The following is a 123,901-nucleotide window of genomic DNA, read 5'->3' as shown; positions in this document are numbered from 1 at the left end:
CAACGAAAAACAGATTTGCTTTGACCATTTCCTATTAAAGACTATTTGTGCATGTGAAACCTGCCCAATCCTTGAGATGGTTAGTGACACATTTTTCCTGTGGGGTGACAACACCAGAAGAGATTAACACCTTATATGGACTTTACTTTATGATTGCATAACCTCCACAGTTCTCCAACAGTGTAAATTATGCATGTACTGAACATATCTAAGCATGGCTTGGTAAGTGTGCTAATAGGCTACACTTGCAACAAAAAAACCCACGACTTGTTGTTCCAGTTGACTTCTGATATCAGTCATGGGATTTGATTATCTTCAACCAATCAGTGATAAGTGGAGCAGAAATGGTGATGTTCTTTCTCAACTCTAAGAGAAAAGGCTGAGGAAAGCCTGGTGTTTGAGGAGCACGTTTTTTCCATACAGGCCTTGACGATGTGGAGGTAGGTAATCACGACAAAATGAGTGACGACATCTTAGAGCTTTAAAAAAAGACAGAGAGACGACGCCACAGAAAAGCTACAGGAACACAACATCCAACAAATCACACCCGTGACTTAAATACATGCAAAAGAGCAGCTGCCTAGTAGAGGAAACTCACAGCAGAGATCAAACAGCAGCATGTGACATAATGGAGACAAATGTTTGGGAACAGCAGAGTGAACACATGACTCCTGCCAGGTCAGCGTCACCACTGATAAAAGTCAAATACACCCAAAGCGACACAGTAGAGACAGCACAGCTGAGAGACGAAAGCCGCTCGCTCCATAAATCTCCACTGAACACAATCCAGTCAACTCCTTAAAATTCTCCTTACACCATCGGACAAACAGCAGCTGAAGTAAACATAAGATCAAAGCATTTTTCTCTGAAAATGCAGTGTGACATGAACACTGCCAAGGATATTGAAGCGCCTTTGAAGGTTTTGCCACAATTTTCTCCATTTAGTGTCTGCAGAGACCTGCGTAAGCGTCTCAGTCACATGTACATGCCTGCAGTTCCAGTCACAGTCGAAGATTCCATGCATGTGTCCCTGAACTTTTTATTCTGTTATTTATTTGGACACGACCCCCACCTTCAGTGATCCTTTGCCTCACCAGTGTCTCTTTACCTGTTCTTTTAACCCATTGACTTATTGATGTGTGAGCAACTGGATACTGGGATTTCCTAATTACTTAACCTACCTACCAAGCTTGCTAGCTATGCCTACTGACATACTTCCCTAGCTATACCTATACCCAGTGTTGTTATGTAACAAAGTACAAATACTTTGTAACTGTACTTAAGTACACAATTCTGTATCTGTAGTTTGTTTTTACTTTATTTACATTTCTAGCAACTTTTACCTAACTTTTTAACTTTGTTACTCGTTACTACCAAATAAAATCAGAAGAAGAGTTGGTAATGGTCTGTATTTATAAAGCTCTTCTCGTCTTGATGAGCTGCTTTACACTATAGTTTTGCCATTCCGCCATTCACACACTGCAACATGGGGTTTAGTGTCTTGCTCAAGGACACATGTCACACTAGCAGAGCCAGATACTTAAGTTAATGTCATATACTTTAAGACTTTTACTGAAGTAATATTATAAAAAGTGACAACTTCTACCAAAGTCATTTTCTGCTAAGACACTTGTACTTTTACTCAAGTATCCCTTTAAGGTACTTTATACAAGACTGTATATTAATATCAGCTGTGGGTTTAACAGAAGAAGTAACAACGGTCGTGTGGATGTTCACACCAGTTGGTCGGTGACTGTTTGATCACATTGTGCAACAAGTTAAGAAGCAGTTTAAAGTCTAAGTGATCACTTTGCACATTTATCATTCAATGTGTCTGAATATAAATCAACCAATTTTAACTAAAAGTTAATAATGAGTATTTTCTATTATTTATCATTTATTTGTACCAGGGGCCGTGTACAAAGTACATTAATCTCAGTAAGAGAAAAGATGTTTTGTATTAGACTTAGCTACTGGATAATCTGGAACACTTTACTCAAACCAAGTGAGTGTGAGAAATATAAAATGCTTGTGATGTTTACCTAGGATGAAAATCAGCTCAGCGCATAAACTTTCTTCTGTACCTTCTCAATACATAAATGAGCAGTAAAAGGAAACAGACACATGTACACTCGGAGAGCATTTGAGACATGAATAGCAAGTGAAATATCAAGTGAAACGGTGCAGTATATCTCAACATTTTATCTTTTTAATTAAACTGCCCAGATCGTGGCACCAGGCCGTTAAGCCCATGCAGCAAATGCTTCAAGAAAGTATTCAATCTCAGTTGCCTCACATGTTTCTCATAAGAGATGAACGCAGCAGTGGAATCACAACTTCTATGTCCCCTAAGGTAAAATGACAGTAAACTTTCTTGTTGAAATAGGCTGAGGGATTATCTCATCTGGCACACATTTCCCTACTGTACTAGATTAGATTAGATTGTACTTTATTAATCCCACAACGGGGAAATTCACTTGTGCAGTAGCATACATGTTACAAAGGACAGAACAGAACAGACATATGTATCTCGTCATCTGTCACATATGTAGTGTTTGCACCTGTCCATGCTTGTTTGGTGGGAGGAGCTTAGGGCAGGGAGCCTTCAAACTATGGAAAAAAGAAGACAAGGACAGTGCTCACTTTGGACGGGGAAATACTGTTGATTCTTTTCCATTTTCAAATGGTAGCAACAACTATTCACATCTAACTGCCTGCTTGGGGCATCTTAGGCATTTCACCTCTCATTGGATTGTTAAACACCTTAAGACTCATTGTAGTCACTTGTCAGTTACCGAGCCTGCACCTGGCTGCCACATGAGCTCCGCAGACATGAGGCTTAATGAGTTTGAAGGAAAGTGTAGGAAATGGAAAATGATCCCAATTATAATGTTAGTAAACTTTTTCCTGAGAAATTGTTTCAATACTAAATTCGGGGTCTAACATGCGGCCATTATGTTCACATGATTATGTTCAACCATGGCACAAATGAGCAGACGCAGGTGTGATTCAGAGCAGGTGAGGCTTGTAAAGTTCAGGTTACAATGTTATGGTGCTGGTCAATGTGCAAATCTCAAGGCTTAAATCCACTTTAATGTACAGTTTTATGGTTGTGTTTCATTAGGTTGAGGTGCTGGTTTTATTAAAGCCAGACTGAGAAGAACACCTGAGTCTGCATTGTATCTGCTGTAAACACTGAAGGGAGCTGTTGCACATATTGCATACATACAGAGGCATAGTTCAAAATGTGCATGCAAAAGCCAGATTTCGTTTTATGACAAATCTTGAATGCCCAGGGTGACTTTGGATCCTCTGATCCAGTTTTTATCTTTTCATCCTGTCAGTTGCTTTTGAATTGTTAAATAAAAAATATGGGCATTATTTCTCCAGCATGTTTTCTGCAACGTAAACACTTCATCCAGCCAAAAATATTTGCACTATTTTATTCCCACTTTAAAGACATCTTTAAGATAACGACTGGGTTGCCCTGCAGCACTGAAGTCATGAAGATGAATGGCTCCGAATTGTGTTGTCAAAGCTACGGCTCTGAAGACTTAGCATTTCAGACCAAAACAAGTCAAAGCAGCTTTGTAAAATAATAAAGATCTGATAAAAAAAAAAATAAGATGACAATGTAGAGCAAACATTACTCTTACTTTGTTGCTTGACACTCCGAGGCTTCTCTGACAGGCTAATTTAAATTCTTTTGAGTAATGCCCTCTTGCGAAAACCAAAAGGCGACTTCAGTGTTTTATTTTAGGCACTAATGAAAGGTGAATCTGGAGTCTGACAACACAATGACATGGTAGCTCCAGTTAAAAGACTTAAGAGAACAAAGGCAGGTTGAAACAGATGGAGGCAGCAGCTTATCCACTGTAAAGACTTGGTGCAGGTTTAATGCATATGTGTGCACTGGTCAGTCAAAGTCGCACTATAAGTCCTTTCATCAGCTACTGTATATTAAAATTCAGAACAAACCATATAGATTAAATCAAGAAATAATTCAGACCTCAAATTTGAAATTAGTGTGTTCATACAAGTGAATCTTCAAAGTCATATACACATCTTGTTTAAGCTTCTTAAATGTGAGTATATTCATCATGTATCTGCTTGCGATAACAAAGAAATCATTAAAAGTCAATCATTTTGGTTTGTGGACAAAACAAGACATTTGAGAACCTCATCATTTCCAGGTTTGACGAACACCGACCAACATTTAAGGTTTTCTGATATTATATGGACCAAACGATTAATCTGTCGATTATTTTCTCGATTAATCGATTATGCCAATAATCGATAGTTGCAGCTCTATACACATCAGACTCACAAAAGACCATACATTTAGAAAAGTGGTAAATATTATGGGGGTAAGTAATTAATGACTTTCCACTGAAATCAACAGTACATCAGTCTTAACTGATCTTCTCTGCTTGCATTTCACTCACAGGCTCGTGGTCACATGCATCTTAACCAATTATATGCTGAAGTATAACACACCCTCTGGTTCCAACTCCGTGTTCTTAAAGTGGACATATTATACCCTATTTCCCCCATTAAAATAGTTCCCTGGTGTCCTAATGAACATGTCAGTGACATGCCTTGGTCAAAATACCATAAGGATGAAGCATCATAGCAGTTCAATAACCCTGCTAAGCCCGCCCCTTTCAGAACGCTCGGTTTTCGTGCATGGTCCCTTTACATGCAAATGAGACACAGGCAAACACACACCCACTTCTTCCAGGGGGTTTCTGATTTGTCCTCGTTACAGCGCTTTACAGCTCTATTCGTCTCCCCCTCCCTCCACTAGTTCTCCGACAATATCAACATGGCAGCGTGCGCAGAAAACAGCCAGAGTGCCGTCACAGGAAGAGACGTCCTACATAAGGATCGAGCCGAACAGTGCCGAACTGTTAATCAGTTAAAAACACTTAGGAACAGCACCACTGATCGCCAGCGGCGCGCGGCGAGCTGCATAAGCTGGCGCTGTATGTTACTGTATCAGACCGGTGACTATGCTCCAGAGACCTCGTCACCGCGGCACCGCTGATCGCCACCGCTGATCGCAGCGGTGCCGCGGTGGCGATCAGCGGTGCCGCGGTGGCGATCAGCGGTGCCGCGGTGGCGAGGTCTCCGGAGCATAGTCACCGGTCTGCACCGGAGCTGGCGATCAGTCGCATACAGCGGCCGTTTAGGCGGCTCGCCGCTGGCGATCAGCGGTGGCGATCAGCTGATTTTCACAGAGAGTGCAGCACCTCTGCACAGAGAGTGCAGCACCGCTGATCGCCAGTGGCGAGCGGCCGCTGTATATGTGATTGTATCAGACTGAGTCTGTGCTCCGGTCATGGAGGACGTACTGAACAAATATTTTTAATTAGGACGTGTCAGAATGGTCAGTTATGAGATCTATGTGACCTTTTCTTAACAACGTGTGTGTGTTTGTACGTCGGTGAAATACGTCCCCTGACTAAATACGGCGACCGCTGGCCGCAGTCTAGTGCGAACACACGAACACACGTTTGCTGACTTTATCCGGCACATTAGCTTCATATATAAAATCCTCTGTGGAAGTTTGTGTAAAACACTGTGCTCCACTGTGCAGCCACCAACAGCACACTTGTCCCTCCGCGTTGACATAATACCGCTCTTCCTCCCTCGCCTGCACTCTCGCAGGGACAAGGTGGAGCTAAGGTGGAGCTCTCGAAGTAAACTTACTGGTGGGGCGGTAACATTCGCGGTGACATGCGCATTATGACGTCATAAGCGCAGGGAATTCAACATCGAGTGTTTTATCGCCTATACTTACACTAAGGGGAACCACGAAAACATGACGGAGTATTCTTTTTCCACACTTTGGTGACTGGTAGGGCCTCCAGAGTCCCAAATATAAGTATTAAAATGGTTAAAAAGTTGATTTTGCGTAATATGTCCCCTTTAAAGTCCACATTTCACTTGCTCATATCTTTTACAGGTAAGGTAACTTGATGTGTGGTATTTATACATGTGTCAATGGAGGAGCAGGAAAGACATCGAGGGCGAAATACAGTTCTATGGCAGACCGGATGCGGCCCCTGGGCCTGGAGTTTGACATGTGTGAGCTACTGTATGCTGGTTATCCTTCAAGGATGTGGGTGGAGCTAAAGTTCATCCCATCTGACATTGGGTAAGAGGCGGTGTTCACCCTGGACAGGGGACCTAATGTTAACATCTATGGTTAAGATACAGTGAAAGTGAAAAGCTCATTCACACCTGGCATTAAAAGACATCCTGGATACACCTCCTGTGACCTTTACAAGACCGCAGTCACCGAGTGACACTTACTGCTGAAAAACATTGACAGACTAAATCCGTTTAGACACTGCCACCTGCTGGTGAGATTTGTGTAGTTAAACCAATCCTGTGGACTACATTTACTCACAGATGGAGCCAGTGATCCCTGTGTTTTTTATTTTGCCAAGGATGTTGTGTTTGTCTGTGAGGAGAATCATCCTAAAATCACTTACAGCTCTAACATCTGTATCAGATCTGCTGCTCCCACGTCTGGTTTGTGTTTAGCCACTTAACTCAATTATATTAATAAAATAGAAACCCTGTTTGGCCTGTTGTGAAGGACAGAAGGTGATCTTATCTTAGGGGTTCTTGTTGCAGTGGACTAATGTAAACAGTCATTCTGAGCGCACAACAGAATATGCAATCACACAGCATCGTCAGTCAGTCTGTCATAGTAATTATCATGGAATATGAGGATTTACAGGTTTCCATTTAACACTATATAAATGGCATAAGTCAAATCCAGTGCACTTACTTCTCACTCAGCAACATTTCTATCGTCCAGCATTAACTGATTTGTTCTTTTCATGTCGTTGCCTCATCGCTCCGGGTCAGGCATGATCTTGGTAAATAAAATGTCATTAAAGTGACTGAAGACTTTTGGTTTTAATTTTTTTTTTTTCCCCATTTATCACCGACAGCAGATGAACTCTTAGCTTCAGGCTAGAAATCACCAAGAACTTCAGCCGCTTAAACCTCCAGCCTGATCCGTTTACACCCATCATAAGAACCATGGTCTTCCTTGTCAAATTAAATAAACCATAAGAAAAGAACAAGGCAGCAAAAATAAAATACTTTTTTTTCTTTAATCAGACAAAGGCATGATGATGAGCTTTGGTGGCTCCTTTGGCAAGTATCGCTGCACTTTTTTCACAGCTCAAGTACAGTTTGTCTATTAAGTGCTAACACAGGGCAGTGTTAATGTGAACCCACAATGGAACAAGGCCACTTAACCATTTGCCTCGACTAAGATATGAAATAAAATACCTTTTCTCTTCAAGCCACTACGCGAGAGGAAAGGGTTTGGGTAGAAAAAGAGATGAGGGGTTCACTTGAGGGAATGACAACATGAGGAATTCTCTTTGAGAACAATCATAGTAGCACAAGATGGTGTTTCTTAAGAGTTGGAATGGGAAAAAGAGAGAAGAGACAGCAGGTGTGAAGGTAGACGAGCTGGAGAATCCTAAAGATATGATTTTCAGATGAAGCACAGAAGTAGCTGCTGCTCTAAAAAGTGAACAAAAAGTTCACCATCTTAGCACACACATCAGCCTCATTGGTTCTAAACTTAAATGCAAAGCAGAACAAGGCTTTGATTAACTTTGGCCATGCCAGATCACTGCAAGCAACAGAAGATGCAACTTGTTAAACATTTCTTTAGCATTTGGTATAGAAGTCTGTTGGAGAAGAGCAAGCAAAAACTGTCCATTTCCTTGAAAAGTTCTTATTTGTCCAAAACCAAAGTGGCCATTAAAAAGTGCCTCCTGACTTAATGTTTCATGTGCCCTCACCCACCAAACCACCACCAGCTGTCCAGCCACACCTCTGCCTTACTTCTTCTCTTATTTCCCAGTAAGGTGAACAGTCTCAGTAGCGATAGTGGTCCGGTTTGAAGGGCCCCTCTGTGGGCAGACCCAGGTAAGAGGCCTGCTTCTCTGTCAGCTTGGTCAACTTCACCCCAAGTTTATCAAGGTGGGCAGCGGCCACCTGCTCATCCAACTGAGGAGACAAAAGCAAGACAAGAGATGGTGAAGGTTCTGTTAAACTGACCGAAGTCTTTTCCAAAACGATCTTTAATATCCATCTATCTATCTATCTATCTATCACATTTTTTAATCAATAAGTTTTTTTTTTGTCTGACTGCTAATTCCAGTTTAAAAAAAAAAAATTAACACATTCCTTACATCTGTTGAGTCTTATTTTGTGTACATGTCCAAAACTGTCTGACAAACACTAAATATCTATGGGACACACAGAATAAAGTAGTCATTCTGACCTTCTTAGGCAAGAAGTAGACTCCCACAGGGTATTTATCAGTATGCATCCACAACTCGATCTGAGCCAGCACCTACAGGAGAGACATTCAGTGATTATTCCACAGCAACAACAACATGCTCTAAGACGCTGTAAAGTGAAACTGGGAAAGCATCAAATCTCCTGGATCTCAAAAAGATTAGACGTTAAAATTCCAGTACCTGGTTTGTGAAGGAGTTGCTCATGACGAAGGATGGGTGTCCCATGGCACAGCCCAGGTTCACAAGTCTACCCTCAGCCAGGACAATGACGTGACGGCCATTCTTCAAACGAAAGCGATCCACCTGTAAAGGAGTATTAGCGCTGCTGTGACAATTCAACGGGACAAATTCAAACTAAAGTCATAGTTTAAGAGGAATTTTCACTTCACATTTATTGTTGAAGTTAAGAGCATTTGAGTTTTCCACAAATAGTTGCCTGTTGTCTTCTAGAAAAGAAGCCATTTCCTTGAACCAATTCTGTCCCAAAATCAATGCGTGACTTTTGCACAGTACATTTGTTTTGTCTCATCTGGTGCATAATATATTTTTGTATTGTAATCTCATTGTGCAAAAAAAAAAAGGCTTGGTACAAATGCATCATTATTGGGCAGTTTAACATGGGGGGAAAAAAACATTTTTTTTTTTTTTTACCTGAGCCTTGATGTTGATCTTCTTAGCAGCATTTTTGTTGAGCCAGCCCATGTCAATCTCACAGTCAAAGTGTCCAATGTTACAGACGATGGCGTCATCCTTCATGTTCTCAAAGTGGCTGAGAGCAACACAGGATATTTAGCATGCAATTTAGTACTATAGATATTTTGTACATAACATTTTTACAGTTACATTTTTGAATTTCATTTTTGCTAGATGGAGCAAAGAAACCAGAAAAATCTGAGAGCTTTTTTTTGTTATTAGAGGGGGAAAAAAAAAAACTCAAACAGATTATCAAAATTTTGGGGGATTAATTTAGTGATCATACAGACATATGCATGACAGATATAGCGGGGACTCCCACCAACTTTACAATTACACTTGTTAGTGATGGTGCAGAACAGAGAATCAATAAAAATGTGGATGGTGTTTTTTCATCACCACTTGTCTTAAAAAAGGTCAGAGTCTAACTTACTGTCCAACAATGATGTCCTCACAGCCAGTGGTGGTGACAAAGATGTTTCCCTCCTTGCAGGCTTCATCCATGGTGGTAACCTCATAACCTACAACAATGTCAGGGGTCAATATTATGGACCAACAGATTGATCAGTTGGACCAATTACAAAAATAACTATAAACATCAAATAATTTAACCACTTCTACAGATTACATTGTTGAAAACAAAAAACTCAAATGAAACGGTTCACATTTAAATGTGTACTTAAACAAACATGTTCGGTACAGACTCATCACTTACCCTCCATAGCGGCCTGCAGGGCATTGATGGGGTCGACCTCTGTGACAATGACACGAGCACCGAAGCTACGGAGAGCCTGAACGCAGCCTTTACCCACGTCACCGTAACCTGCCACCACCGCAACTTTACCTGCGATCATGACATCTGTGGCACGCTTGATGCCGTCAATCAGACTCTCTCTGCAGCCATACAGGTTGTCAAACTTGCTCTACAAGACAAATGGAAAAATGTACTTATTCTTCCATTATGTCAAGCTTTTCCAGACAGAATGTCCTACTTTGGCCACTGATGAGGTTTAATATTTCATCATATTCTCACAACAGGTCAAAAGCATTCGTGGAAAATGGCTTGTTACCTTTGTGACAGAGTCGTTGACGTTGATGGCAGGAACCTTCAGGTCACCCTTCTTCATCATCTTGTACAGGTTGTGGACACCTGTGGTCGTCTCCTCTGACAGTCCACGGATACCTGCAGACACAATGTGAATATATAATTATAAAAAAAAAAACTTCCAAGGCCTATGGACTTGATAGCGTTGCCTCCACCCCCGGGTACAAACCCCCACCAGACTTGTCTGCTTCCACACTAAAAATCTCTAGCCTCAGTGTGTTGTGGTGACCGTGTCACAGCCGCCCTCCCCGTGGCAACCGGGTACCCAACTCTCAATTAAATCAGAGAGATTGCATTGTGTACACAAGCGCAATCTCAGAGAGAGAAAAAAAAAAAACATGCATCCTGTCGACTCCTTACACGACTTGTCGACTTATGCCACTGCCGTCGAGACATCGGCTTTTCTGTTGATGCCCTACTGCAGGTATCAAGTTGCATACAATCTTGGTGGTTGGTCTGAACATAATGCATGTTGTACTGGATAATTCAAGAACATGTTAAAAAAAAACATGCATGTTTGGTGACAAATCCCTCCAAGTTCTCAGTGTTGTTGTAGAGCCTTGGTAGAGACCACCACCAGTCTCTCTCTGCCACCTTATGACACAGCTACAACACAGACAGTTGAGCTGCAACGCCTCAAGGGGCAGAAAATCATGCATCATAGTAATATGCATATGCAATAACAAAAAAAAAAAAAAAAACTAAAACCAAAACATGTCAATCCAGAAATAACAGAATTACATAATATGATCAATATCCAGTCACTTTTTTCCTTTTGTGGACACTTGAATATAGAACTTTACTTTAATCTGTGGCTGCTCCTGAATTTATGGTCATGTTGCCGTCACTAAAGTAGTGAACCCGGACGAGTAAAACCAGCAGGAAATTTGTTTAGCGCGCCAAATTCTTATACCCCCTCCCTTTTTAATGTTGGTTTTCAGTGCCAGTTTATCAATAAATGTATTTCACAAGAAACAAGCAGCATCTTCAAGCAAGACATGACTAATCCATGTCAAAGATACTGTTAAACCAAATTAAACTTGAAAAAGAAGAGATTAAAAAATAAATCCTATTAAAATCATGTGTTTCTGTGTGAACTGACCTGCCAATAGCTTGGGATATTTCTGGTGGACCAGGTTGGTCAGGTCTCCTCCGTCATCCAGGATCATGTTGAGGGGCTGGCCATCTTTGAAGTACAGGGTCTGTTCGATGCACCAGACATACTCCTCATCAGTCTCACCTTTCCAGGCGTACACTACAGAGAGGGAGAGGAACGATCATTTTATTTAACTTTGAGAGTCAAGTGAGAGAATATTCCCATACACTGGCCATGTATCTTAATTGTAATTAAATAAGGATACATTTAATTTGACAACAATCTTTATGTAAACAGCCTTTTCGCACATTATCAGATAGAAATAACTAAAAGATACCGTGTGGTCCTTCATGTCAAGTGTTACAGACACACTAACAAAGAGGTGGTGTGTGTTACCTGGAATACCAGCCTTGGCAATGGCAGCAGCAGCGTGATCCTGAGTGGAGAAGATGTTGCAGCTGGACCACTGAACCTGATAGAAAAAGGAAGAGTTAAATTTATTTACTTCTCGGGTGAGTTACACATACCCAAAAAACTCCTCCTGAATTTGCGTAATCTGGTTACTACAGAGTTCTGTAGGAACTAGTCAGTCAGTCAGTCATCATCTACCGCTTTATCCTCTACCAGAGGGTCGCGGGGGGTGCTGTGCCAATCTCAGCTACATCGGGCGATAGGCGGGGTACACCCTGGACAGTTCGCCAGTCCATCGCAGGGCCACACACAGATAGAGACAAAAAACCATTCACTCTCACACTCACTCCTATGGTCAATTTGGAGTGTCCAATTTACCTATCCCCACATTGCATGTTTTTGGACTGTGGGAGGAAGCCGGAGTACCCGGAGAGAACCCACGCACACACGGGGAGAACATGCAAACTCCATGCAGAAAGGCCCTTGTTCCAACCGGGGCTCGAACCCGGGTCTTCTCGCTGCAAGGCGAGAGTGCTAACCACTACACCACCGTCTGGCCCTAGGAACTAGTTAACTAGTTAAAATCACACTTGCCAAGAAACAGAAAAATAATCATGGTAAGTTTGCTTGAATTTTCCTCCATTGAATTGACAGGTACGAGTGTTATGTTTTAATGGGTAACTGTTGGTGGTGACAAATCACTCAAGTCCTCTGTGTTGTTGTAGAGCCTTGGTGCAGACCACCAGCAGTCTCTCTCTGCCACCTTATGACACAGCTAAAACACAGACAGTTGGGCTGAAACATCACACAGTATAACAAATATCATGGTTCTATAAAATCAGGTTCAGGCAACAAACCATGCGAGCATTAGTTATAGTGGGCCAGTGCATCAGTACATCAGCAATAAATGAAATCGAGAGGAAGAAAAGAAGAAGAAAAAGCAGGCTGTGGACAGGTTGTTATTCTCCGTCGGTTCACAGGCTGCAGGCTCCTGCAGGACCAGACCAGTCAGAGTCAGTTTGAATTTTCTGCCATTAAATTGACAGGTATGAGTGTTATGTGAGCTATAATGGGTAACTGAACTTTCCAGCTATAGCTACACTTAATGTGTAACTGTTGGTGGTGACAAATCACTCAAGTCCTCGGTGTTGTTGTAGAGCCTTGGTGCAGACCACCACCAGTCTCTCTGCCACCTTATGACACAGCTACAACACAGACAGTTGGGCTGCAACGCCTCAAGGGGCAGAAACATCACAGTAACATATATCATAGTTCTATAAAATCAAAACCATCAAACCATCTGAGCATTAGTTATTTATAGTGGGCCAGTGCATCAGTACATCAGCAATAAATGAAATCAAGAGGAAGAAAAGAAAAATAATAAAAAGCAGGCTGTGGACAGGTTGTTATTCTCTGTTGGTTCTCAGGCTGCAGGCTCTTGCAGGACCAGACCAGTCAAAGTCGGACAAAAAAAAAAAACATGATTACAGAACATGCCGGTTAGCCTTGAGACAGTGACGGGAGAGAAAAAATCCCAGACTCCCACAGACCGTTTATTCTAATGAATTAATAAACTTGTCTGTTATTCAACCACTGCTACAAAGACACTTGTCCATCACAGAAGATAATGAAGTTAAACTGGAGCAATCCTAGTAAAAAGCAGTGTTCATAAGAGCCTTAACACACTGCATTGTCAGAATTAATCCACAACCAAATATATATTTATTCCTTTTTGGAGAGAGAGAGATTTTCATTGACAATTTCATTGTGCACTACGATAATGACAATAAAGATTTTGTATCACTCAAACCAAAGTTTGTTCAAGTGTATGTTAATATTAGAGAATATAAAAACACCTACATGTCACAAGCCAAGTAAATGTGGACAAATGCTAACTAAGAAATTAGGTTATTTTTTGTCTTAGTATTTGCCCAGACCAGACAATGTTCAACCAAAATACATTACTAGTCTCAATGGAACTAAAGGTCTCGCACAATGTTGTGCAAGAGTGCATAACAGACTTTAAAAAAACAAAGTTAGGATTTGTCCTGTCCTAGTCCAATTGTTTACACAGAATGCTCATTCTCCTAGGGCTTGAACGTTAATCAAACATTTTAACCCAACGTCTCTTGTCCTGGAACAAACTTAAAGAAACCCAATGTAGGATTTCAAGCTTCAAATAATGTCTCCCAAGATTATTTCAGTTCATCAACTCATAACAGGGTGAATGGCACTCCCTGCATTGTTAAGTTAGTCAAGTATGACTTCTGTACGCAAAATCCTCCTGCACTTTCAGCCGCATCATCACCACATCATGAATCAGTAATAGATGCCAAACTTGAAGCAGATTGAAAATGTTACCTCAGCACCAAGGTCAATGAGGGTCTCAATGAGCACAGCTGTCTGGAGGGTCATGTGGAGGCATCCGGCAATGCGAGCGCCCTTCAGGGGCTTAGACTGACCGTACATCTCCCTCATCTTCATCAGACCAGGCATCTCATTCTCTGCAATATCAATAGCCTTACGTCCCCATTCAGCCAGGGTCATGTCAGCTAAGAGAAAGAGACAGGAATATGTTCAAAGAGCTGTTCATTCCTACATCCACTGAAATATTATTTTTTACTTTAGATAAAACAATATATCTCACAACACATTGAGGAAAGACTTTAGCAGTTCAATTATAAATGTACTCTTAAAACCACAAACAAAAGCTAACCCATTGAAATGTCAATATATGCTGGCTCCTCCCATTTACTGTAAGAACAAAGTAAATAAATATCTTTAGTTTGTGGTCAAATCAGAACATTTGAGGATGTCGTAGTTTTAGTGTCTAGGAGACAATGATTACATTTTTAATGTTTAAGCATTTTATGGACCAAACATCCAATCAGTTAGATCATTAGCTGCTGCCCTACAGGGTAATGACAGGTCCTGTGAAAAAGGTCTGTAAAATAAGCATACAAAAAACTGTTACTAAACAGAAGTCACATTTTTCCTGCTAATGTAAGAAAATAAAACAGTTTGTAAAAAAAGATTTAAAAAAAAAAAAAAACAGAAGGAAGGAAGACAAAAGCTTGTCATCTACAATAAGGTGGGTTTATGTGGAAAAACATTACCACAGAGGCAGCACAGCAGGGAAAATGCCAGACTGATATTTACCAGCTGACTAATTTACCCACTAATCGTATTATCTGCTCTTAAAACTATAGATGATCAAGATACTAGAAAGTAGTAAGTGCAGTACAGGTTTAAAGCTACAGGCCTCATAGTGGTGCAGGTATCTCTCTGGATGGAGCCAGGATAACCCACCCCCCCTTCACCTTGACCCCTCCTCCACCACTAAAGGCTCTGTTCAAACACAGCTCTGCTGCTGTGACCGCCCTAAACCTGCACAGGTCGGCACAGTCCAGAGTGAGGATTATGAACACTAGTTCACACCGAGGTCAAAGCAGTGCCTGAACTGATACTCCCGTTAGCCAGGTTAACTGCAAACTAAAGTATCTGCTTTCCCCACTCAATGTATTTGTGATTCACAAGGGACAATTTACAGAAAGAAGAGTGCTTCTGTGAATTGTACAGAGAACCATGTGATCTGGGCAATTATTTAAATGTTTTAAAGAGAATAGACCCTAAGGCAGTTACTTTGAAATGCAACATAACCAACATGTGACAAGTGTATTTTTAAGAGCAGAGGGTATGGAGCAGAGACTGCTCACATTCCCAAAAAAAGAGACTCAACAGTCATTACTATATACACAAATGGTTGTATACACAAATTGAATCCTGCACCTAAGGAAAAACTAAAACAAAACATGCTCATGTTTAACTGTCAGTGGTGGTTAATCCCTCTAAATCCTCCATTCGTTATTGAATCTCAGTGTAGACCACCACCAGTATCTCTCTGCCACCTTATGACACAGCTGCAACACTGACAGATGAGCTGCATGTTTACCACATGTGCTTTAATGCTTTGAAGGCAATGACACTTCAATGTTGGTCCTTCCACAAACTCATTTTATTTACCACTTTAACCCAAAGTATCAGAACTTGGGGAGAAATTTGTCTGTGCATGACATACCTGGTACTGATTTGCACTCTTATAACACATCCATTAAACACGCCCAGTGAATGATGAGTTGACTTTGCCCCAGAGCTATCTGTTAACATATTGTGCAACTGTTCTGCTTCCAACCAGATGCCTAATGCATATAGCCTTGCTACCAGTTACATTATTACATTATGGTTTTATTACAATTTAATTGAATAATACAAAAAAGTAAACGCTACGTATTTATCAATGCACAATTGTCAATTTGCATTTCTTTTTTCCCCACTAATATTATTTCTAAAGACGAAACAGATCGAGATAACTTAAAATTGACTTGACCAATAAAGTAAAAGTTAGATTTGTTTCTAAAACATTTACTCTGCGCAACCTTTATTCACATGCATTACGCTGTACTAATGTCTGCACACGAACACCACGTGTAGTGCCAGTAGCACTACTATGAACATATGGTCTTTGACGGCTCCATTCAAATCACTTCTGGCGGCGGGGCGCTAAGCATCATGGGGATTTGTAGTTTGCAATGACAGACCAAAGCGACAGTGCGTAAAGCGTTGGGCTAGGCTAGTAAACTACAACATCCAGAGGCAGTGGATGTCATTTACGCTAACGGGCTCGGGGCTCGAACAGCATTAAATCGCAACAATTTCATTCATACATTTGAAAACAAGTCTGTAAATTACTATTATCGAAACATTTAGTTTTACGAGTTATTAGCCACGATGACTGTAACGCACAAAAGACGTGCACATTTAATCTCAAAACAACAGCTTGCAGCTGACATTATGCTAACGAGTTAGCATTCTGTCAACTACGCCAATAAGACAAGCGAGAGTTGACATCATTAACGCCAATGTAATTACCAAACACTTCAGAGAATACATACGTTCCGTTTCTGTGTTTGAGGTTTTACGCAAAGCCCGGGTCTTCCGGCGCGCTCGTTAGCATGCATTTAAACAGGATGTTAGCTTGTCAACTGCCGCCCAACTTCAAACGTAGAAGCTGAACAAGGTAACGAGTGACACTCACCAACTTTGAATGGTAGTTTGTCAGACATGATTGTTTTCTGGTGTTTAATTCACGGCAGGGTGAGTAGTGCTGCTGCAACCTGGCCGACGGACAGAGGCAAAGAGGGAGGAGCAGAAACGTGACCGCTCGGTTTTTATCGTCGGAGCCGAGTTTACACGACGATCCCGCACTGACTCTAGATTCCGATTGGCCACAGATAGTCCCGCCCCACACGAGAGGGATTTGGTTGGATAAGGCTTAAAGTGGGCCAGCCAAACAGTGGACCAAAGTTTTGGATAAAATTGGTCTGGACTGGTTTGGTCTTACATTGTGTGTCCGAAGTCAAGCTAAGTAAACTTAAGAGACTTTGGTGAGTAACTGCATTATGCATGTCCTATTTTATAATCATGAAACCTAAAATAAATAAAGCATAAAACAGTAGTATCAGATAAGACACTAAACACTGCAAATATTCTATGTGACTCGTATACATGCATCATTGTTGCTCTTATGGAAAGAGGTTTTAGCATTTAATCGGTAGACAGGATATTGACTACTGATATCTGCAACGTCATTCTTACTCAAAAACTGCAGTTAAGTTTTTACCAGTCAGAATGACGTGACATATATCTGCAATTCAGCTTTTGCTAATTCCAGGTTGTCTAGAGATGTAGATGTCTACAATGTCATTATGACTTGTCACAATTCAAATTCAAGTTATATTTAATTATCTACATTTAGATAATTATATCTACATTGTCCTTTTTTAGATATCTTGATTTAAAGTTTCAGATCTTGAACTTGAATTGTGACTAGTCATAATGACATTGTAGATATGTGAAGATGGAATTAAACTGGAATATCCGCAACTGAATTGTAGATATCTATAATGACAAACCAAAACAAAAAAAACAAACCATCATTCTGACTAGTAGAAACTGAATTACAGGTATCTGAAACCGACTAGTACGTTTCAGATTATAAGAATGACGTTACAGATGTCCGCAACTGCAATTCATACTAGTCACAATAAAAAATGACTAGCGTTGACAGAAATTAAATGTTAAAAAGGTTGGCCATATGTTCTACAAGTTTATCCTCTATGTAATCAATGTTTGCATTTCAGTTGAAGTCAGTCCTTATCCTTTTCTCATCCTGCAGGTCACTTCAAGTTCGGATTAATTTTCACTTTGGATCCCTGACTTTCAACCTCAGATTTCCTCCCCCAGTCCATAACATGCAGATTTGGAGATTAGGCAAATTGGACTCTCTAAAAACCGGTAGAAGAGTGAGTGAGTGAGTGAGTGAGTGAGTCACTGACTTTTTTTGAGAAATCTCCTTCCACTTGATGAAGAACCCCAAACTCCAGGGTCATCTGTTTTGTTTCTGAACCTGAAAATAACATTACATCCATGTGCATGATTACTACAGACATTGACAATGGTATGAAAGCATTTACCAAAACATTAACATTCAATACAATTATGTTCCGGTTGGAACAAGGGCCTTTCTGCATGGAGTTTGCATGTTCTCCGGGTTCTCCGGCTTCCTCCCACAGTCCAAAAACATGCAATATGGGGATTAGGTAAATTGGACACTCCATAGACCATAGGTGTGAGTGTGAGAGTGAATGGTTGTTTGTCTCTATGTGTGTGGCCCTGTGATGGACTGGTGAACTGTCCAGGGTGTACCCCGCCTATCAACCCTATGTCAGCTGAGATTAGCACAGCACCCCTGCGACCCTCTGGTGGAGGATAAAGCGGTAGATGATGGATGGATGTACAAATGAAGCATTTCCCATGTTTCCCAGAAAAGTACAACAAACAAATTGAAATCCTTATGAACTGGAATGGCAGCTACATAACTGGTTATGGTTTGGCTCAGATCTAGGTTGTCCAGGCTTAAGGGGACAGTTCTTAGCTGTTGAATAAACAGATTAATACTGAAATAAATAAACGCACAGTCATTGTGTGGTCAAAGTCAAATTATGATTTTTCAGCAAACCACTTTGCATTCTCATCTGCATCAATGTGTTTGATATATGGGAAATCAGTCAAACCTCCACTATGATGTTTTCCACACTGTCAATGGATCTGTATTTGCATCACCACAAATATCTAATAATCTCTACCTTGACCCATAACCAACAAACAAAAATTTGATCCAAATTGGTTGTTTAGTTTTTGAGTTATGATGCTTACAGACGAACAGATAAGATCAAACAAATAACATCACTGATGGGGGTATCAATGAAGTAAAGCAGATAATACTGTATATACAATAATAATTAAGTACATTAAGCCATCCCAGCCACTTTGAATTGAATTATCCTTTATGAAGGTGTTATATAAGCACTTGATTGATTTGATTGGTCAATTAATAATTTATATGAATTTTGTAGGGGGATGTTTTGTTAGGTCGAACTTCTTCATCCATAAAAGCAGCGATAAGTAGCTGACATATACATTTGTGTGTTTGTTTGTACTAAGAATAGCCATTACGCCTCCTTAACTTCTCACAAACCTCATCCTTGGCATTGCCAGCCCACTGGACCTGGTCTCAGACTAACTGAGGGCAAAGGTCCTCCACCTCATTCTTTCACTGCTAATTTGGACATAGTGATGCATAAATGCAATAAATCAGTGGCAGGAGTAATGGACAGGTGCTTCCTGAGATGAGCAGGAATAAACCAGTGTGGAATTTGGGAAGCAGTGACTAAAAATCAGAATGAAGAAAAAGAAAAGTCAGGACACACACAGGAAACTACTCTCTGAAAGAAGTGAAGGCAGTGTATTGAAGCCTAAGCACAGATGTGGATATGTAAGTTATCCATTTCGTGACACTAATTTTAGAAGTTATCAGTTTACACTCACTGCAATATACGAGTATTTGTACTATAGAGACTATCCCAGCAAATGTAGTTTATCTCTGATTGTTTGTACAATTCACATTCGGTTACTTCTAAACACTATTTTATAGACTCCGTTTAAGTACTTAATTCAAATTATCAATTTTCACATGTACTTTTTTTACTATCACAGTGTTACGTACCACCACCGGCTATGTGAACACATACACAGACATATATGCACAAACAAAACTGGAAAGTGACAGAAAAATGACAATAACAGTTAACATTGTCCAGTTGGGAAAGGTAGCTACCGGTCTTTCCTCCAAAAATTTCAGGGAGTGAAATACATTTTCCTGCTGAGTAAGGAGGCTTAACTTAGCTCACTGGTGGAAACACTACACTACAGCTAATTTAAGACGATTCAGAGGACGACAGCAGGCTGATTCCTCAACAGTCTTAAGTATGGTAGGGTTATGAGCCTGGTGCTGGAAGGAGGTGCACTCGGGTGAATTGTAGCGACCACCTGTACAAAACGTCCCACTGTCAACTAACACACTTTCATTTGAGGTTTCTAAAACATTTGAATTCATTTTAATGAACTTGTGATCTTCCTCATACGTTGTATCCCGTCAGTCAGATGCAAACCACTTTGTTTTCAAGACTTTGTGGACCAGTTGAAATAAAGCACTTTAATGTAAAAATAGTTGTGATTTGACAATAAATGAGCATTACATCGATATCCCTCATGTAAAAATTACACACACACAACACATCTCAGTGGAAGCATCACCTTGTCAGATTGCTTTAAAGGTTCTTCAAATCCAGTCTCGACCTCCAGTACCCTTTAAATAGCATTTCTACAAACACTGGGCTTAATCTTGTATTGTTGCTTTCAAGGATTAGTGGCTGTTGGTTGTTGTTGTTGTGTCTTGGCTTGAGTCGGGGACAAGGAACCTGAATAGCAGAACATGCAACCAAGTTCAGGATGTTCTCAGACTGACAAATACAAGGGAAAAAAAAATATTCCTCTTGTATGTAAAGATGCAACAATGCCGACACCTGCATTGGATCCCAACTTTATTAAGATAAAGTGTGTACAACCTGACAATGACAACAGTCACAGAGCAACATGGTTGCCACAAGGAAGATTTCCCATGTCCAACTGTATGTATCACTCTGAGCAGAACCGTGTACTGGTCACACCTTTTCTGTAGAGCCAGACAGCATGAGTAATATTGGATGTGAAACACACAAGAAAAAAAGAAAAAATCAGTTGGCATTCTACACCTCTATTTGATAGTCTGTCTAAATATATGCATTGGGGTCAAATAATGACCCTTTTGAATTGTACATTTATATCCTGATGCATGTCATGTTTACATTAAACTCTCAACCAGTTTTTTTTTTTTATTCTACACTGACCCCAATGCATCCATGCATAAATGTGTGTGCAGATGGGAGGAGGAAGGTGTGGCTACAGCGTAAGCAGCAGCAGCAGGAGCTGAAGACTCACATCATTCGTTCAACATGAACAAGAACAACATGTGTCATGTTTGTTGTTCAATGTTTGAACCAATTCTGCACAACAGGTGAGTCAGGAGCAGAAGAGCAAAACAAAAAATCCAGCTTGCCATCTTTAGTATTAACAAGAGGTCACTGTGTCGAGAGACTGAGAAAGTATCGCACGCATTCACAACTGTTATATTTAAATTCGCCCGTGTAGGGATTTCTCAAGAGTACATCACTGTCAGACAAGGCGCTTGAGGTGTCAGGCACCTTGTAATATCAAATGCAGCAACAGAAGCATTCAAGTGTGCCCTCTGGCGGCCATATTTTAGTAAGCATTGACTTGTTAGCTAGACCAATTAAGTTTGCACATTTTGTTGTCAGGTAATAAAAAAATAATTTTTCCATCTAAAGGTTTATTTGAAAAAATCAAATTTGCTTTGTATTGAACAGATGGAGGAAAAGATGAAAACCAGCCGAAAGTATCTGGCAAATAATTGGCATTTGCCATAGAAAAAACATACAAAATCCATTGCTTGGGTGAATGAGATCAAAAGGTTGTTAAAAATAACACGAATGGACCATAATATAAAAAGGTCATTAGTGGAAACCAAGAAAATCAAATCAATACCAATTATACAAGGATATGCATGGAGGCAATACGGCTGACAGAGGGCTCAGACATTGGATGCTATCATTTAAAGTTATTTGGTTAGGACGGATCTACTTTTAAAATTTGACAGTGATATTTCAAAGTGAAAAGTCCTACATTTTCATATTTATTTATTTTGATGTTTTTTGTGTTGCTGCAGTTGAGATTCAGCAGAGATGTGTACATATAGGTTTGCATGACGACACAGGAAGCAGAGAAATGGTCACGTCGTCTTAATTTTTTTTTGATTTTCTTCCCACACATCTTTTGATTCCTTGAAGAAATAACCATTGTCATGTTCCTCCACACACCCTACCCTCGAAGTATGCACTTGCACGTGACAATCTTGAGCACTCTTTTACTTAAAGAGCATTTTGATAACAAAAATAAAATAAAAATAACCACAGGATGTTAAGTGCATTATATTTACTATACACTTTACACTGTATGCCCTTTAGAAACAGAGGAGTGTGTGGCTAGAGTAAAGTGATGCTTAGTGTAACATCAATTAGAAGAGAGTAGCTGGAGGTCACATCATCTTGAGTTGCAAACATCTGCACAAGTGCATACTTAAGGGTCGGGGTATGGTTAGATATTGGGATGCCGACTGTAAGAAAGAGCAGCATGCCTGCAGCCAGCTCAGTGGCCCAGAGTCTCCGTCTGTCCTCCAGATGAATGAGACCTGTCTGGCAGTAGAGAGACAGATGGGAGAGGAGCGCTAGCTGGCTAGCATGGCACGCTAGCCTAATTAGCTGCCCAGGCCTCAAGTTCTGCCATGTCATCCTCATCCTCCTCCTTCTTGGCTAAAAAAACAAACAGAAGTAGATCATAAAATTAAAGCACACATGGAAGAAACCATTTAACAATTTCACTTCTTTAAAATCACAGTAAAATCACTTACATTTCAGTAGGACACAAATATCACAGATAGGATACCTACTTTTAGCAAGCATTTAATAAATAAATAGCATAATTAAAAAAAAAAAAAATGAGGTCCTGGAATGACTGTGCCACATGGTCTACCTGGTCTAGCTGGAAGTGATGTAGATGGTACGCTGGGCAGGGGGACATCTTCAGTTCCTTGGATTTCCAAAAGATTTTTGTCGAGCTCTTCCTGTTCCAGATCCTCTAGCTCAGCCATGAGCACATCCTAAAACACATGTGCATAGCAGGAACAGTAAATAATCAATGCATCAGATTCCTGTGCACCTTTTCTTTATACATCCACTCAAACATGAAACTGAGCGGAGGTGAATGAGTAACACCCCACACCTCTTCCACCCACAAATTGATATATAAATGACTCTAAAACGCCCTTCTTCAACAATGACAAATGCAGCGGGAAATTAAAAGAAAAATTAATCATCATCATTAATCTATGACATAGAAATCTGAAAAAATATATTTTTTTGGAATTAGTGATAAATGCAAAGGAACCAAATGTCAGGGTCACAGCGGCTGGTCTCTTCTTAATATTGATGAAATGACTTATCCATGCGAGTTGAATTTACAGATCATTTCAACAATCTACAATGTCAGTGAGCAAAGTGAGTCTCACAAACACACACTTGTAGTATGTAGTGTGTGAGTGTGTGCGCGCACACAGGATCAGTTTCTTCTTCAATGCCCTCTCTGATCTAATCCACATAAGATCAAATTTACGTGGTGTATCAGTATTGTTTGTCACTGTTGACACACTAATATTATTATTTTGAAACACTGTGATAAGTTTCAGAGCTTAATATTGCAGTGTCTCCACCTGACAGAGCTGGACAAGAGTTTGAGGAATGCTCTGCAAATTCTCACAGCAGCTCGAGGATTTGAGCTGCGAGTACATCGTTACATATGCATGGGTGAAAGCAAGCGCATGCCGTCTTTTTGTGCATATGCACTGTTTACACATGAGGCCCCAGGTCCGCATTGATGACATTATAAAATGCATCACAGTTCACACAGAACTGGTACTACCCGGTGAACAATGCTATAATTCTCACCTCATCATAGTCTTCACCAAAGCCGACTGGTCTGGAAATGGCATCTGATATTTCCTGTGCTAATTCTTGCTGCTCTGTAATATCGTCCATCAAATCGTGGACATTGTCTACGTCGCTGAGAAAAGGAAAAACACAGAGAGACAACATGTAAAATGCAAACAGATAGAAACATTTTTTAATTAGAAAATAAGGAAATTGGATGAGACAAGTTTTAGATATATCTCACTATTAACATAGTTTTAAATTTTTAACTTAATTTTATTATACTGCGTACAACAACTCACAATATTTATATTGAATACCTCAGCACAGACTAAAGAAAATGTCTCTTACATGGTTTGGTGTGCAGCCTGCAAAGCCTTAGCAGCAAAGCCCATGTTCCTGAGCACTTCTGTGTTGGTGTTGGCATTCTCCAATGCATCTCTCTGGAACTCGATGGTGGACAATGTCCCATCAATCTGATGCAGCTGCTTCTCATATCGCTTTTTTCTTTTCAAAGCCTGTAGAGCCACTAGACACAAAAAGACAGGACGAGACAAAGTTAGTTTAAAGTCAGTTTACTAATCTGTTTCTGTAAATCTCAGATTTTTGTTAACTTTTAGACTCTTTTTAGACCCAAATATTTTGTTTTTGCTGCTTTACAGTGTTGGCAGTTGTTGCCAACCAGCAATCTTTCCAAGGGATGTGTACATAAAGCTGAGTAGAAAGCAAATATGATGAGGTGACTTGGTTTACATGACTTGAAAGGTTTTAATGGAAGTATAGGTCAATAACAAAAAATATACATTTTGTGTCTTTGAGATGCGCTTCTGAAAAACTTCAAGTGGACATTGATCGGAAATTGAGAAGATGTCAGCCATAGAAATTGAATTGTTGATTGTCTATCTTCAGCGGACTTTGGCCTTTAGTGATAGCAGCAGTATGATAAGACTTCTCCTTAATCAAATCATTTCCTATTTACACCATATATCTACATTGAAAGGAAGATTTACAGCAACAGTAAACATTTTTTAATGGTCTCAACCACTAGTTTTGGGTTTTCTTCAATAGCAAATGTCAATTTTGTAAAATTATGTTCAATTTAGAGGAAAATAGACGACAAAGCACAGCTCTTATAAGTGGACACCAGTGTGCTTGATAGCTGGTGTCGACCTATACTATGTCTATGAAAGATTTGAAAAACCTCAACATGGCATTGAAATCTCAAACAGTTTTTTTTTTCCCCACGTAGGTCTGAGTCAAATTTAAAAACAGGGAATTCCCCTATGATGCTGACAAGGAAAATTCACTTCAAGACCTCAACCTGCTGAGTCATACAGCATGTTTGGTGGAGAAGTAGTCAGAGTGAACTTCATCATAGTGCCAAGATCAAACCCTATGATTAGGACATGAATGTTCTCACAAGGTCAAAATGTCCTCACAAAACCAATTTGATTCAAAATTGGTCACATATGTGGTCGTTGGTCTGGTCCACCAGGGGCCACACAGCAGCTGACAGTGCCAGTTTAATAAGATTATATCATTGACTGGCTCTATTCCTGGACTGATAACATTGTTACACAACACAAATGATGATCAGATTACTTAGACTGAAAAACTACATTTGAAATGCCTCCCCTAAACTAATTTCACAAAATGCCTATGACTCTGTGACCCCTTTGTCCTACTGTTTTCCAGTGCCCATTCAGCAACCTCAGCAGCAATACAAAGCAATTCAGCTTGAGAGATTCTGACCAGTGCAATATGTGTGTCATTTTAGAGAAATATGAGGGTCATGGCTGTATTTTAATATACACCCTTAACTAGTCTGACAGATGTGTTTGTTGTTAATGTGTGTATGTTGTGGCGTGTGTCTGTTTATCAAAGCAAATGACAGATACGCAGAGAAAGAGAGAGGGGCTAAATGAATTAATCAACTATGCATACACTGCTATTACAGGACAGATGATTTTACCAGTTAAAAAAATTAATGTGATCAGCAAATACTCAATAACAACAAATTGGATAACAGTGAAACTACAGTGGATCAGAAGACATCAGCTGCAGGGGTGGTCTACCACTTGGGTTTGTGTAGGACATGTACCTAAGACTGTGACGAAACGGTTTTACAAGTTAGATGAACAGATGGTTTGATAAACCCTTGACATTTCCATTCGGCACAAACACAAGCAAGCACAGTTGTTTTAAAATCAAGTTACCACATTGTTCAACCACCATGTTCTTCCCAGTGATTCCTACATGCCTGTGTTTAATTCATTCAAGGAATATTATCGATTTTGAGCATATCATCCATTTCCCAACTAAGGATGGCCAACTGATTGGAAGAACAATGTTGAAAAGCTGGGTGCACAAGGGTTGCACTCTGATTATTTGTGTTTTTTTCTCTTGGGATGGAACCACAGCTGGTTTACTCAGGCTATGAAGTGCAGTCATGTAATATTTATGTTACATTAACAGTTACCAAAAAAATATGGTCAACTGTACTGGTGGCTTATTATATCGAACCCTCCTATACTGCTATTAAAGCAAATGATAGAAAAAATACTTCTTTGTCTTGGATTTTATAGAATCATTCAACTATCAATTTGCATGAATTATTAAACTGCATACCGAGTGTCTTAACTGCCTCCCACCTACTGTCATGAGGTGATTTCTAAAATTGTGTTTATAACAAATATGTGCATTTATCTTGTATTTATTATCAATGTATTACTGTCCTACCTAGTTTTTTAGTTAACATAACTAATACCCCCTTTGGTGATTAATAAAGTTAGCACTAACATACAGTAAAATATCCTTGAAGTTATTACAGTTCAGGTTAACAAAGATTTGATACAACTCACTGGGGAGTTCATCATAGTTTTTTTTTCTGAGTAACTAAATGGACACAGAACATCAACAGTGATGGACCTTGGCATAGTTATATAGTGAGCTCTTAAAAACCATAAATACACACCCTGTCCAGACCAAATTGACGCAGAGTGGTGGGTCCTGGAAAAGCTGACCAAAAACCCTTGCCACAGTCACGGCTGAAGCTAAGAGAAAATGATGCTGAGATGTAGAGTAAGTGTCATGAAAAATACCAGCTGGTTGTACTTCAGAGGGTTGCTTAGCTTATGTTAGAATGCCAAGCCCTGCCCAAAGTAGAGAAAAACAAAACAGACATAGACGTTTGGTTCAACAGGGACTTTAACACAGCATGCTCTGGCTGAGAGGCAGTGTGTAACAAATTTAAGTCTTACAATTGGATGTCTGCTCCACTGGTTACACATGCTTCAACCCTCAAGGAAAGAGAAGGGTTACAGCTCATCTAACATGACAAAGCAATAACTGCAGCATTTATGTCTCCAGTCACAGTCTCATAACTACTTAAATATATTACATAGGTTATATATGTACATATATTTATTTATTTATTTTTATTATTTTCTATATAAATATTTATATATTGGGGTGGGAATCACCAGAGACACCACAATGTGATATTATCACGATATTGCGATACACTCACACAACAGCTCTAGTGAGAGTGAGCACTTGGCACCATCTATTGGACTGAAACGTCAATAGATTATTTTATGCTAATCCAAAAAAAGTTTAATGGTTATTTGTAACATCAGTTAAGCAATTATATGCTGGGAAAAACGATACTTGGTGTCTCAAATAATAATAATACTGCCACACAAAATATAACTTAATATTTTGTTGTTTAGATTGTCCCCCATATATATTTATGCAACACATATTTATTTCAACAAGTGATTAAAAAACCTTCTCGTCATTACACTGGGTTTCTTTTCAATATGCAGATGGCAGAAACAACATAACATGCCTCAGTACAAGGAAAATGAAGACCGCAATGCTTACGTGTTCCAGAATTAGGGATAGGAATTGATATCAGACAGATAAAAATGAAGCTGACACGATTCAAAAATCCTATATATTGCATGCTTCATTATTCACACACAAACATTTTTGATAAAATCAGCAAAACCATTTAAGCTGACTTGTTTGGGCTGTTATTTCTTCAACATTTATTGCAGTTGGAGAATTATGTCTTTGAAATGACTCAACACAAATGTGCTGTTAAGAGCTTTATAGTTCATAAATGGTCTAAAATGAGGCATAAAGGCATAAACTGAGGAATAAACTTAATCAAATGTGTGGTTCTCAACAAGGGGACATGTTGACATGACACATCCAGTTGACATTTTTGTTTGGACTGGTAGACCAAAAGGTGTCAACCCGTTAAACAAAGTACATGTTTATGTGGTTGTGTGACGGAAATAATCATTTACAACGCATTTTAAATCCCTTCAGAGATGTATCTGTCATGAAACAAGCTTTTACGTGGTCGTATGTCAACAGGGACTTACCCTTTAGAAAAACTAAAGCTAACTGTTCAGCTAACTGTCAAGCTAACCGAAAGACTCAACGTAAAGCTACTTAATTAACAAGAACTTAGAATATGTTGACATAAAATGACAACAAAAAGGGCATATACATATACATGTGTTAATAGTTGGTGTAATAACATGATACGTTACGCTACACCGTTCGCATACAGGACGGTCGGTTGAAAGACATCCAACACTTTTATAAAGTTCCCGACTTTATTTGACTTCCCCAGGCCCACTGCCGTCGTGTAGTAATAATAACCGCGTGTTAATAGTCATTTCAACAGCTTAATTGTTGACTATATTCATGTAGTTGCTGCCTTTGAAGGAGACATTTAATGACGAAATCAGACCCGTGTTGAGATTAACACCCTGTCACGAACAACTTCCTTGTTCCCTTGTTAGCCTACGGGCTAACCAACAAACTCATTGGACTGTCCTAATACAGTTAAACCGGGGTGTTTATGGAGGGTTTCCTCACCTCGTTTGTTTTTCGTGCCGTTCTTCTTTGCGGTCATGAGCTCCTGGTCGATTTTCTTCTCCAGGAAATCCTGTTTTTTGGCCAACATCTCCTCGGTCTCTCGGAGTTTCTGGATAGCGTCCTGGGTAGTGGGCGCTTTCGCATTCTTTCCTCCCGTCCCGAAAATCTTAGCAATTAGCGACATTGTGTGAGTAAATGTGAATAATACCAACAGAAGAACCGCAAACTTAACACCTGTGCGAAAAGATACCGGCCGGGTACTCGACAATCGGCTCTGCCTTATCTCTTTTTTTCTGTTCGTCAACTATCGGGAGTTGACGACGCCGTTGCTGTTGTTTTCGTCCCGTCTTCCGCCTTTTCCAGACAGGCCTCGTGATGTCACTACGTCAGATTGATTACGTAACATGCGTGACTCACCCATGAGTCGTTCGGTGGCCCAGAGCAGTGCAATTGTTAAAACTATTTCATTTCAAAGGACCAAAGATTTCCCCCAACTTCTCCTTTAGTACTAACCAGGCAGAGGAATAAAATAACCGTCATGAGAAATGTACCTTTACATTATTTGTATTCACCAATGAGCAATAAATATTTGCTTTAGGGGTTATATCTATGATCGATATGTATGTGTTACTTCTCAGTAAAATGATAGTCATATCACAGTTGACTTCCAGCAGTTGACTTTTAATCCACCTTTTTTTTATCCACATTCAATTCTGCAATGTGATTGATAATTGACTGGTCGAAAAAATAGGACGGTGGTGGACGCCGGGGACTTTATCACTCTATCAGCCACAAGCGTCAAAGGGCCAGCCCAGCTCCTTCAGAAAACTACGCCTCCCATGATGCACCACGCCATACTTATCCAGCTGTAAATGTGAGTGACCCGAGCGCCAACCAATCAGGGCCTGAGTTGTCCGAGGAATTGGGGGGGAGGGGCCAACCTAGAGGATGAAACAAAATGGATGGATGGATGGATAGATAGATAGATAGATAGATAGATAGATAGATGTCCTACGTGGATGTATTTGTCTGGAGGGGTCACAGGTTGTGGCTCCGCTCTCTCTGCTTCCTTCAGCCTCATATTCTCCGTCTTGTACTGAAACACAAGCAACAGATGAGGTTTGGTAAAACACTTAAGTTTAATTCCAGCCACGAAAAAATACAAAGGCACAAGCGAGAGACTGGAGCTGTCAGAGTAGTTATGAACTGTCTTTTTTTACATCCGCTCCACTACAACCCAAATGGAAACTTAAATCAACATGTGGTTATTTTCCAGCTGTATCGACTTAATTGACTAAAATTGGGTATAAAGGAATAGTACATTAAGTTATTGATGCACAGCAGCCATTCAGCAGTAGTTTACATTAAACAGGTGGGTGATATTACAAGTGTTTATATGATGTTGGGGAAGGGGCGCGCAATTGTGTGTCTTGCAAATATAGTAAGGAAGGACAGAGGTGTTTTTACAAAATATGTCTGTTCGCGTTTTCACTGCAGCCTGACCTGGTCTGCATGTGAAGTTTGACATAACAGCAGTAAAGTATACTGTAGCACTGTATAATTAGCACACACACACATATTACCTTTCAATGCATATTATTTTGAATTGTTGTGTTGTGTGACTGAAACATTTAAGGACTTCTTAAATCTCCTTCTGCTACAGTATGTGTGTGTGCTTTTACCTCCTTGTAGACCTCAGTCAGGAAGCCCCACTTGTTGGGCCAGATCTCAGCTGAATCCTTCTCCAGCTTTACATGCGCTTTCCTACACACAGATGGAAATCATGCATGAAACAGGCTGCTACCCCCTCAGGCAATAACCACTGCCATGAGAACATTTGCTCTTTTTCTTTCTCTGTCTTAAAAGTCCTTCTGAAGATGTACCAACATTTTGCACAGCTTTATTTACTTATTATATAAAGCTATATAGCTGCATTACCTGGAAAATAATGAGAAAAAAACAAGAGGAAACATAATTGAATCAAGAAAAACCTAATGATGATATAAAATATTCTTCAGCTGTTACATGACATCACAAAGACTCACTTGTAGATTCCAACAATACTATTAATTATTGTTTAAACATAAGAAACCTATCAGAATAAACACAAGGTTAAGTTAAGATTTACCAGATTTCATCCTGATGCACAAAGTTGATGGGTTCAGATGTTCGCTCAGACTCTGCCATCTGTCCTGACCAGTGTGTTTGTGTGTGTGTGTGTTTGGTCTCGCTCTCTCAGTGCAGCTAATGTTTCACCTGTGTGTAAGACACACTGACAGACCTGTTTGTTGTCGTCATGGAGATGGAATTCCCTGACACACATCTCTTCTCTGGTGGTAATGGCGGGGGGTGGTTACCATGATGATGGTGAGATGAAACCACCAGAGGGGTCGTTTGTTCTTTTTCCCCCCAGCCATACTCGTTGCATAAAGCTCTTTAGGCCACTGATTAGAAATGATTGCTAGATTATCTAGCAATCATTTGCTAGATAATGAAACATGAAATTGATGTGGTGGGCCACATCAATTTCATGTGGCCCACCACTTAATATCAAGTTATAATGAGCTATTTCTACATGTTTGTATGTATTACTATATTCATTTTGCATCATAATACATTCCATGTCAAAACAAACACTTTTATTTTCAAATTATATGAAATAACACGTATTGTTATTCCACTTGATTGGTGCTCGTACTGACCAAACTAGACACATATTACAGTAAACAATGACTACAAGCTTTTTTATAATTGAATTTTCCATCATTTTTGTGCATCAGGCGTCGCGTATAGCATGAAATAAATGGCTAAACACTACAAACATATTTAAAGAGTAGAATTTTTCTGTTTATAAACCGTTTATAAAATGACATTTTGGATAATTTTCACAAAAAACAGGCATATATACACACACATATATGGATGTATATATATATATATCAACAGATTCTCCTCAAGTTCTTCTCAAGTAAAGTCAAACTAACCAAACTTAAGCCTGCTTTGAATAATTTTTTATCAAAAGGTCTGGAAAAAACTCTTACCTATGCTTCACGGATATTGTATTTATTTGCGAAAACACATATCACTTTAAGATAATAACAATAGTTAATAGAAAGTCTTAGTTTACTCTTGGCAAACAGGGAAACATGCCTCTATTTTCAGAGACAATAATGCATCCAAGTACATTTTATTTTCATGAAGTGACTGGCGTGCAATATAGTGTAGAAACAGAGGGTGGCGCTCTATTCAAGGGAAACTCTATTCAAAGTTATTTCTTCCGTACACTGAGAGGTGCAATGATCCTCTTCACAGTTTGAACTTGTCCCCAATCAACTTTTGAAGTCTGAAGTCAAAGTTCTTTAACACAGACAGATGAAAGAAGGTGAAAGTAGTTGTCTTTGTGTTGCATGCCATATAAAAAAAAGACACATATTGACAAAATTATCAGTAAAACTATAGTATTTTATAGTATGAGCGGATGTCATAAGGGATTTATTAACATCTTTTTCTTAAAAATATTAACACAACCCGTTTGCACATAACCGGATAACATCTTACCACGTCACTACTGACAACCACAACAAATTCACTCCAAATTTGCTATTGATTAAAAGTATAATATTCTTTACTTAAGTTAATATTGCTGTTAATAAGTGTCACTTTTGTTCCTTTTCCATTCTTTACATAAAAACAAAGAAAATGTAGTTTCCAAATCTGGGAGATGACTATTCAGATTTCATGCTTTTCCCAGGATCTGTCTTCGGACAGTGGGATGTTTTTTCATGAACGTCATGAATGATGCCATTTCTCTGTATGTCATTGGGCTTTGCCTCAGCACATTTGGTACTTTTACCTCCACTGTTGTTTACTGTAACTTCTAATCCATGCATGCCACAGATCAAATCAATGAGTGGCACACCTTCACTAAAGTCTGATACAAAGCAAAGTCCACAACTATCCACATCATGTAAGTCACCTTGTTTACACTACTGTGGTGTCAGGAAAAGCGTCTGCAAAAATCAACAGTAGGCTACCAGTGTTCACTGAGGTGCACTTTTAATCCATGAAGACTGAGCAACTTCACTTACCTGAATTCTACTGCTCAAAAATACCCCTGGCTGTTTGGTAATTTGATGGGATAAATGCTTTTTTCTCACTGCGCGACCACTGTATACACACAAGCACTCCCTCTGTCATGTCTGAGTAAGAGCCGCCTGAAAACAGAGCCTCTTCTCAGATAAAGGACGCAGCATACAAATAGTGTTACGAATTTGACATTAGGGTCTTGGGGCTGCTGGTGCCAATCCTGGCTGACATTGGGGCGACAGGGCCAACGTATAGAGACAAACAACCATTCACTCACACAATACGAGCAATTTCCCAAGCCTCATGTTTTAGATGTTGCCCTGCTACAACACACCTGATTCAAATTAATGGCTCGTTATCAGGCTTCTGCAAAGCTTGATGACGAGCTGACCATTTGAATCAGGTGTGTTGGAGCAGGGCGACATCTAAAACATGCAGCGCAGTGTTCCCTGAGGACCTGGGTTGGGAAACACTGATTTAGAGTGTCCAGTTAACCGCATTTGCATGTTTTTGGACATGTGGGAGGAAACCGGAGAACTCAGAGAAAAGTCACACACATACAGGCAGAAACATGCAAACTCACTAATAGTTACGCACTGCAGCTTTAAGAGAGTTGAATAGGCATGTTTATTTTTTTGCTTATATCATCTCTGGATGATCAAGAAAAAAGAAAAGTCTCATTTCGACTATTGACGAGTGTCTTTTCCACCATCTCGTCTTACTCTTCTTTATCTTCTTCTCAAGATAATGTTCACTGACAGGTGTGTAAGGCTGCCCTCCACAGTTCAAAGTTCCTAATCACAGCTCAAAGTTCTTTATGACAGTTCAAAGTTCCTCTTGTTTCCGCGCTGTCCTGCACTTTACATATAATGACGTCAAAGTGCTTCACCCGCTGAAAACCTGCAAAACAACAGTCAACAGTAAAGATAACATATCTTCCTGTGCCGGTTTATATTCTACTCTGAAGATTCCAATATATATAAACTCAGGTTAAACATATACATCAATGCAACACATTTTGTTCTCACGTAACACGATGTACATGGTGATAACACGAGAAGAGAACACATAGTTCAGCACATTTTCCACTTTTTGGGTTGAGAATTTTAACTTTCAGAAACAGGAAGTAGTGATAGATGTATCTGTTATGTCAGGAGAAGGAAAATAATGTCACACTTTTCACTGAAACAACGTTACGGCACCAGGTGAGACGCTCGACACACAGACACACTCAATAACATTATCAGTTGTTGTTGAGCAAGTTGTGTTGATGTCGTTCAGTCAGCTCTGCTGTATCAGTGTTTTTGTGCGAGGAAGTGTGTTCATGGAAGTTATTTACAGGTAACTGCACGACACATAGGATGTTTTAACTGGAACAAAAACGCAATCAATTAATCAAAATTTTTAGAAAAAAAAACTATATCAAAATAAAGTCAGAAAGAGTAGAAAAAAATTAATTAAATGAATGATAAACTGAATAAAAGCAATAATAAGTGAAAGAAAATTGCCCCAACATTTTAAAAACACAATATATGAAACAAATGATGATTTGATGATGATGATAAGTTAAGTTGTCATAAAACCATTAAATTGTGACATAAAAGCGAGGCTATAACATAAGTGACATTTAAACAATTTCCCCCAAGGGATTAATAAAGTATTCTGATTCTGATTAAGTTCAGCGGCTTTGACAATTGCTGACAGAGCACTGAACAAGTCAGAATATTGTTCATAAAACACCAGAGTTATATAGAGGTTGTGATGTAACTTTTAATGTGCAGTTAACTCTGAGTTGCAAAAGATGACAAATTAAAAGCAGCCAGACGAATAGGAAGCAATAATGCTGTAACAAAAACACATTAAACTAGATTTGTGAATATAATGTGATAATTGTGATAAAATATTCATATATTTTAACATTGTGTCACAATAAATAAAATAAATTGCATAAATCTAGCTTGGTGAGCAAATCTTGTGGTTTTTTATCGTTTTGTTTTTTTTAAAAAAGACACTGAAAGACACTAGGTTACCCAGAAAAACTTGTTTTTACTTTTCCCGCAAATGATGGGAAGCATACCATTTATACTTTAATACATGAAAGCTGTAATATGATGTTTTGTGTCATCATATCAACATTTCAACTCATTTCATGTAATTCACAAAATATCTGGGGCAGAATTCTTACTCTGGAGACCAGACATCAGAAGATTTGTTGCAAATTGTTAAGGAGTTATGAGGACGTGGCAATTGATGCTGTAGAAAAAAACATGATTTCAGGAAATATTACCATAAATGAAAAGTCTCTATTACATCATAAATAATTCTTCTGCAACTTTGCAGAAAAAACATCTGTCTTCCCACACACACACACACACACACACACTGACCTTTGATCCCATGGCGAGCCTCTGTGGACTAGCCAATGAGAAGTGCGTCAGCCATGGACCTGTCCATGTCACACACACGCCTGAAAGTGTCAAACTTTCATCATTTGGTGACGTGGGTCAAAGTTCAACACCGGCTGCTGCAAGAGGACACAGAGATGGACAAAGCTGGACATGATAATTATTTTTTTTGAAGAGGGAGGGAATTTTTTATTGAAACAGTACACTGAAAAAAGCAAACACATGGAAACAGATGGAAACTAGCCTCGTGCTATTCAAATATCTGTCATATTTGCACATTTATAAACACACACATATGTATATATGCTGTATATATACACATGTATATAGAATAATATGGAGTGTCCCTATTTCTAAATACATAAATAAAATAAAAATTGTTCTTTTACATTGCAAGAAAATTATGTTGTTTCATTTTTCTTTTCAATTTAAAATTGGAAATTTGATGTTTTTTAAAGTTCCACTGACACTGGTATAACAACTGTACAATTACCGCGAGAGCTGGAGTACACAGCTGTCATTATCAGCTGACAGGCAGAGGAAACCAGTTACGTGAAGATGACATTACTTGCTTATTAATCATTCACTGTCGTGTTTTTCAAATGCGTAAAAGAACAAATGGTTCATGTAAATAACCTCCAGCTGCACATACTCCCGACTCACAGATACACACCCCTCACGCACCCTCCTCCCCCTTCACCCCCCACTCCTCTCTTACCTCTGACATCCTAGAGTATAAAAGGAGCATGCACTGCTCCAGCAGATACAACCTCAACCACCGAGAAGGAACCTCAGCTCTTCCTTGGGAACAGCCAACAGAGACCCCCCTCAGCTGATGAGGACAAGCTAAAGCACTCGCTGCTCTACTGAACTACTGAAGGTAACTGTTGTGCCAGTTTGACCTGCAGGCTGCAGCAATTCCTTCAAAATTGTAATACAAAAACCAGATTAAATCTAAGAAACATCTAAAATCATATACAGTATGTATTTTTTTTTGTTTCTCATCTAACTTCTCGATTTCCCATCTCTCCACCCCTTCTCCCCTCTCCTCTTCACCTGCATGTCTCTCTCTCTCTCTCTCCTTCCCCACCCTCTACCTCTCTAGCCTCTCTTTTCCATCCTTCCCTCGCTCTCTCCATACACTGCCTCTTCACCTTTCCAGACCAGCAGCACCATGCCTCCTCAGCTCCAGTCCAGGAAACAGGGTGGACCCAGAGTCCTGCAGGGCGACCTCAGCACCCTCAGCCCAGCTATTAGAGAGTTTGTGGAGGCCAACGTGACTCTGTGCCAACCAGAATCCGTCCACATCTGCGACGGCTCGGATGAGGAGAACCATGCTATCCTGACCCAGCTGGAGGAGCAGGGGTTGATCAAGAAGCTCAGCAAATATGAAAACTGGTGGGTTGGCATTAAAGAGTCTTTACGGATGACAGCCTGATTCTCTGTCTACTCAGCACCAGCACCTTAGTTGGATTTTAAAGCATTATGACTTAAAGTGACTGATCTATTATGTAAAACACTCTGACTGCACACCATGCATCAGCATTCAATCATCAATGACTATGTAGTAAACAACATACCAGTGAAAAGGTCTCCATTCTCTCAAACCAGTTAGTCCTGCTTGTACAGTCACGACACAGATACAGAAACCTGCTCGCCATCAGCTGTTACACATTCATAACAAGGCTCACTTATAGGCTTTAAATTGGTTCGACAGAGTAAAAGTGAACAACAATTAAAGTGTTATTTTGGTTATTGTTTACTGGAGGATTGGTGAAGTGAATTGTGTAGTCTTTTGAGTTTTTTGTATTTATCACCAAAATAACATCATCTATTTTACATCTTTCTCCCTCTTGCCCCCTTGTCCTCCTGCTGCAGCTGGTTGGCTAGGACCGATCCAAGGGACGTGGCCCGCGTGGAAAGCAAGACGGTGATTGTGACCAAGGACCCGAGGGACACGGTGCCCATGCCTCAGGGAGGTGGAGTCAGCCAGCTGGGCCGCTGGATGTCCCAGCAGGACTTCAACAAAGCCATGGATCAGCGGTTCCCTGGTTGCATGAAAGGTACCACAGAGGAAGACGTTTGATTTGATTAAACCCATAATTCATAGAATTAAGGAATGAATGAAGAAACAAAAGCAAAAGCCAGAAAATCTATTTAAGAAAAAACATCAATACTAGACTCAGTTTTAGAAATTGCAGTTCACTAACTATTACTCATTGTTGATATCTCCAACGCTCTGTCCTCAGGTCGGACCATGTATGTCATTCCCTTCAGTATGGGTCCAGTGGGTTCCCCCCTCTCAAAGATTGGAGTGGAGCTGACTGATTCTCCCTACGTGGTGGCCAGTATGAGGGTGATGACCCGCATGGGGAAAGCTGTGCTGTCGGCTCTGGGAAACGGAGAGTTTGTGCGCTGTTTGCATTCTGTCGGATGTCCTCTGCCACTCAAGAGTATGTCAAAAATGTCTCCTAATATTATCACTGCTTCACATTATGGTGCTTTTAAAACCGCCCCCTTTGATTCATATTAACCAACTCCTGACTCCTCTTTCAGAGCCACTGGTAAACAACTGGCCCTGTAACCCTGAGCAGATATTGATTGCCCACATTCCAGACAGCAGGCAGATCGTCTCCTTTGGTAGTGGTTACGGAGGAAACTCCCTCCTGGGGAAGAAATGCTTTGCTTTGCGAATCGCCTCACGTATCGCCAAGGAGGAGGGTTGGCTAGCTGAGCACATGCTGGTAAGGAAAGGAAGAAAGTGATTTTTATCCATAAACTCGTCATACTGTAAGTCCCTCTGATAATGACCTATGCATTGTAATCAAACCAAATATTCCTTGTGTTTAGATCCTGGGTGTCACTAACCCAGCTGGAGAGAAGAAGTACATGGTGGCAGCCTTTCCCAGCGCCTGCGGGAAAACGAACCTTGCCATGCTCAATCCCACGCTGCCCGGCTGGAAGGTTGAGTGTGTGGGGGACGACATTGCCTGGATGAAGTTTGATGACGAAGGTGAGATAAGGAAAAAACAAATGTTTATATAATTAAACTAAAAGAATATGAGCCTCAATACAAAGTCACAGGGCATTTCTAAGCTCTTTTCCACTCTCTACTTTCTTCTCATTCAACAGGAAACCTGCGCGCCATCAACCCAGAGAATGGCTTTTTTGGCGTCGCACCTGGAACCTCAGCTAAAACGAACCCAAATGCCATGGCAACCATTGTCAAGAACACCATCTTCACCAATGTTGCAGAGACCAGCGATGGTGGTGTGTACTGGGAGGGAATGGACGAGTCGCTGCCTGAGGGAGTCACCGTCACATCTTGGAAGAACCAGCCCTGGAACTCAGACGATGGTAAGAGTTGTTCCTGTTCTTTAGTTCTGTTTTTATTACTCAATGGAAATAATAGATTTAAAGGGTCAGGACAAGAATGAGGTTCAAGGTTCAAAGTTCAAGGTTTTTATTTGCCATTTGTGCTTAAACAGACAGTCCAGGCACATTGGAAATCTTGTGCGGGTTCTACGAGTCAGTTGTATGAGTAAGTAGAGCTTACCCTCCTCTCTTCCTCTTTCTCAGATGAACCCTGTGCTCATCCCAACTCTCGTTTCTGCACTCCGGCCGGACAATGTCCCATCATTGACCCACAGTGGGAATCTCCAGAAGGCGTTCCCATCGAAGCCATCATCTTTGGAGGACGCAGACCAGAAGGTGAGAACCCTGGGCATTGGTAGAAGACAAGTTGCCGAAAAGAGTGATAGAAGATACATGCGAGTCAATCAGACTGACTAATCTAACATTTTACTCACTTGCTTCACTTCAGGTGTCCCACTGGTGTATGAGGCTTTCAGCTGGCAGCATGGCGTGTTTGTTGGAGCAGCCATGAGATCAGAGGCCACTGCCGCAGCTGAATACAGAGGTCAGAATCCTTCAACTGACAAGATATTTCTAGATTTAATTATCATATTATCTTAGGAATCAAAGCCTTGCTTGGCTAAATATTAGCTCTGCATCTGTATCACAGAAGTGAACTAAAAAATACTCCTGTCTTATCTTTGCCTTGTCTTTTGCTCCAGGAAAGGCCATCATGAATGATCCATTCGCCATGCGGCCCTTCTTTGGCTACAACTTTGGACAGTACCTCTCTCATTGGCTGAGCATGGCTGACCACCCCGGCGCCAAGCTTCCCAAAATTTTCCATGTCAACTGGTTCCGCAAAAGCCCCACCGCCGGCTTCCTCTGGCCCGGTTTTGGTGACAATATCCGCATTCTGGACTGGATGTTCAGGCGGGTGAACGGCGAGGCCTGTGCCGCGCCCTCAGCCGTGGGCTACCTGCCTTCCCAGGACTCCCTGAACCTCCAGGGTCTGCAGGGCAATGTCAACCTGGACGAGCTGTTCTCTCTGGATCAAGGGTTTTGGCAGAAGGAGGTGGAAGAGGTGAGACAGTACTTCACCTCACAGGTGAACGACGACCTGCCCAGCGAGGTTGCCCTGCAACTGGACCTCCTGCACCAGAGAGTGACACAGATGTAAGGGGGGGAGACCTGAGCATGTTGGGAATTGTTAACATGCTTATATTTGTCCTGGACATTTTAGAGCATAATATTAATATTATAGAACAAAGTATCCAAAAATCTACAAAATCATTTTCCTCTTTTCCTCTATCATTCTAGAACATTATCAGTTAATGTTGGACAATGTGTCGGAGATTGCAGAACATAAATGTAGTCATTCTTAGAGCAGAATGGGACAAAATTATTTGAAGAAAAATGTGTTGTAAATGCACATCACACAGTCTTTGCCATGTGGATGTGTGTGGCACAGAAGGATGAACTAAGCAGGGCCTTGTTTGATCTCTTAAACACATGCAGGGGAAGTTGATGTTTTCTTTTCCTGTCATAGCTTTTTCTTTCGTTTTAACTTATTTTTATACTGTATTGTAACTCTGGGTTCCCAATCTTACGTCTCCATTTATGGTGAGACAATAAAAATAAAGGTATTTAAGCATATTTGTGACTCAGGTTCATTTTTCATGTATCACGTTGCTGTTATTTAGTCGTTCCGCCGTGTGAATGAAACGAGAACGTCTTTAGTGATGTCGGCAAAAAACACAACAACAACCGCAAATAGCAAAGATCATTTGAGTGAACAATGACAAGTATGAGAGAACAAAAGTTCAGCTGTACACATAAAAGGGTGAGCATCAAATTGTTGGCATAAACAAACCCCCTTTAACAAATCGCTAAATATTTATCAGACCAATTTCAGTCCCAGTTATTATAAAATCCCCGGGTTCAATGACAATATTGGTCAACAGAAGTAGCAGAACTCACACAAGAACCACAATGCCCAGAAACAACAGGAACACACTGAACCAACCCCCTTTACACTTCACATTAAAATGTGTTTCCTGTGATTGGATTGCAATCGGATAAAGGTGCACAGAGAATAAATAGACAGGGAGGCAGTGATAATCAAACACCGGTGAAACTTTTAAGACGCAGGTGAATCGCATTAGGACAGGGGAGACAATCAGGAAGTAGGACAGGACAAGAAATAAAACCAAGCAAGGTACACGCACGAGGAAGGAGTACACAAAAAACAGGAATCAAATAACTAAAAACCCAAGGTTAAAGAAAACAGAAAGAGCTATTGTGTAAAATCTTTTTTTTTTACTTTCCCCTGACCTTTTTGTCCTAACCCACATCCAGCCTATATTCATTTCTTATTTCGTCAAGTACAGTTCCTGCAAAACGTCCACACATCTGTTCTCCCTCTCTTCATTCCCAGTTCTCCCAAAGTCTGCATAATATTCATAAGGGTATACATGTTTGGAACGAGGATAAAGCCTCACACAGAAGAATCACAGACAATGTAACAATCCCCATATACACCATGAGAACCCACCAGTTAAAAAAATAAGACATGGACTGTGGCTGAATGAGTCACTGTCCTATGGTTCACTGCAGCTGTTGTGTAAGACATGCAGATAATGGCGGTATAGCGTCGGTTAATCATCACTCACTTGTTTTTGACGCTCTCTGTAATCTGTGTGCTGTGACTTTGTTGTAATGTGTTCTTCTTCTGTGAGGAAAAGAAAAACAAACAACAAGGTGAAGAGTTGCTTGGATTTTGGCCTTTGAACTTTTTAGCATCAGATTCAATTCAGATTGTGTAAGAATACATAATTATGTGCCTGGAGGTCTGATTTGTGTCCATAAATGGATGCTTTATAAAAATGAAAATATTTCCCATAGGATTTTGCAGAAATACGCCACACATTCTCTGTCAGTATAGAGACAAATGCACTTGAAATGATATATTAGACAAAGCGACTGCAGACATTTAAAGATAAAAGAAAAACCTTCTACCAAAGTGCTTTGGTTTGAAAGATGCACATTTTTTTGTCTTGTACTCGTCAACTAGACTTCAGTGTAGAACTTAAAGCTATAGTAAGTTTTTTTTTCCAGGCTGACCGAGGGAAAGGGGTGAAGCATAACAGCTAAACTTGTAATGGCAGCACATTGGACTAAGAATATGGAAGAGTCGTCATTTCAGAAACCTCTGCAGGCTCAAATGAGAAGTGAAAAAAGTCTGATGTCACACTGTCTGCCTCCTTGACTGAAAACACCACAAAGTTTGTGCGTGTGTGTGTGTGAGCGAGAGAGAGCAGCAGGAGAAGCTTTCTTCCTCCTTCACTCACTGAAGCTCAGTTCATGTTTTTATTCCCGCCGGTTTAGAAAAATACAAACAATACACTGGAATCTACGTGAAAAACAGCTTCTTCAAGTATTTCATGAGATCCACTCTTACATTTGAACAATAGCACGGTCCTGGCTCTCTTGACACTGGAGTAAATGTTACTGGCGTTTCTCTGTCTATCTAACAACCTATATATCCATCCATTGTCTACCGCTTTATCCTCCACATGAGGGTCGCGGCCATTCACTCTCACATTCACACCTACGGGCATCTATGGTTAGAGCCGTTCCCTTGCAGCAAAAAGACCAGAGACTTTGTCTCCATGCTCTCTTCATTGGTTTTCTCCGGGATCTCCGGTTTCCTGCCACAGTCCAAAAAAAGTGCAGAGATTGAACATCCTACATAATTATATAAAGCCAACCATCTTCTGATCTCTAGCAAACAGAGAGAATAAAACACAAGGAAGATAAATGGACTCCTACATACAAAATATAAGACGGACGAACCATGGTTCCTTCCACCCGCTGTACAGACAGGACACCAAAACATCCCCAAAACTCTCTTACGATCTCTTACTGCTGAAAACCAGAATCTGTGAAAGCTGTCATTTAAGATCAAGAGTCTTTGAGGGAGTCCTACATTGAAACAAACAGAAACAACATAGTAGCATTAGGTCTACTTAGGGCCTCATCATGAAATATGATGAAGTCGGTTACAAAGTTACAAAGGATGGTGTTGACATTGATCTCGGCCTTGTGATTATTGAATCACAAGGCCGAGATCAATTGGACTTGAAACTTGAAACTTGACTGACGACAAGGAGAACCTTCACTCATCACTCTGTCATTGAGATGATGGGATGATTGTAAGAAATGTGTCGTGTTGGAGACAATGATTCACTCCCTGTTTTGTTTTCACTAGCTTCCTTATCTGAGGGAATAATTACCCCACAAGCACACAGAGCCACACTGCTACTGCGTGTCTCCAACCGCCTGTTTTCATGCAGGTTTTTTTTGGGACCTGTTGTTTGTTCGTCCACAAAATCATTAACAGAGTCTCCACAAACTCTTTACAAAAAAAATATCATATTCCTACAAACTGCATTCTCAATTAAATATTTCATTAACGTATTATAATTATTATAATATTTTCTTCATCCAAATAATTTTTTTTGCAAATACAACATGACTCGTGTCGTATGCTCACAGCAACCCGATGAGCAGAGTACATGACAAATATAATCATTTAAAAAACAAAAAAGCTTATAAGTAAATCATGTTCCAGGCCATTGAAACGCAAACAGTGACTCCTTTCCCCCGAGCTACAGCAGGGACGGCCTTGGTGCTCTGCATGTGTCTTTTGCAAGGAGAAGAAAACACACAAGCACAGCTGCTGCTGCTCTTAGGTCTTTATTTCTACACTCATCGTAGTCTTAAGATGAGATAAGAACACCCGTCAGCCTGCAGCCTCAGAGTTTCATATCAAATTCATGTAAACTGTGATATTGTATTCACACGTAGGCTGGAAGAAAATGTGTTCCTTGCATGGCATAATTCAGGACTGCAATTTAGTTGTACAATAATGTAACTTTCTTTTGGTCGGAAAGGGTTGTGTGACTGTAACATGTACTGAAATCTCTGCAACCATTTATGTCCTGACCTTTTTACCCGAGCTCCTCCAGGTCGTCAATGTCACCAGCGACTGCATAATCAAGCTTTGTTTGCTTTTACATACAAGTTCCTAGTTGTTACCAGTTTTTCTTTTCCTTGTTCTAACTTTCAGTTAATCCTTTGTTTGCCTGCATTCCAGGTTCATACAAAATCCGGTCTGTTTGGATCATTGCACCAAAAAAAACCCCACTTGGGAACAATGCTGGTTTAATATGCCAATGATAGATTGTTTATAGAAATGGACACGGTCTGTTTCTGGTTTGCGAAGCGAAATTTAGGAAGATGGATGAAAGTAACAGTTAGCCACAAGGGGGCGACTCGGCTGGTCACAAAAAGAACTTGGTTTGAATAGAAGTCTATGGGGAAATAAAGACGACTTCTTCTTTCATTAAGGACATCAGTAAACGTCCTGCGTAGTGTTTCTGGTCTTCATCAGTAGATCATGTCAATTTTGAAAATGATGTTGTATTAAGGAGGAAACTAGAGGCACATATGTTGACACTAGTTTGATTGACAGCAAACCAGCTGTCACACCACAGGCCTGCTATGTTTAAAAATCATGTTTGGCTGTTTTTAACTCTGTCCAGTCCATCCAGACAACAGAAATACTTATAATATTTCCTCATGTGTGTCGTGTGGACACACAAAGCCTCCAGGAACGAGGTTGTTTTTGGCCTAGTGGTCAAGGTCAGTATTGCAGGTGAAAAGGTCCAATAAAAATGTGTGAGCTTGTGAGCCATTTTGTGAGCCTTAATAAGCTTTGAGGGCCATATTGGTCAATTCTAATGAGAATAATTCATGTTTATTTTCAATCAAGACAGAGGAAGCCTGAATACCGGTTACCAACTTTAACTGAAATCATGAGGTTGCAATCTTAAAACATGATGTCCACTTCGACTAACACATCCAGTTCTTTCCTGTTGCCAAAAATGTAAATAAATAATTACAAATGTATTACAAAAGGTTTACCTTGTTTCAAGATAAGCCTTGTACTTGAACACCAATGATATGTATATGTATAAAATCTGCGAAAACAATGTAGAGATTAAACAAAGAGCAAAAAGGGATTTTGGGCAATGAAGCATGGACGAAAGAGAGAATCAAAGGTGAGAGCTTATCAGCCGCGCATGTGCTCAGACGGCTGCAAAGCCTCGGCATGGGTCCATTCAGGGTCCACCACTGGACGTCAGCAGAGACGTTGATCAAAGATAGGCAGTGATTACGGAATTCTGTCTGACGTAGTGGGCTATCCTGATGTCTCCTGAAAGCATTACATCATTGCAACACTGCCTGCATCAGAAATCACTACCAAGTGAACTAAATGTACCCTCTAATAATGTATTAAATGTCTGAGTTTGCAATACATGAATAGCACATGTGTAAACAACTACACTTACAATGTATCCATCTGTGGCTGAACAGCATAACCTTAATCATCTGCCTCCATCTCGGCCATTGTGTCCTCTTGTTAGTGTCCTTCTTCAAAACATCTATGAAGCGTTTGTGGTCTTCCTCTTTTCCTCAAATTCAACTCAATCCTTTTGTAAATTTGAAAAAAGGCAAAAGCACTTTAACAGAAATTTGGAGAAAGAGGACAGTAAGGGTGTTTGTAAAATCCCTGAGGGATATTTGGAATCTCCATCAGTAATCAACCCACTTTTTTATCACCTCATCCACTGTCCCTTTTTACAACTCCTCTGTAAACGAATGCAAGCTTTTCATCTCAGCCAAGTGAGCCATGGATAGTGTTTGTCTGGGCCAATAATGAGGTAAGAGATAGATCGATTAGTTTGATAACTCTGCAAGAGCTGACGTAAAGACCTGGCACGACGAAAAAAGGTGAGCGTAATGCAGTTTGGAGTTGAGTCATTGAAAGCTGATCAATAACTGGCTCACAGACCCCAGATGCCTGGGAAATCGTCATTCACTGATCAGGCAGCAGCAGTTACAGTACATTGAGCCACTGGCCTGGACTTCAGCATGTTTTTCCCTCACGGTTTCATTCTTCTGTGTAACAGATACAGAGGGTCCAGTCCAGTTTGAGTCTGACTGAACATATGGACAACAAGTATTTGGCCACACCTGTTAAGAAATTAATTCAGGTGTTTTTAATCAGTCTTTGGTCCCGGCCCCCTTATCTCTGATGAAGGACAATCTTAACACATCAGCATACCAAGACATTTTGGACAATGATGTGCTTTCAACTTTGTGGCAAAAGTTTAAGGAAGGCTGTTACATCCCCAAAATTATGACAGAAACTGAGTTGTAGCTAAATTCAAAGTTTTATTGTAGAGAAACTTATAGCTTATAACTTATAGCTGCTCAACAGCTCACCATGAGACTGCAGCTGTGCCATATTAACAAAATGAACAAAACAAAAGCATACCCTAACTAACTTTTGTTTAAGACAATAAAACCATAAACAAAAAGGCCTAACTATCAGACAAAAATAGCTTTTAAAACAGTACAGGTGTGGCACAACCGATAACCTAATGTATTCAACACAAAACAAACAACATGGGTGCAAACTGTACACACTTACCCGGCACCCAACTCCCACCACTTACAATAACCAAAAAAAGAAAAACAAAAAGGACTGCAGGTACATGTGGCATCAAACAACCAGAGCAGAGCGCTCTGGTGAGTGGAGCTGGCTCTTCTTAAAGGCTTGCTCCTCACACTTATTGGTCAGCTCCAAGGAAAGAGAACCAATGAGCAGCAGAAGCCAGATCCCACAGATGTCAGTCAATCACCTCCTCATTAAGCACCTGTTGGTGTAACGGTCAGGCGTCCAAACACTAGATGCTAGTATCAAATTGTTCAAGTTCAAATATCGTCTCGAGCTCATCAGATCGTCATCAACCACCCTTTGTTGGTTTTATTTAGATGATGCTTGTCATTCCCGGAGAACTCCATGTCTCGAGTCATTCCAGACACATTCAATTCAAACTTTATGCCTGTGAAAGAGTCCATCGGCTTATAAGAGTGGAAGCTGAGGCCAATGGTGGTGGATGATCAGACCAGGGGGCAGCATGTAGGTGATCAAGTGTAATGGCTGTAAGGAAACAGATAGGATCGAGGAACTCAATCAAAGTAGAAAATATGTAGTTGACACACAGTATCCCTCAGCAGATCAGGTAACAAGTAGGGGCTTTATCTTTCTCTTCTAATTCCTTCCTCTTTTGCCCTTTCATTTTTTTTTATCTTATCTCATCATATTGTCCCCCATTTTTTTTTAAAGACCCTAAACTAGATAAAATACAGAAATATCATACACATACATACAGATTGTTCTGATACCTGCATATCAACGACAACAGATTTCAAGTATTTTACATTTTTGAAGTGTGAAAACTAGTTTTTCCTGCAGTATTAGCATTAATATATTTACAAAATTCCATATTTAAACTATTCTTCATACTTTTGGATATTATGATAATCTTTATCAGCTGATTAGACCGTTTAAAGAGACAGGGAAAGTCAAACAGGGATGAAGATCAACAGCCAGGCCATGAAAAGAACAAAGGAAAAGAAAGAGGAAGTCATGTTTTTGTTTCCCTGTAATCTGAGCAACAACGGTGGTTATGAATGGAATGAGACAAAATAAATGATATAATGTACTTGGACGAAGCTGAGTCACTGTCACGACGTGGCCAACAATAGACGCACAGCAAAAAATACAAAAACAAAACATACGTGCAATGAAGCAAACAAACTCAACACACAATTGCTCCCTTACCTGCTCTAACATAATGTCTGTAAACTGTACAGATAACTAAAGTGCGCCAACTGCTGGAGATCTGTCGACATTACACACACATTTTACAGTTCCTTGTTCCTTATTTCTTCAAATCTATTGTACACATTGTACAGCAATTTAAAACTTAATTACAAAGCTCAAAATTCAAAACACATTTATTCATTTATATTTACTGACCTTTCACAATGCAGTACGGTACAGTGATTCACTTTGGGAATCGCTGATTTATTGAATATAATTCCCATATATATACAATCTCCGCTTTCCAGTTATCATTCATGAGTCCAAACTCATCTTTTTATTATGGTATGTAAACATTAAGTTTTATTTTGACACGTTAAATTCATGGTTCCGGTTTCCGGTTTACCGTCACCATGGTTACACGTGGAAAACGACAGAGGGCTCGTCCGAGACAGGAAAGTTCTGCGTGAAAAAGAGTCAGTGTTTGACCGATTGACGAAAATGAGTGAATCCATCACTCGCACCGTTCTTAAGAAAAGATGCTCAAACAAAGTTGTGAGGCGAGAACGTGTTTACGACCATTTGTACGGTGAGTAACGTCAACTTCAACAACTGTGACTGTTACACACGTAACCTGAAGATTTCATGTGATGCTGCAGATCCACTTTACACGGTGTCATCAGAGGTGGACCACGTCAGGTCCGGAATGAAGGCCTACATGTCAAAGGAGCGACTGGTAAGATATATAATATAATATAATATAATATAACATAATATAATTTAATTTAATTTAATTTAATTTAATTTAATTTAATTTAATTTAATTTAATTGAATTAAATTAAATTAAATTTAATTTAATTTAATTTAATTTAATTTAATTTAATTTAATTTAATATAATATAACATAATATAATACAACATAATATAATATAATATAGTTTAGTATAACAGTATATATAATGAATATAATGTAATATAATACTATATTACTATAGTGTAAATGTTTTTATTAGTATATAAGGGTGGTGGTCAGGCAGTGGGGAGATCCTTAATGTATACAATGATGATATAATAATATAAAATGATGATATGATAACATAATATAATATAATATGACATAATATAATTTAATTTAATTTAATTTAATTTAATTTAATTTAATATAGTTTAGTATAAGAGTATATATAATGAATATAATGTAATATAATTACTATAGTGTAAATGTTTTTATTAGTATGTAAGGGTGTTGGTCAGGCAGTGGGGAGATCCTTAATGTATACAATGATGAAAAATCCTAGTGTTGCTTCTTTGTTGCTGTATGAAAACATTCCCCTGTTTCTCTCTCCCTGGCTCAGCGGAGAGTTCCTGAGTTTGGCTCAATGTTCAGTAACTTGGTCCACCACCCATCCTACACTGTTCAGCTGGAGCCTGCAGACCCTGTACCGCCATCTATTGACCGTCGCTGGCGAGGCCACACAGAGCAGCGCAGAGAGGCCCTGCAGCAGCTGGCTGGGTAAAAGTTAAAAAGCTAACGTTGTTACTTGTTTGGTGTATTTATGAGTCTGTGGCTGTGACTCTTAACTTTACTTCTTCACAGGGTCGGTCCACATCCTCCTGCGTGGTCCAAAGGGAAGGAGTGTGATGTGACTGGAGTAGATCGGTGGAGATACTTTAAACGGTTTGGTGGAACGCCATCACACATGTGCAGCAGTTATTAGCTCCATGGTGTCTATATTTCAACTGTGAATAATGACACAGTGTCTGAATCCTGTTTCCTTCAGCCCTTTAATTCCCTCTGCACAGCAGCTTCTCCCTGGTGTGATTTTTGCTTTGCCAAAGTAAGTCTGAAAGGATCCTCATATAAAGGGATAGTTCAGGTTTTTCAAGTCGGTGTGTTTTCCACTGCATGGTCCCAGCTCGCATTGCTGGTTGGTTTTCCATTACATAAGTACCTCATACACTCCACTTTAAAAAAAAAACAAACCCTGAACTATCTTTTTTTTCTGTGTCCTGTTGACCGGTGGATGGTATAAGCTCTGTTTTTGTCTTCTCAGAGAAGACTTTGTCACAGCCGATGGGAAAGATGTCAAACAGCAGACACATTTCACAGTGGGGGTCCAGACAGACTACAGGGAGAGTGAGGCACAGACAGACCCATACAGCCCCGAGTATGTGATACGACCTGGGATGACCCCACCAGAGCTCCTGCACCTGGCATCTTTGACATGGGGTAAAAAAAAAAAAAAAAAAAAATCCACTTACCTTCCCAGAGATGAATCGTTTACATGTACCTTTACATTTACTTGTGTTGGCTTTTCCCCTAAGGTCGTGGTCTGCCTGCTGGCCTAGCAGAGGTGCAGCTGATCGAGCGTGTACGTACCAGACGAGCCTGGGAGGCCAGCCTTCCTCCACTGGGTGACCCGAGTCAGCTGGACAAGAGGAGGCGTATGATGGAGGAGATGGAGGCTAAAGAGTGGGCTTTCAGAGAAGAAGAAATCCACAAGTGAGTGGTTCTGCACCTCAGTGACCTCTTAGCTGTTAATCAGTGAAATGCTAAAACTTAAAGTCTGCGTTCAAACAGCTCTATATTGTGAAAGCTCTGTGATTTGGAGTGTTTTCTCACTCACTCACAACTGACTGTTTGTCTTTGAATAAATGCTGCCCCCTCTTGTAGGGAGGACAAGGACAGTTCACGGCAGTTAGTTAGTCTAAAATAGGGCATAACATTAGTGACAGTAGCGTTGTTGGTGCAGTATTTGGTATGGATTTAAGCTCCCCGTTTAACCAAAAGAAAACCATGTACCAACCTACCTTAAACCCTGTTTCCAGACTGAAGGAGACCCGTCTTGCAGTGCTGAAGGACCTGCTGAGGCAGAGGGACGAGGTCCAGAAAGAGGCCACAAAGGACAGACTGAGCCAAATATATTTAAAGCATCAAAAAGTCAAGGAGACGAAGCTGCAGAAGATCCGCGATGACTACAACAGGTGTAAGCACAGTGAAAGGCCTCATTCACACCCGAGTGTGTCCTCAGATCAGATCCCAAACTGTTAGAAAGCTGTAACAGTTGTACACAGTCGTACTCAAAGCTGTCCACACGTGATCACACCACCAAGGATGCTAATACCAGGTGTGAGCGCAGCCTAAAACTCATTCATCTACTGTCTGTTTCACTTGTCTGTCTGTTGGTGTTTTGTGTGTAGCCCTGAGGAAACTGGAGGCTACGAGGAGGAGTGTGTTGGGGAAGCCAGAGCGACGTGTCAAAGACTACACAGACACACAGACCTACAGGGGCACGTTTACCAGGAGCGTCCAAAGCCACTACTTAGACACCTACGAAGGTCTGAATCTGATGTCATTCACAAGATAACACACATCAGAGCCAATGAGAAAATTACTCTAAACTCCACTGCAGGCTTGTTGGAGCTGGAGGCCGGAATGTCTGACTCCAGCTTCAACCACCGTGCGAAGAAACCTAAACCCAGAGTTAGCACCGCCAAGGATGCGACCATGTCGCCTGTGAATGGAGCAGTGACACTGATGAACACATACAAGGTAAAGCCAAAAAACAGTGTATGTTTATACACTTTTACAAATTGCAACCAATACAACCCAATACACCAATAGTAGATTTAAGTTGTAGATACACATGGATTTCCACAGGCTCTGAGGGCGGAGGAGAACAAGCGAGTGACACCACCGTCACGTTTTCTCATCAAGAAGGAGAAGCCTGTCCCTCGTCCGCTCACTCCCAGAGTGGACGAGCCACCAGAGGTCAGCGAGCGTCTGGGAGGCTACACAACGCTGAGCTTGTTCACGTATCAGAGAAGATGTCTGTTTCATTGATTTACGTGTCCTCCATTAGGGGGAGGAGGAGATGGAGCTGGCGGTCATTCACCTCCAGAAACTACTGAGAGGAAGAAGTATCCAGTGTGAGGTCTGAACATGTGTGTGTGTGTGTAAAATGGCTGGTTTTAGGGTTGGTGGTAGATAGAACTAGGTTTATGATAGGGTTAAGTTAAGGGTTGGATATTTAGTTGGGATGAATAAGGTAAAGTTAGGGGCAAGGGAATGCGTTTTGTGTCCTCACTAAGATAGCTGTGGTAGTGTTTATGTCCGATGATTATCTCTATTCATTTCTGCCTGTGACTATGTTTCAGGTCATAGGGGTTGCAAGGTCTGCAAGGTGACTATGTTAAGGTCACCTTGCAGCATTAAAACGAAAGAAAACGAGAAGTTCCAGAGACAAGGGTTTGTACGGCTGAAATTTCTGGACCCTGTGGTTGATACTGTAGGAGCAAGGAGGAGGAAGATCCGGGACAGGAGGGTGTGTAGATGTGAAGGAGGTGGAAGGTTGTGAAAGTGAGAGAGAGAAGTTCATATTCGATGGGATAATTGATAGGAAGTCAGTGGAGTTGTTGAAGGACAGGGGTTTAGGTAAAGAGGCTGAGGTCGTCCAAGAATTCTGTTTACTGTCGCTATCCATGTTAACATCATCTTTGTTGTTGCACAGATGTTTACGGGGAAGGAGAACCACATGGAGCTTATCCAGGAACTGAGAAGCACCCACGCTCTGCAGACGGAAGAGCAGGAGCTACTGAACGCCGACAAAGACCTTGTAATTGCTCTGAAAAAGCAGAGAGACAAACATCTACACAAGGTGAAAACACAAACAAGCAAACATGTTACTATATATTCCACCTTCTACAGTCTCTCTCGCTCTCTCTTCCAGATCTCTGAGGAGGAGGCGTCCCAGGCCGGAGCAGTAGGTGCGGAGCTCGAACACCTGTTTGACACTTTGTCCAAGGAGCTGATACGTCTGCGGGAAGAGCGCAGGATCCACGCGTTTACAATACTCGCCGAGAGAGACCGTCGCCTTCGAGAAGCCGAGGAGAGCGGCCGGAGACAGGTGGAGGAGCAAAGACGCAGGGAGGAGGACGAGGTCTTCAGACAAGTGCGTGCATGTTCTCTGCTATGGGGGTGCAAAGGTGATGCTGCAGAGTTTTTAATCATTCCACATCATGCCACAGGTGGTGCAGGTCCACCAGGAAACAGTGGATTTGTATTTGGAGGACATTATCCTGGCGTGCATGGAGCAGACAGCTGACCAGCAGGCCAGAGAGGAGATCCACAGGAAGGCGAAAGAGGTTAACGACATCGCTTACGCCGTGGAGGAGAGGTAACGGACGGACGCCGCCTGAGCATGAGGGATTTCATGGAGACATTCAAACAACAAAAATGATGTGTGTGTGTGTGTTTGTGCACAGCCGGAACAACCTGCAGTCTGAGGAGATCGTGTCAGAGTTGGTGTACAGTTTCCTAATCCCAGAGGTGGAGAAGATCAGTGTCAGAAAACAAGGTTAAGACACACTTCTGGCTTTATTGATCAATAACTCAGCATTATGTGAATTAAAAGATGTGTGTTATTAAAATAATAATTATCATTAGAAATATCTCACTCACTGGTCTAACGCCATTTTGACTTCCCTCTTTAAATCCTAGTGCAATTCAGGCAGCAAAGACACTTGCAGGCAGCTCGGAGCATCATTAATGGGACAGCATTGGATTCTGGGATACGTCCTGCCACCCCAAGGGCCTCGCAGTTGACCTGTCCGTCTGAAAAGGCCTCCAACCGAGTCCATGAAGAGAGAACCAGCCAAGTCGAAGCAGAGCAGCAACTCAATCAAACACAGTGACAAACAGGTCTAAAAGTACAGGATGAGATGCAGTGGGACTACATTTGTTCTCCTAATTAAAGTTGTTTTCATCAGGGATTATATTTCATAATTTTCTTCTTTTTTAACCTCGAAGTATCTATTGTTCCTGCCTTGTCTGTAGCTCCTGCTCTGTGACCCTGCAGATAAACGCTGTAGTTAAATAGTCAGTGACGACAGTAATGTATGAATGTGTTTTTAAATGAAAAGAAACACACACACACACACACACACACACACACACACACACACATATAAATAAATAAAACAACCGAGACACAGGCATATTTATAAAAAAGTTTTAATTCAATTTTTAAATCAAAGGCAATAACTGAAATGTGTCCGATTCATACCGTGTTCCGTGATCACGACGATAAACCGTTGTCTTCCGTTGGTAACCAACATAGAAGAGAGAACGACGACGACAACAACAACATAACAAACCCGGCAATACAAAGAACATCCATTATAAATTAAAATAAACTGCTTTAATGCACAAACAAGCAAGTATATTATCATTGAGAATAAGTAGGCCTGTATATAACTGTGAGCCGTGCTGTGACAGAAGAGAACAGATGGGGATTTCAACCCCGGAGATTTTTCAGCACCATGTTCATCCTTGTTCCACTGGGAGACTAATAAGCATGGTGCTAAAATTAAATGCGGGGAAAATCATCTTTTCTTTTTTTTTTATCTACTAAAAACAGATCAGGATTTTTATCTGACATCTGGTCCTGACTCAGATCCACCTCCAACTGATTTTTCTGGACCAGATTCATGTGAGAATCCCAACCCAACGAACATATCCCACATTTATAACATGCTGTAACAGGATGAAACTCAACCATGGGCGGAAACGGTCACTGTGGCGGACGAGCATCACGTCCTGTTAAGATTAACAAGGCTTGTTTAAACACACACACACACACGCGCACATACTGCGACCAGAAGAGTGTTTTCGTATATATATATTTGTCTTCAACAACATTGTCAGAAGGAAAGGCGCAACAAAGCGCTGATTCAAAGAGCAGAGGAAGGACACGATGATGCAACCTGGGCAGAAATACATGAGGAGGGAAAACAGCCTGCTTTATATTTAACCTTTCTCCAGTTTCAATGCATTTACTGGTACAACATTTTCATCTTGGTACTATTATGTAGATGAAACACATGGGGAAAATATGGACAAGAGTGTTACGGAAACTGGAAAAAGGCCCTTATTAAAGCAACATGTTTAAAAAAAAAAAATTAATCAACTAAAAAAAAACAAAAAAACCAGAAAAGTTCAAGTTAGGTGTAAGAGACTGAGTAAGAGTCTCATTTAGGATGAATCCTTCTTTGGAAATGTCTTAAACGATAGTGTGGACAGAAAACCAAGCCATCATATATATATGGAGAAGAGCGCATGTTTGTTGTGTTCCACTCACTGTGTGTATGTGTGTACGTGGTTGTGAACGGTGCACTCAAAAAGGTACAGTGTGTTAAACTACTGGTGAAGTTGCACGTTGCAGCTTATTATCCGCCACTTCACCCTCCACACTGCAATTACGTGTGATTGTTTTATGAATAAAAAGAAAATGACACACTGGACCTTTATGGTCACAATACATTTGCGTGACGTGATCACTGGAAAACATTGTGAGAACTTGTGGAGAGATTTGTGGTTGTCCATTCATGCCAAAAAAAGAAAAATAGAAAATGACTAACGGACAATAGAAATACTCAAAAGAAATCTCATATCTCAATCTTGACTAACAAGGTCAACATCTTTTTTTCAGCAGATAAGACTTTTTTTTGGTCTTGTCATAAAACTTAGATCAACGCTTCCCAAATTTGTGAACTGCCGCCCACTGGTGGGCCTGGGCGGTACTGTAGGTGGACCAAAAGAATGTATTTAAGTTTTTAAATTACAGCCAAAATGGTGATCACAATTACTTGTGATAAGTATTGAGATTATGATTATGTATTTAGGTATTTATTTATTTAATACTTATTAATACTATATTATCTGTTCATTTCAGTGTTGTGCTGATTCTTGCACATTACCAAAATGTAGGAGCCTCTAACCTGGGAAGCTTTGATACAGACGTTCAAATTCTGCTGTGAGTACATATCTATTGTGTCATATTTTTCCCCCTTCGACATAAATGGACATCCATATTATCAGAGTATTTGAAGAGTTTTGTTTGCACCATGATAAGTGTGTGTGTGTGGGGGGGGGGGGTGTCTCCGTTAAGCCCGGACACCAGAAGGCACACTGTGTAGATGCTGGGCCGGGTGAGGAAACAGGATTATTATTAGGGATTGTGGCAGACTGTGTTACCATGATGCAAGATAACGAGAAGTCGAGAAGTGAGTGTAACTGGTGCTTTGCTCAATGTTAGCACTAACCTGCACGCTCTAACCTGGAAAGGGCACTTAAGAGCAGAAGCACATTTCCTTGTATTTTACTCTTCCTCCCCAGTGATCTGCAGCTAACGTGTGATAGGTAGTTTTTGCACTCTCAATGTTGGTTTCCACATATGAAAAGAAAAGAAAACATTGTGATCAATGGATTGATAGACCAAAAAAAAGCGCTTTTTTGTTCTCAAGTGAATAAACAACAATAAAACAAACAATTAACAACATACATTTAGAACACTACGTTAAAATATGACTAATATTATCAAAAAGGCAAATAGTAGGTGTATTGCAACGCTCTCAGCGGCATCACTATCAAAAACATCTTCATAATCACTACCCTCAATCATCATCATCAACATCATCAACAAACTCATCCGATCATCAAAACTCATCATTGTGGAGAGACAGGAAGGAGGCGTGGTCTGGGATGATTGACAGCCCAAAATAGCCACTCACATTTTACCCATCTCAGCACAGGCAGGCACACTTGTAAATGACATAGCAACAAATAAACAAAGATGGACATTTCCAAGGAAACCCGAAAGACGCCTGACCAATGGCAGCACAAGGGCCAGTCAGACAGGGTTGGGGGGGGGGGGGACTGCAGTTGTCATTGGACTGCAGGCATCTCCAGGAAACAGGAAGAGCTCATTTAGACAGGAAGAAAGGAGGGGGGATGCAGGTGTGTGTGTTTTGATGTGTGTTTTTGCAGTCTTGTGTGGTCCAGAAAACAGGGATTTGGGTGAATGACAGTTCAACTGTGTGTGTGTGTGTGTGTGTGTGTAAGGTCTGGTTCTTAGGTTAGATTATTTAGTCTAGTATGTGTTTAGTTTTTGTCTAGACAGCTGGAGGTCTTTCCCAGGTCAAGTCAGTGAACACCGACCACTCACTTTCTTTACTGTGGGAAAAAACCAAAAACCCACAAACATAACTCATTTTAGACATTTGAGCTCAAGACTTTGTGGATTTGGTCCAGTTGGCTCTCACTCAGACCCACGGGTTTTAGACGTTTCCCGCGCTCCAACACACCTGATTCTAATTGTCAGCTCTTCCAAATCAAGCTCTGCAAAAGCCTGATAACGACACATTCATTTGAATCAGGTGTGCTGGAGCGAGGCGACACCTTAAAGATGCAGGTCTGAGGTGGCGGGTATTTAATTACATTATCAGATCGACGGACGATACACAAATGTACTGTAGAGTTAAAAAGTGTCAAACGGCCAGTTTTACAGGCCGTTTCGGACTCAACTATTTCTTCACCTGACCAAAAAATTGTACATTATGTGAATTCAGACATAGCTACATTGGTTTGCTTACTTTTGGACAGAGCTTTTGTCAGATCTTATCATCTAATTCCACTTATATATGGTATATAATCTGATTTACTGCATGTTTTAATTAACTTGAACATATATATTTTTAGGACAGGGGTTGCAAATTAGCTAAGACATCCGTTTCATGCTAATTTGATATCAACGACAGCACAGATGTCTTATGTCTCTGCATGGGCAGTGTATGTAATGATATGCGTGTGTGTGTGTGTGTGTGTGTGTGGTGTATCAAAATGAGTGAGTGTGATTTGTGTTTGTGATGTTCCCGTCCTCTCCTCCTGTCATTTTTTAGTATCATCAGCCAGCACAGGTTTCTCTGAAGTAAACCATTGATCCTACTCTTTTTTTCTTTTTTAAATTTCTTTTAAACTCTTAACTACATCAACTCTAAATGATTATTACCGTCACTATCTTCTAATGTGAAGCCCCGATCAGAGTCCATGCGTACAGCCTTCTCATACCCGCTGCTAACCCTCCAAGCAGGGAACTGAACCATTTTACAAAGGAAACTGCCAAGTCCAAAAATAAGTATCACAAAAAAAGAGCAGGAGAGAAAGAAAACAGGACTGAAAGCGAAAGGCAAATAAGTTAGCTAAAGTTGCTTTGGGCCCAGGCTCGTTATCTCCTAAAAGGTGATTCAAACTTTGATTGATTAAATCAAAGTATTTTCTTCAATTGTTTGTCATTAAAAACAAATTGAACAAAGGAGAAAAGAGAGAAATGTTAAACATGGTGACTTGCAAGGAAATGGCTTTATAATATTTGTCTTAATGTTTCTTCTTTCTTTGGCATCACAGGCATAAAAACCACAGACTTTACTCTGCTGCAGCTTTTGTCCTCAGTCTGGTTTCTTCATTTTTAACATTTTTAATTTTGCATAATTTCAGGAGAGACATGACTAAAAATATATTGCAACACAAGGACTTTTTTCACAGTGGTCTTGTAGAGGAGCAAGACAGTTGTGATAGTTGAAATTTGTCGTAAATGTAAAAGGATTGTTCCGTTACCTGCGTTACTCAAACGCAATAAACACCTGTGATTTCACAAATAAAGAGAAGATAAAGAAATGTAATTCACCATATCAGATTATAAGATATAATATCTGTTGTTTTTTGGCTTCTTTTCTCTTCTGGCAACAGGTTTTGGCTGCAGTATGATTCAGTCCATGTGGAGGGCGCTGTTGCATAAAGGCTGGACACTAGAGGGCGCTGGATTCATGTGGGCTACTTTTCATACAAGCAGCAATTTGAAGAATCTAGATAATAATAATTCTAACCTTTATATCTACACTTTTAGACATGACACAAGACGAGCTGCTATTAACACTCGTGTCACTTTTTAACACTTCAATGTGTCTAGTTTACAACAACCCGCCTTGTGCTGCCTCCAACACAAAGAGATCTGCTCCAAAACTGAAAACGTACAAAGATTTAATAGATTTCAGGAAGTGAAGTTGTTGGTTGTTTTCCACCAGAGGGACGTTCTCAGTGTTGGCACACACATCTTTGCATCTTTTAAAAGTGCGGCTACTGTATAAAGGTTGAAACAGTTCTATCGAGAAAAAATATAAAAGTTTTTCCTAGCTGATGCTGGCTGACAGAAGATTGTTGTCTCTTTCCTGGTGCAGTAAAGTGCTCGGAGATGCCTGCAAGAGAGAGAGAGACTAACCACAGAGGATTGGTGATGTGTTGTGTGTTCACGCGGGGTTAGCTGCAGCAGTGCACAGTCAGTGTATCACATATTTAGGGCATGTCGGGCAACCTTCCTTCCTTCCTATGTAGTGCACTACAAAGGGGACGTTAGGTGTCAATGAATCTGCTTTGTTTCCACTCTCGTCCTAAAACTAAAACTAAAATGACACAGCAGGATTTAAAGCCTACATCTAGTCTACTCTTTTTTACTATCACGTTACACATCGTCTTGATTAGTTCAGACATTCGTTCGACGTGACAAACTCTGAAACTTTATGTGCTTCACTTGTTTGGTCGAGGTAGTGACAGCCTAGGCTTTGTGATTGGCTAATGATTCGGCCAATAGGATGAGACAGAGAGAGCAAGCAGATTTTCTGATTGGGCCCACAGATTAGATGCTGATTTGTGGTTGGCTCACAGGACTTGGACATTTGCATAATCCTGGGATTTATTTTTTAAATGTATATATCTATATATTTATATATAGATATATATATATCTCAATGGTACAGTAAAGGTTGGTCCAAGTCCATTGGACCAAAGTCAGAATCTCTCCCATGATATGTTCTCATGATACTGGCTGCTGTGCACTGATGTGGTCCCTCAAAGTCCCTGTGGTGTCAGGACTCTCTCTTTGTGTGTGTGTCTCAATGGACAGAGCCCCTTCACAATAAAAGTCTGTCTGACACGTTCCATCTGCGCATCCTACAAAATAGTGCAATTCTTTTCAGCAATTATATAAATAACTCTCAATCCATATATACATGCCAACATGTATGTAGCAAAAATGTTCAACGTGAAAGTTGGCACGCCAACAGATAACAGATGTTTGTTTCTTCTCCTAAATCTACACAACATATAAAAACATTTAAAAAAAAAAAAAAAAAAACATTGTAACTGATAAGAATCCACCTAGTTTAGAAAAATACTACTAACCTACTTTCTCTATTTTCTCTCTTATCAAGCATATTGCAGATGTCTTTCTTTTTCTGGGGTCAACAGTCTTCAACTTTGTGCAAACCTTCTTCAAAAAAACAAATAAAAAATAACAACCCAAAAAAATTTTAGTGACAACTCCTGCAATAGCTGTTTTTTTTTTAAAGGCAGAATGTTCAAGGACATTTTCGCACTGTGCTACAACTGGCAAGATTGAGCTAACGCTAACTTCATCTAAACTTTTTTCTGCAGATATTCTCATGTGCTAACGTGTCTCTGGTGACAACAGCTAAAGCCTCGTGCAGGTGTCACTATCCTGAACTGTGCAATCACAAACAAAATTAATGGAGTTGGAGCAGCGAAGGAGATTTTCATAGGAAAACAAAACCAATCCTGAAACCTGAAGGAACCAAGAAGACTGTCACATATCACAATTTGACTGGATAGAAATGATCTCGTAAGCTTGAAATAGACAAACAAACGAAAAAAGGTACTACAGAAACAAACAGAACATGTAAATATTTATAGTGTAGAAAGGCTAGTTCAGTCTGATAGAGGGGCGATGAGTTGCTCCCACACCCACCCACCCTTTGACCTCCTTCTCTGACATCATCATTGGTTCATCTGAAGTGCACAGGAAATTGTGGAACAGGAAGTACCAGATGTTCTCCTGCGTCTGTGCTCTGCAGGATTGATGTGGCGGCGCACATCTGCAACATCTGGAACGGATGTTCTTACCTAACGAGGAGCCGGCGTGCGCCGCGTTCACCGCCTCCCGGTCTTAGCCCAATCCATTGTGAGGGGAACCTGCGTCAGCTACAACTAACCAGCCATTGACCATTTACAAAGTGGTAATACATAATCCCGGTTTCCCAGCGGGCTAGGGAAGAGTAAGCAGGAAGCAGTACTGTCACACCTGCTGGGGCTTTTGTGATTTTTCCTTCGTATTCCTTGAATTCCTGTTGTCCACAGTCCCTTGCTGCTGAGGTGGAGGTCGGATTAGACCATGTATGAGCAAGGACGGGGGTACTTGTCCAGAGGAGACGGTGCGATGGTTGTGGCTAGAATTCAGGGACGCCGCATGGTAGTAGTGCCCGATAACCTCGCTGTAGGCGGGGGGAGCTCCCTCTACTCGGGACAAGGCCTCCTGGGCTTCTAACACACTGATGCCCGAATGGACACTTGGAGGAGGAGCCTGAAGACTGAGAGTAAAACAGGAGGGGTAAATATTGTCTTTAGCTCGTGCAACTTGTACTCAAAATGCTAACAATGCTGACTAGCATGACAATTTGAAGAAAAACATTGTAAGTGTATATGCGATGTTTACATTTTTTTGGTTAGTAAGTAACAGTGAGGTCTATAAACAATGGACCTGCTCACTTCACATGGTGCTACGTCATTACCTGGCCTGCAGACAGTTGGATGGGTCGAGGGGGTGGGAGTCAAACACAGTCCGGTTGGGCGGTGCTCTGACTGACTCACGGTTTAGTTCCATCTGTTGCTCTGGATCCCGCAGCTGAAGGGTGCAGGGGCCCTGGTATGGTGGGGGCTCTTCCCCGTCTGAGAGGGAGATGGTGGGCGGAAGGTCGATGAGGCTCTGGGGCAGGTAGGGGTACGTGGGCTGGAAGCGACTCGCAGCGTATGTGTGCTGGAAGCGCTGAGACTGGAGGGGAGGCTGGGGTTGGGACTGGGAGTGGGTATGCTGGGGTGACGAGTGAACACCTCGATCCGGAGGGCGAGGGTTATAAACCTGTTGACGTCAAATGACTGTTGAGTCACGATGTTTGAACATGTATACTTGCTTTTCTTCTTCTAAATCCTTATTTGTTAACTTGGTGGTAAAAGTCAAACTCACCTCGTTCAGACCATTGTTGGTCGCCGTGCTCTCAGAGGACCACAGACCTGCCTCCTGATGGAAGGAAGGAAGGAAGAAAGGAAGAAAGGAAGAAAGGAAGAAAGGAAGGAAGGAAGAAAGAAAGAAAGAAAGTCAGTTCATTTAAAATTCAACTCAATGAAAAATTAGATTAAGCTTTATGTAGTTTTTTTTTTTGGCCACCAGGGAGCTCCACTTGGGCTGCAACAGCACACACTCACTGTCTTTTTATCTTTCTAACCTTTAAATCCTCGGATTACCTGTCGGTCTGTGACTCAAAAACTACTGAACTGACCCCTAACTCTTGTCATTTTGTGGATCTATGTGGATTCAGGATTTATTTTCTATCTTTATCACTGTAAGACATTGAAGTGTTTCAGCACAGGTATGCACTTTCTAGGTGAAGCTGCTCTTATATTATTGTGCTTTTACTTGAGAATTCGTAAAACATATCAACTACGAATAAAACTTTTCCAGCAGGCTTTTGTGTGTGTGTGTATATGTGTGTGTGTGTGCGCGCACATTTATGCCTCATCCTTTACTCATGTGTAACACAGGTTTGCATAGCTATTCTTCTTAGGACACAGCTTTAGCTTCCATTTATTTAGACAGCCTATTTCTGCCACTTTCTGCCTCTTTCGGACCAAGTTTTGGTTTCAATGAGGACTACTGGTGCTGACAAGGTCAGTGATTATGCCAGAAAGAGTCCTAAAGAGGTAACAAGTACAAGCACACACAATGATTCAGTAGCAGGTGATTCACAAAGCACAAGCGAAGCGTCTGAAAAAGCCTAAGGTGCAAGTCTGCGAGTGTGTGTGTCTGTGAATGTGTGGGTGGGTGGTCAAGGTATTACTCATGTCATGAGGACATCAGTCTGTTTACACAGTACTGGGACTTGTTGTCCTCATGGAGCCAAAAGGCCTGTCTCCATAACAACGAATACAAGTTTTAAGGATAGTTATGATGAAGCAAAAAAGTGGTTATGGTCAAGGTTACGTAACTGTGTGTGTGTGTGTGTGTGTGTGTGTGTGTGTGTGTGTGTGTGTGTGTGTGTGTGTGTGTGTGTGTGTGTGTGTGTGTGTGTGTGTGTGTGTGTAGTCATCACGGGTGTCTGTGTCTCTCACTGACGAATTGAGTCAGTGTGCTAGCATTAGCCTGCAGCTCTGTGATCACATGCTGTCACTCAGCACGCCTCGAAACCCAGCATTTCCTCCATAAACAAAATGTCTCTGGACACAAAATGCTGAAACAACAGTTTCTGTCTGATGAATATGAAGAAACTTTGATAACTTTTCCCTCTGTAACACAAGACTCACAGAGATCCATAACAAATGTAGGGGTGGGAGCAAATATCTTTATTTTAATCAACGAATAAAGGCGCCAGTCTCCTCGTGACGTCTCACTACATGATTGTCTTGCAATTTATCGATTATCACAGAATCGTTGTATCTTGATATTGCTGGTATCGTGGACCTTGTATCGCGGATCGTATAATGAGGTACCCCCCTGATTCCCACCCATAAACAAATATTTTAATATTTTAAAGCTGCTGTGTAAAACACATGTGTAGTAGAAGCAGGCGTGAGCCACATGATCCAACATGTGGATAAATCAGATGAAAAAGTCGCATTTGACTCACATTAGCCAGCGGTAGGTGTCGCCTGCGTGTGGGGGCGTGTCTGGAGAGGAGAGAGCGTGCCGATAGGCGGTAGTGGTTCAGCAGACAGGTGATGACGACCACCATCACCATCATCACCACCACGATCACCAGGATCTGGACGAACTCCAGCTGGGCTATGAACACAAACAGACAAAAAGTTTCTCAGTTTGCTCATCAGGGATTAGTATAGCTCAGTGTACAGGGTATAGTGTAACCAGTCACTGTGATGTCATCAAGGTTGAGTTTTTCTTCAACATTTTACAAATTAAGTCAGCGAGTTTAAAAAATATAAGCATCTATTGGTATCTGAGTGAATAAAAAGAGATGAGGTGCATCATGGGAAGTGTAGGATTAACTCTCTTTCACAGTCAAAGGCTAATTTAGAGTAAAGTAAATATAAAGTAGTAATATACAATTGTAAATAAAAAAAAAGCTTTGGTCTCCTAACCTAAACAAAATACAATTAATTACAAATATTATTTACATAAAATTTTGACGACAGATCTAGAGAATTCCATGGTTTAAACATATTGATTAATATGTGATTTATACCCATTTCAAAACTAAAATGAAGGCAATGAATAAATAACAAATAAAAAACACATATATACAGACACTCCATGTACTGTATGTACTTCTTAGAGGGTTTTTTGTAAATCGTTGGGAATTTTCTTCAGATGTACAAAAAACAGTGAGACAATGAATGTATAAATTGAAACAAAAACATCTGCTATGATTTTTTCTAAGTTATTTTGTCAAATACATAAATATGACAAAAGTAAGAGCCATTATTTGGGGGATTTTGTGATATGTAAATTAAAAAAAAATGTGAAAATACAACAGGTTTGTATGATTCTGTATTGTGACAGAAAGGTTTTCAAACAGGGTCCAGACAGACCTTCTTATGTAAAGGTCACACACACCCTCTTTCTCTCTCTCTCTCTCTCTCTCTCTCTCTCTCTCTCTCACACACACACACACACAGTGTCAGACTAGACCAGACAGGCACAGGGGGGGGGCTTTGTTCAGAGACAGTCCGCTTGAAAACCTGTGAGTGCGTGCGTGTGCGCACACACACACCATTTTCTCACACTTTTTTTTCACAGGGGTCAGAGACAAGTCAGACAGAGGAACAAACATAAAGTAGCCTGCAGACCTGCAGACAACACACACACTCACACACACACAGCTTTTTAACTAATTTCAGTCTCTCAGTCCTCATAAGGAGGTTAACCTTAACCCCGGTGACTTTGTAACAGTAACATTTTAAGCAACAGAGAAACACACTGTTGTTCATACGATCAACGCAACAGAGAAACCCACTGTTCAACGATCAACAGAAGTCCACTAAAGGTCATAGATAACTTCTCAGATACCAAACCACCTGAATGATGATGATAATGATGATCTTTGACACATGAATTATTTTACAGCATCCAGACTTAATCTACAGAGTACTTACTCAATGGACTACCAATGTTTATAACTGCATTCCAATCAAACACCTACAGTTTAAATGATCTACACAACAAAAGAGCCTAAAACTTGACCATGGTAATATAGATATATAGATATTGAAAAAAAAAGACATTATATGCGGCAACACAACGAGATGTGAAGAGAAAGCAGTAAATGGTTTGTATTTCTCCTCTAACTCTTTTTCTGTCAGCTAATGGATTAACGCATTGACTATAAAAATGATAGAATGAAACAACTCAACAGAAAGAAGGAAATCTGATGCACAATCTGATCACTGGAGGTTTTTCTTCAGTGTGAGCCAACTCACCGCACAGTTGTGTCTGAACACAGGTGTCATGGTTGTGAGTTCCTGACGAAGGCTGCATAGTCTCGTAGCTGTGTGAGTTCTTTGCTCAATGACTTGGTCTCCTACACTGTAGATTGTTTGTATTCCAGAGGTTAAATCATGAAGATGTTTCCAGAGAAGAAAGTCCACCAAGGCAAACTAAACTAAAATAAGAAAACTAAAAAAAAAAAAGTAACTAAAAGTTCTAGAGGAACTCTGAGCTACATGTCCCGACACCCTGCACGTGTGTGTGTCCTCACCGGGCGACACACGCATTCTGAGCTTCGACGGAGCTTTGTCTGCAACTTTTTCTCACACACATTCCCACACTGTTCAGACACACACATACTGAGGAAACAGCTGACCAGACCCCTCATGCACCCCCACTTCCCTCAACCACCAGCACCCAATGGCTGTGAACAAAAGGGGTCAATGTAAAGGAGGAGGGGAGGGAGAGAAAAGAGACAGAGAGACTAGAGGGGGAAAAAGACAAGGGGAGTGGTGGGAGCGTCTGGGAGAGACAGATGGGTCACAGGGTAGACAGAATAATGATAAGAGGGAGAACTGGGGGAGGGAGAGAAAGTAGGGAAGGGGGAATCAGGATTTGAGGCTTGAACCACTCATGAGGACATATACAAACTTAAGAGCTTATCTATGGGTTGATTTATCCACCCAAAGATGAAAGAGAACAAACACTTTATTAAACTATTAGGCAAAGTAGGAAATCCATACTTTGTAGCAGCTCTAGACCTATGGGTAAAAAAACTAAAGTCTGCTTTTAAAGTACTGACATTTCTTTGGCACCCTGCTAAATACGCAACTTGCTGAACAACACGGGCACAAACTGCTGTGTAATTCACACAATGTCATGTGATACCTAAATATCATGATACAGTGATTCTGTCATGATCAATATACTGCAAGAGAATCATGATACTTCACAGTATGTGTCGAAATTACTAAACGCTCCTATGAAGGGATTATTTTCGCTGCCGTCTCTCATTATCCCACTGGCAACTTTTTTTGTTTTACCGCCGGTCAACATGTGTTCACATTACCCTGATTGTGTGATAAGTGCCACTCTGAGGAGTCATGAAATAGTGACACCGCTGATAAAAATGGAAAGGAAGCCTGTTTAATATTGACATATTTTCAAATTAAAACATTTATACCTTTCAAGCCTAAAGAAGGTTTTCATCAGTCAAAATAGAGAAAATAGAGCTAGAACTCCATGTAACACATCAAAAAATTAAAGAAAATACAAATCCACAAGCTTATGAAACTACTCTAAAAAGCAGTGATTACACATAGATCTATATCAGCAATTTAGCATTAGCAGTGTAACCACATTCTGCTATGAAAAATGTGTATTATGATTCACTATAAGCAGTGTGTTGTAATACACAGTGGTCACTGAGTTCATCAGAGAGTCACATGAAAGACACTCCCACTTTTATACTTCGGCTTTCTTTTTTGTAATGTAGCGATGATGTTGAAGCAAAGAAAGACAGAACTGTCATTTTACAAAAAAAGAGAGAAGGAAGTGGGGGGGGTCAGTGAAGGGACATGATTAAAGAGACATGTTTGCGAGATCCTGTGTGTGTGTGTGTGTGTGCAGGCTGCTGACAGCTTGTCTGTTTCTCTGCTTGCTCAGCTAGTGCTGGACTGCATCTTTCTGCCGAATCACTCCCACAACTGTTATTTCCTTCTCTCCTTTCCTTTCCCTACAAAACTTAGCAGTATATACACATTTAATAAATGGCTTATGACACACTAGAATGTATCCATAAGCCAACATAAGTGATTATTAACTATACAGTCCTTTTAGAACCAGTATGTAATAACCACTGACTTCTAGTGGTGATGCATCCGATTGCAACCGGCTGAATACCCCCCCTTTTCAAGTGTGTATAGAAGGACCTACAGTGACCTATCCATCCACCTATCCATCCAGCGAGTATAGGGCTATAACTAACCTGTATACAACTTTCTTGATTCATTTACTGAAGCAATTTTACATTTTTAAGGGTTAAAGTGCAACTTATCCCCTAAAATGACCATGTTTAGGTGGGTATATAGTAATGGCATTATGTGTTGATCCAGGTGCAAATATTCAAAGTTTAGTGTAAAGTACTAAAATTATACATGTTGTTTAAACAACATGTACAACCAAACAACAACAAAAAGTTACAGTTCATTTTAGTTCAAGTTTTAATTCAAGTTGAATTGCTATATTTGAAAGACAGTCGAAGAATTGAATTCATTATCAAAAAAAAAAGCCTGTTTATTTCTCCTGTTGATTGACTTATGCTGACGACATCTGTCCTCCGCGGTACAGTCATTACAGTCTTCAGCTGCTTTGGATGGCTGCCCTTAACTATCTTGTGATGCAATGTTTTGAATCTCCACAAGAACACAACCTTTTTTTTCACTCTGGTGAGTACAGTCACGCGTGAATTCCTTACTGTTGTCCTTTAACTGACTGACACTGGATGCTCTGCATTTCCTCACATTAGATCCTGCTGTCAGTTTGTCCACTGTTAGGAAGTCGCTGATGAAAACTCAGCACTGACATCTGTGTGTGTGCTCAGAGAGTATCCTCTCCTCTCTGGTCATCACGTGCACTGTACGTCCACAGAGAGCGAGTTACACTCTTCTGCTTTGTCACTGGCCCACTTTCAATTCGAAAACTCCGAGGCTACATTTTAGTCTGGAGACTTGACACTTTTGGACACAATGACGCAGTCACCCACATCTTGATTTGGTCTATTCAGTCATGACAGTCATGAGAAAATCCTAATCATCATTGGCCCAGGACAATAAATCAAAACTAGGACTGTCACTTTTAATCTTTGATAGTGTGTCACATCACATTTGTTTCAGTGACATAACTATACCATACCAAATATAAGTGATAAACGGACACATCTGTACAGTTACAGTTACCCCTCACAAACAGACATGACATCAGTGTCCATGCAAATATAGCGTGGGTGATGCTGGATCCAGTTACATGGCGATGCATCCAGGATAGATAGGTTCAATCTCTTAGACAGATCGAATGGGGCAGAAGAAAAACCAAAAAAATTAGTGAGAGAGAGCTGAGCCCTTCCCTCCCTCTGTGCTGTTGTCTAGACAGGAGGCTGCAGGCCTGGCAGGCAGACACTCCATGGTTAATCTAAAGCAATTAGCTCATTTGTCATCCGCTGCCTACTCTCCTGTCTATCTGCCTCCCTTTCCTCCTCCCGCTGCATTTGGCTAAAGGTCACAGCCGGTCACTGTTGAGTCAGATGGCTCAGAGAGAGCAGGCAGACAGTGAGGAGGGGGGGGGGGGCGAGGGTGGTCAGGAGAGCATAGGGGCAGGGTGGTGGAGGAAAGTATGATATGAGGATAGAAGAGAGAATGAAATACAGAGAGTAAAATATAGTTTGGAGGAAGAGGGTAAAGGAGAGAAAAGTGAATGGGAACTAGAGGAAGGACAAAATGCGCAGCAGGGGAAGGAGCAAAGAAAGGGAGAGAAGGATCAAGAAAAGAAAGATGAAAATGGTCATGGACGAAAAAGAAAGTGCTGAAGAGAAGGAGAGGAGGAAAGAGAGAGACAGGGAAGGAGACAAAGACTTAAAAAATCTATGTTGAAAAAAGAAGAGAGGGAGAAAGGGAAGGACAAAGGGCAGGAAGGGAGAGAAGCTTACTAATTTTCTCCCTCCCCCCTCCTTTCTCCTCCGTCTGTGGATGACTCGACAGTCTGGGTAGTCAGAAATAGCACAGACAGCTGTGTGTGTGTGTGTGTGTGTGTGTGTGTGTGTGTGTGTGTGTGTGTGTGTGTGTGTGTGTGTGTGTGTGAGAGAGAGAGAGAGAGAGAGAGAGAGAGAGAGAGAGAGAGGGAGAGGGAGTAAGGGAGGGAGGGAGAGAGAGTGAAAGAGAGAGAGAGAAAGTTATAGGTCATAGGTGCACATAATTTGCTTGCCAATTTCCATGAGAAAGACTCTGGGGTAACAAACACACACACACAAAGAGTCTCAGTTGACTTTGGATGCCATGTTCATGGCGCAGCCAACAAGTGTGGGAACTTTGGTCAACAAAACTCCCATTGCTGGATTCAACAGTGGGAAAATGGAGAGAGGAGGTGTGTTTATGTGGGTGAATGTGCATGGTGGTTGAGGGTGTCCTTAACACTTCCTTATCGTTCTATCAGGCTACATCCACATTCCTCTACTTTGGTTTAACAACATATGAACTCTGCTCAAGATACAGCCGCCGTCCACACTATCCAGGTATCTTCAAGCCCCAGAAATGGAAAAGCCCAACCGCTTTGCTGGATGAAGATTGAAAAATGCCATGAAAACATTGTAGAATGGATGTACAGCATCCGTCTCCTCTGATTCACATATCATTATCAAACACACTATCATGTTTCACTTGCACTGTACAATAAGTAGGGGTGTGAACACTGTACATGTTTAATCTTGCTAACAGATAAACTGACCAACTAACCAATCAACCAACAGGTGAAAACCGGAGGTCATGTTCACAAGAACATTCAAAATCATAAAAAAAATTTTTATCATGTCCAGCTTTCGAACAGTAGATTTGTGATGGTAGAGTCAGTAATCTGCCCCGGTTCCAAACTAGACTGCAAGACAAACAAACATTATTTGATGTTTGTTTGGGCAAATTCAAAAATGAGGTTAGTATCTTCACAAACCTTGTGTTTCATTATTCCAAAGCAGTTTATTCCTGACATACATTAATGTATATGTAGACCTACAAGAGGAGTACAGACAGGAAGAGTAAAAGAAAGCTAAACTATTGTGAACAGTATGTGCTATAGATAATGCAGGAAACAGTAGATGAGTATATATACTGCATTGGAGAAGAAGAGGGTAGAATAAAGAGGGGAAGGAGAGTGGAGTGGAGTGTTAGGCTAAATTTAGTGTGCTAATCCAGGGAACTCCGTTATTTAAGTGTGAGTCCCATCTGGAACGCTAGCTATGCTAACGCTCGCAGTGAGAGGGTCACACTATGAATCGACAAAATATGTTTTATCCATGAAGGACATAGAGACTTGTACCAGCTCTCAACAACACTATTAGGGTGCCGGCCTCTGATTCAGGGCACTCTCTGGAACTAAATGGTTGTTTGATGCCATGATTTAGGTGTACCTTTGATTTCTTTTCAGTGAATAAAATAAAGTTAGTCATAGTTGCTGTGCGGATTAAAAGTTATCTTCTCAAGTAGATAGAAGCTAAATATGAAGACCAATATATTGTTTTGTTCCATAGTCTGATTACTCCTGCATGTATACGCTTAGTCAGACTGGAGTCGGACTTGGCATTTTTTCTGGTCTTTGACCCAGAAGCAGAAGGGGGCGACGTATAACTGTCACTGTCGCCAGAAATCATACGGTGGCAGTGTGGTTTGGTTGTATGGTTTGACTTCAAATGACTTCTTACGAGTGGTTTAATCTTCCAGCTGAGAAATAAATTGATCATCCAGTCTCTTTCAGGGTCACAGTGTTGATGTTGTCACTCTGCCTAATATCACACTTGTGGGAGTCATTGTTTTCATGAGCAACACTTCAGGCTAACAGAAGAACAGCTTATTAGAGTCACTGAAGGCATCACGGTGTTTAGTTGAATAATACATTTGTACTGCTTACGGAGCACTTGCAGACATCAATAAGGTGGAAAAGTCAAATCCATGCGATTTTACACTGTGGATATATTGTATTGGAGAGTTTTCAGTGATGTTGGGATTTTCTTACTTGTAGATGTGTTTGCCTGTAATTATCAACATTCATTAGAAAGAAAACCTGAACTCTCTCTTAGCTAATTCAATAAATCAACTGTAAACAACAAACAAACATTCTCTACCTTCACTATATTATTCCAAAGAAGTTGTGTATACAAGATTCTTAGTTGCTGTTTAGTAAAAATCCTTTAAAAAAAAAAAAACATGGGGAAAAAAATCAAATGGAGTTGTTCTACCATGGACTCAGCAGGTATGTGCTTCATCAGTAAGTGGACTTTGTACTCACATATTAATCTGGCACCTGTCTGGATATTTGTGTGCCATTTCTTATTTTTTTGAAAAGTGCAACAAAACAGTGGGTGTGTGCATACAACCAGTATAATCTAATCTTATATTTTTGCTTAGAGTAAGAAATATCCTGCAAAAATGAAACTGTAAACTGTACCAAAATGCAAAGCATTCCATGATGTAATCAGTAATGTTTTTACATAAACAGAAACATTCATTTTTGTTACGGCTACACAGACGTCTGGATGTAATGACATCACAAACATCATTAAAAAAAAAACAGACAAAACACAGATGAATGCAAACAACACACCTAGTGGCTGTACACACACACACACATCCACACAGGCTTTAATGTCAACAATTGAAAAAAAGTGATTGTGTGAAGTCCTGCAAACATTACTCAGACGCTCGCTCTCTCTAACTCTGTCTGTCACGCACACACACACACACACAGTGTAGTAGCTGACCTGCAGAGCATTCTGTCTGAAACATATGAAAATCAAACCTCATTATCAGCTGCTTGTCTGGCCCAGTGTGTGTGTGTGTGTATGTGTGTGTGTGTGTCTCATTATAATTCTAGCCAGAAGGAGTCGTCTCACACCCCCGCATGCATTCGCGCGCACACACACACGCACAGTCCTAAGTACACAAAAACACACAATGTTCATTTAAATGTAAAAGGGAAAGGAAAGAGAGCACAGTCAGTTCAGAGTCGCACAGGGTTAGTCATTTGCACTGTGTGTGTGTGTATGTGTGTGTGTGCACGCGCGTCTCAAATGGCTCTGATCCAGTGTTATACTAGACATAACAGTAATCATTAACAGGCTTTACTGGCTGTTTTTCCAACACTTGCACACATGCACGGTGCAGCAGGTTAAACATAGTCAAACAAGGCACAACTCAGTGTATTGAAAATTAAAAAAATCATTCATGTACAACAGCTTATAGACCTAGATCATAAAAATCACCATATATCAATCAAAAGGAGTATTATATTTATCCTGATAACTGAGCGACAAATGCATATTGAAATTATTTTAGGGCTCCAACAAAGAATTATTTTCATTATGGATAAATCTGCTGATTGTTTCAAAACAAGTTAAAGACTTGTCAATTATGATTAATGGAAAGCTGTTATGTCATCAGATGTTTTATTTAGTCTTATAATCAATTCAGAAGCATCTATTTGTTTTTTCAATGATGTGTTATGAAAGTTCCCCATTGATTCTTTATTTGATAAGAAGGACTAGATTTTGGGCTGTTTTTTGTTAATTGCAAGTGATGTCACTCATTTGTTTTTTGTGAGCTGTCACTATGAAGCCTTTTGTTTAAATGGCAAAGAGTTGCAGAAATGAATTACACCAGAACAGGGACAAAAACTGATGTGTCCACCCAGACGTGGAGCCAGTAAATAGCCTGATATGACTACTGGTGAGTCACTTGACCCAGGAATAAATGCTGATCATTTCCTTTCATACTGAAAACAAAAGCCAGATGTTCAGTGCATTTTTTTTTTTTTTACAGTGAGCCAGAGGCTTCAGATGAGGTGAAGTAAGAGGCACAAAGCACAAGATCAAAGAGAGGGAGAGCCAGACATGTTGTCCCTGTCCAAACAGTGTTGCTGCCAAACCTAAACCAGCTCAGCCGGTCCTTAAACACACACACACACGCGCACACGCACACACACCTGGCTAGACACAACAATGTCTGAACACTCTGAATGTCTGTCTGACCCTGTGTGTGTTTGTCTGACCCTGTGTGTGTGCGTGTGTGTGAGTGTGTATGCCATAACCCTCACATTAACAATGGTAATAATACATTTAAAGCACATCCAGCTGTGACTGCACTATGATGTGAATGTGTGGAAAAAGAGACATCCAGGTGATTCAACAGGCCACTATCCATGAGCTTTATGCAATAACAATTTATAAAATGACACGTAGAGGTGGTGACACGCTGGGGCTACGCTGTGGTGCATCTTTCCAGCTGGGATTTAAATGTGTCCTGTCGCTGCTGAGATTAAAAGAGGAACTTTGATCTTTTCATTCAATCTTTATTTTTTACTTGACGTCCCAGTGAGAAATTAAAATCTCTATAGCAAGTAAAGCTAAGACCTAGTCAATGCATGTTTGTGGACTGTGGGAGGAAGTTACCAGAAAACACTCAAGCACATATAGTGGAAAACATGGGCATTCCACACGGAAAGGTCAGGTGTCAGAGCATAAACAGGGACACTAGGTCAATCACTTCTACTAACTATCACTTATATTTACTCATTGTAAGTCTATTTATTAAATCTTAACACATTTTCAATAAAGCAATAAAAAAAACATGATTTCAATTTACTCTATGTTTCACTGAAAGAACTTGAAATTAACATGTCAATTGACGTGACTGCGCCTGACTCAATCATTTCTGGATTTTTGTCTGAACCTAAGGCTTGGGTTGGGTTGGGTATGCTCTCGACCTGAAGCATGCAGACAAGAGAGGACCCTTTGAATGCAACACCTACTGGTAAAAACTGTACAGTCCCATGACCCCCTGAATTTAGTGAGTCAACCCACTATTTTAGAAACACTAGTCTATAATGGTTCGACCCCGGGATTTTCATAATCTACATGCGTCATATTCTTCCAGCTTCCTCCCACGGTCTAAAAACATTCCGACTGGGTTCAGGTTAAGTAAAGACTCTACACTAACTGCAGGTGTGTATGTGAGTGAGTGTGGTTGTGTGTCTCGGTATGGTGGCACTTTGATTGGCTGGTGACCTATCCAGGTGTACCCTGCCTCTTATATGACAGCAGGAACCCTGGATGGATGGATGGATGGTAGTGTCATCCTGACAATCAATATTTGAAATTTACTTTGATTCTGTTCATCCTATCCCTCCATTGCTCTTCCTGTGTTTTTTTCATGTTTCTTCTTCAAAAGTTTTGTATTGTCCTATTACTATAAAAATGTAGCATTTGATACATGTTTTTTTTTTTTATCTTTTTGACTTTTTAAAATGGATACATTTTTATTTCTACATAGACCTACACTGCATTCACTTGACCAACCTCACATGCCTCACATGCCGGAACAGCTCAGTGTATAACAGTGGGAAACACCTGTTTTGGCAAAATCCTTTCTTCCACAAAGACGTGGCACAAATTAGCCCAGATCCTCACTTTATCCTTTGCATGAAACGGCTTGCCTTTACTTTTGTGTCTTCACATTGTGTGTGTGAGGGAGAGAGATAACCACTACTTTAGACAAAACAAACCTCCATGGAAACCCAAACAAGATCATAGTAACAAAGCCATTCAAATAAAGCATAGGAAGTAAAGTTACAGCAAAAAACTGAAAGACTGATGGTCTACTAAAGCAGAGTTTAAAAAATGAAAATACTTAAATGTCTGGTGGATTTGGAGGTTGATTTTCACTGGCCTATTTGTCAAGAGACAAAAATGTCTGAAATTCTCAAGTTGATTGTTTTCATATGACGCATGGCAACGACCCAAAATATGTCGTTTTTTACTCGGCATGTGTGTGTGAGGGATCAAAGTCAATTTTCTATGCACTACATTTTACAGCTGCCTGTGAACCAAATTGTCAACTATGCAGCAAGTGTCAGAAATGTTAACCAGGAGCGGATCTGTAGCTCAGTCATGAATGCTTCATGATGGATGGGTGGATGGCAAACAAGCCGGGGAAACTGGCTTGGTGCCTAATAAAATGCACAACAATATTGGCTTCATATATACGTATGTGTGTGTGTGTGTGCCAGCTGGCATGGGGCTCTCCAGTGAACGGGGTGTGGGAGGTTGTTGGACACAATCGCGTTTCAGATGTTGCCAAGAATCTGTCAACTAAGGTACGATGGGGGTCTTTATTTTCAGGATCTTACTTCTTGCAGCAGGATTCTCTCCACGCTGTCCTCTTCCAAAGAGCAGACAGCAAGTATTTAAGAAACTGAACAAAAAGAATGTGCCTAAGGCAACATTTGGAAGAAGAATTCCAGTGTGATGTGATTAAAAAGTCAGAATTTACTTATAGTATCTCAGATATCTCGATGGCCGCATCAGTAAGATATACGTAGTCGCGACATTGTACCAGTGCGCCAACAAACAACAACATCAAATGTGACACAACGCAATGGACAACAATGGAGGACATCCAGCAGCTCTTTTTTTGGTTTGTGGTTAAGCTTTGTATGAGAATAGATTGACGGCGTTGGAGAAACACCGATCGCAATGGAGTGACGCTACTCTGTTGCCCAATCAGCTGACTGTCGTGGGTCTAGCTCCACTCATATCATGCCATTACTCTGGTAACCCAAGGGAAGGGTGACGAAAAATGGAACGGTTGGGGCTGTTTATTTTGGCACTATTCCTAATAGAAACACAAAAACATACATACCATACTGTAACAAACTGTTCCACTCAATGGAAACACACCATTGGGTTTGCATCAGAGAGTAAATGCAAGTTAACAATGTTTGTTTAGGTTGGGGGACTTATTTGAGCAAACAGTTGTCTATTTACCACAAAGCATTCTTGCTGTGTTGTGTTTGCCTGTCATTTAAATGCTTTCTCTGTTATAATTCCCATTGCTTAACTTTTAATTCTGTTTTAGCTTCTAACATAAAGTCCCTGTAAAGTGCATACAGAGATTATCCTCTTCACACATTATTTATGATACAAAAAAGTGTCTAAAATATGGCTCCATGAGGAACTGAAGTGTTGCTTCTTTACAAAACAGACAGTGACGCTCACGGATGTTTGTCCTCATTTAAGTGAGTAGACCAGTATTTGTGTGTAACTGTGTGTTCGGCTCCTTCAGTGGACACACCCCCAGCGTCTCACAGCAGAAAATGTAACAGAATTTTTAAACACATATTGACACAAATGAGACTTTAAAGCATGGGTGTCAAACTCTGGCCCGCAGGCCAAATTTGGCCCGCCATGTAATTTCATTTGGCCCTTGAGGCAATATCAAATTAACATTAGAGCTGGCCCACCGGTATTATACAGCGGCACCGCCAACTGCAAACTGAGCAGTAAAAAGGCCTGAATGGTTGATTTATTCATTGTTATTTTATTTTCTAATTTATTAGCATGTGGAAAAAGTTAATGTTGATATTTACCTCAGAAGGCTGCAAATAGAAAAGAGGCATTCAATTTTTATCCATCCATTATCTACCGCTTATCCTGTATTCAGGGTGCATTCAATTTTTATTTAAATTTTATTTGATATGCCATTGATATTTTTTAATTATTATTATTATTTGAAACACAATTTTGCATGTCGCAAGTTATATAAGCCTTGCTTGTTCAATATTCAATGCAAAACTTGTTTGGGATTAAAAGGTTAATTTGTTCAACCTTGGCCCGCGGCTTTGTTCAGTTTTAAGTTTTGGCCCACTCTGTATTTGAGTTTGACACCCCTGCTTTAAAGTAATACACCTCAAAGGTTGTTCATCCATTGGGTTAGGGTTAGATAAAAAAAAATGCAAAAGTAGACCTGTTTTGCTATAGTTTATCTTTTAGAAAGACCTGAAGAATCAACACTCCGATGGCCTGAGACAACTGCAGCACATCTTTAACGTGAATGTAAAGTTGACTACAGCATGTGTGCATATGTTTTTTAGTCTGCACTTATATAGTTTAGACACAAGTGAGTCTATTGTGGGTGTGTTTTTTGTGTGGGAGTGGCTTGTTGTCATTGAGGTGGGGCTTTACTTGCAACCTGCTGGGTCTTCAGAACAACAACAACTGCTTGTGCATTATGCACACAGGCATAAGGCACAAGCAGTTGTTGCGTGAATTTATAATGATGATTATTAGTAATATAAACAAAGAGATGAAATTGCAGTGTTGTCTGACCGTGTGTTTTACTATGCAAATGATGTGGTCACAGCTGTTTACTATAGGCCAGAGGGCAATGGAGGAGGCAGACACAGTCCTCCTCTCTACAAGTCTGTGTGTGTGTGTCAAGCCCACGGTCATGGACGTGTATGTCATGTGTGGGGGGTTGATTGTGTGTGTGTGCATGTGTTTGCAGACTAAAACGTCTCCTTGTCTAGACTCAGCCTCGCAGTCATGACCAGGCATACTGAGTAAAGTCTCGGTCTCACTGGCATTGCATGTGTGACACACAGCATAGTGCAGCACAACCACATATGTACATCACTGTGTCCAGAACATGTCAGCATCACTCTCTTGACCGCACATTCAGTGGGAAAAACAAACATAATTTTGTGTGAGCCCAGCATTAATATTTAAGCAGCATCACGGAACATTTTGGCAGAAAACAACAATTTGAAGTGTTTACTAACTCAAAATCAATAATTATCACTTATCTTATGGATATATATCATTACACCTTGTCATTCATTCCACTGGTGGGCATACACAGGGGGGGTTGTTGTTTTTGTTGTTGTTGTTGATGATAAATTGCTCCAAGCCTGATCTCAGACTATTGATGTCAGGACAGACACTGGCTATCAGTCACTTACTATATTATCTATATTATTCATATGTACCTTTATCGAAGTGAGCAGCCAGTGCTTAAATTACTTTGAAGGGGCAAATCACTTAGCAACACTAATGCCTCATACATAGCTCTAAATATACTGGCACCCAAACAAAGATGGATGGAGATGGAATTAATCAATGCATCAATAAATTCTGAGGGCACCACGTTTCAATGCACTGAGTCACTTTGTGATAACATGAGAAAATGTGCTGTTCATACAAACAATGTAAAAATCACCAAAGCATAACTAAAGGAAATAAGGGATATTGAAAACAATGACGACTATGACTGAATACAAACAAACACACGTTCACACTCTCCCACTCTCATAAAAACCAGACTCTTTTCTTGTGTCAATGAACGTTACATCCCTCCTCCTCCCTGCCTTCTCCTGACCTGACCCCTAACCTCTGCCCTCCCAGAGACCAAGACTGCCTGGCTTCACCCGCTCCTTTCTGCAGATGCAGAGCAAACTCAGTTTCATATGCAAACACACACCAAGCATTTACATACATACATGAATATGTTAATGTTTAATAGCAATCATCTGCTATGTGTTTGTGGAAACCTCACCCTATGACCAGTCATCTGTTCAGAGGTGAAGCGGTACATTGGCATTGGCAGTACTAATTTTCATTTTGGTTCAAACTACGACTAGAACACATACTTTATTCTTAAGAAGCTGAAATCACAGCATCATCTTTATTTATTTTTTAAATATCAAAAAAAAAAAATTAACTAATTTAGTTATTGCAGTTGGTGTTGCAGCCCAAGTTCCATGTCTCTACAATATTTCAGACCACAAAATTACAGGAGCACAGCCAGACTAATTCATGACAGACTAAAGACACACTTTTAGAAAGAACAGATAACAAACACTGAGTCCTGTGACTCAGAATAGTTAAAGGATGTTACAGTTTAGAAGACTAAACAGCCATACAAACTAGAATGGCACTCAGCAGTATGCCAAGACCAACAGTCCACTCTTTTGACAGATCTGAATCTGCATTGTGTTTGTTTTAATATACGAATCAAACTATAAAAAGACGCAATTCTGGATTTTCACCAAAATTAAATGAGTTGCAACGTAGCCCCATGTCCCACCTCTCCACAATATTTTGTGGAAGTCAACTTAACAGTTTTCTAACTAACTACCAGACTCCTGTCACCATCTGATGTTTTCGAACGCAAAGAGCAGTTAAAACTGGCTCTGACTAATTAATGGAGACTCACTACGAGACTATAGTGATGCTGGATCGCAATATACAATGCAACAAAACACTTCACAAAACCCTAACCACTGTTTTTAAACTGCATAAACAGACAACAATAAATGCATTTAGACCGGGAAGCCATAAAGGGGTTTCTTCCCTGCCTCAGACTAATTAATGAAAAACAAGAGACAATCTCTTTCACACTGTATGTGCATAAAGCTAGCAGACAGTCATAGTCTTTATTTATAGCACAGCCTCTTGGTCCTCAGACAGTCTCTGTATGGATTTATTCACACTGCGAGACAGGCACATAGGGCCGTCGCCGACTTCAGACTAATTAATGGGACAATATAGGTCCATCAGACTACAAGGGCCTCAGTTGAACACTGTGTTATATGCAGATCATATGCAGAGAGGGCACACACACACACACACATACACACACACACACACACACACAAACAATCCCCAAAGTAACAGTGACCTTGACCTTGACCCCCAGACACTTCTTCTGCATACATCTACATATGCATGATGAAACCATGCTGATGTCTTGTTTTCTCTCTCATGAGTGTGTGTGTGTGTTCAGTGTTATTGGTGTCTGAACCATGCATTAATGAACAGCGGAGAGCTAACTCCCATTAACTTTCTGACTCATCAAGAAAGGCAGATACAAATAAAAATCTAATAAATAAATTAAAAAAACATTGTTTTTAATCAGCCAAATAAATGAAATGTCTATCTTATTTAAGTGTTCCATATAATACGGTGTTATATTTGTATGAGTACCATTGTTTCATGATAAATAAAAGGATTTCATAAAACTGATCATTCAACACATCTTTATCCCGATCCCAAAACTCTACTGATGTTGACACACAATGTTGAAATTAAACATGTGCTGTGTTCATGGTCATTAATGTGTTTGATTATCTAAATCCAACAAATCATTTGGTGTTTTTTTCTTTATACTTAAACAGGATTAAACTGTTCATTTAGCCCTTTTATATGATTGTGTCTTTCAGTTTAATTTAATGTGTGGTGCTGGCTGAGTAAATGTGTTAAAATCACAATCAGCCAATTATAAAAGCTGTAGTTTCAAAGTAATACTGTTTGATCTATGTTCTACGACAGTAAAAAAATTAATATCTTGAAATAAAAAAGAATAATATTTTGATGGTATCTCATCTCATAGTGTTCTGTCATGTATTAAATCTATTAAACAGCAATATTGTACTTCAGCTTGATTTAAAAAAGAACAATTATAGGCCAAATCAAATCACAATATCTGTCAAAAAGTCAGATATATATGTTGTCAATGCTATTGCTAGATTATGTCAGATATGTTCCCCAAATCCTTACGCCCTTGTGCTAATGATTTAACCAGGGAAAATGCATGTCCATCCAAACCCAGAGCTAAGTGCTCCAACTGTGAGCTGAGTAACATCATCTATGGGGAAAATGAATGGGACTTTTATTTCTGGAACTGCTTGAAATAGGTCTCTCCACTTCAAATCCCTATTAATGAAAGAGAGGACAGAGGAAGGCAAAGCAGAAATGGAAGCTGGAAAGAAGAAGGCTATAGGAAACAAGGACGGAGTAATCATCAAAACAAATCTGTGGGTAAAGAACCCTAGAGCAGAGTTCTTTACCCACAACTGCACCACTGAATAACTGAAAGTGTCATGTGGTGAGCAGATGACTTTTCTTTCTTTCGAGACAAATTACAGTCTGTTTATCTTACATGAGAATTAAAAAAAGTGTGTCAATCACAGCGGGGAAAAAATAAAATAAAAATAAAAGAAAAACCACAAAAGCTTTGACAAACGCACAACTTCAGCCAAAATCACTTAATTTCCATGATTCTCTGAGAAAAAAAATGACAAGGCATCAATGAGAAACTGTGACAACAGTGACAATGACACACTGACTTAAGTTTTGGGCATGTTAGAAGATTTAAAACTCATAAATCATATTTTCTATGATCATTTCATAAATAATCTAACCTAAAGAGTGCCCTTCTAGGGGGATCAACAAAGTTGTCTGAATCTGAATACGGTCATAATAGAACCAATAATCACATTAAGACGCGTTGAAGACATTAGAGCATGGAATTAAAATCAAAATTGTGAAAATAACAGACACGAGATGCAACGCTGCTGTCACACACTGTGCACACACATCCAGTGTGGAACCCGCCTTTATCCAATTATAACATCCAATTTGGAGTTTACGCAGCAGTGGACTTTGTAGACATGAGTCATAATCAAATCACCAGACTATGCTCAGTGATATTTTACAGAACGGAATATTCTCTAAGAAACTCGTGTAAAAATCCTGATCTGAATAACAGAATGAGGTCAAAAGCCTGTTGCGTGACATCCGTGTAGGAATTATTAATAAAAGAACAGTGTGGACAAACTGAGCCTGAACTGATGACAGTAAATCTTTGACAGTCACTTCGGTTAAATGGTGTAAACGTACTTCAGGTACAAATACTTTAGTTTATTAAAGCAAAGACACACAAACTGTAGGTTGCATCAGGATATGTCACAAACATGTTGTCATAAATGGAATTGCTTTTCACACGGATTCATAAACATTCTCTCGTTTACAATGACACATGACAAGCAATTTCCAATGCAAGAGTGACTCCTCTATCAAGCTGCTGGTGCTTGATTACAAGTATTTAATACTGTACAAACCAGAAGTGATGCCGCAATTCGGAAGACAGAATTTAATGGAGATGACTTCTTAACATTTTTGATATGATCACTGAATGATCTCATGCACCTCTAATACGGTTTAAGTGACTAAAGAGGACAGATGCAACAGTATCGCTGGTATTTCATCATTAACAAAAGTCCATTATGACCAAATCCCTTGTGGTTTCATGGGGTTTCGAAAGTGAAGTTTTCTTTTCAATGGAAGCCGAAAAAATGTGTCCCCAACTGTCCCCATCTTGATCTTTAATCAATCCCATGTGTATTCAATCAGGCACACTTCCGTGACAATTCAAATTTTGCTTTGCTATAAAAGCCATTCTCACCGACTTCTTCTTTCAAAATGAGACCAGACATCTGCCTTCAGGCTTAGTGGTGCCTTCAGGGGAGCAACTCTCCATGTTCTGCCATGTCTGACTCGTTTCCTCAAATTCAATAAATGCTGCTACCCTCCAGCTGAACTCACATACACACAAAGAGACGCACTATATAACATTTATGCTGGCAATAGAATCATACTACGGAGGTGTTGACGTTAAACGACCAGACACTTAGTAACAAATGTACAGGAAAACCAGGCGGCACGTAGGACATCGTTAATATGAGCCATACACTTACTCACACACACACACACACACGGCTAGCCTATGAGTAATGCTGATGTCATGTGTTAAGTGATGTCTGACGCTCAGAACAGGTGTGTGGGTGTGGGTGTGGGGGTGTGTGTGTGTGTGTGCGTGTGTGTGTGTGTGTGTGTACCTGGCCTTCCTTATGTTATTCTTTATTAGGACAGAAATCAAGTCCCCATAATGTAAAGTACTACCTTTTAAGGTTAACACATTCTTTTAAGTTAGGCTGAGGTTAGGGTTAAGGCACTAGTAATTATGGTTAAGGTTAAAGTGAGTCTACAGGAAATGAATGTAAGTCAATGCAATGTCCTGTTATGGAAACCAGTGTGTGTGTGTGTGTGTGTGTGTGTGTCAGTGGGCGTAGCAGGTATATGTAACCCTACATTTACAGTGTCACAGATCCAGAAGAGAGAGGATGTGCAGGAGAAAAATGACATAGACGATTGGGTTTAACATGAGTCAGATTAGCTGAAACTTGACTTATTCTTACGGAAACATACATTATTTATTATTATTATTATGTCTTAGCATTGACTTTGCATATAGTCTCATCATGCCAAAATTTTACTTTCACACTCGCCACTACATTAATACAACGGCAACATTTCCTGCCCACAGAAGACATCATCATGTGGCTAATTTGATCTGTGAAACGTTTGACTAACAGGAACATTGTTTCTTTACATGCAACACTGGTGTTGAATTGTACATCTCTGTAGATCTCCGAGGCAGACAAGTAAATCTCTATCAGAGGAAATTAATGGGTTTTTTTTTTAGCTGAGGTGAACTCACTCCTACAGGCAGCTTTAGCTTATGTGACGACAGTAAAAAAAAATCATTTCCCAGACAAGTCTTTTGAAGTAAAAATCTAGGGAACCCATTCTTTGATCACTTCATGCCTGTGTTGAACTTTTTTTTTACGTTGACTCTTTCATCTTTCCCGTCACTCTCTAGTGCACACTGTCTGGCACAGCTGAAACATCGTCAATGTTACCTTGTTTTTGCTTTTATTTGCAGGCAAAACACATTTCAAATTTCCCGTCAACATCTAGTCAACGATGATTTTGCCTTGCTGCAGCATTTCTCTCACTGTTTGCTCGGTTTCACTGCTTTTCTTCCTGCTCCACACACCTTGTTCCTATTTTGCATCATTTCAACATCCCTCTTCTTTTCTTGCCATCACTGCAGTCTCCTCTCTCGCCTGCTTTGGTTTATCGGTTTCCCTCCATCTGCTGTCCAGACTAAACATCACGTCTGTTCTCAGACAGAGGAATTATGTGTGTGTGTGTGTGTGTGTGTGTGTGTGTGTGTGTGTGCCTGCATTCTTATCATGTCCTTCTGTTACAGGTCCAGACAATTTGTATTACACTGACTGATAGTTATTGCTACTGCTGCATCACCTTTGTTGAGATTTATGTTGACATGCTTGGGCTTGTGCTCTGCAGCTATCTTTCATGGTCCCTTAAATCCAGTTCATGGAGATCTAAATGCTATGCAATGATATATAAAAGCCCCAGTCCTGTTTTAATATGACAAGGCCTTCACGTTACAGTCAGTGTGGAATGATGATGATGATGATGATGATGATGTGGAACTGTGGGTTGAACTGGAATTCTAGAAATAAAAAAATCCCTCCTTCTTCAACATTACAAAAGTACAGAAGACAGCTCAAAGACTTTTCTTTTTAAAGCAGCCAAAAAGGTTAACACATGTGCTTCTGAAGCAGATTAACACCAACGATTTCAGACATTGCATGCTGTATAGCAGTGGCTCTCAAACTTTTCATACCAAGTACCACCTGAGAAAATATTGAGCTGACGTTAAAATACAGTGGTGTGAATAATCTTCCTCACATATACTTCACACACACACTGGTATGGTGAAATTATTATTGCTATTTGTTTAACTTCCACATACCCTGGTATGTACAGTACAACAGTGTTTCGGATTTTCCTCCAAGTACCACCAGAGGAAGCCTGCGTACCACTGGTGGTACACGTACCACAGTTTGAGAACCATGGCTATATAGAATAGGTCCTCATGTGTGCAAGTATTTTTGACCATGTACTGCAACACTAAACGAGGGTGGTCCTGCATATATTTAACCTGGTCTTCTACATAAACCCAAGATTAAGAGAAAAAAAAGAAATATGTCGTCATTGAACCATTTTCTAAATGTCGGTGGCAAATTGCTTTTCACATGATTCCGTTGTTTTTCAGGACACAAACAGGTCCCAACATCGTCTGAATGCTTTGTTAAATTGTGTGAATATTTAATACGTATCTCACCATGCATTCATACTGTCCAAGTATTTTAAATAGCACAACACGTGTATTTATATTAATATGAGGACTTGAATTATTCTACAAGTTTAATTGCTTTACCTAGTCTTTTTTTCCTTTTTCCTGCATTTGAATATTATTAAGGTTGGCAACTAGTGACCAGACAGAAAAAGGTATTAGTATAAGTATTTGAATTCAGCAATCTTAAGATAACTGAGATGAGAACGTGTCAATTTACAGTTTAGCTTGATATCATAATGACAGTTGTCAAATTGTTTTTGTGCCACAGGAAATAATTTATAATAATTACAGTTTCCATGTTTGATCAAAACATGACTGCAAGCAGTATGTAATTCATTGTAGGTGCAATTGCTCTGACAAAATAATGTACGTCTAAGATTTAATTTGTTCTTTGATCAGTGTATTCAACCAGGAAAATAACTGACAGATGGACTGACTGTATCCCTCATACTAAGGTGACTTCTATTGTAACTGGGTCTTTTATTCAAAAACACACAGACATTACAATAGACTAATACACTGTACAAACATTCACAGGGAACAGGGATTTCCAGAATACGACACACATACACTGGGGTACGAGCACGCGCGCACGTGCACGCGCGCACACAGGCAGGCAGACGGCTAGACAGACGTCTGGCTTTGCTCGACATGACGAAGCGGCGACAAAACTTCCAGCTCTCCCCCCTTTCCTACCATCAAACGCCACCTTTCCCCTGATACTCTGTGTCCACACTCCTCTGTGGCAACTCCCCGACAGTTTCCACACACTCGAAGCCTCATTTATGCCGCTAAAATCCAGCAAAGTGTGGGTTGTCTTCTTAAAAATTAAGTAAGTTACGATCAAAAGGCAAACGGCCCTGGAAACCGGCCGAGACAACCACCGTATTTGTCAAAATGACCAGACACAGTGAAACAGGCAGCTGAAAACAGGCTATAAATCACACGGACGAAACAACACGAGGGTTTATTCAGTTCGGCACTGCTTATGGAAACTGGAACGGGTTTTTGGGTCAAGTTCAAACTCAAACGGAGGAGGAAACTTTACGTATTTTAACGTCTTTATGCTAGCAGCAGGCTGGACGTCAGACAGCAGTGTTGTTGAAACCAACGGCTCTAATGTCTAAAAACCACAACTTCCAGTTTCTTCAAACGAACATTAAACCAGTCGTAGAGGAACACACACGCCACCAATAACATACACTATGAAACACAACAATCTGAAACTAAACATAAATCCAAGTGTGCCACTGCTGCGATATACGCTCACAGACTATGAAAAGGTAATTAAGTCGAAACAGACAAAAGTGGTGAAATGGAAGTTTACTCACTGATTTCCATGCTCTGGAGGGAGGTGTAGCGTTTGCAGTTACATGTACAGGAGACATTGGCAGCGGTGGTGTTTAAAACACCCATCAAGTTCAACATTTAAAGAGTCCGAGGAGCAGACATGAAACACCGTGTACTCCAGAGGAGGCAGACAGGGCGAGCGGAGAAAGAGGGGAACCAAACTTCAGCCAAAAAATCCTCCCTTTTCTCTTCCTCTCTCCCTCTCCAGCCTCCTCTTTCCTCTGCTCCGTCCTCCTCCTGTCTCGGTTCTCTCCACCTCCTTCTCTCTCCGGTTTGTCCTTCTCTTCTCTTCTCTTCTCTTCTCTTCTCTTCTTCTTCTTCTTCTTCTTTTTCTATCTATCTATCCCTCTGTCTATCTATATATCTATATATCTATCTATCTACATATGTGCAGCCGTTCAAAAACTGTTTTCTAAAAAAAAACGCAGTTCGGCCACTTTCAGTTAAAATGTTCGGTTCCGTTCGTTACAGATCGGCCTTCGTGTCTTTCCGCCGACTGACCGGCGACTAAACTGGACGTCTGTCTGCTCTTGCTGCTGCTACTGTTTCTCCCTCCCCCTCTCCCCTCTCTCCTCCCCTCTCCCCCTTTCTCTTTCTCTCTATTCCAGACCTCAGTCTCCATGGATTTTCAACTCTCTCTCTCTTTCTCTCGCTCTCTCTCTCTCTCTCTCTGAGACAATTTCTGTGTCTCATTTCCAATTTCCACTTGTCTCTGTGGCACAGAGACACGGGTCCTCTGCAGCCACACTCATACTTGTCTCTGGCTGTGAGGACACTCATCAGAGACATATTGTGTATTACCCAGCCCCTTCACTTGCTCTTACCAACTCATCCACCTTAATTGAATGCCAAAACCCCAACCGCAGCCCTAATCTAATCCTAAAACCGAAAACCTTCTAAAAGCTATTTGTAGAACCTGCATCAAATGTCCTCACAGCGTCAACATGTCCTCACAATTGTTGCAAACCAATATTTGTCCTCACATCACATCAAATACAATCAATTTATTTTGAATGTTTTTCTATATTTATTTGATTTCCTTGTATTTATAGTGCATGTTTAATATTTACTGAATTCACTCATACATACATTTCCCCATCGTGTGACTGATGCTGGATTACACTACGTACTATTTGATATGTATTGCTTTTATTATCATTCGGGATATGTGATATTACTGGCACAATATTGGTAAAAATGTATTATTGGATATCGCACCCTCAATGTCCCACAAACACACAGAATCATCTCACGATCACCGGTTTTCAACCTTGCTGTCACTGTACACCAGACTCCTCCTAAATATTGAGATTCTAGAACTCTCCTTGCTAAATGTTAGATATTAACACATGTTTTCATGATTTTTAAGTCTTTTTAACTGATTGTTCGGTTTGATTCTTGTGTTGGACCCAGAGACCAATGAGGTGAGACTGTAGCAGCTTGTCTTATCTGAGTCAAGTTATTAATTAGGTCAGCTGAAGTTTTTAGGTGCATATTAAAGTGACTTTTATTGCCTCGTTTGACTCAGAGACTAAAGCACTCAGTCAGGTCTGATAGTATTGCTTGACAGAGCCCATTTTCAGACGGACGCAACATACAAATAATATTGCTTTGTCCTTAGTGGTTCTGTGTGTTTTATTGTTTGCTATATCCAGCAGTAGAAAGATGCCTTTAAGGACACAGGGACTTTTTGTCATGACATGAAAAATAATGTGTTCACTGAGTCATTGCCCCCTAAAATCCCACCCTGGTGGCCAATAGAATAGTGACAGCAAGATTTATAGGAGACCATTTTTTTTCTTCAGAAATGAGCATATTCGAGGAACAGTTCGGGTTGAACACTTTGGAATTATAGTAAGAGAGTCAAGGTTAAGATGGTTTGGCAGAGGAGGGATGGTGATGGTATTGGAGAGAGGATGTTGAAGATGGAGCAGCTGGGCAGGTAGGAAAAGAGGCCACACAGAGAGGGTTCATGGATGACGACACGACATGAGGACAGTTGTTGTGAAAGAGGAGGACACGGGATAAGGCAAGATGATCCGCTGTGGCGACTGAAAGAAAGATAGAAGATGTAGTCAGTTTTAACATCATAATGACAAGGGTAAGTCCAAAAGTTCTCTATTTTACGGGTGATCAATAAAGTTCTGTTCATATGATCTGATCGTATACAAGCACTACGAGCACTACAGACATGACAAACTTTAACAAAGAAAACAAAGTATTAAGTATTAATTTCTAGCTTGTCTTAGCTAACCCTTTATCATGATTAATAATCTAAATCATTCTTTTTTTAACTGGTAAAAACAGGTTGACCCGCCTGTAATTTTTGTCAACACGATTTTCGGGTGGCAGTCTGGTCAGCCTCATACAGTCGATAAGCACAGAGCCTGTCAGGCCTCTGCTGCCCTCTGCTGGACTCCACTGGCACAAGACTGGGTTGTGGTGATATTGGTCCAAAGTACTGCTAACACCCTCCATTACACTGCTGTTATCAGGTACAAGACTGAGTGTAGTTGGATAATGAAGTATGACTCAGCAGATTAAGTTGAAACATGATTTAATTTACTCTTTAGTGCAGCCTAATGCAGAATAAAGTTGGGAAAACTGTTTTGCTTTGCTGTCGAGATTAAAGTCTTCAGTAGTACTGACCCATTTTCAAACATTATATGTTACGGCTGCTCTACTACACTCAACAGTTAGTTCAGGCATATGCTTTTTTTGGGGGAGATTGACAAAATATTAAACTCTAAACTATAAAAAAAACATCAAGAGCACATTTTCTTATTTGTGGATCAAAGTAAATGTCAAAGTCAGGGAAAAGAGCTGTACTATCTGCCAGTATTCATCTTCTTCTTGGGTGTTTTACAGCAGTTGGCATCTTCTTTTTCTTGTTCCCTTTCTTCTCTCTTCTTTGCCTCGCTCCACACCTCCTACTGTGTCGATATGCAAAGGATATTGTTTTTGTTTTTAATAAAGAAAAGTTTCAATCTAGCAGAGTTGTCAGGCATTAGCAGGAATAAGCTTCACACAGACAAGAAGCAATTAAGAGAGATCACTGAAAATGACACCACAGTGTCTTCAGTGCCAGTTATGCAATTAAAAAATAGCCTGAGGTAGATTACTCAAAGCTGGGGCGGATAAAATATATTCGTTGTTATTGGTCAATCATTTCATAATAACATTTCAGCATAATGTAAATGAAGTGATTGAGGAAAGAAAACTTTGAACAGATTTTAACAGGACCTAAATTAAAGCTCTGTTTTCCAGCCTTGGGGCAACTTAGGCAGTTGGTCTCCTTATTTACATTTAACAGGCTGAAACACAATGAACCCACGGTTTGCAGAAAATTAAAATGGCACTGTTTTCTAGGAGACCAGACTGTCTATCCAATGACATAGCATTAGATTTAACAACTTACTATTTTACTGGTGATCCTGCCTGCTTCAGATTTAAACAAAATTCCACCAAGTGGATGAACACTGTATGGTTTCTTCACATAATTTCTGATACCATCCTTTGTTTGTGTGTAACAGGCCGTAACACAGGCAGACAGGGTCAGTGATAGTGGAACTGACAGTGAGTCAGTTTACCGGCTACTGGAGCTGAGTCACCAATATGATGTGGTCCTCTCACACTTGTGTCACTCTCTTTCTTATTGCTCTCTTTATCACACCTTTCCTTGGAAGACTGAAGTAGGTGAATCATCTATTCCACTATAAGTGTATTTGTTTATCATTGCAGTGTAATGGGGGCTACACCAGTGGAGAAGTCTGTTGTGTGAGAAGGTGTAATAAAATCTGTCAAAGTCAATTTGCCTCTCGACAAATTCCCTTTAATGTCAATTTTCTGTTTTTAAGGCAATCATTAAATCTGATGTCAGTATTGTCATTGTTTGGCTGACTCATGGGGATGGTGTCGCTGTCATAATGTGGAGCTTTTTTAATATATATTTTAGTGAAAGTATCATGCTGGCAGCAACTTCCACCTTTAAAATGAGTTTGCTGTCATAATTCGGGTGAATATCAAAGTGGTCTCAAAGAGACAGAGCCATGAATAAAGACACGGGTTTGCCAAAACAGGTAGTGATGAGGTATAAGGGACGGATCATGGTTTTTGCTGAACAAGTCCGGACACATGCTTCAAGTCACTAGATTGCAAGATTTCAACATTGTCTATATATCGTCTCACTTGCAGTCAGGATTTCACATCGACAGTGACAAAAACACACAAAGACATTGGAGCTGGTACAACGAGACGAAAGTGGAATCTTTGTTGGGTTTTGGGTTCCAAAAGTTATGAGTATGAGAATTAATGGTTCTTCAGCTCCATGTATCTGCCCTGCAATGGACTGGAGACTGTATATAAAAACTGATTTAGTTTAGTTTACAAAAAGTAGTACTCATACTGGGTGCAATGAAAACTCAATTTGAATGGAAGTATTTGGGTAGGGTATATAGGATAGGGTTGAATTCACAGGTAGGTTTAATACGTAAAGAGGTGAGGACACGGAAAAGCAGACCAATAAAGCAAAGGTTTCTAAAAAAAAACTTTGAGGAAAAGAGCTAAATCCTACACAACTGGGTTATACATATAAACTATCACAAAGGGGAAAAAACTGCTGAAACTCTATAACCCAGGAAACATATAAAACACACTACTCTAATACATAAGGGAAAGAGGGTTAACAAGATTCAGGTGTGGCTAAATAGGTCAAAGCAGACGATCAGCACGGGGTTGAGAAGACGCAGGAGGGCAGGAAGTGAAGTGACCTGAAATAAAAGGGAGAGCAGTGAGTGAAACAATATTCAATATGCAAATGTGCCATTTAGATATGGGACACTTGAGAGAGTGTGACAGTGAGCTGGTGTCCATGACAGCAGGATTTTGGAAATGATAACATAAACTCACACTTTTCCCACGGTGACATGTCAAAATGTGATATCCTTGACATCTTATATGGTGATGTCTTCCATCTTTGATATGTCAAATAAACTAAATTGAAACTAACCTTTTTATTGAGAGCAGCATGCTGACTTTCTTGCTTTCCTCTTTATTTCAGTCATCTAACCTCCCTGGTTTCTGCTTTATACTCTGTTTGTGTCAGTATTATTTCATTTTTTCCTTCAAGTTCTTGTCAGGTCCCATAATGATTGTTTTCTCTTTTTTGGATTCTCCTCGTCTTTTCTATTTTTCCTCCCACTCTCCATCATCATCACCATCATCATCCAAATCCCTGGCTTTGTAGTTTCCTCTCCACTCATTCCTCTGCCGCTCGCCTTCTTTTTCATTTTAATTCAATTAGACATGCATTGTTAGAGAGTGAGACAGTCTCAGAATTGCCACAACAGATATAATTTCTTTTTTCATCTCTCTCTCTCTCTCTCTCTCTCTCTCTCTCTGTCTGTCTCTCTCTCCTCACTCTTTGTCCCTCTGTGTTTTTGTCTCTCAACCCAGGTGTGTGGTAGTCTGCATGTAAAGCCTGTATTCGGGTTAGTTGCTGTCAGAGTCTTAGCCGGTGGCCAATACCATTGCAGGTGGATTAAACAGGGATTAAGCATGTTTCTCTTTGAAAGCAGACAGACAAACTAGCACTAATCTGTCTTTAGCCTTGTACCGAAAAATTGCAGACTTGTGCAATCCCACTCTTCCGTCACTGCATTTTGTGCCCTGTCTGTGTGTTTGTTGTTTTTTTTTTTTGCTTATGAGAAGTAACTATCTTCTAAAGAGCAGATATTTAAGGGAAGAAAGAAAAAACGTAGGTCCTGACTTCCACGTGTTTTTGCTTTAGCTTTAGGGTTTAGAGTTAAGACCACAGTCAGGATTAGGGTTTACGGCTCAGATGGGGGTTTTACAGTCATATGGGATTAGCATGAAATGGTTCTTCCAAATTTTCCTGAAACATTCTTTGGAAACTTCGATGCTTTAGTACTGATGACATTTAATACATTTTGAGAGGGCAATTGGCTGTCCTGCTGCATGGCAGTGGAATACATTTGCAAATGCAATTTGTTGAATTTAAAATTACATTACACTATAGCACACTGTCGTATCAGCATTCATCAACTACAATGACATTCAGCAGTAAGTGTTTACCACTGCCAACAGTGCCCTTAAATTTAATGAAGCCTTTTAGCTCAGCCAACTTCCTTTTGTGGCTCATTATCCCTTTGTCCACAAAGTGTCATGAACAAACAAACCAACACATGAACTCAGATAAAGAATAATCAAAATTTTGGCTTCACTTGCCCCCCTCACACAAATTTGACAATAAAAGGCGTCAGAAATTCATTTTCAGTTCACTCTGCAATTATTATTTGTCACTTTTAACTGAACAGAAGAAGCCTCTGAAATGAGAGGTGACATTTCTTCAACTTAACTCGACAAAGACTGAGACTCCCTTTTATCTGCTGCTTTATTTATCATCTTTCACTCAAAGATAGAACCAGAGTATCATTAAGATCTGTTCAAAGATCATTGGGGTAAAACAAAGGGCTCCTGTGAATCACTTTGCTGACTCAACTCGTGATAATGCTACTGCTCGGAATTAGGTCATTTTGATCTCCTTCTTATGGTATCTACACTAGCTTTCCACTTTTTAGAGTTGTATTTGTTCGTCTACGTGACAACAACTTTTAATTTACACATACTACCCCCCCATATCTTGATCCAGTAGAAGCCCCTTTGGCAACAATGGACAAATTCCACTCATCTTGGTCAAGTCTCTACAAACTCTGCACACCTGGGCTAAGTCAGTGTTGTTGTTATTGTTTCTGGTGGATCTTCTCGAGCACTCTCACACTTCATGGGAACAGTCTGTGAATCATCGTCATAAATGTTCAGTGAGGGTTAAATCTGGACTATGAAGATGCTACAGCGTCCCCTACAGGGACAGGAACTCATTGGAGTTCAATAAGATCTTAAGCCATTTGACTTCCAAAGGCAGCTTTGACCAAAGATTTCAAAATGGACAGCTGCCTTCTGAGTTGAAAAGTGAAGCTAAGGGGGACGGATGGAGCTGTCCACTAGTTGCAAAGAGACATTTGAATGGAGGTCTATGGTCTATACTTCCTATTCTATTTATAATGTCAGGAGTTAATGGTCTAAATCGTTAGTTTCGGCTCTCTTTCACAAGAAAATCATGTCAATTTTTGTTATGTGTGTTCCCATTTAGAATAAATAGACTATAAAGTGTGTGTACAATAGTGTGACTGACAGCTAATATCATTCAACAGGTGTCTGGTTGCAGGTGACAACCGTGAATTGGCAGACTTCACAATGGATGTGCTTTTTGCAACAAGCAGACTACATCACCGGTATTATGTTACAGTCTATGGCTTTAACCTGCAAAACTACACTTAAACTACACTTCAAGCTCGCCCACTTTCAGTTTCACAAAGTGGATTTGAATCTTGTTTAAAGTAATCTTTCTGTTCTCTCATGAAAGCTTTGACATTAGACCAAAAATCTGTTCTTCTGGATATTATTAAGAGGTTCATGCTCACACTCACTCACACATGCACACACACACACACACACACACAATCTCTCTCTCTCTCTCTCTCTCTGTCACCCTCTCCCGTCACTGCAGCAGCTGTGTGAGGTAATGTCTGTGTCTGTGTCTGTGCAACACCCTGCAAGAAAAACAAATCCACCTGTCTCTCTCTCTCTCCTTCTGTCATCTCATTATCTCACCCTCTCTCTGTGTGTGTCTTCCTGTCTTCCCCTCTCTCGACACCATTTACTCTCATCTTTTCCTCGCTCATCTACCCCTCACTCCCCCCACCACCCCTTTGTGAGTCGAGGTGCAGTAGACTATTAGAAATGTCCTCTGTCAAGATGAGGCTGTGTTGTATACAAAGAGGGAAAATGAGAGGCAGGGGCAGCAAAAAACAGGCATGAGTTAAAGATAGAAGGGAAAAGATGAACAGAATGATAAAAGAGGGAAAAGGCAGAGGAAGAAAGAAAAGGAAAATCACTTTTCACCATTTTACTTTAAGATAAACATGTGCTTTTATGACTTGAACCTGAACAGTGGCAAGTAGACTGATGGCTTCATTGTGTGTGTGTAGTACCACTGTTTAATCATACTAATCTGATTACAATGTGACAGATTTGATGCTTCTTAGTTGTCTGTCAGACTGTCTCACCATCCACCTGTCTGTCCATATCATATCACTCTCTGTCTGTGTCCTGTTCACAGACAGATAGCCTGCTCTCATTATGCTGTTCATCCATCTCAGGGCTGTGTTGCACTGAAAACAAATGTTGTCGAGCAAATAACACTTTAATTTAATCAGTTTCCATGGAGTCAGTCAGAAACCAAGAGTGAGAATTTAACAAAGGTTTCCACTCTGTGGTGTTTGCAACAGGAAGGGCAAAACAGAGAACTGTCAGGGGCCCCTAGCTGAGAGGAGCTGCCCGGCTGTCTGTTTCTCTGTCCAAGTGGACTACTGTCTGTGTCACTCCTGTCTGTCTAACTATCTAACTTTCTTGCTTACTCACTCTCTGTCAGCTCTCGTCTGGTCTCACTGTGCTTGTTTTTCAAAGATGCTTCTCTGTCGCGAGACTATCTGTCTGCTGGACCACTTCCCTCTGACTGTGCGTGTGTGTATGTGTGTGTTCTTGCATTTGTTACCTCTTTTGGTCCTTTTACTGCATAAACACCGACCTTGTCAGGACCAAGATAATAGTCCTCATTTATTGCAGAACCTCTGACGAAGTGGTTCAATTTAATTTGAATTGTGTACGTTTAGAGTAAGTAAAGTAACTGCAGAAACCAGTGTGTGTGTGTGTGTTGGAAGTTTTTGGTTTGGTTGATTACTCACACACAAACAGTGAGTAAACCCCAGATGTAACTGATTGGGTTTCCTAACACACCGTCTGGCTCTGTGCAGCTGAGGGATGTTAAGTCTGTGTGAGATTTTCTTTCTTTTCTTCTTTCTCTTAGTATCTGAATCCCCTGTTTTTACTCCCCTTCTTACTCCCACTGCTTGCTACCCCCTCCCCCTTTGTCTTACACTCTCTCTGTCTGTCTGACTCTGCACCTCTCTTTCCTTCACATCATGCTCCCTCTTTTTTCCTCTTTTATGCACAACCCACCCTACCCGCACTCACCCTCATTATTCTGTATAATCGGTTGTCTAGACAGTGACTCCCTGCACAGATCACACCTGAAAGAGCACGGGGGGGAGACTAAAAATGAAATTATTGAAGAGAGGGAAGAAGGAGGTTATCAAATTGTTTGCCTTCCTACCCTGACATCCTCCTTTCATTCTAAAGGGGAAGCTGTCTGAGACAGAAGGAGTAAGTCAGGGAGAATGAGAAGGGGATGGATGGGTGAGGGTGTGCGTGGGTGTGCGTGTGAGACTGAAGAGTATGCGCACATTTTATTTTTATTTATTTATTTAAACTTCTCATTTACAAAACTGTAAAGCATTTGAGCATGTTTGAGATAGACAAAGAATATACACATATATATACTGTATAACACTACAACAATTAGGTACAAAAAAAGATTAAAAAAAGACTTGTATGCATACATGTATTTGGCACACTTAAATACATTTTGAGTTGATCTAAGCATGTAAATATGGGTGGGATCTTTATGAATTTTGCCAAAAGGATGAAAGATTTGGCTAAAATACATTAATCATTATATATCCAATTAAGTTTATCTAATATTACATGAAAATTAATATAATTAGCATTTATGGTAATAACAACCCTGTATTTTTATTTATTTATCCACTTTAACCAAGTGTAGGAGAGCATGAAACAAACCCACACACACACAGTGGGACCAAAGCAGGTCAACGTCACCGTTATTTAGTGTTTGAACAAATAAACACATCAATAAATGCTCATTTAACCACATGTTTAAAATACAGTACATGTTATTATCAACACTTAGAGCAGCACTGCCACTTTACCACAAAATGAACAATTTCGATTGTGTCACTTTTTTCTTCTCCGACTGTGCGTGTCTCGCTCAATTCAGTCCGGGTGTCAACGACATCCTGTGCTTTTCTTTAAGTTCCACAACACGCGTGTGACACCGAGGTGTTGAAACGTTGTAGCCAGGATGAGCGCCGATAACTCTGTTGGAAATGTTTCTGTGCCTTTACGAAACCTACTCAACTCCATACAGTGCATTAGAGACCGAGTCAGAGGTAAACAGCACACATGAGATGTGACGCAGCACGAAATCTGGAGTCTACAAACATGCTAAAGTCTAGCCACGGCAAGCTAACATCAGCATGGGCGTTTTTGTTGTAATGTGTATTAAAATAGTTTCTAATTGCAGTTTTATTGTACTGGGTTGGTCCGCGTATGACACTCTAGTAAAAACCTTATTACCACACATTTGTTTTCTAAACAGCTGTTGTCGTATTTCTCTCTGAAATCAAGTTAAAATGTAACTATCGATTTTGCACTGGATCAGATAAAACGTAGAGACCTTCAGAAAATGTTGTTCACAAAGTTCGTAATTTGTAGGAACAGTTTTATTTGTATTCGTGTTGGTTTAAATTCATGGTGATGTTTCTAAATATGAGGTAAACAAACGTTAGAAAGACACCATAAGGCAGGTTCGACAGCACAAATAGCCTCAGCATTGATCATGAAACTGGATTTTTTTCTTTTGTTTTATATTTATTGGCCTTAGTTTCAAACTGTGGTACGTGAGCTTCCTCTGGTGGTACTAGCTGAGGTATTTTTGACCAGAGTGCATAGAAAATTAAACAAATAACATATTTTTTAATTAATTAAATAAAAACAATTCAAGTCATAGAGCTGTCACTCGCTCATCTTAACCTAATTTCAGTATACCCTGTGTGAAGTATATGTGAGGGTGATGAGAGAGCAAATTATCATATGTGTCATATATGTATACTGTATTTTAATGTTTGTTATAACAGTAATTGGAGAGCTAAATATTTTCTCTGGTGATACTTGGTATAATACATTTTGAGAATCACAGGTATTTGGTAATAGTCATGCTAGATAATACAATATATGATAGTGACAAGCTGCAATAACAGAAAATAAAATGAAAGCTTAACCTTTTCAGTTACAGTAGATGGATATAGTTTGAAATAAAGCAGACTCATTATGCATTTAAATTGCAGCAGTCATGTAAAAATCGATCAGAAGCTCTTGTTGAATCTATGCATGAAAAATTAAGGGAGTTTGGAAGGCAAAAGGTGGTCCAACTTGGTACCAACTTGGCATTTGAGTATTGTATGTGTTCATGAATTTAACCTGCAAGAGTGAAAGATGTTTCCAACCACATGTTCATTTTCCACCACAGATGGAGAGTCCAACGAGTCAGACGGTGCATTCAACCTTTCCAACTTTTGGGACACTCTCAGTTGAGTTTCATTTGTTATTACCAACCCCCAACCCCCCACCCCGCTATCCTGCTCCTTTCTCAGTGTAGAGACTATTACTGCTATTTCTCCATTAACAAACCGGGGCCTTCCTTATATTTATTAACACCATTTTCTATCCTGATTCATGCATAAAACTTAAAGACATACTTTAAATTATTTAGTTTGTAAGTGATGTAAATGTCTCCTCTGTCTTCAGACCAGGCAGCGAAGGCAATGTCCCAGGAAGCCACTAAACTCAGCCTGGCCTTCTCCAAACCCCCACTGCCATCGCAACAGGTCAGATTATTGTTGTATTCGTAACGAGCTCTTATTTTACTATTTAAACACACGCACCATTTAGTGAACACAACCTGTCGTCATACACTGGGAGGATGCTTAAGCAAGGATGCACAAGAACTGTCTTTCAGAAACATCTCTTTTAGTCCATTGCACTCTCTTTTTGGCAATCTGTTAGTAATTGGACGTCACACTGGATCAGGCTGCTTTTAAACCACACCATTACCAGTTTTTAGGTTTGGGAATTTCTGTAGTAAAGAAAGTAGATGTGTATCCAGTGGTCCTTTTAGCATTATAAAGCAATGCCAAAGTTTTTTCAACTTAAGTAAAATCTGTTTTTATCCAGATTCCTTTCTTTCCTCCACTGTCTGTAGGATGGAGAGAAGTTGGCCGAGTCCATCACGAAGAGTGTCTTGACTCTGTCCACAGTGTTTTACTGGCTACCTAAGAGCCAAGGTAACACTATGTCACAACTGATTTTGACTCATAATTAAGTTTGTTTTGTTTCATAGTGAAATAAGTTTATCAGTTCATATTAATATTGCATAAGAGCTGAAACATACTGTCCTTATTCCATTTCTGCAGAGTGTCGCTGTGCATTTCCATCTATGCATAGATGCAGTTCCATTCATACTAAAATTCCTCACACGTGTTTGTGACACATTCCATTCCAGTACCTGCAATTTCTCACCAGGAGTTTACCCCCATTTGTATGTCCTTGGATTTTTGAGCAATGTGTTAAACTTGTGTGGGTACTGGCTGAGCACCTTGCGTAACCTCATGCAAGTGTCCATGGTTATCTTCTTCTTTGTTTTCTTTTTTTTGCCAATCAAACAAAACAAACTGGACTGGAAAGTGTTGTGCTAAATGGAGCATGTGCACGTCTCATGATGTCGGGGTGGTTGCGTATGTTGGCGCATAGAGCCCCAGACATGTGCACAGATGATGACATTTACATCACACGGTGTGGGATGCACTTATCTTGGGAGTCCACGATTCTAATATATTTAAATCATTTTGAGAGAAACACTGGTCTTGCATGCAGATTTATGTGAAATGAACATCCGCATTTTAATTGTAACGAAAATATACTTCTTTATCGTACAACTGGACCAAGGATTTAATTTTCTTTGGCAAATTAATCATGATACATTTATGCCTACAGTAACGTTTGAACCAACATAATACTAATTACAATGAATAAAACCACCATGTGTTTTGAAAATTAAATGCTATCTTATACCGCTACACTTGGTCAATAGGTATTGAGTAAGGAGAGGTCATCCTGTGTCACTGTGTTTAGCTCATCTTTCCTCTCTGTTCCTCAGGTATTAGTTTGCGACAGCAGGTCAGAGACGCAACAGTGGAGGTTCTGGAGGGTGTTGCACAGCTGGTGGAGGTCATACTGAGCTCACCGCTGCAGAGGTACACACACACACACAGAAAGAGAAAGACAGTTTATTTATTACGTGAGATATTAAAATAAGTTGTAGTTAATGTTCCTAAACAGAACTTAAATGAAACATGCACAGTAGTGTTATATTATTTAGTGTATTATCATCATCATCATCCTCCGCTTATCCGGGGCCGGGTCGCGGGGGCAGCAGTTTCAGCAAGGGACCCCAAACTTCCCTTTCCTGAGCCGCATTGACCAGCTCCGGCTGAGGGATCCCGAGGCGTTCCCAGGCCAGAGTGGAGATGTAATCTCTCCACCTTGTCCTGAGTCTAACCCGAGGCCTCCTCCCAGCTGGACGTGCCTGATACACCTCCCTTGGGAGGCGCCCAGGAGGCATCCTCACCAGATGCCCGAACCACCTCAACTGGCTCCTTTCAACGTGAAGGAGCAGCGGTTCTACTCCGAGCTCCCCCCGGATGACCGAGCTTCTCACCCTATCTCTAAGGGAAAAGCCAGCCACTCTCCTGAGGAATCCCATTTCGGCCAAATGTGGTTCCAGAGCCAAGGCTGTGCGTGGAGGTAAGCCCCACCAGATCTAATTGGTAGCGCTCCATCTCCCACACAAGCTCCGGCTCTTTCCCCCACAGCGAGGTGACGTTCCACGCCCCCAGAACCAGCTTCTGCCGCCCAGGTCCAGTACGTCGAGACCCCCGACCTTCACTGCCACCCATATGGCAGCGCACCCGACCCCAGTCGATCGCCCTGCAGGTGGTGGATCCACAGGAGGACGATGAAGAGGCCACGGGACTTGTTCGGGCTGTGCCCGGCCGGACCCCGTGGTAGACCCGGCCACCAGGCGTTCGCTCACGGGCCCTCCGTCTGGGCCTGGCTCCAGGCGGGGGCCCCGGGCTTCCTCCGGGCAGGGTCACTCTCTTCCTCTGTCGTTGTTTCATGAGGTCTTTGAACTATTCTTCGTCAGGCCCCTCCCCTGAGACCAAATTGCCTTGGGAGACCCTACCAGGAGCACTAGGCTCCAGACAACACAGCTCTCAGAATCACAGGGACACTCAAACCTCTCCACCACGATAAGGTGATGGTTCCCGGAGAGTGTATTATATATTATTTAACTTGATCTTTATTTTGTAAACTGGGTCACAATAGCTTGTGCTAAGGCACCTACAGAAAACTGGCATGTTGCAAAAATAGTGGGTTATTGTGTCCTTGTGAAAGATTGCACCCTCTCTGTTTAATGTTTGTCTGACTTTCTCTTCCTTTCTTCCTCTTCTTTCCTCTAGTCTGACCCAGGAACAGTTGACATCTACAGGTAGCGTGTGGTCAACCTGCAGCCAGTTTGCCCAGTTGCCAAAAGGTTAGTTGATTCGACTGGTTTGAAAAGACGAGTTAAGGTGCCGTTCCCACCTGCACTCACTTCAATGCTACAGTTTGACAGCAGTAGTTCGGACCTCAACCTGCAGGTGGTGATAATGTATTAAGTTACTTTATTTTGATTATTAAAGATAGCAGACATGAAACAGTTGGACAAAAACAAGTTTTACCAAACACTGGTTCAGGTTCCGCTCTCAGTTCAAAGAGAGAGGGTGTGTTCCAGTGTTGTTTTAAATGTAGGACACACAGTTTAAAATTGCATCCATATTTTCTGGCTGTGTTCCAATAAAATGATTGAGAAATAATTGCACTGTTGTTTCCCAAACCTTGAAATGTTCTCAAATGACTTGTTAAGTGCACAAACCAACATGATTCATTTTAAATAATTTATTTGTTATATGGAGCAAAGAAACCAAAAACATTTAGGAAGCTGAAAACTTAGAGAGCTTGATTTATTTATGTAAGAAGTGAATTGATTATTAAAATAGTTGTCGATTGATCGAGTAATTGATTAATCGGTGCAGCCCTACTAAAATAAAATACTGAATATCTAAATATACAAACACAGCAACAAATGGAATTCACTTCTCTTATTGTCACTTCGTTTGGAGATGTCATCTGAGGACTGACAATGGGAATTTTTTCATGAACTTTAAATTATGACAGGTTAACAACTTGAATGTTCATCCATCTTATTATGAATGTCAGTCATACTGTGAGTATTGAGTTGGTGGTGTGACTTGTGTGTGTTCCACAGATAATAAAGCAGCAGTGCTGGTGGTTCTGTCTGCTCAGATGGGTGTTGTCAAGGATGCCTTAGAGGAAATTGAACAGGTACACACACACACACACAATTTGTTTGTTGAAATCCTATTATTTATGTTGTTTGAAATAGAAAAAGACATAACAAACCCATGGTTTTATTCAGTTCACATGAAATGATTGTCTGATGTTCCTGTCTGTCACTAACTATTTCAAGCTTTTCCCAAACGCACTGACACTGGAATTTAATTCTTAAATAATAGGCCATATATTCTGAAGAACTTAATTTGAAACATGCATTTAAAGAGTCTTGCAACATGATCTACAATTATCATCTCTCCTCTCCTTCTAGGCCTTATCTGAGGCACAGGATCCATTCAATGACATCCTCGATGACGACCTGGACGGGGAGGAGCCTCAAGGCAACCAGGACACACACTGGTCAGACAAAGACCGACGTGTGATCAGTCCATGCCAGGGGCTGATGAAGGCATCAGTGGCATGCCTTAGGAAGCTGATGTCGGCCGTTAAAGCCAATGGTGATGTCACTACGCCTCAAAATCTGTCCCAGCTCGACGACCTGGCTTGCATCACCAAGGAAATAAGTCCTGGGTGGGCGCGCGCACACACGCACACACACGCACACACACGCACACACACACACACACACACACACACACACACACACACACACACACACTTTTATGTTAGCGACAAGAAATATTGACTAAAACTGTTCTTTTTCCCCAGTGTTGATGATCTGGCGCTCTGCCTGTACCCACCCATGGACTACAGTGGGGTAGAAAACAACGTAAGATACACTTTGTCAAAATAGTTTCAATGGCATCAGTTTGCATTCACACCATAATGATGCATCATAAAACTAGCATGACGACTTAGTGTGGTTTCCTCCGTCTCCTGTGACTAGTTTAGGTTATGTCTATTTTTAATGTAGTTTTTTTTCCACGATTTCTCAGCCTTTATTTGTCATTTGCCTGTATCCTGTACCATTTAGGGATGGGGGCAAACATTGGTATGGAAATACAGTATTGTGCAGACGTCTTAGGCCACCACAAGCTTTTTTTTATTTTAGTAAAGACTTTGAGATTGTTAAGGGAGTTAAGCTGATCCAACATGTACAGTAAGTAAGTAAGTAAGTGAGGTAACAAAGGCATGAATTACCTGTTTATCAAGCATAAAGGAGCGATCAATGCGCCGCTATTATTCTAGTCTAATGGGACACTTGAGCCTGCTTAAGTGTCATTTAGCAGACGCTTTTATCCAAAGCGACTTACAAGGGAATTAAGTACAACCTGCCAGGGGTGGGGTTGAACTTGCGACAATGAAGTCTTTGCACACAGACTTATTAACCCTGAGAGGTCATTTGATAAGGTCATTATAGCATTGCTTAAAAGATACATCTCATGGTGGCCTAAGACTTTTCACACAGCACAGTAGTTTATATTGTCCTTTGATCATCAATATGCTGGCACCGAAAACCATGACTCGTGTCGTTATCCAAAGGATATGGTTAAAGTGAATGCAGATGCTCTGATCTGTAGTGGACCATGGTTTTCATGGCAGACTGCAGTGAGAGAATGTTAACTCGTTCAAAGTATGCACTTTACAGATACAGTGATGTATCGTGATACGATTTTCTTATAATATATTAATTATAATGGATCCTAATATTGTTATCGTCGATCATATCATGAGTTAAAATGCGATGAAAGGTGATTGATTTGGGGCGTTATTGATCAAGAAATCCATAATTACCTTTCAGCCATGTGAATCTGAGAGAAAGAGAACTAGACCTCTGCACCTCTTCTAGACTCTGTTTCCAGTCTTGGTGAAATGTGGTCTGTGATGAGAGACTTTGACCAATCGGAAAGCAGTTCAAAAAAAGAGGGTGTGCTCTTATTGGCTGTTTTACTGAGCAGCTGCCCCTACATGTCCCTTCAGTAGAAAGATTGCTTTTCCCGCAATGGTAACAGCTGCCTGCATTGCAAAGCAACCTCAACAAAAGTCTAATAAACACAATAAATATAGGGCTGCGAGGATTAATAACTATTTTGAATATCTACCATTTGGTTTGAGTGTTTGTTTTTTAGTTCTCTGACTGTTGAACTTCTCAAATGTGAATATTTTACGAGTTCTTTGGCACATATAACAAACAAAAAATTTAATAACTTTGGTTTGTGGACAAAACGAGGTATTTTAGAACATATGACCTCGAAAAGATATGTTCTGACATTTTATGGACCAAGCAACTAATTGATTAGTCAGTCAGAATAATCACTTTTGAAAATAATCCTTACTTGCAGACTGCAGTAAAACATTGCTCTGGGCTGAGCCGTTAGGGTTTGAGAGATTGTCTTGGGTTGTCTAATCACACGATTTTTCTTGCGATCCTGCCCACTGCAGCTTTAATGTTTTCAAAAATATGTAAATGAAAAATAAACAAATATATAAATGAAACATGTGTTTCTCTACAGGTTTCTAAACTGGCAGCACTGCTAAAGAAAATCCTGGAGATTATCAGGTAACATTGATTCACACGATTATGACCAGGAACATGCACTGGGCACTGGGCACCGGGGTGGAACTTGAAAAGTGAGACGAGGTGATGAGTGAAGCTGCGTGTTGAGATGATTGATTAATTATTAAAACCTTTGGAATCAGTCCTGATGGGTGAGGAGGTTCTCAGGTGTGGTCTAAGAAATGTGGGTGGTGTGTCTGTTTATCTTTTCAGCCAGACTCATTGGTGCACTTTGTCAGACTGAAAATACAATAATTCCATCGTTTTTCTTTTCTTTTATCTCCCATCTCTCTGCCTACAGGTCCAGTCATGTGTGTGGGGAATCAGAGGTTACTTGGGTTCAGTTCTTAGATGGAGCCGTGGATCACAATCTGCAGAAAGCCAGAGACCATATTCAGCAGGACAGCTAGTGTGTGTGTGCGTGTTTGTGTGTGCTATTATCTGAAGTATCAGAAGCCATGTTTCCATTACATAGGGCGTGTTAACACAGAATCAACACGCTGTGGCACACTGTGGTTAACTTGCATTTCCACTAGCATAGTACCCTGGTACCAGGAGCAGGATCTGGCGAGGTTCCAAGCAAGCTGAGGCAATACTATGAGAGACTGCCGGCCACTGATTAGTCAGATGAGTCAAGTCAAGCTGGTGGAAACGTGCAAAGAATGTTTTTCAACGCCTACGTTAACTTTAATAACGATAAAAAAAAGCACTTGTTCCCACATGACCTCTCTTTTCAACAGAATCTTGTTACATAAACATAACTCAACATTTGGCTAGTCCACATTCTTTCAAGTACACACACCCACACAAAACCTGCCTAATGAGCAGTTGTAATTATCCAAACTGGATTAAATAAAATTGCAAACAAAGCTGTTTTAATCTTTTAAGTTGAGTCATGTCGGTTTTTATTTACATAGCGCAACATCACAAATACAGTTTACCTGAAAGGGCTGTACAGTCTGGACAGCAAGTGACAGCCTCTGTCCTTAGACTCTCACATCGAGTGAGGAAACTTGAAAAGATGTGAGGCAGGTGTCTCATGATCTAAATGGGGGCGGTGGGAGTCCGAAACTACATGTCCTCCTTTCCGCTTGATGACCTGAGAGACCTAATATATAGCATGGAAACACAGCATAGACAGCAGGGGTCAGAGAAAAGTGGTGGCCAAATAAATTAGTAGGTAGTTTACAGTCGCCAGGATAACCTAGACTACTGGTTGCAATGATCGAGATGTCATGAAGACGGAGATCAGACAAGAAATCCAACCTAAGTGAATCAGCCGAATGCTTATGAATCAGCATTTCATATAAGAAATGCCAAGTTGAAAGAGTGAGTTTTAAGTTTTGATTTTAAGATGGTGAGAAAGTCATATTGTCTTATGTCCGCAGGGACGTTATTCCACAAGAAGAGGCCACAATAAGTAAAAACACTTATGACATGTTGACTTATTAACCCTGGGAAGATACAGGAGCCCTGTGTTTAATGAGCAGACAGCCCAAGGCGAGAAATGAATTTATGAGATCTGATCGGTAAGAGTCAACAGAAGCACCTCAACACCTGATCTCACACGAGCAGAGAGCCAAAGTAGAAAAGACTGTTGTGACATGTTCAAATTACTTTACACCTCCAACTGAACCAATTAAGGGCTTTTGGTGCTTGTATATTACAATGGTCAAATCTCAATGTTACAAATGCATGAATTCGGGTTTGAACATCTGACAAAGACCTCACTGTTTAAATATTGCGAAGCTGAAAAATGATTTCCTTATCTGTCAATCAGCACATAAAAGAAGTGACAAGCTAAACAGCAAGATAACGCAACAGACACGGTGTTAATAAGACACATTTGGCAAAAGATTAGGAATTTAACAAAGAAGGTGATTCATTAATAATCATCCAAATGTGATGTGAATGTTGCCTGTTGGGGGGCTGAGGATTAACCTCCACATGAGAAACTTCAGGAACTGTCAAGGTGAACAAATATAAAGGTTAAAGGGATAGTTTGGCGCTTTTTTAAAGACTGTTGAGCACACGACACTACCTTTTTGGAGAGAGAGTGATGGCAGATCTGGAAAAAAAGTGAGTCTGCTTGGTAAAGTGCTGAAAATATTCAAAATGTAGTGTACAGGTGCCTCCTACTCCTACACTGAGTTCACCGTTGGAACTACACGGTTGAGTAGTTCCAAGTTGGAAACCCTTTGTTGTTCTTATGAGTATAGACAATAAATATACACTCATGTTTATGACTTTTCATGTCAAAAGGACAACTCCTGTTTCTCATTCCAATTCACGACTGTCTCGGTCATGAGGTGAAATGCATCGCTCCGTGTGCAGCGCAGGAACACGAAAACAAAACGTTGTCAAACTGAACAACACAAAGAGAGACTAGTGTGGAGCTGATAGGCTTAGTCAGCAAGAGTTATGCACTGCAGCTTTAGGACAGTGCACACTTTCGCTGAGGTATTGCCACAGGGAGAGCACAGTCGACTGTAGTAGTTACAATATCTCATACTCATACTCATACAATCCCACGCCCTTATGAATATTTACCCGACAACATGTGACTCAACGAAGCATCATGCAGAAACCTGGCTCACACGATTGTTTTTTGACAAAAGTGATGTTGTTTATTTGACGTGATGACGGTGTTAAAATACATTTACACAATTCATATACAGTATATGCTTCAAAGGATTGCAACCGACAGCTCAACACCCACACGTTCACAACCCAGCCTAACAAGATTTTGTCAACATGAATTTGATAAAGGGTGGGGTTGGCAGGTATTTAAAAAAAAAATCCAACTGTGCTGAGTTACCTGTCAGAGGTGCTCAGTACCAGCCACATTGCATTTTACTGAGAGGGACAGAGAGGGGGAAAGAGCGCTGGAAGAATGACGGAAGAAGTTAAAATGTCTTGTGAGTATGCCACTTTGTGTTTTTGCTGTTTGTATTTTTCCCGCAAATTTATTTGTTTGACGTAACTTCATCATCGTGTGTGGGTCTTCGGGACCACTGAGACTCTTCACGCTCTACATTCTGTACGTATCAGTGTGGGAACAGAGTTTGAAGTCAAGCAACATTATCTGTCTCTTCCAAGTCTGCTATTACCAAAGGTGTTGACTTGTTGAAGTAGGTTTTCTGCAACAAAAAAGACGTATGGCTATGCAACTATACTACTACTTTTAACGTTACTCAGAGTAAAAGTTTTTTATATCTACATGCAGCATATAAAACATTCAGGAAGAAATGAAAACCAACCGTTGTGGAGTGTTTCAAAACTATTAATGAGTTATACCATTAAGGCAAATCCATTCAAATAAAGAAGTTTTAATCGAACAGGAAAGTATTTCAACACAAAATCACCAACAATTTTTTTTTAGGAGGTTCCAAAGCCAAAACAACCCATACTGGTGTCACCTTTGATGTACTTATAAGTAAAAATGCTATCAAATAACACATTTCTTGTTTGAGCATTACAAACACATGTTGTTTGAGTTAGACTCAAAGAAAGTTTGCTTATATATAGCTCTTAGTCACATCATTCCAGTCCAAATACCAATGATCACAGAATATGACAGACATAAAAACAACAAAGCTGGTGGTATTTATTTGTTAAGAGAAGATAATCATAAACAGTGGCACCCACAGGGACATCATTGATGCTCACAGATGAAGCCGTCTCTCTTCTCATTATCTTCTGTATCTACTTTGGACAAAAATCAAGTAGAAGTAAAAGTACAGCTTTCAAAAATGACTTAGACGAATGTACCAGTGCACAAAAATACCACTCTGCTGCAGTAATGTGAGTAAATTTAATTTGTTACTTTCCACCTCTGACTGGGGGACCTGCAAATGAGAGTAACTGCACTGTTAACACATAATACATTATAATAATCCCATTATTATACACATTTGCTCTTTATGTACTTTTTCCTATTTGTATATATATGTATATATAAACGGCATTTATGGGCCTACAGTAATTGTTACTGTCCTTTCACACTGCTACTGCCTTCATGTTGCTGCAACGACGAATTTCCTCATCATGGGATTAATTATCTTATTTTATATTAGAGTCTGTGCACACATTCCCTGAAGATCAATAATATAATCATGACATGTCACACCTAACCCTATCTTTCAAAATATTCAATACTTATAAGGAGTCTGTGTCCAAGTTTGATTGTATTATTTCATGTATTTACTTGCTACAGAGGTCTGACATGTGTTCTGGTTGTCATCCAAAGATGCTTAGATAAGACAACTGTGTCCTTAAATGGCCCTTTTCTGTCTTGTCATGTTGACACACATATTTCTTACATAATTGTAGGTTGGTGCCAATTTACATTATGGTGTGTTTATTTATTCTCACCGTCCTCCCACTTCATACCACACCCTGCCTGAGAGTTACAAGCCAACGCGGCGACATTGCTTAGGGGAATTATTGACGGCCACACCCTCAACTAAACTTTCTAAAAATGACCCACAACTTGCTTAGCACCAGGATGGTCTCTGAATGTCATTATTTCCAAGTCCAAATGTATCTGAGGAGAGTTTTCTGGTCAAGAATCATCCAGACGTCAAGTTAAATTACAGTGGGTTAAGATGGGACATTTACTATTTTTTTCATTGTGTGGTAATAAGAACTCCCAACTCACAGCAAGAGGGTTCTTCATTCAGGTTCACATGATGTCCCCGAGTCCACATTCACAAGACAGGCACATTGGGTTTAGGTTAATGGGAAGCTCTATATTGAACTCATTGCCCTGTCTCTCTCTCGTTCCCCTTGAACTGTTGAACCACAATCGTTCTCCTGTCGTGTTCTGACTTGTCTGGTTGACACACATATTTCTTTATTACATAACCTCACATTGGTGCCATTTTGCACAGTGTTTATTTATTCTCACCGTCCTCCCACTCTGCACCAAGCCCTGCCCGAGAGTTTGGCTACGTAACGAGCCAGCACAGTGACTCACTTGCTGAGGCAGTTTGCTTGGGTGCTTTGAGGTCACCTCGCCTTTTTTATCCACGACTTCCTCAGCACCAGAATTGTATCGATTTAGAATACAGCCCTAAAATGGAATGGCGGTTTTTGTACCCGTTGATGGATGTCGTATTACTTTGTTGGCAAAGAAGGATAAAATCTATATTAGTAAACATTTTCAGCTGAAACATTTTGTTCAGCATGTATTTCTTTTGCAAGATAGATGTGCCAATGCCGTGTATAAAACAAACATATCCTCCTCTACAGCAACCACTCCCAAACCACGCCCATTTTAATCGGAAAATCCTCTGAGGCACACCCAAACTTTGAATCATGACTCGGATCAACACATGAGCCTACTATTAATAATTCCCATATATTATTGTTTTCCTGTGATACAAAAATTGAGTGCTAATTAATAATCAGTCCACTTTATTTCAGATGCTGCATATCTTATGTCATTACAGCTGGGCTCCATTGTAACACTCGAAAGGCAAATGAGAGTAACTGCACTGTTAACACATAATACATTATAATAATCACATTATTATACACATTTGATCTTTATGTACTTTTTTCTATTTGTATATATATGTATATGTATATATAAAGGGCATTATGGGCCTAGAGTAATTGTTACTGTCCTTTCACACTGCTACTGCCTTCATGTTGCTGCAACGACGAATATCCTCATCATGGGATTAATTATCTTATCTTATTTTAGAGTCTGTGCACACATTCCCTGAAGATCAATAATATAATCATGACTGTCACACCTAACCCTATCTTTCAAAATATTCAATACTTATAAGGAGTCTGTGTCCAAGTTTGATTGTATTATTTCATGTATTTACTTGCTACAGAGGTCTGACATGTGTTCTGGTTGTCATCCAAAGATGCTTAGATAAGACAACTGTGTCCTTAAATGGCCCTTTTCTGTCTTGTCATGTTGACACACATATTTCTTACATAATTGTAGGTTGGTGCCAATTTACATTATGGTGTGTTTATTTATTCTCACCGTCCTCCCACTTCATACCACACCCTGCCTGAGAGTTACAAGTCAACGCGGCGACATTGCTTAGGGGATTTACTATTTTTTTCATTGTGTGGTAATAAGAACTCCCAACTCACAGCAAGAGGGTTCTTCATTCAGGTTCACATGATGTCCCCAAGTCTTTCTGCTTTACTGTCTTTCTGTTGTGAAGGTTTCGCTTCACAACAAAAGTGCGCAATTATCCATCAACATAAATAACAATTTACGGATTAAAATGAACACATTAACATTGAGTGCAAATACTATAATCTCAAACCAATCCCAGTTGACACTGGATGAGATTAATGAGGACACACCTGGATTGATTGCTCACCCTTTCACAGTGTCGAAATACATTTCTAAGTAACGTTTGGCAAGTTGAAATTGTATCTGACTTAAAGGTATTGTAATAAATGAACAATGGGAACAGTCATCAATCATTTATGTCAATGTATTTGTTGATTGGAAACATTGCCCAAGCTTGATGTCTCTCTTCTTCGAGAGATTTACTATGCTTCATTTTTTTCCTCACAGTTTTTAAGAGCGTGGCGCTCAAGATCGAGAGCAACAACACTGAACACCACACCAATGAAATCACAAACAAGGAGCTGATCGTGAGACGAGGCCAACCCTTCACTGTGGTCCTTAAACTGACAGAAGCCTTCAACGACCGTCACCCGCTCACAGTTGTTGCAATGACTGGTCAGTCATCAAAAGTTATGTGATTTAGTAAAACAATAACTGCCAGCTCTTTTGGCTACAGGGGTACTAATGTCCCTTTTTTGGTTAGCTACTGTTCATTCAAATGATGTGTGTACTTGTACTGAAATAATCTGTTGTTAACTTGAATTTCCTGGAAATATCAACAGTAGAGAGACAATTATCAAAAGTAAACAGAGGGTGAAGGTGACCGTTGCCAACATATGGTACTAAAATTAAGCACATTAAAGGAATAATGTATAATGAATAATGAATAGGGGTAGTATTTTTGAAAAAATTGTGCTTCCCAACCTCAGTTTCCCCTGAGTGGAGAAATATCTTCATTCTTTTTTTTGTTACGTGCCCACCAGTGACACTTGGTCCGGGGCTTGAAACTGCTATGCTAATTCCACACTTTTTAGACCCACTACAGTGTTCAGTGTGTACATCTTTGCTAACAGTTATGCTAACAGGACCAAGTGTAATAAATAACAAAGTGAAGTACAGACATGTGAATTTTGTACTTAAGTAGTAGAAGTATCGGCGTATTTACCCATGAGTGCTTGGCTCCCTCCTCCTGTCTCCAGGTTTTCAGCCGTCTGAAGAACGTGGGACAATTTCGTTCTTTGGTATCCCAGACAATGTGCCGCGTTCACCATCAGCAAAGGCGGTGTGGAAGATGCAGCTTAAAAAGGAGTCCACCCCAAAAAAGGGCATCTTGCATCTGGCCATTACTCCAGCAGCTGACACTCCCATAGGAGATTTTATACTGACCATAAAATACAAGGACGAAGAAACATTGCTGGCGATGAACACGGTGCTTTTTAACCCCTGGTGTGCTGGTAGGTTTATCATCGTTCTTAAAAAGTTTAATTAAGTAAATAAACAGTTCTATACCATTCACCTGCATCTGTATTATCCCCCTGTCTTTGAAGAGGACTCAGTGTTTCTCCCTCTTGAGGAGGAAAGAGAGGAGTATGTCATGAACGAACAGGGGATCGTCTACAGAGGAAGTGCAATGTACCACTCTCCGCTTTCCTGGGACTTTGGACAGGTATGCCTGGACAAGACCTGCTGAACTTAACTTTTGTTGTATTATCCACAGATAAAGGCCACACAGTGACTATCAGTGACACTGATTCTTAAAGTCACTTAAATGTAGAGTTGTTCCTCTTCACACATTATACACTGTATGTTAGAAAGTAGTGGCTGAAAACATGTGAGGAAAACTGTGGAATAAAGAATTATGGAGTAAAAAATCTTTGAATCGTTAACCTCCATGACACACGGGAGCCACAACTCCTCCTCAAACGCTGTCACGATGTATATCGACGGTTTGTCTGTTTGCTAAAAGAGCAATGTTTCTGATCAGTTTGAAGATGACATGGTGCGGATTTGTATGAAGATTTTGGACCTCAGCGTCAAACACATTGAAGACCCAGCTGCCGATCGTGGCAATCGTTGTGATCCTATCTACGTCAGTCGTGTGGTCAGCGCCATGGTAATTGTTTTTTAATTATAGCAGAAATTTGAAAGTGCTCATGAATGTGCTATCAGTATATTTGTCTTATTTGTGTGACATAATGAAAAGCAAAGGAATTAAAAACGTGTGTATTTCCAGATTAACTCTGTAGATGATAAGGGCGTCCTGGAAGGAAACTGGGGTTCTTCATTTGTGGGCGGTTTCTCACCCTCTCACTGGAATGGCAGCCATGCCATCCTTAAGGGATGGTTAAATAGGAACTGCCACCCAGTCAAGTACGGCCAGTGCTGGGTGTTTGCTGCAGTAATGTGTTCAGGTAATTGCATCACTTAAGTGAGATCAGCAGACATTGGATTTAACTTGTATACCTCTAATCCACACCAGTGACAACTGTGGCTGTGAGAAATTGCTTTCTGGTTGTCCATCCATCTGTCCCCATTCTTGTGAACATATTTTTCTGTAGCCACTAACCATTATGCTGAGATGGCTAATGGTAATCAAAACACTGTTCCAAAATACACTATATGGACAAAGGTATTCGGACACCTGACCCTTACCCCAACGTCGACTGTAATGATGTATTCAAATACACATACAGTACTTTAATATGGAGTTGGTCTGTAACAGCCTCCAACATATTGGAGTGTTTCTATGGGACTTTGTGTCCATTCATTCTGTAGAGCATTGATGAGGTCAGGCACTGATGTTGAACGAAAAGGCCTGGCTCACAATCTCTGTTCCAGTTAATCCCAATGGGGCTCTGTGTGGGCCCGTCAAGTTCTTCCACACCAAACTTTATAGTTCTTAATTTGTGCTTTGGGGCACAATCGTGTTGGAATAGAAACAAAGCAATTGTATTGATGTCTGCTTGCTCTTGCTTATTGCTGTAAGAAACTGCCAAATGGTCTGTCCATACTGCAATGACTCCAAACTTGCTGTTCTGTTACAGTGATGCGTCTTCTGGGCATCCCCTGCCGCGTTGTCACCAACTTCGAGTCGGCCCATGACACCAACAAGAACCTGATCATCGACACATACCACGCCGACTATGGTGTTGCAGAGAAAGATTCCCCTGACAGTGTTTGGTGAGACCATACGACATCAGTTATACACACACTGCTTCCAGTTTCCTTTGATCTCTCATGTGCCCAGGTCACATCTCATCGGCTCAGTGAGGCCTGAAAAAACATTGCATTGTAAACATGTTTTTTTACATTTATTTCTGCTGAGAATCAGGCCTCAGGTAAAAGTCATTTGGCATTGCCTAAAACATCTTGGTCTTGCACAGATGCATTTATCATGTGAGCAGTGGCAGGCTGTTGATTTGGTTGCTCAGTTTGGTGTGTCACGGCTTGCGTTACAGACCAGTGCCATATTACAAAGGCAAGTAAATCACTTTAATCTTTATGCCAGATTACAGAGGCCATTTATCATCTCAGAGCTTCATAACCACAGCTTTTTCAAACGTTAATTATTTTGCCAGGACGATGCCAAGGTATTTATTAGTTAGGTGTGGTGACTCGTGAGAAAGATCGACTTTAAGAAAGACTATCATCCAATCCAATCCAACTTTATTTGGATTGGATAGTGTAAGCACTTTAAACAAACCGCAGTGGACCAAAGTGCTGTACAGAATAAATAAAATACATCATAAGTAAAAGGTTCAAAATGAGATAAAACAACTTAAAATAACTTAAAAATCATAAAAAACACAAGAAATAGCAGCCATACAATAAAAACCAATAAAATCAATTCAAATTAAAATGGTTGTCCATTTTGGAGGACAGCTTTAGTGTTGATCAATTTCTCATCTTCAATGGTGCGTTTGAGTGTCTTGACTTGCTACGCACCCTAAATGCTCTGTTGTGTTTCAGGAATTTCCATGTGTGGGTGGAGGGGTGGATGAAACGTCCAGACCTGGCAGAAGATGGGAAATATGATGGCTGGCAAGTTGTGGATCCAACACCACAGGAGGCGAGCGACGGTAAACACTCTGTTGTCTCTTTTCTTTTCACTTTAACACATTCTCCTCCTTATTCTGAGGACCTTGTTTCTGCTCCTAAATGCTGACCTCAATCTGCACTACGTATATTGGAATGTTTCCACTCCACACCTATAGCAATGCAGCCCAGTGACATTGTTTTGCCTCCTTTGATATTACTGCAATTCGGATTACTTGTGAGCTTTCTGTATGGGGTTTGCATCTCCCTGTGTGAGCATGGGTTTTCTCTGGGTACTCCAGTTTCCTCTGTCAGACCAAAAATCATCATCGCCATTTTCAGTTTCACTTTTTTTTTTATTGTCATTTTACAACCGAAATTGCACAACAGATTTGCGAGGTCCGACGGGTGGGTTGATCAGATCATTTGTTTATCCTTTTTGTGTAGGCTTGTACTGCTGTGGTCCAGCCTCAGTGAAGGCCATCCGGAAAGGATTCGTTGACCTTAAATATGATGCCCCGTTTGTCTACGCTGAAGTTAATGCAGACTGTATTGACTGGCTGGTCAGTGAGCAGATAACCACATCAATATGACACTTAAATATGGGTGTAATAATAACAAAACCTCCATACAAATGTCCCATGTGTGTCACTATACAAGACAACAGATTACTTTGTCATGACAGAACTTGTTTTTCATTCCATAATAATCACTACAAACTATTCCATTCCATGTTTGTATTTTAATATTACATGTGTTGTCATGGGGCTATTTAAGTTGGCAGTGAAAGAACTTTTTAAGAGGATTTTAGTAGTGTTAGTAGGACCACTTTAGGATGACATTTAGTCATGAATGAAAATATATTCCAAGTTAATCTGATTTTTTTTTTAGGTCAAAGCTGACGGATCAAAAAAAAATATCTTCTCTGATACCAAAAGAGTCGGCGCTGCCATGGTCACCAAGTGTGTCGGCAGCGACAAGAAGAAATACATCACAAAGAGATACAAGTTCAAAGAGGGTGAGTTCACTTCAGGTGTTCATACTGTACAGGTGCAGGTATGAGAACTGCTGCTGTATAAGGTCAGAGATATTTACACAGACATTAACAAAGTCAGAGATTTTAATAAAGGTGACTAAGCGAATCTGTGCTCATAGGATCAAAGAAGGAGAGAGCTGCCTTCAAGTACGCCGTCCTCGAGTTAGAGGAGGGTGACGAGGTTGAGGAGGACAGTGAGGAAGATGAGGAAGATACCTCTGGAGGTACAAATGAAGAAACCCCAGATGTCATTATTCCACCATCCCCAATGACCATGCGATTTGAAGAGGTACATCACAGAAGCTTGAATATGTTTGATCTCCCTTTTTTATTTGACTGTAATAAATGTCATTTCCTTTTTCTTCATCCAGGGTAATTTTGGGTTGCTTTAGGTGTATTTGTTTTTTTTTTGTTTTTATTGTGACGTGGCCAGATTTTCACCCTTCATATTTCTACAGATGCAAAATAATGATAATGGTCTGGCAGCACCCCCCTTCCTGCACTAATGCTGGATGGTACTACCTGTCAATCACACAGTGTCCATACCCCAGTACATGCTGTGTTTTACTTTTTATTTAGCTCTAAATTGGACCAAAATGTTCTGTTGTCTTTTACTCAGTAGCATTTTGGAGTAACCAAGACAAATACTGGTCTTCTGATTCTGAATTTACCAAATGGACAACATGCTGTATTGATGAAGACCTGAAATTCGTGACCGAGACATACAATCATCAGGAAAATGTTAACTGTGGTGTGAATGTGGATCATTTTGTCATCATCTTGTCTCCTTCCCAATTGAGATTTTGTCCTTGATTTGATTTGTCCTTGATCATCTCAAGTTTCCATGGGCTGTTTATAGTGCTGGTCTGGATCACACATAATTTGAATGGCTGACATTCTTGTAAGTGGGATAGGTCAGTGAAAGACTTAACATACAGTCAATTTCCTTCCACATCTCTCAGGTAGCCAAGCCGAAGAATGGTGAGGACGTGAACCTGAGTTTGGTGCTCCACAGCGAGAGCAGTGTTGCCAGGCCACTGTCGATCGCAATCAGTGTTCAGGTCATGAGACACAACGGTACACCAGCTGTGAACCTCCAGAAGGACGTAAAGGAAGTGACACTGCAGCCTGGGAAAGGTAACTCTTCTTTTGCATACTCGGGGTTACAAGTCTAAAAACGTAATGTAAAATAGCTTTAAATCTCTTCCTATGTCTCTTCTAGAACTCACCATTCCTATCCTGATTCCGTTCTTGACCTACCACAAACCGATGTTGGAGGGTGAAAGCATGAAGGTTTCAGCTATGGTCACAGACCTGAAAGAGCCAGACAATGTTTACCTGGCTGAATACGACATTGTCCTGATCGAACCTTCCATCACCATCCAAGTGGTAAAAAAAACAAACTGTTTATATCCTGACATATCACTAACAGTGATGTCGCCTGAGGCAGAATTATCAATGGCAGGTCAATGGGTTAGTGGTGGTGTGTAACCAAGCCAGATGTCTGCCAAGCAGCAAAGTTGGAGACCAGTTCGACACCAGGCTGAAACCAAATGTTGAGGATTCGTTGCACATTGTTGCAGTCTTGTGAGGACTTTCTGGCGTGTTTTATAGAATTTACAAGGCTATGAGAGAAAACCATGAGCTTTCCCTAAGCCTAACCAGGTGCTGGTTGTGCCTAAGCTTTATTTTGGCAATTTTTCTTGGGTATTTGTGTAGTGTTGTTTAGGTGGCTGAGTGTATGTGTTATGATGTTTGTGTTCCAGGGTTCCGGTGAGGGCAAATTGCACAAAACTGTAAAAGTGGACGTCCTTTTCAAGAACCCTGTAAACGAGAGACTGACGGACTGCACACTGACTCTGTCAGGGAGTGGACTATTAAGAGACGAGTCTATAAGCAAGTAAGTGTTTGTGTCACATGACACTCGGGTATGTGCTTTTCGCAATAAACATTCATGTAACAAAGTGTTTATTCTAAAACTATTAATCAACTCGACGCAAACAGTATCACTGTCTTTAACCTTAATCGTCATGATACTTACAGGCTTCCAGACCTTCCTCCTAAATGCCAGTTTCGTATCGGAGTCACCTTCATTCCCTACAGGAAGGGAAAGAAGACTCTCCTGGTCGACTTGGACTGCAAGACCTTCAGAGACATCAAGGGCACCTGCACTGTCAACGTCACTGACTAGACATCAGTGTCGCTGAGCAACAATCTGAAACAAAACATCAATTGCATAGCTTTCTTTCTTTAATGCTCACATTTGAAACAATTTAGTTTACGTTGGGGATACATGCATGCAAAATCTCATGATTCAGCTTTTATTCTTGGGCTCACGATTTGTTTTTTTTTTTAATCCAAAACATGATCAAATGGCTACCATCATTGAATTAGTTTCTCTGTGCCTCTTTGCTAGAGTGGTCCCTGATGGCACCACAACACTGCCACTCCATCTACAGCTTTGATGACTTTAACATGCCAAGACATTACAGGAATTATGAATTGATCCTTTGGAATTTAAGATTCATTTATGACTCCGTGAAAATACATGTGAATCCAAATAATGTGAATCGCTTTTTTAGTTTAGTTCAGTGTTGAGTTTTGAAACGCACCTGCATATGGTTTGACGACTTCAGAAACCTTACAACTTGTGCATGCATATGAACTCGTACGTGGTGCATACAACATGACATGTGTTCATAAAAAGTCTGAGTTTGAACCCATGTTTTCATACATGAATTAAATGAAAACAACCCTGTCATACTCTTCACTGATCTCACCCCAGCTTCTCAGAACACAGCGAGCTCTGCTGGACACACAGTGTAGTGCAGTTGCAGTCAGAATTTGAACTGATCTCCATTCTCCAAAATAGAAACCAAAATCGCTAGTGCTCTATCTCTCTTGTGGTGCATTTAGGGCTGTGGAAAATGTGAGCTCTTCTCACAGCTTTTTGGTGGTAAATGGTAGTTTCTAACGAGATTGACTTCATTGTTCAACTGATCTGTTTTTATTCATTTTTAACATTTTATTTTATGTTGCTGGGGGTTTTCTTTTTTAACTCATCACTCTGAATTTGATGTGGGTCTTTCCCCTTTGAAAAACCTCTTTAATTCTGTTGTATTGAGTACTACCAGGGATGGTATTAGAAATTAGAAACTACAGGGATGTGAATGATGACCAGGTCTCTATGATTCTGTGTCTCTATGAAATGAGTGTGAATGTAATCGTCATAAAATGCCAAAAAAATAAATAAAACTGGTGACAGCTGCATTTAAACTACAGTGAACAGTCATTTGTTTGTTTTTCTTTTTCACTCACACTGACTCACATGTTAGTGTTGAGCAGAGGATATTGCAATGTCTGCTGTGTCACAGTTTTGTAGCCATATCCTATCCTATTTGGAAAAAACAAAAAGTCATCATAACACTTTATACCAGAGGTTAATATAATGTCATAATTGAAACATGGCACACAACCTCAATAAACACAGTGCATATATTGATGTTTTTTTTAATATTACAAATATTGCCATTACTATTGAGACATTTTATTGTATCTTGAAAAGTCATTTAAAATGGATAGGTTGAGATTATTGACATATGTGTGCATTTCTAAACCCATGTGTGTGTGTGTGTGTGGGGGGGGGGGGGTGGGGTTACATACAAATTTGGCCTGCTTCTCCAAGACCATGTCCATTCTCTGCTTGCCGAAGTGAAGAAAGTTCATGATTGCGCTGAGAACAGTGACAGTCTTCTGTTTCTCTGGAAGAGAACAGAAGGGCTGTGATTATCAAAGAACTGGTTACAAGTAAATGTTAATTAGTATTAGCATTATTATTAGTATTTTAACAATATGAAAAAAATAGACATTTATTTACGTGGGGCTAGAAGGTCATTGAGTGAGAAATCCTAACCCGAAATAGCAGACAAGGTGGCAAAAGCAGCAACAGGACATAATAATATAGATTTAGCAATAAAATTAAGCAAAACAGAAATGAACAGCATCATTAAACATAAACTAAAGGAGAGATGGCAAAAACAATGGGAGGAGGAGAGGACAGGAAGATGGTTTTACAGTATCCAAAGAAAAGTGGGAGCAGCTAGGCACAGAGAAAGAAGCAGGAAAGAGGAAAATATAATATCGAGGATCAGATTTGGCCAAACAGGATTGAACAACACATTATTTCTCATCAATAAACACAATACAGACAGAGGTGATCACTGTGGCCAGGAGGAATCCATTCATCATGTTATAACACAATGTCAGAAATACCAAAGGGAGAGAGAAGTAATGATTAAAAAGTTGAGAGACATTGATGAGGAATTGGAGTTGGTAGATGTATTGCGGAAGAACCGGAGTGAGTGTTACAAGATATTACTTCAGTTTTTCTTAAAACCACAAAGTTGATTGGGAGGATATAGGATGTGTGTGTGTGTATGAATAGGTGTATGTATATGTATGCATAGGTTGTTGTTTTTTGTATTTTTTAGTGTTTTAGTTTTTATGTATATGTACGTATGTATATATATATATATATATATATATATATATATATATATATGTATATGTACGTATGTATATATATATATATATATATATATATATATATATATATATATATATATATATATGTTTTATCTTTTTACTTTTAAGTAGTAGTTCAGTTAGATCAACATTTCGATCCACACTCCATACCAGATGGTGGCGGTAATGCACCAAATCGTTGTTCGTCTTCACGCAGGTGTTTTTCAATCAGCTGATGACCGCTGATTGCTTCCTCCTCCTCTTCTTATATAATCTTCTTCCAGCCAGCATTTCCGTGATGTTACTTTGAAGAGAAGCTGCACGAGCTGTGGAACGAAAAAAGTGGGGGAGGAGGGAACTTGTGGCGGTAATGCACCAAACGTCCTAAAACCTCAGAAATTAAAGAGGGAACTTTAAAAAAAGAAGAGGAAAAAAAAAAAGAAAACCACCGCGGCGTGACGTCACACGCCGAAAATGTGGTCGTGCATCAGCTCCTGTATAAAGATGCAGCAAGGCGCTCCAAGATGGCGTGTTCGACCTGGTCCAGATTGATGGCCTCTCCAGAATGGTGAGTAACTTTTGTCAAGTTATCTTGATAGTAGTGGTGGGCAACTGAAGCCTGATGAAGCACTGAGGCTTTCCTAACAACGCTTCAGTGACACTGACATCTGGTGGACAACTGACGCCATAACAACCTCCCAAGAGCACGACTGAAGCACTGACACTGTTTTAATCCCATGTCAGCAATAAAAGTTTAGAAAAGACTGCGTGGTCATTCAAGTGTTTTGTTCATTCATACGTGCCCATACTGTAAAACATCCCAGATTAAGCCAAAGAATAAATCTAAATGATATGAAAGGTTAAATGTTGGTTATGGGTTTAATTAAATTATTACAGTTTAATTTATTTAACTGTAATAGTATATACTTTTTGTGTTAAGTGTTTTACTCCAGTGTCCAGATAATAGTTTGTCATTGGAGGACTTGTATGGTTGAGGAGTAATGTTTATTCACAGAAGTAGACAGGCTATTTGTATTCATAGGTTTTTATTTATTTAGAATAGTATTTTTTCCACTGTGGCAGGCTACAAGTAATTGTACATTTGAGACCCATTTAAAAATGAAAAATCTAATTCAACAATGGAAACATAGAATGTCGGCAATGAACTGCATTATACCTTATTTGGTGGTATAAGATCAAAAATGATCCCAAACTTTTGAACGCCGCTTAGTAGTTTTACTCGCCATAACAATCACTCTCCAAATCTCCAGATCTCCTCTCACTCTCCAAATCTCCTCACAACCCCATTTTGAGCAGTAATGATGCGTGTTTATAGCTTGTATGGTGCCAAACCACTCAAATCTGCCGTTTTGTCTGGTTAAAGCAGTTAAATCATTGGTTTAAATGGGGCTGCAACTAATTTCTATTTTTATTAACCTGTGATTTATTTTCATGTTTGGTCCATAAAATGTTAAATGTGGTTCACTGTTTCTAAATTCTTAAATTATTTGGTTTCAATGATTGCTTAAATAGAGCAAAGAAATGAGGAAATATTCACATTTAACAAAAAATAAATAAATAAATAAATCTGAAACTCTTTTAGTTTTTTTAGAAACTCAATTAAACCAATCCATTATCAAAATAAACAAAACAAGACTAAAAACAAGTTAAAATGGCTGCTGTGGTATGTTAACTCACTGTTCCACTCATGGTCATTACTATTAAGTTTTTCAATGGAAAGACTTATTTGTTTTTTTATGATAAATGTTTAAAAACAGATTCAGGGTTGTACATGTCTTTTATAATTCTAAACTGTTAATATAGTCATTAAAATACAATTTTTTTTTTTTTTTAAAGGAACAACCTGCTCCCTGCTCACGTAGACCTGGTCGGACCTGCCATCTACAAAAGCCTGAGGCTGTCAAAAAAAGGTGAGTGAAACCTTTGGAGATAATTTACTTCATCATTCAAAATGTTATGGCTAATTTTCATAATGTATTTAACTATATATATATATATCTATATAATATATCACATTAATTAAATCACACATGTATAATATAAGTTGTTTGTGTTTTAAAGAGTGGCTTTATGAGGTACTGACATTTCTGTACTTAAATCTTAATCAACTTTATTCTACATCACTTGTGATTATGTTAATTTCTTTGTTTTCACTGTTAGAATAGAATTTGGCAGCAATGTTTTCACTGAAAGTGAGTCTTTATATCTCAGGCTGGGTGAACCATGTCTGTACCTCATACAAACACATTGTAGAACACCTTACCTAGTTATTTTACACCTGTAACAATATGAACTTGAACATTGTCAAGGCTGGAGACTGGACTCAAACATTTTTTTGTCTTTTCATTTCCCCCCCAGATTGATCTTCATGAAGATCGTCAAATAGTAGGTGTCATGATTTAATTCTGGGTGGCCGCCGTGTCCCCACTCTTTCTTGGCCGCTGTGCCTACATCTCTCTGCATTGTCCAACATGGCCACGTTCTTTCTATTCTCCTGCTTTCCATCTGTCAAATAGCTGAGGGTTGTACATGGAGCATTTGCCACAGGTTGGTTATGTATGTTCCTGTCCACCTTATTGGGTAGTCTGAAATCTGGTCCTTGTTGGTTATATTTTTGTGGAACTGCAGAGCGAGTGACTTGAAAGAATGAGGTGACCGATGGAGTGTTTGAAATTCTCTCTCTGAAAGAATGGATTGTGTGTGACTGAGATGCCTGGATTGAATAGTTAAGATGGTCCGAGAATATGATTATGTTCAGCAGTTTACATTAAAGTAGATATGGTGTCTTGAAGGGCATAGATGCTTGATAAGTTATAATGCACTAACATTTCCTTTTTAGGTCTGTCTACAAAGGGTGAGTCCATATTTTTTTTATTCCTTCTCTGGGGGCTACTGTCTTGGCCTCCATGTGTGGTAGGGTTTGCAGAGTAGGGGAATAAACAAAAGAAAACTTGTGTGTTGTGTTTCTTTGAAAGTGAAGGTACTTAGGTGTTGGCAACTGACTTGCTAGTCTAGCTGCCCACAGCTAATCACACTGACAATTTACATGCAAAGGTAAGAACACGCCTCTCTATGGAGGCGTTTTCTTGCCTTGCCACTGTGACCTTAACCACTTTTTCTTTCCAACTGTTACGCAGGCCGCGGGCCATCGCTCTTCCGGCCGCCGTGTCGATCTGTCCTGGGCCTCGTGCCTTTCCTCACTTCTAAAAGGAAAAAAAAAAAATCAACTTGAACTGTTTTCTTTAGCAATAAAATATTGTGATGTTGGAGGACCAGATCTTAAATGAGGTTTAAATGGATGTTGGTGTACAGTTAAAATTAGATGGTATGGATAAAATTAATGTTGTGCCTTGTAGACTCTGTCACAAGGCTTAGACTTCTTGGCCGCTGTGCCTTTTTTTTTTTCTCTTTTCTATCGTGGCCATTAATCTACCGTTAGCCCTAGAACGTTAAAATAGATCCTGGTGATCTACAAACACAGTACCTGGCTTTGGATGGCAGCTGTGCCATTGCCTTTGTATTGCCAAACGTCCTTTAATGCAAGTAGGCCACGATCGCTAACTGTGCCCGTGCCTTCATGGCCTACTTGTGTCATTGTGCGTCTGGCCTTGCGCGTATAGTCATTTACATAGACCAACATGGGTGCCTTCCGCGTCCATGCACAGTAAGTGAACTAACCTGTACTTTTCTTCTAGCATCAGTCAAGAGGAGCACCGACATCACTGCATGTCCATCTTAATTAGATTGCGTTTTAGTTGCGGTTAAATTTCAAATGTTAAGTGCAGTTTTTCTTACTTGCTTGGCCGCTGTGCCATTACTATACCTGCTCTGACTTGAATCTTGATTCTTCATGGCCACTGTGTCATGACTGTACTTGGTCTTGGTGTTCATGCCAGTCTATAATTTCTGATCTGTTTTTCCTACTAAGTTTTCGTGTGTGTGTGTGTGTGTGTGTGTGTCCGCGCTGACTGAGTTGGACTGACCTTTGGACCAAGACTAACACGCCAATTGACTTTACTGAAAATTTACTAGACAACAAGAAAATGCAAATTCTTTCAAAAACAGGTACATTTTTTACCTTTCAGGTAAGTATTAAAGGCCTTTGCCACATGATCTTTGTGGGTAAATCATGTCCACTCAATTCATAAAGTTAATTTGCATCTAAACATTTACAATGCCTGACACAATGGCATTACAATAATAATTTTTTTATTTTATTTTGCATTACTGAATGCAAAGGCCTTTATTTACACACTGACGCATGCCAAGACTGCCGTCATGTCATGTGTCACTGTCTCTCTCTCTCTCTCACTGGTCTGTCTCTCTCTCTCGCTGGTCTGTCTGTCCTGTCTGTCTTTCTGTCTCATGTGTCTTTCTGTCTCGTGTGTCTGGTCTCTGTCTGTCCTGTGTCGGATTTAGTCACTTTTTTAGTCTTAAATGATGATTTTAAAGTTGATTTGTCTTGAGGTGTCTGATTTCTGCAGGAAGTTGTGGTACCTTATTTTGAAATGGCTTTAATTTAAAAATTTAATTTTGGTCTTGAATCTCAGTTATCATAGTTGCAACTTGGACTGTTGACAAACGTGGAAGCTGATGAATCATGTAGTAAATGCATCCAAGTTTACTGTAGCTTGTCTAAAGTTCTTTGCTGTAAAAATGTAGTAATTGATTATGATGAGCTATACCAGGTCTTCCTTCTCAACTGGTAATTGCTTTGATAAGATAACTGGTTCCTGATTTGATTATTAACCTAAACGTTTGATTTATAAGCAAGTGTAGTCACATTAGATTGTAGGTGTTATTCAGCCCATGGATAATGTTATGATATACTTTAAATCTGGCATTTGTTGGCACACGTTTAATATCCATTCAAGTCTTAAACTTTACGCACTGCCATCAGCCTTTGTAGTCGCTAACTGAAATCGCATTCAATATTAATGCTGACTTGTCTCACTCTGCCAAGTTTATTTCCCTCTAAAGGAGTTGAACCTTTTTGTGTTCATAGTCTTTTTGCGCGTCATGTTGGGAGGCCTCCCAGCAGGGGATTT

At 40.2% G+C, this 123,901-nt stretch overlaps 8 protein-coding genes, 1 long non-coding RNA gene and 2 other non-coding genes across 12 annotated transcripts; 5 read left to right on the top strand and 6 right to left on the bottom strand.

The window, feature by feature from the left end:
- Window positions 1–7,114: 7,114 nt before the first annotated feature.
- Window positions 7,115–16,902, bottom strand: ahcy (adenosylhomocysteinase). Its single transcript, XM_058632327.1, has 11 exons — window positions 16,743–16,902; window positions 14,009–14,199; window positions 11,633–11,708; window positions 11,243–11,395; window positions 10,106–10,218; window positions 9,751–9,958; window positions 9,469–9,556; window positions 8,994–9,111; window positions 8,523–8,645; window positions 8,324–8,395; window positions 7,115–8,046 (listed from the first exon to the last, which is right to left on the bottom strand). The coding sequence occupies exons 1-11, from the start codon at window positions 16,768–16,770 to the stop codon at window positions 7,915–7,917; spliced, it is 1,302 nt and encodes a 433-aa protein (XP_058488310.1). The 5' UTR covers window positions 16,771–16,902; the 3' UTR covers window positions 7,115–7,914.
- On the bottom strand, window positions 10,653–10,788 carry LOC131461924 (small nucleolar RNA SNORA17). The gene has a single exon (XR_009240829.1). It is a non-coding gene; the product is annotated as a small nucleolar RNA SNORA17 (small nucleolar RNA).
- LOC131461925 (small nucleolar RNA SNORA17) lies at window positions 12,762–12,894 on the bottom strand. Its single transcript, XR_009240830.1, has one exon. It is a non-coding gene; the product is annotated as a small nucleolar RNA SNORA17 (small nucleolar RNA).
- Window positions 16,903–20,246: 3,344 nt separating the features above from the next.
- LOC131460498 (charged multivesicular body protein 4b-like) lies at window positions 20,247–28,973 on the bottom strand. The gene is made up of 5 exons (XM_058631052.1): window positions 28,603–28,973; window positions 24,058–24,235; window positions 23,725–23,839; window positions 22,754–22,880; window positions 20,247–22,533 (listed from the first exon to the last, which is right to left on the bottom strand). The coding sequence occupies exons 1-5, from the start codon at window positions 28,784–28,786 to the stop codon at window positions 22,475–22,477; spliced, it is 663 nt and encodes a 220-aa protein (XP_058487035.1). The 5' UTR covers window positions 28,787–28,973; the 3' UTR covers window positions 20,247–22,474.
- Window positions 28,974–29,387: 414 nt separating this feature from the next.
- On the bottom strand, window positions 29,388–30,815 carry LOC131460585 (uncharacterized protein C20orf85-like). Its single transcript, XM_058631193.1, has 4 exons — window positions 30,731–30,815; window positions 30,285–30,366; window positions 29,618–29,698; window positions 29,388–29,543 (listed from the first exon to the last, which is right to left on the bottom strand). Exons 1-4 carry the CDS (start codon window positions 30,787–30,789, stop codon window positions 29,388–29,390), a joined length of 378 nt encoding a protein of 125 aa, XP_058487176.1. The 5' UTR covers window positions 30,790–30,815.
- Window positions 30,816–35,825: 5,010 nt separating this feature from the next.
- On the top strand, window positions 35,826–40,103 carry pck1 (phosphoenolpyruvate carboxykinase 1 (soluble)). Its single transcript, XM_058631051.1, has 10 exons — window positions 35,826–35,973; window positions 36,199–36,491; window positions 36,972–37,156; window positions 37,343–37,546; window positions 37,650–37,837; window positions 37,944–38,106; window positions 38,226–38,450; window positions 38,673–38,804; window positions 38,917–39,012; window positions 39,170–40,103. The coding sequence occupies exons 2-10, from the start codon at window positions 36,268–36,270 to the stop codon at window positions 39,625–39,627; spliced, it is 1,875 nt and encodes a 624-aa protein (XP_058487034.1). The 5' UTR covers window positions 35,826–35,973; window positions 36,199–36,267; the 3' UTR covers window positions 39,628–40,103.
- A 7,518-nt stretch (window positions 40,104–47,621) lies between these two features.
- Window positions 47,622–53,046, top strand: cfap91 (cilia and flagella associated protein 91). Its single transcript, XM_058631050.1, has 17 exons — window positions 47,622–47,776; window positions 47,847–47,923; window positions 48,544–48,701; window positions 48,786–48,866; window positions 48,970–49,026; window positions 49,243–49,418; window positions 49,514–49,691; window positions 50,018–50,175; window positions 50,390–50,527; window positions 50,602–50,741; window positions 50,850–50,960; window positions 51,052–51,123; window positions 51,700–51,846; window positions 51,919–52,140; window positions 52,217–52,365; window positions 52,454–52,545; window positions 52,689–53,046. The coding sequence occupies exons 1-17, from the start codon at window positions 47,689–47,691 to the stop codon at window positions 52,880–52,882; spliced, it is 2,238 nt and encodes a 745-aa protein (XP_058487033.1). The 5' UTR covers window positions 47,622–47,688; the 3' UTR covers window positions 52,883–53,046.
- Window positions 53,047–53,183: 137 nt separating this feature from the next.
- On the bottom strand, window positions 53,184–85,870 carry pmepa1 (prostate transmembrane protein, androgen induced 1). Of its 2 annotated transcripts, none has more exons than XM_058632258.1 (5): window positions 85,361–85,870; window positions 62,774–62,928; window positions 61,117–61,170; window positions 60,665–61,011; window positions 53,184–60,463 (listed from the first exon to the last, which is right to left on the bottom strand). In XM_058632258.1, exons 1-5 carry the CDS (start codon window positions 85,455–85,457, stop codon window positions 60,172–60,174), a joined length of 945 nt encoding a protein of 314 aa, XP_058488241.1. In that variant the 5' UTR covers window positions 85,458–85,870; the 3' UTR covers window positions 53,184–60,171. The 2 variants fall into 2 exon arrangements, with proteins under 2 accessions (XP_058488241.1, XP_058488242.1); XM_058632259.1 differs by lacking the exon at window positions 85,361–85,870 and adding an exon at window positions 64,581–64,929.
- Window positions 85,871–95,390: 9,520 nt separating this feature from the next.
- On the top strand, window positions 95,391–104,015 carry ccndbp1 (cyclin D-type binding-protein 1). Its single transcript, XM_058630498.1, has 11 exons — window positions 95,391–95,548; window positions 96,688–96,747; window positions 96,966–97,045; window positions 97,420–97,501; window positions 98,374–98,470; window positions 99,737–99,810; window positions 100,585–100,661; window positions 100,942–101,201; window positions 101,340–101,400; window positions 103,085–103,131; window positions 103,430–104,015. Exons 1-11 carry the CDS (start codon window positions 95,461–95,463, stop codon window positions 103,536–103,538), a joined length of 1,035 nt encoding a protein of 344 aa, XP_058486481.1. The 5' UTR covers window positions 95,391–95,460; the 3' UTR covers window positions 103,539–104,015.
- Window positions 104,016–105,938: 1,923 nt separating this feature from the next.
- On the top strand, window positions 105,939–117,589 carry tgm8 (transglutaminase 8). The gene is made up of 15 exons (XM_058632789.1): window positions 105,939–106,046; window positions 109,685–109,852; window positions 110,437–110,691; window positions 110,785–110,903; window positions 111,222–111,350; window positions 111,471–111,648; window positions 112,282–112,417; window positions 113,207–113,316; window positions 113,720–113,835; window positions 114,164–114,290; window positions 114,428–114,597; window positions 115,271–115,445; window positions 115,531–115,697; window positions 116,075–116,208; window positions 116,352–117,589. The coding sequence occupies exons 1-15, from the start codon at window positions 106,022–106,024 to the stop codon at window positions 116,497–116,499; spliced, it is 2,157 nt and encodes a 718-aa protein (XP_058488772.1). The 5' UTR covers window positions 105,939–106,021; the 3' UTR covers window positions 116,500–117,589.
- Window positions 117,590–119,161: 1,572 nt separating this feature from the next.
- On the top strand, window positions 119,162–122,799 carry LOC131461197 (uncharacterized). Its single transcript, XR_009240453.1, has 3 exons — window positions 119,162–119,400; window positions 120,690–120,763; window positions 121,212–122,799. It is a non-coding gene; the product is annotated as an uncharacterized LOC131461197 (long non-coding RNA).
- Window positions 122,800–123,901: the final 1,102 nt, after the last annotated feature.

Source organism: Solea solea, chromosome 6, assembly GCF_958295425.1.
Source record: "Solea solea chromosome 6, fSolSol10.1, whole genome shotgun sequence".
In the NCBI taxonomy this organism is placed as follows: domain Eukaryota; kingdom Metazoa; phylum Chordata; class Actinopteri; order Pleuronectiformes; family Soleidae; genus Solea; species Solea solea.
This window is presented reverse-complemented; position numbering and strand designations above follow the sequence as displayed.

Coding starts and splice junctions, on each gene's coding strand:
- ahcy (XM_058632327.1), bottom strand. CDS start 16,770: ATGTCTGACAAACTACCATTCAAAGTTG. Junction 10,219..11,242: donor ATATCCCAAGCTATTGGCAG/GTCAGTTCACAC, acceptor TTGTGTCTGCAG/GTATCCGTGGACTGTCAGAG. Junction 9,112..9,468: donor GAGGACATCATTGTTGGACA/GTAAGTTAGACT, acceptor TGTTGCTCTCAG/CCACTTTGAGAACATGAAGG.
- LOC131460498 (XM_058631052.1), bottom strand. CDS start 28,786: ATGTCGCTAATTGCTAAGATTTTCGGGACGGGAGGAAAGAATGCGAAA. Junction 24,236..28,602: donor CGGCACGAAAAACAAACGAG/GTGAGGAAACCC, acceptor TTTTGTGTCTAG/TGGCTCTACAGGCTTTGAAA. Junction 23,840..24,057: donor CAGGCTGCACACCAAACCAT/GTAAGAGACATT, acceptor TCCTTTTCTCAG/CGACGTAGACAATGTCCACG.
- LOC131460585 (XM_058631193.1), bottom strand. CDS start 30,789: ATGGCAGAGTCTGAGCGAACATCTGAACCCATCAACTTTGTGCATCAG. Junction 29,699..30,284: donor TGACTGAGGTCTACAAGGAG/GTAAAAGCACAC, acceptor CTTGTGTTTCAG/TACAAGACGGAGAATATGAG. Junction 29,544..29,617: donor CTCCAGACAAATACATCCAC/GTAGGACATCTA, acceptor TTCATCCTCTAG/GTTGGCCCCTCCCCCCCAAT.
- pck1 (XM_058631051.1), top strand. CDS start 36,268: ATGCCTCCTCAGCTCCAGTCCAGGAAACAGGGTGGACCCAGAGTCCTG. Junction 37,157..37,342: donor GTTCCCTGGTTGCATGAAAG/GTACCACAGAGG, acceptor CTCTGTCCTCAG/GTCGGACCATGTATGTCATT. Junction 38,451..38,672: donor GCCCTGGAACTCAGACGATG/GTAAGAGTTGTT, acceptor CCTCTTTCTCAG/ATGAACCCTGTGCTCATCCC.
- cfap91 (XM_058631050.1), top strand. CDS start 47,689: ATGAGTGAATCCATCACTCGCACCGTTCTTAAGAAAAGATGCTCAAAC. Junction 47,777..47,846: donor TGTTTACGACCATTTGTACG/GTGAGTAACGTC, acceptor GTGATGCTGCAG/ATCCACTTTACACGGTGTCA. Junction 49,027..49,242: donor GTGATTTTTGCTTTGCCAAA/GTAAGTCTGAAA, acceptor TTGTCTTCTCAG/AGAAGACTTTGTCACAGCCG.
- pmepa1 (XM_058632258.1), bottom strand. CDS start 85,457: ATGTTGAACTTGATGGGTGTTTTAAACACCACCGCTGCCAATGTCTCC. Junction 61,171..62,773: donor GACACCTACCGCTGGCTAAT/GTGAGTCAAATG, acceptor TCCTTCCATCAG/GAGGCAGGTCTGTGGTCCTC. Junction 61,012..61,116: donor CCAACAATGGTCTGAACGAG/GTGAGTTTGACT, acceptor TGACGTCAACAG/GTTTATAACCCTCGCCCTCC.
- ccndbp1 (XM_058630498.1), top strand. CDS start 95,461: ATGAGCGCCGATAACTCTGTTGGAAATGTTTCTGTGCCTTTACGAAAC. Junction 101,202..101,339: donor ACCAAGGAAATAAGTCCTGG/GTGGGCGCGCGC, acceptor CTTTTTCCCCAG/TGTTGATGATCTGGCGCTCT. Junction 103,132..103,429: donor AAAATCCTGGAGATTATCAG/GTAACATTGATT, acceptor CTCTGCCTACAG/GTCCAGTCATGTGTGTGGGG.
- tgm8 (XM_058632789.1), top strand. CDS start 106,022: ATGACGGAAGAAGTTAAAATGTCTT. Junction 110,692..110,784: donor TTTTAACCCCTGGTGTGCTG/GTAGGTTTATCA, acceptor CTGTCTTTGAAG/AGGACTCAGTGTTTCTCCCT. Junction 115,446..115,530: donor GACACTGCAGCCTGGGAAAG/GTAACTCTTCTT, acceptor TGTCTCTTCTAG/AACTCACCATTCCTATCCTG.